This window comes from Ostrea edulis, chromosome 2, assembly GCF_947568905.1.
Source record: "Ostrea edulis chromosome 2, xbOstEdul1.1, whole genome shotgun sequence".
NCBI classification, from domain to species: Eukaryota; Metazoa; Mollusca; class Bivalvia; order Ostreida; family Ostreidae; genus Ostrea; species Ostrea edulis.
Window position 1 is genome coordinate 100,767,297 of NC_079165.1, and position 144,179 is coordinate 100,911,475.

Sequence of the window (144,179 nt, forward strand, 5' to 3'; positions counted from 1 at the left end):
CAACTCACAACCCCTTGGTGACAAAGCGAACGCTCTACCATTGAGCTATCGCGACCGGTAATTGTTAATACAGAAAACGTCATCGATATAAATGTTGAGTTGTAGAACACAGCAAGGGAGTTCTTCTCACGTAGAAGCTTTCGGATAAACTTTGCCTCATAAGGATATAGAACAGGTAAGATAATAAAGGAGCACGATTCGGGCCCCTGGGAATTCCAACATACTGTTGGAGGACTTGATCACCAAAGATCACGTAGATATTTTTAACGAGGAACTCGAGCATTTAATAAACATCTTCTTCAGAGTACTTGTGCGTAGAATCAGAGTGGTGTTTAATAAAGTAATTTTTGAATGACGGATCACAAGGTATGAGTATTTTCGTGTTCTATTTTTACCGAACCCCCCCCCCCCCCCCCCAATTTTTATGATGTCAAAAAGCAATGCGATTGATTTATTGTGAGGAATGGTCAGGAAAGCCAGACGTTTTGATGATGTTGATTTCGGATAAGATTTCGATTTCGAATTTACTATAAGTTCTTTGGAATTTTTTAGAATCTACTTTTGATATACACCACTTCTCGCATATGTGGTACAATACGTCTGAAAAAGTTAATATTTCTGCGAGGAGCAGAGACAGTGATTTGGTAGAACATTTACTGGATCCAACAATGTATCTCTGTACGGATTTTTGTGAAGTTTTGGAATCCGGTATAGACATTGTAACTAGACTCTATTCGTTCCTATGGCTGGGGTTTAAAACTGAAGCATGACTTGTCGTTTTGAAAGGGAACTTAAACTGGGAGTATAAAATGGATTACCAAATGTGGAATTAAAACCAAGTTCGTTTAAAATACAGTTGTAATAATGAGCCTTACAAAGACAATGCTTTTTCTAGCTTTACCAGCTGGTCCTTATGTAACCTATCTAATTCTTTCATCAGTCCTGGTTTACTAAACACAGAAGGATAAATGGCATACGCTTCTGTTTAAACGTGTCTAATACGAAATTTTGATATTCTTCTTATACTTTTCATCCATTCTGACAAGGTATCAAGTTCGTCTTTTTCATATTTAGCCCATCGATCTGGATAATCTTCATAAGAATTCATCATAGATATGACGTGAATGGAAAGATTGGGGCTCTCTGAATTTAGGACCTTTTGAAATAAGTGATTCAGATCATCATTTTCAACTATATCGACATCACCAGTAAAGACATGTTCAGCTGAACTATATTTGAAAGAACAAGAATATACAGGAGGAATTTGTATAAGATGGTCCATATTCAGGCACTGCAAAGTTTGTTATTAAAAAGTTTGAATGTAATAGCAGAAGTATATTTGTAGGAAATACTGGGTGTATTATAGAAGTAGGAAATATTAGAAGCAGACTTGAACTTGAAATATGATGGAATACAAGACGGAATGTTTGTTTTTATGACGAAGACTATTGCTTATTTTGACGACATCTACCTTTGTAAGTAAATCTAAGGAACGGACAGCGTGATTTGGAAGTATTATCGTCAGTACCCGCGGTGGTTTAGCAAGCCTGTGATGAGCAACATTCATAATCACAGAATTCAGTCTATTCTGGTGTTGTGAAATCCAATGAAGGGCTAGCTTTACCTTCTTCACATAACGGATTCAAAACTTTCAATGAAACTGAGTAAATTGTCGTACGAAAACTACATGTATTTACAAAAATGTCAGAGTGAGAGTAGTCACTCGGTGAGATGTAGAACCGCTGGACTTGGTAGAGGTTAAATGAGCTGCCATAGATTCAATAAAACTGGATGATTATATAAAAATTGTTTGCGTTTATTTTCTACGTCATAATAATACAAATAAGGTATATAAATAGACAACATGGACAATACTAGGCAAGTTTTTGTGAAAAGTTTTGAAAAAATTGCACATATGGTAGAGGACAATGATGAGTAACTTCATTCCAGTAAATAATGTGCTTTGTATCATAATAACCAAGCATCTTTTTAAAGAAAAAAACCTTAAGTTTTGTGTTCTAATATGTCGCCAAGATATTAGCGTAATGAACCTTCGTATACATGTTTTTGTAAATTTGTTTCTTCCCGATTATTATTTATAAGTAAGGATTTGTCTAGGGAAGGGAGATCTGTAAAAATGATCATGCACAATATTTATTTGGAAAGCAATTGAAAATAGTACGACATTTTGTGATTGCAAACTAGATATTGCACAGGTAAGGAGAGATAAATACAGGGTTTTAGTTCTACATGTTTTGGTATGTACCAGAGCATATGTATTATCGCTTCTCACCATACTTTCACAGTGAATTATGAAGAAACTATGGACAATTTATTTACTATGTATATGCATGTCGGCACATGAAAAAACACTCAATCAGAAAAGCTCAGGTGAGCTAAGCATCAGTGAAAGATTGGTTATATATTGTTTATAAATTTTCACTCATTGTCGTGAAGGGCTGCAAAATTTAGGCCTATACTCGGCGCTTATGACCTTTAAGCAGGGAGGGATCTCTATCGTGCTACACCTGCTGTGACACGGGGCCTCGGGTTTTGCAGTCTCATCGGCAGACCGCCCCATTCAGTCGCCTCTTACAACAAGCAAGGGGTAGCGAGGACCTATTCTAACTCGGATCCCCACGGGATTCAGTGAAAAATGCTTCTATACAAATGCAAAGCTTTTTAAAACAACATAGGGAACCGGATTGCATACAGAACAAGAGTACCGCAAACGGTACAATATACGCCCGTCAGACAGTGAAATTCAACAAACGGTACAATATACGCCCGTCGGACAGTGAAATTCAACAAACGGTACAATATATGCCCGTCGGACAGTGAAATTCAACAAACGGTACAATATACGCCCGTCGGAGAGTCAAATTCAACCTGGAAGCATATTATCCACTCTGAATTGATACAACACACGTTCTGAATAGAAAAGCGGGTATTGGTGCACCAATCCATCTGACATATGAACTGATTATGTATTTCTCTGAGAGGCAGGTAGTGACAAAATGTCGGTGCAATATCTATCTATGATGATAAAAAGTCCTGGAAACCATTTGATCTACTTTTAGCCCTAAAGTAGGTCATGGTGCACCAATTACGTTGAAATGTGAACTGATTATGTATTTCTCTGAGAGGGAGGTTGTGACAAAATTTCAGAGCAATACCTGTGACCATACCGAAAAAAAATTTGGAAAACAGTTTGACCTACTTCTACCCCTAACGTAGGTCATAGTGCATCGATCCAACCGACATGCTAAATGCACTTGTATTCCTCCGAGAGGAAATCTTTGTCTAAATATCAGGGCAATATCTTTATCCATAATGAAAAAAGCCCGGAAAACTGTCTGACCTATTTTTAGCCAAAAGGTAGGCCAGGGATAGACCAATCCAGCTGAAATGCAAAGTGAACTTGTATTGCTCCAAGATGAAGCCTGTGACCAAATTTCAAGGCAATATATGTATCCATAATGAACAAAAAAAGCCAGGAAAACTGTTTGACCTATTTTTAACCCAAAAGTAGGTCAAGGACGGGCCAATCCAGCTAAAATGCAAACTGAACTTGTATTCCTCCAAAAGGAGACCTTTGACTAAATACAGGGCAATATCTGTATAAGTAATAAAAAAAAAAGCCTGGTAAACTTTTTGACCTACATCTAGTCCTAATGTAGGTCATGGACGGACGGACCGCCCAATTCGACTGAAATGCAAACTGAACTTGTATTCTTCTTAAAGGAAGCTTAAAGGTCAAGTGTAATAAAAATAGATTTGAAAATAAAGTTTATAATTCATTTAAACCTCTTTTGAAAAGTTTATTGATGTGTTTATTATTTTTTTAAATCCAGGTAAATGCGCAAAATACCTATTCAAAAATCGTTGTTTATATAGAAACGAATGAAGGAATTGTCGCCCTTTCTTATTACGTCATTTGAGACAATTGTAGTTGTTTACGCCTGTATATCATCGTTTTAATTTCTGTGAGAAATTGCCAGTTTTAGCAACACCGTGGATAGTGACGGTGAAATACCGTAGATACACTTGAGTTTAGGGATTCAACCTTTTATGTTTGTACCTGCACCCGGCGTTTCGAAACCATCAGGTAGTAATATTTATATGATATATACATGTATATGTTCGACAAATATCTCATCGGAATCTCATTTAGAAATTATTTACCGGGCAAGTCCATAGAAAATGGGAATGATATTGGAAAAAAATGTTCTATCAAAAGATAACCTTTGTATTTTACACAATCTAGGCTAATCAAAATCAGACTTCATAGATACTCGCCGTATACTCAATAGTAGCGATTGTGAGCGTATTTTAGGATCTGATTTTAACTAGATTGACTCTCACGTTTGTATTTTTTATGCGATTTACTAGTATGAGATTGATCAGATTCAGATTCAAATGTGTTTAGCTAGATATATATTTAATTGAAAAATGCCTTTTTGAAAAAAGAGCAACAAAAGACAAAAGAAAAAAACTTATTGTGCACAGCGTTATTTGTACCCCCCCCTTTTTTTTTTAAAAAACATCTACATGTAGATACAATATCATAAAATGTAAATTAGGCCTATTAGTACATGTAATTTCTTCACAACACACGTCAAATGAAAAAAAAAAAAGCTTTGGAAATATTGGACTGACCTCGCAATAAATAAGGTTTTATCAAAATGGGTAGTTTAAATTGAATTCATTTCCATTTTTACTATACTTTATTTTTTCAAAATTTATATAGTGAAGAAATGAAATGATGAGTCCCTTATAAATATAGTACGAGTACGACAATATTCGAACTAGGTAATGGGTGACATTAATTTTTATGTGCAATCACAAACCCAATGAATACAGTGTCGCATTAAAACCAATTCAGTGGTGGATGTAGAGATGGATGGATTGCATCCCCCTTTTTGGGTTGAACTTTTTATAATTGAAATACATCCCTCAACTTGTTTTGTAGGATGCCCAGGTAATATCACTTTGCACTTTGTTTGGAGTCAAACAGGATGATGCGTCAGGGCTGATGGGAACCTGATCCTCGTTAATTAAAAAGTGTCGCTCACTGATCCTCGTGGCTTAATCGTCACAAATCTCAGTGTCTCTTTTCAGTGTCCAAATTCTTCGAAATTTAGGATCTTTTGGGAAAAGAAACATACTTAATCCCTGTCCCGATTTCACATTGCAGTTCAAAGCAGCGCATTGTACCATAAATACAGGACTTTTCTATGTAAACACTATAAAAGCCTACCAATGCAATCGAAAGTTGTCTCAGATGACGTCATAAGCTACGAGCGATAACTCACGTCACAACACATTTATCGATCGCTCAGGTAAAAGTTTGATAGTGCCGTGTAATTCACGCCAAGTGACTTTTATCAAAATTGCCATGGAAATTCATCCATAAGTGTACGACAGACATTTTTATGTATAAAACTCAAGTTTTAGGAAAATCACCGTACTTGACCTTTAAGTGTAAATTTCAGGGCAATATCTGTATCTGTAACGAAAAAAAGTCTGGAAAACTGTTTGACCCACTAGCCTTAAAGTAGGTCAAGGATGGACCAATCCAGCTAAAGTGCAAACTCACTCTTATATATCTTGAGGGAGAAATTGTGACCAAATTGCAAAGTCGTACATGCATCTGTTATGGAAAAATGTCTTGAAAACATGACCTCGGACGGACGGACAGCCAGCCTGCCGGACAGACGCACGGACAGCGCCATAACATAATACGGGCGTATAACAATTGGTGAATCCTTTAGCGAAATGCGACCAAAATAAAACAATTTTGCACTCTTAATGCAGATCAATGGGATGAGGTACATATGTTCATAATATTCAGTTCATCACAGATGGTACAGAAACAGATGGCATTTAATAAATAAAAAATATAAATTCATAAATGTCTATCTAGAAAGCCTAATTGTTATTAAATAATTTGCTAAGACGTTTTTCGGTTTGAAAAGTATTAGCATTAAACCTTGTCCCCCTTTTAAGCATACTATCATCATTATAATCAACAGGTTTTTTGTTCACTTGACTATATATCGGTTGTTCACTTTGACTTTGTGAAGTATCCGTGTCACAAGTATTATCCATGCTTTCTGTGCTGCTGTTCCTAGTGGCGTCCGTTTCGTGTTGTGGATTGTTTTCTGAGGCGAAGTACTCTGGATTCGATACTAATACTAGATCGGAAGTATCCATACCACAAGTATTGTCCATGGTTTCCGTGGTGCAGTTGCTAGTGGCGTCCGTTTCGTGCTGTGAATTGTTTTCTGAGGTGAAATTCTCTGGAATCGATACTGACTCTAGATCGGATGTGTTTGAATGGACAACATTCTTAGTTAGAAGTATTCCGTTTTCCGCACTGTTCATGTTATTTCTGCTAAAGACAAACGTTCTTGCATCAATTTCTTACGGTACTCATGGTAAACTGTCTATTTTTCAAAACGACTGACTAACGTATGAATGATCTCACCGTGAGCTCCTCCGCTTCCTGTAAACTAGACAAACTGTAGTGAAGACAATGATGAAGGTGACAGCAGCACCCACTCCAACATATAATGCTACGTTGGTATCTGTATTTTAAAGACCAAAGATAACTATTTATTGGTATACTTGTATGTTTCTAACTTTTGTCGAACTACTTATTATAAGTTTCCAGTTGTAGCAAAAGAATTTAAAAAAAAAATACACCGAAAGAAACCTCACGGCAGAGGAAATCCTCCTGGAGAAAAAGAGTGATATACATGTAGTTCTAGAGATGTACAAGTATGTCTTACAGGTATATCAATGTCGATTCATTGCAAACATTTATTGGTTATACAGAACTTGAAGCGCCTATTTGGTATCTATTGCCGTTTAGTGAAATGGGTATTTTAATTCTTATTCAAGTAAGTGCTATCGGAATTTTTAAATTGGCGATATCACTTATCAAAATAGGTCATACCTCCTATTCGTATTGAATTTATAATATCACCTATCTGAATAAGAATTTGTAATATCATCTTTTCAAAAGTGATATCACTTATTCATATTGAATAGATGATATCACCTACTCAAATATCCGTCTTGTGACAAGTGAGCGACATGATGTGTCCCTTCGATATTTGGGTAGCATTAAGAAGGCATAGTTGTGGTACGATAGAAACGGTTTGTGTAAATGGTTGATATTCCATATATTTTACAAATATTTTGCGTTAAAAGTTTTAGTGGATTTCTTAGATCCACCCCTTGTGCGTTATTGACTTCCCTGATTCATTCTAGGAATGTTTGTAGCTCCTGTTGGTAGGATAGTATTGTTGAGGTTTTTTTAAACACGAGTACATTTACATATATGTATCTTTCGTTCGGACTTTCACGTAAACGTGCGCTAGCAAATCCTCCAATTTACCGCATTTGAAAGTCTCGGAGTTGGTGATCTCATCTTTTGATGTCAGGTATTACCGATATTACACAACTGTAATATTATTATATTTGTGTTTGCTGAATTCACATTTTCAATCACTGCTTTCATTTTATCATGAATTATGGTCGAAAAACGACCTTGCATTTTGACGTTTGCATTCATCTTTGTTTACGAGAAGTGTATTGGAAAAAACGAATTTGACTGGTTGTTTATTTTCATAACATAACCAATCGCATTCAATTTTACACCATAACAAATTCTCCCTCATCTATTTTTAGAAACACGTGATATCATATTAATCAATAACTATAAATAATACACCGCGAAGCGGTTTTCAAAATAGCATAAACTGTCCCAACTTAGTTTTTATCGTAAAATGAGAGAGATCAATTTCATTCCATATAATTTATTTCAGTAAATCGCGCTTGATATTATTTGATAAACAATTCTAGATAAAATGTGAATATCATATTGCGCGGACCAATATTGCTGTAGCAACAAAATAGAAACAGAACAGCCAAACGTATTGTGACTTCATTCCTAGGACATGCGATATAAATAATGTTAAAAAAGTCTGATGTACCTATGAAATTGCGTGGTACAAGTAAACTTGAATTTTATATAATCAAATATCGTTTCACCAAATATTTGGATTTCATGTTTGTACGAAGTTACACCTACTACTGTTACTCCAAGGAAGTCTCTTTTATAAAGCTGATGTTTTACGAAAATGCTTTTTTCGGTTGTTGTTTTTTTTTAAAAGGAAGGGTTTTCAAGATTATATAAAATTTTATCTAAGCAAGGTTATTTTTGATATAGGACTTGCATGGTGTTCGATGTTAGTGCTACATATTTTAGGATTTTGCTATTTCAAGGCGTTATATTTCAATCGGTATGATTTGCATATAAATTCAAATCCTTTCATAATATATCGAAACAAAAAGATGAAACGAAGATTGGATAAACATATTTTGAAAGAGGTTTTCCTTTAAATTTCATTGTAAAATATTGTTACTTTTCGTGGCAAAATACACGATACATCTCAACTTTTATCGGTATCTTAATGGAAAACATGATTTTGTATTGTTTGGTTTTGTAATTCTATATTTATATTTTCTTTTATCTAAACTTGTAATTTTGAATTTTGTTAAGTGACAGATTTAAACAGTTTCATACGATATTTACAGACAATTTTCACTCTCAATTAATGCGTGCAATCTTACATACCTGAATCTGATTTCATCGCTGTGGAGTTCATAAGGTGAGTGGTACTTTTCATGGTACTATTGTTGAAAGTTTCTATGATATAAAATCGTGATATTGAGTTAATTATCATTACAATACGTGTGAAATTACATCGTTAAAGTCTCCTGCACTAATGCGACTTGAGCCTAATGATTATGGCGCTTGCTTCGCAACCGGGAGGTTCTTTGTTTGATCTCCGGCAGTTGTGTCAAACCTAAGATGCTTATGCTTGCAATTGAAATAGATAGCGACTGTTTCATCGCTAAGCTCTCAACATTAGATGAAAGTCAAATGTCTTTCAAACGACTTAGAAAGATTGAAAACGTGTCATGGTAGGCATTGCCACGTAAAAGAACCAAAAGGTCCAATAGCTGCAAGTGGCGTGAATGAAGCTGTGGTACGCCACCTAAAGCTGGTGACATCCCAGTATGAATGACATGATTATCAAGTGAAACATAACACAAGAAATAACTCTATATGAAGGACTTCTTAGTACGAGTTAGCAAGGTTAAGAAACAGAATACACTTAATCAGTTAGGCAAACAAATTTAGTCTATAGGAATCTTAGCACTATAAATACACATATATACAATTGAGCAAGCAAGCATGCTACAAACGACAAGGTTGAGACTTTCCAAATTACATGACCCTTGAACCCGTGCTTGTTGAATTCAACAATATAGTACGTTACTTTTTGTCGTGTACTGTGGATGACCGTTGGTGATGGTGTCGCTGTTGATCGAGGTGGCTGTTATAGTGATGATTTCTTACATACAAAAGAATTAATTCAAGGTTAAAATTCTTAAAGACGAAGCAAGTTATCTGCATACATTTGATTTACCTGGTTTTCCACCTCATTAAAAAAATAAATTGTGCGAGGTCTTTCTGAGTTTTTCCGAGAAATGGAAATTAACCATTGAGCCTCTCCGCTAATAGGGTAAGAACTCGACACCATGATAACGGCAGAAACAATATTTCTTAATAATTTATCTAACACATCACTGACTTTGACATGACGATAATGGTACAGGCCCTAAGAATATACCCTAAATTGAAGGATTCCGAACAATGAGGTGCATAAGAATAATAATAAAAGTGTAATCCTCCAACGCGACAACGTATTTTGCCTCTTATCTGGTGATTTTGGTGTCGGTAATATATGGCGGATCTTTCTGAAGAAAGTCGTTTGAAATATTGATCCTTTTTCCTTTTGTCGGATCTTTATTTTATGTTTGTTTGTTTTTATCTTTTCGAGAATGTGTTTTTTTTTCACACTGAAAGCCACCAGTTGTAGACCTATGATTCTCATCCTTAATGGCTAGTTTGGAGAGGATTGTTTCTCCTTTAAAACCATTCATTTCTGATATAAGATCAGTAATAAAAACAACATAACACTCTAACTGGACTGGCAACGACACGCAGCAGCTTGGACTAGCAACGACACGCAGCAGCTTTAATGTTGTAACAATACAACGTACTATAATTACGTCAATGTAAATACAAATTAGTATTAGTATAAAGTTTAAACGTGTTGTCTGCTCTACGTGTCGTCCTAAACTGATTTTACATCGTTACTCAATTAAAACCGGTTCTATTGAACTGCATGACTGAACATACCTATACAGGTATTCGAATTGAAAACTTGAAATATCCGGAATAATCCATTCATTATAATTACCAAGTAGAAATTGATTTCTTTCTAATTCGTTCCTCAAACGAAAGAAATCACATATGTTTTACGTCTCGTCGAGAATTTTTCATTCACGGACGCCTAGACACATCAGGTGGGATCTGGGCACCTATTCACAAAATATCTTACGACTAAGATCAAATTTTACAAACACGGTAATTTCCTTATTTTTCATTGCTTGTAGCCTTTCTTAATTAATATGTAAAGTACATCCATGGTTTATAAAAGTTGAATACATATTTGTGGCCTTGGGATCGGTATTTGATTATCAGACAGAATTATGTTTTTCATCTTAGTCGTAAGATATTTTGTGAATATGGGCCTAAGAGGAGTGGGTATCCCCAGTCGACCGGTCACACTCGCCGTAAGTCCCTTATCTTGATCAGGTAAACGGAGTTGATTGATTGACTGTATATTGTTCTCGAGAATTGTTCACTCACATGGATACGTCACCATTGCTAGTGAAGGACTGTAAAAGTTAGGCTTATGCTCGGCGCTTACGACCTTTGAGCAGGGAGGGTTGTTTATCGTGCCAAACCTACTGTGACAGGGAACTCGGTTTTGGCGGTCTCATCCGAATGACCGCCCCATTTCTACGTCAGTGTGTAAAGAACGGCCTAACAATGGGTATAAAACACGTCAAGCAGCTTTTGACCCAATGGCAGTTTGTATTGGCAAACTAGATTGTTATAGAGACCTTAGAATTTGCGAAATGCTGACTTTGAAACCCCTGTAAAATCAACTTGTTTGTCAGTAGCCTGTTTCAATTTAAACACTGATCATACGCAGAAAAAACTCTTGTCTATCGAATCAGTTGAGCTAGATGAACACCATATGGAAGGTGAAGATAACGAACAGTGATCAATCTCATAACTCCTATAAGCAATACAAAATAGATAGTTGGACAAACACAGACCCCTGGATACACCAGATGTGGGGTCAGGTGCCTAGGAAGAGTAAGCATTCCCTGTTGACCGGTCACATCCACCGTGATCCTTATATCCTGATCGGGTAAACGGAGTTATCCGTAGTCAAAATCAGTGTGCCAAGAACGGTCTAACAATCGGTATGAAACATGTCAGACAGCATTTAACCCAATGATAGGTTGTATTGACGGACTAGATTGTTATAACGACCATAGAATTTGCGAAATGCTTACTTCAATCGAGACTGTTGAAACCCCTGTACCATCAACTTGTTTGTTAGTAGCTTGCCTCGATTTAAAAACTGACTATACGCAGAACAAGCTCTTGCGTATCGAATCAGTTGAGAGATATAAACACCATATACAGGTGATAATGGAATATTGCTACATAAATATGGGAAGTTGACGATGGAGAAGCTGAAATAATCCCGTTTGTCATACAGTTGAGTTGTCAGTTTGCCGTTAATGTCTACTTTCAATAAAATATCTAAGTATGAAGCAGAAGTGGACGACTCCGTGGTGTCTTTTATTTGATGTTCACCGGGATATATCGAATCAACATATGAATGAAAGTCATCATTGTTAATAGACAAAATGTCGTCGATATATCTAAATGTTAAATTGAAGGCCACAACAAGATATTTCTTCTTCTCGCGTACAAGTTTTTGAATGAATTCTGCTTCATATGAATATAGAAACAGGTCAGCTAACAAAGGAGCACAATTCGTGCCCAAGGGAATTCCAACATATGCAGATTATAAAGGAATATTGCTACATAAATATGAGAAATTGACGATGGAGAAACTGAATTCACCCCGTTTGTTATACAGTTGAGTTGTTAGTTTGCCATTAATGCCTACATGTATTTACCGTTTATATCATGTTCAATAAAATATCTAAGTACAAAACAGATGTGGAAGACTTTGTGGTGTTTTTTATTTGAAGTTCACTGGGATATATCGAATTGACATTTGAATGAAAATGTCACGATTACTTTTTCCTTCTAAAACCTAAAATAATATCTTATTTAGAATATATTGTTATCAGAAGTTCTCATTAAATAAGACAATTGAATAACGGTAGCTTGGGAGATCACACGCTAGATCATTACTTTAGCTTTACTCACGAATATTAACTTTATTGCTTGCGCTAAATCGCACAAATACACTTTCTGATCTGAATAGCGTTCAACCCAGTTTGAAAAAGTTAGTGAATAATATTATCAATAAGTGTTGAGAAGCTAAAATGAAGTCATGGTAGAATAAAAGATACTGAACTTCACTTTCATTATTGAAATAAATGAATCGTAATAATGAAAACACAACATTGTAAATTTTCTCGTTCAGTCAGTAAAATATGAATCTCTGATAAATGTAAAAGAATTCTAATCGATTTAAAATTACCTGATGAACTAATTCTAGCGCCTTTCACTGAAATAAAAGGAGATATCATAAAACATTAGGTGCGTATTTAATATGACACTTAAAATATGTATTTTAGGAATATGTAAAAGATGAATGAAGGATTACTATCCTTTAAAATGAATTTCATGTATTTATTCTTAAATAGAAAATTTTATATCTACCTTTGAAACATATGAAGTTTATATTATTATTACAGGATTTGCTTTTCAGTAATTTCAAAGTAGCATTGTCCCCAAGAACCCAACAGAACAGTGTTGCCGTTGGGAAAATTCATGTATTTAATTCTTAAATTGAAAATTTGAAACCTACCTTTGAAACATATGGATTTTATATTATTATTACAGGATGTGCTCTTCAGAGTACCATTGTCACCAAGAACCCAACAGAACAGTGTTTTGAACTCCTCTATAAAATTTAATTGATGCGTGATATAAATGAAGACATTATCATTGAAAATAGATTTATTACAAATATCATGAAAAGGCGAATATTACGAACAGTGATCAATCTCATAATTCCAACAAGGAATACAAAAGTGAGGTAATACCTGAGTGTCTCCGCCAGTAGAACTGTCTGGTTATTGATGTCCAAACAGTTACTTCCCGTGTTACATTGAACAACCTTACCAGGAGGCCTGGATTGAAGTTATAAGGGTTGAATACTGTCTTAGAGCGTTTAAAGCACGCTTTTTCGGCTTCAAAGTACGTTTGCTTTCCAAGGTTATGGTAGGTGATGTTTTTGTCTGTAAACAGGTGATGAAAACGGAATTAAAAATGATATATTCACAATATGTGTTTTAGCAGTTGTATGTCAATTTCTAAATTTGATTACATTTTCCTTATGATTACATTTCGAAAAAATGATTATGTTTCGAAAAGTATAATTTAGAGGAATTAGATTAAAACAGTTATTGTGACATCGGAGAAATTTTGATCGTTTTAAGTGATATGAAATCACGTTGCACAATGGATGTGAATGGTTTAGGAATTGAAATGCCATAGATCATCATTGCAGATACGTCTTATTTCACATTATATTCACTTTATATGCCCCCCCCCCCGTTTCTGTATTTTAAGCAAAGCATACTTATTAGGCGAATATTACGATGCATTTTATATGATTATCTTAACTTCACTGTGTATGTACATGATACTTAAGGTTTCATACCGACTGGAAAGACAAGGTGGATTTTCTTTGTACCATTGAAAAATAAAGACTGAAATTACATATAGTTAAACGGTCTCCAATAAATACCCGTAGAGCTTGATACGACTTGTTGATCTGCTTTAACTTCAACAAATTACTTTTCATTTGATATACCTTTTGAAGTTTTATTTTCTTTGGGGAATTTCCCACTCAAGAGCTTTAGATGAGCATGAAGTGCCAATACTTTATATCATGCTAGTTACTGGGTGTCATTTAGCAATGTTTACCGTCACATGGGACCTTAATTTACACGGAATCATCCGATAAAATTTAGTCATGAAGGTAAAGATCACGAACAGTGACCAATGCAAGGTGAAGATAACGAACAGTGATCAATCTCATAACTCCTATGAGCAATACAAAATAGAGAGTTGGGCAAACACGGACCCCTGGGCAGACTAGAGGTGGGATTAAGTGCCCAGGAGGAGTAAGCATCCCCTGTCGACCGGTCACATGTGAAGAATGTGCAGGGTAATACTATCCCTCAAGTTTTCATATTTTACTTCATCACTTTCCAACTGAGGTAGTGATTAAAGTCCTGTTTGTGTGGTTTGTTGTATCTATTGGTTATATACAAGATGGAGGGCAAGGCGGATACACCAGCTACGTGCTTTATGATTATTGAATCATTATTCTGAACAATTATCAGCAATTCAACATCAACTTTATTTCTTGTACAAATTAAGCTACAGAGTAATATGTATTGATTTGGACTCTTTTGACTTTTCATTGTAATATATGGTATAGTCTTTATCTTATATAAGGTATTAATTCATTGAATTCATTACCTGCTATCCCCACATGGTGAACTCTAGTGCTTGATAACACTGGTTATTTTGATCTTTTTCAGATCTACTGTTTACGTATACATATACTTCGTATCATGCACTATTGGTATAGAAAAATTGCAATTATCACCGAAAAGATCAATTTGCTATAGATATAAAAATATATTAACGCTCTGGGGTGATGTTGCAGGACATACGACTATCAACAGAGGAATTTAAGTCTGGGCACCATCCCTGACAGTTACCCTTTTAAATATCTTTGATCGAGGTCCTGGAATAAAAAATACATGAAAAAAGAACTGTTTAGAAATTGAAAAACGATATTTTATGGCTTCAAACCTTGAATAACCTGACACAGTGTCAACTGGGTGTCCTCGCATGTTGTTTGCTGCAGGGTGTAAGTTACGGGAAATATCTTCAAATTCAACCTGGCAATTACACATTGCTTGCCGTCCTCTGTCGGTTGATCTGCTTCCAAATCAAAATCCCTCACTAAGGAAAAAATATTAAATTTGATAAGATATACATTGCTTTCCTTCGTATTCTTTTAGAATAATTCAATTGTACCTGTACACCGCAATTTGATTGGTTCACTTGATTTTATAGCCATTCTTTGAATCGTATAAACTAAGTTGCCGATAAGGCCCGCCACATATCGTCCTTGAAATGACGTCACAATATGTTTGGCTCCTCCGTTTCCATTTTGTTGCAATGGAAATATTGCTCCGCATCATACAAAGTAACATTTTCTTTAAAAAATTAGTTATCAAAAAACATCAAATTTGCCTCACTAAATTAATTAATGAAGAATGAAGGTTTCTACTAATTTTATACGATTCACGGTTTATAATGCGCAAACTGCCCCCATTTATTAAATATCACATGGAATTACTAGAAACCATTTTCATTCCTTGAGGATGGATTTTTCTGACGTTGAGATATATTTTGTATGTAACAACTATAATAGAATTGTGAACGTGTACATTCTTTTGAGAAACAGAGAAATGGGTGTCACAGTTCTTATTTTTCTGTTAAGGTTATTTCAATATCACGTTTTTATATGAAAGGTGAAGATAACGAACAGTGATAAATCAAAGGACATTTTGAGTCCATTCAGCAGGTATATACTCGTGATTCATTACAAATTTTGTCATTCTTATGACGCATAATTTATTCAAAAACTTCTACATGAGAACAAAAATATCTTGATGTGGCATTCAATTCCACATTTAGATATATCGACGACGTGTTATCTATTAACAATAATTTTCATTCATATGCCGATTCGATATACATATATATTCCTGTGAACTCAAAATAAAAGACACCAGAGTCGTCCACCTCTGCTTCATACTTAGATATCTTATTCAATGTAGATATTAATGGCAAACTAACAACCCAGATTTATGACAAACGGGATGAGTTCAGCTTCTCCATCGTCAATTCCCCATATTTATGTAGCAATATTCCATTATCACCTGCATATGGTGTTTTTGTCTCTCAACTGATTCGATACGCAAGAATTTGTTCTGCGTATGATCAGTTTTTAAATCTAGGCAGGCTACTGACAAACAAGTTAATGGTACAGGGTTTTCAACAATCTCATTTTAAGTAAGCATTTCGCAAATTTAATTATGGTCGTTATAACGATCTAGTTCGTCAATACAACCTCGCATTGGGTCAAATGCTGCCTGACGTGTTTCATGCCGATTGTTAGGCCGTTCTTGACACATTGATTTTGACTACGGATAACTCCGTTTTCCTTATCAAGATAAAGGGCTCAGGGTGGGTGTGACCGGTCAACAGGGGATGCTTGCTTATCTTAGTTAGCTGATCCCACCTCGGTTTACCAATACAACCAATCATTGGACCAAATGCTGTCTGAATTGTTTCATACCTTAAACGATGGATAAGCTGAAACGATCCCGTTTGGTCAGAAAGTGAGTTGGTCGTTTGCCGTCAACATCCATACTCAATAAAATATCTAAGTACGAAGCAGAAGTGGAGGACTGTCTATCATTAAATTATATATACAATGACGTTATTCAACTGTGATTTGTATTGAGATTCTTTAAAAGTCAGGGAAATTATTGATATTTGTATTGAACATGCGTATTTCAACTTTATGGGCTTAGTCCTTGTCTTTTAGATTTTAACGATCTGTTTCTCTCACAGAGACTACTGTATTGGTTTAGGAGAGGGTATAATGGAATCATCAGGCCATTTATTTGTCTGTCTGCCTATCTGTCTCTGGATAAGATTGTTCATTCACTGACTCATGGATGTTGAATAGTTATCCATGAAATAATATTCAGAAGTTATATTAAGTATATCTTAAATAATCTGAGTAACGCTTTACTGCAAATAATATAGAGTTCCTCTTCATGTCAGAATGATGTGTTTATTCTTCAATGAGCACAAATTCACTAGTTTTCACCATTCAATGTGCCTTGTGGGGGGTATTAGTCCCATTCGGACAGTTCAAGGTTTGTTCTGTATTGGAAGCAAAAGTCAGTACTTTCAAATTTTTCAAATGAGGGAATAAAGTGATATTTTAGTACTCCGTTGATTCCGCTGAAAATATAGTCCTCTATGATTCAAGATCCCCATACCCCATGTTAAAACTGTAAGAAAGAGTAATGTTGGTTTATGGCACACGTTTCATAACTGAGAAATATACATGCACTGATATACTAAATAAACTCACTAGTTCTTTTCAAAAGTTGTCAATTAACTCCATGCCACAAAACTAATCAACTCCCTCGATACAAAAAAAATCAATTGGTGACAAAATTCACCGAACTTTTCGATGCTATAATACCAGCTTTCTCGATTTTAAATTTTATATTCACATGTCAAACACTACATTAAGATCAATAAAATACACAATTTCACGGTGACAAAACAGTAACTTTTATGAACATTTACTTACTGGTATCATACATGACTGTGGAGTTGATATGAGGCACCATATCGGATTTGTTCCAAAAACAATCACATAAATTTGTCTGAAACACGGAACAATATAATATTTAAATAGATATAATATCACAGACTGTATATTTAGACATGGGTAGCTTTAAAATACATTGAGATTTACCAGTGATGTAAAACTGGAAAAGCTCTGGCAATATGAAGAACAGTGGTGCTTTCTCTCTGACGGTGTTGTAATATTTTCATTTTCGGACATCAATCCTGCAATTTGAATAATATGTTCTTTTTATTGTAAATTCAATACAATTTACAATTTTCATCTCATTAGATACAATAATGTATTACTAAGCTGCATTTGATGTACTCCTACCTATAGACACTATCCAGGGACTGGCATATAACCCATAGACGGTCCATGTTTCATTCAAATCCTTCATGTCGAGAATATGTGACGCATTCGTAATTTCCATATCTATCAAATCAAATCTCCACAAATTTCCAGACATTCCTTCACACTGATGAGCAGCTTGTATGTTGTTAAGACCGGGCATAACCTCGTGGTCGTATTCCACCCTGGGACGTGCTGTTGTCGTCATGACAGTTGTAGTTGTTGTTGCAGTAGTTAGTGTGGTGTCAGGACTGTGAGTAGTGGTGGTGGTGGAAGTGGTACTCGTGGTGGTGGTTGTACTTGTTGTGGTGGTGGTGGTCGTCGTCGCAGTTTTTTCTGGAAATATTAAATTTTCGCTAACGACTGATCTATCTCAGACGAATATGTCACACAAAAATGAATCTAAAAATAAGATCTTTGATATTTTAGAATATTGGTACCATACCCGTCTATATCTGTGCTTCAGTTGCAAAATGTCTGGTAAAGGGGACTGCTCATGTATAAAAATAATTTACAATGAGTGTCTCTGAAGACGAAACTAGTAATTTCCAACAAATTACCTTTCACACATATAGAGGATGTCCTGTCTGAACAACTTGTTGTGACAACTTCACCACTCAGTAACATTTTCCTGCAGTATCCACCAGTGTTTATGTTTCCACAATCTCAAATATTTAATAAAGGTGAAGATAACTAACACTGATTATATGCATTAATGGAAAAAGGGTACATATCATACAATAAAAATGTCCTTATTCAATTCACAAGGATATAGGTGTACCTGTTTTATATAAATCATTTCTTCTTGTAACTGTTATCCAGTATATTCCAGTTTTTATCCCACTTTTGTAGATATGATAACTGGAGAAGGAGAAGCCTAGCTTTGCACTATTGTTCTTACAAAATACTTCAGAAGTTTCGAAATCCAAAGGTTCCGAGCTAGTAAGGTAGGTAAATTCATTCTCTTTGGTAAACATAAAATAAACAACATTTATGTTACAAACATAACGGATTAAGAATAGAGTTTGGAAACATACATGTAATTGATCAAAAATTCTTATTCTAATTATTCTACCACATGAAATTTCATTATTCCTGTAAAGAATACAAAATGAAAAGAAGGGCAAACACAAAGGACTGCTGGACACAGAGATCAGGTGTCTATGGGGAGTAAGCATCCCCTGTTGACCGGTCACACCCGCCATGAGCCCTAAATGTTGATCATGTAAACGAAGGAATTCGTAGTCAAAATAAGTATGTAAAAATTGTAATAATTGTTATGAATCACATCAGACAGAGAATTCGACCTATTGACAGATTGTATTTGCAAATAAGATCATTATAACAACTGTGAAATATGCTAAACGTTTAATTTAAACGAGACTGTTGAAACTTCTGTGATATCAACTTATTTGTTGATAATCTGCCTCGATTTAAAATTGATCATATGCACAACATTCTCCCACGTGTTGAATTAGTGGGAGACATAAACACCATCAACAGGTGATAATGCAATATTGCAACATAAATATAAGAAGTTGACAATGGAAAAGCTGGAGTATTCAAATTTGTTATAAAGATGAGTTGTTAGTTTGCCTTTAACATCTATGTAAAATAAAATACCCAAATATGAAACAGATACGAAAGACTTTGTGGCCTCTTATTTCTAGTCCACTGGGAAATATTGAATCGGCATATGAATAATCTTAAAAAGATATGCCACATGACAGAAATAGAACATGAGTTTATTCATAGTATGTAAACTGAATGTAATATAATATCCTTACCTCTTTGACACAATGCTGGTGCTGAATTGTTACAGTCTTTCGCATTGAATGTATACACGACAGGAAATACTTTTGTGGTTAAATTTATCTGTACACAGCCCACGCCAACAGACGGTACACCCGACTCTATTACGTCAATACCCCCTGACAAATATAAAGTATCACAGCATGTAAATGTAATTATTCAATAACAACACTAAATACGATTGAAAAATGATACGTACTAGTTGAATAAACTTCTGTCATATCCCCATCACCATTAGCATCATCAAGGTATAACATACTAGTGATATTTATACAACTGTTATTCTGAAATATCAAAATTAATTTACATATGAAATTGGTGTCGATAAAAAAATGTGTGATAGAAGAAAGGCATTCAAGGTCATCAAAATTCTGACGTACCCTTATTCCGAAATACCAGCATTGTTTACAAAGTAATGCACAACCATATATATCAGTATCGGCGGACAATGTAATTAACGTAGCATTTGTCCTATAGGTCCCTGCAATGAAAGTGTAAATTACGTTAGACCTATACTGTTTGGAAAAAACCCATAGTAATAGATATGCATCGATATTCTAGTGTCATTTAGACTAGTTTCGAAAATGAATTTAAGCAGCGCAATCTGAAAAGAAGTACGTTGTTGTATGATAAAAAAGATATCACTGAATTCTATTCCAAACTTACCCACAAACAATATCCAGTCTCCAATACCTAACCTACTATTGATGTAGATTTCATCATAATGTTGAACATTCATCTCTGAAGTCAAATTAAAATTGTTGTTTTCTGTTTCTATTCCATTGTAATACAAGTTTTCAGAAGAGTTACAGCACGTACGTAGCCAGTCAGACCATGTTTTTTTATTCGGGTCCTCGGTGGTTGTCATATGCTCTGTTATTGTAAATTCAGTCGATACCTCAAACAGGGTATGTGTTGTTGGCATATCCGAAACTGCGGTTGAATTCAGGAATGAACCAGTTGCAATGCCTCTTTGCGTGGTTCTATCTTCATTTTCATTAGTGCTTGTTTGGATGGAATTTGTCGTGGCAGTCGTCATGTGCTCTGTTGTTATATACTGGGTGGTTTCCACTGTTGTTGGTAAAATTGTTGTTTTCTCTGCCATGGAAATATACATTTGAATAATTTGGAAACTTCTAACATCAATTTAACAAGTTTATATAAGAATTAGATTATGCAAGAAAAAATAAAGAAACAAACACCCCCCCCCCAAAAAAAAACACCCAACCAAATGTGAGTTTACCTGCGAGACAAATTGCGACATGACTTTGTTCACAATCCATTTTCCCCTCTGTCCCATTCGCTGATAGAACTTTGCACTTATCCGGATAATAGTTCATATCACAATTAGATTTAATCCATTTATTTCTTTTTACAATTCCTGTCCACACTGGCATTGCAGTTTTCTCGATTTGAGATAATTTTTCCAGAGCATGTGATTGAAAATTCACAGGTGAAAAAAGAACCCCTGATTTATTCTCACAGAAAAAAACACCGTTTATAAAGGTATCAGCGTCTTCAGAAAAGTAATATTCTATCTCTGTCCCTGTTGATCGAATAAAACAAATTGCATATCAATATCAACGATTATGTCTGATTATGTGCAATGTGTTTCAGATATTACAAAAAATATCAGGAATATAATTTGAGCTACGTACCGTTTATTTTCTGGCACAATATGGAGGAAGTTTCATTACATAATTGAGTACTTATTGTGTAGGTGATTGGTCGAACTGTTGTATTCAGGGATGCGATCATACAGATTTCCCCTTCAGTTTTGGTTAGCTGTTCGTCCAATCCTCCAATGCTTGTAATGATCTGATTTATGTTTCGTCCAACTAAAATACACATAACTTTCTTTAAATTCATTTGATCTTACATTGTAATGTCTTTATGAATCATTCAATAATCGTTTGTAACATACAATCTGATTTGCTGAGCAACTTTATTTTTCATAAAGCTGATTTCACTTGTAATACGCAATTTGATTGCTTCATATAATTTTATCAACATTCTTTACATCATATCATTTAAGTTCCATTCAGTCGTGCCATATGGCGTTCTAGGAATGACATTACAAAAGGTCTAGGTACTCTTCTTTATTTTTATTTTGTTGTTGTTGTAATATTTACGAAAGCCGGATAGGCTCAATTTTGAAAAGTAATAAAAAAAATCTAACTCGTTGTAACGAATCGGTATCTCGTTATAACGAGTTAGTATCTCGTTATAACAAGTTAGTTATCTCATTATAACGAGTTAATTATCTCGTTATAACGAGTTAGTTATCTCGTTATAACGACTTAATTATCTCGTTATAACGAGTTAATATCTCGTTATAACGAGTTATTATCTCGTTATAACGAGTTAGCTATCTCGTTATAACGACTTAATTATCTCGTTATAACGAGTTAGCTATCTCGTTATAACGACTTAATTATCTCGTTATAACGACTTACTTATCTCGTTATAACGAGTTAGTATCTCGTTATAACGACTTATTTATTTCGTTATAACGACTTAATTATCTCGTTATAACGAGTTAATCATCTCGTTATAACGAGTTAGTGCCTCGTTATAACGACTTAAACATCTCGTTATAACGAGTTAGTGTCTCGTTATAACGAGTTAATTATCTCGTTATAACGAGATAATTAACTCGTTATATAGAGATAATGAACTCGTTATAACGAGATAATGAACTTGCAATAACAAGATATATTATGGAAACTTTGTAGGTCCTTCTCAAGATTGTTCATGAAATCTAAGATTAGTTTTTAAGCAAGTCGTTGCAATACTACAATTACATGTACTTAAAGAAATAAAAAATAACCATTAAGAGAATCTGAAAATGTGTTCTTAATCTAGATTTTTCAGAGTTAAATTCACATATCAACTTTGTAAATGTTGGTAAAAATGCGTGTATGCTGTAAAAGTAAATCACCACAGTACCCTGTATATTAATTTCCTGATGTTTGTAAGTAAATATATTACTTATCGGTTATACCTTTTTATGGTGATATAACATAAATAAATCCAAGCTGCTGTTGGCTAGGATCTATTAAAAGCATGAATTTAAAGTAGATGTAGTATTAATTTTCTTTGCAAGACGGATATGTCCTGCTACCTGCTCTATCTTCATGAAAAGGTGAAGATAACGAACAGTGATCAATCTCATAACTCCTATAAGGAATACAAATTTTAAAAATGGGCAAACACGGACCCCTGCATATACCAGAGGTGGGATCAGGTGCCTAGGAGGAGTAAGCACCCCCTGCAGACCGGTCACATCCGCCAAGAGCACTATATCTTGACCAGGTAAACGGAGTAATCTGTAGTCAGAATCCGCGCGTCAAGAATAACCTAACAATTGGTATGAAACACATCATACAGCATTTAACCCATGAATGATTCTATTATTTATTGGTGGATTGATAATTCAAGCACGTAGAACTGTTTTCAAAGTGAGAGAAGTGGTAGGTGTAATCTTCTGAGAAGTTGGCGTCACAATTGTCTATACGTGTAATTCTTGACAAGCAAAATCAAATAAAAAAGAATGAAAATCCAAATTTTAAAATCCGGGATGGGGTGGGGGCAAGTGAAAGCACACCCACAATATTGTAAACAGAGGGGATGGGGCGGGGTTTAGCGAGTATTCGTCCTTTTCTACATAATTTCAATTCATTATATCAATTGGTAGGACATTCTTTACATACTAATTTCAACCACGGATTACTTGTTTACCTGATCATTAAAACATTGTTGTGACGTTAGTTCTTTGTCTTGACAGTACTTTATTTTTCATACTGTACTGAACATAGTCCAGTATTATTAAGAACAGGCCAATATTATGAGAAGTACTGTTTTAGATAGAACAATATTTTACCTAAAATACAAGACTCCGATGGTCTATTATGTCAGATACGGGACTGATCACTCGCCGCTACGCGGATCGTACCAGTCCCGTATCTGACATGATAGACCATCGGAGTCTTGTATCTCTTACAGATATAGGGTTCACGGCTGTGTGACCGTCAACGTTCGTTACCTCTACTTGTTCAAACCTACATCCTTAACACTCGATACTACTTTGAAAATATGAAATAAAAGGGAGAGTAACCCAAACTATCTTACTTTGGATTGCAAAGAAAGTTTTTAATGTAGAAAATAACGGTAAATCAACGCTGTTAAAAAGGGGAAAGGGGACTTTACTTCTTGTACTAACAAGCTTGCATGAGATGTATAAATATGTCTATATTCGCAAAAGAATCATCAGCATCTAGGCTGGCTGATTTTTGCTCAAATATGAAATTAGCTCAAACATTTTGCCAAAGCATTGTTGTATTTACTCGACTTGTTATCAAAACGACACAATTTACATTTATTCTTGACAAGGGAAAGTAGGTATTTTTGTTGAGTAGAAAAAAAATGAATCATCACATGTTAATTTGTTTAAAGCAATATCTAACATTTTCTTGTCATCTTTACGACAAATAAAATCTTGCACAATAGTCATTATGAAATAATCATATGCAATTCAAATAATTTCTAATCAGTTTATCGAAATTTTGGAAAGAACAGGCCCTCCATAAATACTAATTCGTTAAAACGAGATACTTAACTCGTTATAACGAGATAATTAATTCGTTATAACGAGATACTAACTCGTTATAACGAGATAATTAACTCGTTATTAGGAGATATTAACTCGTTATAACGAGATAATCAACTCGTTATTACGAGATACTAACTCGTTATAACGAGATACTTAACTCGTTATAAAGAGATACTTAACTCGTTATAACGAGATATTAACTCGTTATAACGAGATACTAACTCGTTATAACGAGATACTTAACTCCTTATAACGAGTTAGTATCTCGTAATAACGATTTAACATCTCGTTATAACGAGTTAATTATCTCGTTATAACGAGATACTAACTCGTTATAACGAGTTAATTATCTCGTTATAACGAGATAATTAACTCGTTATAACGAGATAATTAACTCGTTATAACGAGATATTAAATCGTTATTACGAGATACTAACTCGTTATAACGAGTTAAATTTTTTTTTACTTTTTCATATATGAAACTATTCGGCTTTCGTAAATATTGATCTGCGTCATAAAGAATTAATCTATTCATCAAATGACACCAAATGCCTTTTACTAAATTAAATGATAAGGAATGAAAGTAATTCACATTCCTTATGTAAAACTTACACGGTACCAATTTTGATGCACCAGATGCGCATTTCGACAAATAATGTCTCTTCAGTGATGCTCAACCGAAATGTTTGAAATCCGAAATAACAATGAATTGTTAGAGCTATTATAGTATTATAAGGGAAAACAGTGTGCCAAAAAGTGGAGTCAAATCGTCAAAGGATAAGAGCTATGCTTGTAGGAGATAATCCTTAATTTTGAAATGAATTTCTAAATTTTATAACAGCAATTAAATATACATCCGTATTTTCAAGCTAGTAACGAAGTAATTAGCCAACGAAATCATATATCCATTCCAGTTGCATCGTGTATTTATCTCAGTAGTGCCAAATTTCACCATTTGTCAGAAATCTGACGTTTCTAATGTTGAATCGTTTAATATACATGGATTAATCTGTATAACTGAACATCCAAGTTCTACAACTACTTTGGTAGTTGTGAAAATTATCTTCATCTTATTATATGGATAAGATTACTGGTTATACTACCAACATATTCTTTATTCAAATTTTCCAATAGAAATTTTCGACATTAACGCAGGTATTTACAGTTTGGATTTTGAAATTATACCTCGACATTATATCGATATCTACTTCTATGTGAATAAAGTCCTACATACCGACTGAATAATCAGGCAGGGTCACAGGTTCCGGCAAATAATCGTTACATTTACATTCCGTATTCTATAATAAAGAAATAATTATCTAGTACTAAAAAAATATGACCTGACGTCGAATTGAAAACTTTTATGTGTTGCAATTTCTAGATTTCATTAATTCATCATACCTTCATATCAAGATGTATGCGAAAATAAATATTATTTTCACATGCATACGAACATCGATATACTTGTCTGAGTATTTCGGAGTGAGCATCAGTCATTTTATTTGCAATCATACCATCTGGCTTAAATCTCACATCTGAAATAGATACAAAACACGTCCTCTTTATGATAAAACAATCTTTAGAACTGTTGTAATGTGCGAATGAATTCATTTTAAAAAGAGTAAATCATAGAAATGATTACATTGCAATAATATCCAAGGCCCGATATGATAAATTTCATTTAGCCAAACGTTATCAAAATCTCCATTAATCGATGCATTAACATGATTCTGATAAGTGTCGTCTGTTGCTGATAGCAGGGTCTGTGAAGAGTTGCAGCAGTATTGATGAGCTTCAGACCAAGTTAGAGATGGACCTGCTGTGGTTACTATGGTTTGTGTTGTTGACTCTGAGAATTCTGGTGAGCTTTGACTTGTAGCTGATGGTAATGTTGTGACGCTAGAGTTTGTGATCTGAGATGTAGCAGTCGATCTTTCATTTCTATAATCTGTTAAAACAAGTATACCTCTCTTATTACAGTAACTACCCTGTGTTTATAGGATTGTCTATTAGTATAGGGTGCTTGGATACTGAATTGAATTTCGTAACAAATTTGTGAATATTCCCTAATAGAACCTTCATTTATTCATTGCTAAGTATTCTCAGCGATAAAGGATACAAAACATTTCATATATTGAGGTTTGGGGATGAAAAATTCACAGGTCATATTGGCTCCAACTGTATACAGTCCAAAATATCAAGATAATGGTAACATTGTCAAAATGTAGTTTATTTCGTAATGCACTGTACCATGGTCGCTGAATGGTAAAAATCAGAGATACATTGCATGACTCAATAGAAGTTCTACCAAACCCTTTCTATACTCCTGATGAAAATACTAACTGCTATGAAGAAGAAATTCTAGAAGTGTTTTGCCACAACATATGGAAAAAGTAATGTACATATATTCCCAAAACATCCAAAGAAAGGCGAAGATAACGAACAGTGATCCATCTCATACCTCCAATAAGCAATACAAAATAGAGAGCTGGGCAAACACGGACCCCTGGATATACCAGAGGTGGCATCACGTGCCTAGGAGTAAGCATCCCCTGTCGACCGGTCACACCTGAGGTGAGCCCTATATCTTGATCAAGTAAACGGAGTTATCCGTAATCAAAATCAGTGTGCCAAGGACGGCCTAACAATCGGCATGAAACCCGTCAGACAACATTTGACCAAATGATATGTTGTATTGGCAAACCAGATCGTTATAACTATCATAGCATTTGCGTAATGCTGACTTTAAAAGAGACTGTTGGAACCCCTGCACCATCAACTTGTTTGTCAATAGCCTGCTTCGATTTAAAAACTTACCATAAGCAGACCAGACATTTGCGCATCGAATCAGTTGAGAGATATAAACACCATATGCATGTGATAATGGAATATTGTTAAAGAACTAAATGCAAGGTGAAGATAACGAACAGTGATCAATCTCATAACTCCTACAAGCAATACAAAATAGATGGTTGGGCAAACACGGACCCCTGGACACACCAGATGTGGGATCAGGTGCCTAGGAGGAGTAAGCATCCCCTGTTGACCGGTCACACCCGCCGTGAGCCCCATATCCTGATCAGGTAAACGGAGTTATCCGCAGTCAAAATCAGTGTGCCAAGAACGGCTTAACAATCGGTATGAAACACGTCAGACAGCATTGGACCCAATGCGAGGTTGTATTGACGAACTAGATCGTTATAACGACCATAGAATTTGCGAAATGCTGACTTCAATCGAGACTGTTGAAATCCTTGTACCATCAACTTGTTTGTCAGTAGCTTACCTCGATTTAAAAACTGACTATACCTAGAACAAGCTCTTGCATATCGAATCAGTTGAGATATATAAACACCATATGCAGGTGATAATGGAATATTGCTATATAAATGTGGGAAGTTGACGATGGAGAAGCTGAAATCATCCCGTTTGTCATACAGTTGAGTTGTTAGTTTGCCGTTAATGTCTACTTTCAATAAAATATCTAAGTATGAAGCAGAAGTGGACGACTCTGTGGTGTCCTTTATTTCGAGCTCACAGGGATATATCAAATCGACATATGAATGAAAGCTATCATTGTTAATAGACAAAACGTCATCGATATACCTAAAAGTCGAATTGAAGGTCACAGCGAGAGATTTTTTCTTCTCACGTAGAAGTTTTTGAATAAATTCTGCTTCATATGAATATAAAAACAGGTCAGCTAACAAAGGAGCACAATTCGTGCCCATGGGAATTCCAACAGACTGTTGGAAGACCTGATCACCAAAGACCACGAAGATATTGTCAATGAGGAACTCTAGCATATTTTTTATTTCAACTTCAGAGTACTTGTGCGTGGAATCAGAGTGGTGTTTAACAAAGTAAGTTTTTGAATGACTGATCACTAGATATGAATGTTTCCGTTTTCCGTTTTTGTTGCAGAAGCAACTGTATATGATGTCAAAAAGTCTAGTCTTTAATTTATCGTGAGGAATGGTCGTGTATAGTGTTGAAAAGTCATAGGTTTTAATGCTATTGATTTGGGAAAAATTATGTGATTTCAAGTTTACTAAAAGTTCTCTAGAATTTTTTAGAATCCACATTTGATTAACACCACTTCTGGCATATGTAGTCGCACAGTAAGTTTGAAGTTTCTCCTTCACAGCTGTTAACATTTTCGTGAGGAGCAAAGATAGGGGCTTGGTAGAGCACTTACTGGATCCAGCAATGTATCTTTGTTTGTAAGGGTTTTTATGTAGTTTAGGAATCCAGTATAGGTACGGTAACTCATATTCATTCGACCCATTGACTGGAATATCAAATGTGTCTAAAACTGAAGCATGGTTTTGAAGAATTTCGTCTTTTGAAAGGACAGTTGGAGTATAAGTATGATTACCAAAAGTGGAATTAATGCTAAGTTCGTTTAAAATACAGTTGTAATAATGAGCCTTACAAACAAAGACAATGTTGTTACTAGCTTTGTCAGCTGGAACCAAAACATATTCCTCATGTAACCTATCTAATTCTTTTATCACTTCTGGTTTACTAAACACAGAAGGATAGATGGTACGTACTTTTGTTTTCATGTGTCTAATGCGGGATTTTAATATCCCTCTTATGCTTTTAACCCATTCTGACAATGTATCAAGTTCTTGTTTTTCATATTTAGTCCATCGTCTGGCATAATCTTCGACAGAACTCATAATAGAGATGAAGTTCTGTTGCCAATTAAAAGACCGAGGTTCTCTGTATTTAGGGCCTTTAAGAATAAGTGGTTTGAGGTCCTCATTTTCAACTATATTAACATCACCAGTAATGACATGTCCAGCTGGACTGTAGTTGAAAGAAGATGAAGAACAAGAACATGTTGGTGGATTACGTATAAGAATAAGATGGTCTATATCTAAGCACTGCAAAGTTTGTTTATAATTAAAAAGTTTGGATGCAATAGTAGAAGTATAGCTGTAGGAAATACAGGGTGTAGACTTGAACTTGAAATAAGTTGGAATACACGACTGAACCCTTTTATGACGAAGAATCAAATCAAAAACTTTTCCAATATCAAAATGAAGAATATTTCAACACCTTATATCACCATTCCCCAATACATTAAATGTCACGCTTTTTTTTATATCACAGACAACTGCTTCTTCAACAAAAATATAATTCGGAAATATTCGTATTTTGTGATCAGACAACGACTACTTTGTTATTTACCATTTGATTATATGCACAAGTTGCTCTTAGAAAGATGATTTGACAAAATCTAAGCTCTCTTTGATGATTAGTTCTTTCAATACTCAATGGATTTCCCTTGAGCGCAAGTTTTGCTCCTTTATTAGCTGACCCGTTTTTGTATTCTTATAAAACAGAAGATTTTCTCTTACTGTGACCTTAAACATTTAGATACATGGTCAACGTTTTATCAATTAACAAAACTCATTTTTATACATATGTCGATTCGATATATATCCCAGTGAATTCGAATAAAAGTGACCACAAAGTTTGCCATATTTTCTTTATATTTAGATAGTTGATTGAATATAGACGTTAACAGCAAACTAACAACCCAACAACTTCTTGACAAATGAAATGACTTTTCCATCGTCAGCTTCCCATATTTATGTAGCAATTTTTCGTTTTCACCTCCATATGGTGTTTATGTGTCTCAGTTAATTCGATATGCAAGAACATGTCCTGCACATGATCAATTTTTAAATAAAGACAGGCTACTGAAAAAAGAAATGGTGTTACAGGCGTTTAACGTCAGCATTTAACAAAATCTAAGGTCGTTAAATGATATAATTTGCAAGTACAACCTGTCATTACGTGGATTTTTGTCTGACGTGGTTCATACCAATTGTTCGACCGTTCTTTACACAATGATGTTTACTACGGATTACTCGTTTACCTGATCAAGATAGCGAGGGTTCAGGACGAGTATGACGGTTCAACGGAGATGCTTATTCCTACGAGTCACCTGATACCGCCTCTGGTGTGTCCAGGGGTCCGTGTTTACCTACACTTAATTTTGTATTCTTTATAGGATTTATGAGATTAATCACTGTTCGTTATCTTCTTGTTTTTTTTTTAAATCTTCACTTTTCATAAACAATGTGTATTTAAAAGTATCAGTCACAGTTCTATAGATAAAAAATAAATCGCATGCTGTATTCGATAGAGAAAAAAATCACAACATCTCACAGTTGAAGTTACTGGTTTTTGAAATGAAAACCTGTCAAAAGGGCAATGATAAATACTTTGTGATGACATAATGCACAAACTACGATGAAAATTATGTCATAATCAGGGACCTTTACCCTTTATCGTGTTCGTTTTTTATGTCTAAAGGAGAAGATCAACTATGAAGGTTTTGAAAATCTACAGGGCCAAATAAGGCTATACGTGAACCCAGCCTTTTACCGTAATTTAAAAAAATCCTCTGCAAATCACCCAAAGCTATGTGCGTATCATAAGTATCATATAAGTATTTGTTTATGTTTATTTCTATGTCAGTTCGTCAGTGTAAAATGGATGTCCGCTTTACGGTAAACTGATAGTTCTACGATTTCAACCATGTTTCGACAACCGACCCGATACAAATTCACCATGATATTGAAAATATAAAACAAAAATTACTTCTTGTTATATATAATGTACATGTAATTCATGGACTTCAAACTTTTAAAACAAAATCAATGTATGATATATATACATATAGAATAGTGCTTGTTCCATCCATGGTACCAATGTAACATTACTCTATATTGCCCTCGGAGAACTCTATGCTTCACCATACCCTCATGTTCCAATACAAGAACAACGAGCATGCTTAGTGTATTTCTAGAGCATGCTTAGTGTATTTCTAGGGCGCAAAATCTTGCCACTTTTGATATGTTTTCACAGACATCAGCGCCAAATATTTCCGGTAGTCCGTGGTCGGACACCCCTGGTCGATTGGAAAGTCCGCGGAAGTGTAGACTTGATGCAATGTTAGCTCCTACCTGTGCAGTTCTCCGGTAAGATATGCGAACAATTCAGGGTATGCATGGTGGAGTTCTCTGTTAGTTGTGCACAGAGGAGGTCTGGGGAGTACTTGATGCAACCTGAAAGAAATGATGAAAACTTTCTCTAGCTGTTCGAATTGTCATTACCACTTATAACTTGGTAGAATATCTCCTTTGTAGCTGCAGGACTCTAGGTCTCGCACCTTATGTTCTCACTACTCTTGTGTTCAAACATTGATCAACGCCCCAGGCGAATTGAAAACTAACGAATTCAAATACATGTAATTTCGTTTTCGATGTAGCTATGTTAGTTTGCCGGTCAATTCGAACTCCACAGAGTTTTGTTTGTTAGGATGTTTGTATCAAAATTTTGAGATGACGGTGCAAACATACAGTGGTATAAGACCTCAAACATGCACAGAAAACTGCGCTGTAAATCAAAGGTTTTTAGAAGGGGTGGATCTGTAACTCTCTGATATATTCAAGTTGTTCTCCCAGAGAGCTACAGTTCTGCAGCTACATGTACCTTCATTGTTGTTAAATGTGACATTTCATTGGCATAAAAACACATTGTTTTCCTCCTGCAAAATTTATTTCTTACTAAATATAAAAATCGTGCAATTCTTTTTTCTTTCTTATCACGTTCCATATGAGAAAGAGAGGGATAGAGAGAGTTCTAATTTTGATGTAACAGATATCTTTATCTACAAAAGTATTCTGACAAAAATAACCTTTAGGGTAAGATTGATTCTTGATTACAATGTGGGGCTTTCAGCGTTAGGGAGATTTATGAGATTGATCACTGTTCGTTATCTTCACCTTACATTTTGAACCCATTCTTTGATGCACTGAGTGAGATATATCAAATAAATTAATAAAAAGAATGAGTATTTTTTGCAATAAACAATATACATGTATATCTATAAAATAGTTGTAAACCTGAAGGATTTAAATACTAGTTAAGCATATTTGTTTTACCTAGAATATATCCACGAACTGATAGGAATACATTTTAGGGATAAAGATTTTTAGTTTTAAACACATATTTGTTAGTCAGGAAGATTGATTTAAAAGAAGTTGGAAAAAGAAATCAAAATCTGGATTTTCTCCCGTAAATTGCATCATTGATCACTCACATGAGTGAAATTTATCAAATATAAATATCTTACAGAAAGCAATACCCGTATCGTGTACAGAAACTGGCAATGAAGTTCCACTGACAAGCACTAACAATCATATCCTACCTCTTCAAAATAGTTGTTGGGTTCCAAGAACAAGATGTAGCAAATATATTGTTTTTGTATATGATTCGGCATATATTGCAATTTAAAATTTCAATTTAGATGCAGGGGTCCGAATATGACCAAAATAGTCACATTTCCATGCATTCTTATCATTCAAACGCCCTCTACAAGTACATTTCTTAGACACTTAAATTTTGGTCTCTTGTTTAGAAAAATGTAAACGATAAAAGAAGCAATCATTTTTTCCTTTCTCGGAGAAATAAATGAAAAAAAAGCTTTTGATTTATTGAATTACTTTTATTCGGAGTACTTACAATTCCCCAGTAAACCCTTAAAATTTGCCTCATTTGATTAATTTCACCTTATTAAAAATGATAGAAAATAGTAAAAATGACTACATAGGAGACATATTTCGAGTCCTTTAAAATCTGTAAAATTGAGTAGTTTTCGTGGGCTTCGCCCCCAAGGCCCCCACCACTGGCGGCCCCCAGATCCCTGCCTCATAAAGTTACCCCCCCCCCCCTTTAACCACAAATCCTGGATCCACCACTGTTATGTCCCTTGGCTGTCATCTTTTGATAAAAACCCCTAGAATTCTCATAGCAACCTTTGTAACTACCTCTTTTATAATTTTGCCATTTTGGTTTGCTTTTGCTTTTGGTTTTAACATATTTTTGTCTAGAAAGACCTCTCCTATGTGACAATTAATAACACAAAATATGTACAACAGAATCAAAGGTCAATAAGATGTTCTTAAAGCAGTCAAATTATGTCATGAGATTTGCATATACAAAATTACAAAGTACAACTGGACAAGTTTATCGTTATTTTTCTTCATTGTAATGAACAAATTATTTCATGCTACTGTTTTTAATATTGAGTGCATTCAATTTAGTGTTTATAAGCAAAATCTACGCTAAAACGTTTGCGTTTATTCATGAAAGTTTCGCGTTATAACGCGAAAATTAAAAAAAAAAAAAAAATGAGCTACGAAAATGAGCTCAATGGGCTTTCGTATAATATCTAGTTTTGTATCTTGAATATCTTTTTTCTTTATTTCCTTTTCAATATATTTTTTTTTCAAATACAATTTACCTACACACAATTCACACTTCCTGGTTAAACTAATTTATCATTTCCGGATACAGAGTAGTAGAAAGAACAAAACTATATATCTTTTTGCCTGTCACCGTTTAATTCTGTGGTTTTAAAATCTGCTTTTATGTTAAACTGTTGAGAGTTACAAAAAGTTGTAATCCTCCTTTTACACAAGTTATGCAAATACTCAGACTAACATTCTATTCTTGGTCCATTTACATAATTTTCATAGCAACACCAAATATTGATCAGGAAAGCTGTCACAATGGCGGATTTAGAAGTATGAATCGCTGTGTGAGTAAATATTCTTATCTAAGTAATAATGGACATTAAAAACATCAATCATGTCATCTCTTGCTCTGAAATTTAATCAGAGAGGTTAGTGGATAAATTCTGTTGGTTTCATACAAATGAATTCTTTCCAGTTTACCTTCTTGCTGACTCTGAATCGGACGAAGGTAAAGGTTAAGCCAGACCCCCGTAACATTCAAGGCATTTAGTTGTTCTCGTTTAGTGCTGGGCATGCTCTTATTTTGACAAGTAACAATGCCTTCCAACCACGTTACATTTTCTTCTATAATATGTTTTCCTTCTGCAGCAAAGAAAAATCAACAATAATTTTCATAGTTGAATAACAGAAGAAATAGTTTAGGAGTCTAGTATTGTCAGAGGTTGACATATTACTTGCACTGATATAGTCCGATTTAATGACACCGGCTACAAAGAAACAGAATGAACACGGAAGCTAAAATCAAATCATATCTGTATAAGTAAGAGTACAATGTACCGTATGGAATTTAAAGATTTCTGAAATGAATCCAAAGCAGTAGGAGAGATTTAAATAGAGTTTATATTAATTATAGGAGGATTAATATATTTCAACTTGACAAGTCCCTTAATTCATAGGAAATTTATCCTTATATTCCAAAGTCCCTTATTTCATAGGAATATATATATATATATATATATATATATATATATATATATATATATAATCCAAATAGAAAAAGTTGATATCACACAGTCAAAATAATTCAATAAAAAAGCAGGAAAATATACAGTTCCAAAATATATTTAAATCACTAGCGCTTTCTGGATTTTAACATCCACCCTCAGGTGAATACAAATTAATAATCTATAATATATATATATATATATATATATAAAGCACAGAAAATTTCACTTTTTTATGTGGATACCCACTTCCGCCCCTACCCGGGGTTGAACTCACGACCTGCGGAACCAAATCTCCTAGCAGCATGTAACCAGCGCGTTAGACCGATCGACCATCTAGGAAAGTCTTGCCTAGATGGTCGAGCGGTCTAACGCGCTGGTTACATGCTGCTAGGAGATTTGGTTCCGCAGGTCGTGAGTTCAACCCCGGGTAGGGACGGAAGTGGGTATCCACATAAAAAAGTGAAATTTTCTGTGCTTTATATTAATTATTTCTTCACTTAGGGCAGTTATGTTCATTTAAGAGTTCATTGCTATTTCTGTGCTTTATATATATATATATATATATATATATATATATACACATGTATATATATATATATATATATATATATATAATCCAAATAGAAAGAGTTGATATCACAGTCAAAATAATTCAATAAAAAAATCAGGAAAATATACAGTTCCAAAATATATTTATATATATTTTGGAACTGTATATTTTCCTGATTTTTTTTATTGAATTATATATATATATATATATATATATATATATATATATACATGTATATGTGACATATGTAAGTTTGTAGTTTATGGATTTGTTGTGTAAATTGATATGTTCCATTAATCCAATTGTATATTCAGTTTCCCATTTGTATACATACATGTATATTCATTAAATACTGTTTAAAGGTACAAATAAAGCCATGAAAGAAATGGCGAATTCTTTAAGTGATTTTGTTCTAACGGAATACTTTGTGTTGAAGAAATATATATATATATATACACGACACACCTAAGCTCTGGCAGACGACTGGCTTTCTAGATGTGCAGTTGTCGATATCTAAATATCTATCAGCAGATAAAAACACACATCCGCCCAGCCATAGTCCACTTCTGTTATTAACAACTAAGGGCACAGGCCCATTTTCCAGCCCTGTAATATAGCATAATCAAATGTTTCTATAACTATAAATGTTTTAGCAGTAAATATCACGTTTAAGAACTATATTTTAAATGTCGAGAATCTATACTTTCATTTCATTATTAAGATTTACGAGACTTTATTAAACGTCCAAAAAACGCTGATTCGCGCTACTTATATCAATCTTGTTATAAAGGTTTATTTCCCTATACAAGAGTACGACTTGGAGTAAATACTTGTGGTGATAAATTAGTCTAGGTTGATCTTGTGTATTGATACCTAGTGTCAAATTTAAACTCTCGTGCTTGGCGCTGGTAATATTACAGTACTCCGTGTTCACCCTACTAGGTGGCGAGGACCTACTACCTCCCTGGGTTTGAACCTGTCAAACAAGAATGGATTAATTCATGGGTGCGACGATAATGTTAAATGTTGTTAAATGAAAATGCTTGAATGATAAAACGATATTTGCAGCTAATGTGATTTTACACGACAGTGGTTACTATAGAAATTAATGCACTACTCATCAGGACTTGTCGACTTCCGCATGTCAGATTTGTTAGTCATGTTTTTCTTTACAAATGTGGTTTAAACAGAATATTGTGCTTTAGCGTTCTGTGTACTTTAAATCGTAATTACCATTAAGTATGTAAGTATTCTTGAATTTAAGCACGTGCATGTCACAGCGACATAATTAGCATATTATCCGTTCTACACACCATCAGGGTACACGTGATTACGCAAATTACTCAAATTTACATGCATTTTGAAATAGATAACAGCAGACTGAAGATAACGTATCACTGAAGTTTTCTTCACCTACAGATTATTTATTACAAGTTTATCGGTGACTTAAAGTTCATCTTTACAAAGTTTAGATTTTCCATGTTTAGTATTTCCGTACCCAAGTAAAATTGCACGTGTTCTTAATAAACCAAAACGACATGTCCACCACTTTTAAGAAATTATATGGAAAACTAAGTTAGAATACATAGGGTATAGAAACTCGTGTCCAATCTTGGAAGAGCTTTTCCCAACATATATATTAAGGTATTCAATGTATAATGACCATATTTCATATCTAATAAATGGATGGTGGAATTTTTGTAATCATGGTATCATTTTGAAGGGTGCATCAAATAAAAATAATCCACCATAGGAACTTTCAAAATTTTGTTTACTGCTTGATTTATTTCACCTAGAATTTAACATTGAAATATATGGGAAAAGCATGTTTTATTACAAAATTTTAAAAAGAAATTATATTTTCATACAAATCTCTTGGTAGAAAGTTACAAACACTTTCTCTTAATGAAAATATAAAATAAAATTAATCATTGACCACACACATTTTTAGAAAATTAGATTTTTCTTATTTTTACAAAGGGAAGACAACTCTTCCAAACAGTTTTAAGTGCAAAAGGGTCAGCTTCTAATCATTTACCAGTCATGTGAATTTCATCTGCTTCACTTTCATCATTATTTAACAATAAACATTTATGTTGATCTAAATCCTTCAAAATTGTTTATTATCCTTTCATATACATGGAATACCTTAAGTGTGACTTTGAAACACAGTACTGATTCAGACTTGAGAACAGTAGACAGTAACTTCTTTGCTAATTCAATCAATTGATTCATACATACGAGACCTTACCGTGAGATCCTCCAGGCATGCTAAACAGGAGGTAGCAAAGTTCCGGGGATCAATATTTGAGCTGTTTTCTACTGAGACTGGAGAATATAAAGAACGAAAGAGAAGATGAAATATCACTAATAAAAAAGTATATTGTAGATAAAAATGTAAAAATGTAGAGGTTAATTAAAATCTCACCTGATGCTGAGAGAAATGGAGATTCGATCAGACTTTGTCCCACAAAAAGATTACTTATGTTGAGAGAGTCTTTATTACAGCACATATACTCAGTCTTAGTCCACAAAGTGTTATTTACAATATACCCGTCCTTTTGCAATGTGTCAATACCATTCGCTGAAATGAATAAACCTGTAACAGAAATCACATGATTACTAATGAGACATATATAATAATATGGGTTATCTTCCAACAAATTATGCTCCTTTATAAGGTGACCCCTTTTTAGTATTCTTATGAAGCAGAATCTATTCAAAAAAATCTATATGAGAAGAAGAAAAGTTAGCTTTAATGGCCTTCAACTAGACAGATAGATACATCAACGTCATTATATGATACATTCTAATGAACGGAAAATAAAAGACACCACAGAGTCTTTTAGATTTGCTTCATATTTAGATATTTTTTTGAACATGGACATTATCAGCACACTAACAACTCAACTGTATGACAAACAGGATGACTTCAGCTTCTCCATCGTCAACTTCCCATATCTATGTAGCAACATTCCATTATCACCTGCATATTGTGTTTATATTTCTAATTGATTCGTTTCGTAAGAACATAGTTCTGCATATGATCAATTTTTAAACCGAGGCAAGCTACCGAAAAATAAAATTAATTACAAATACAACCTGTTATTACGTCGATTACTGTCTGACGTGTTTCATACCAATTATTAAGCATACCGATTATTCCGTTTACCTTTTATAAATATTTTTATCCCGATTATTTAGTCATTGATGGATCACATCTAGGTACTTGAATTGTTTCACCCCTATATCATTAATTTGGTTGAAAATAAAGAAAAATTACAGTTTTGCACAAAGTTGAATGTTACTTTAACGATTGAATTACATTTCGTAAAAAAGTCAAGTAGCCGATGGTTTTCATAAGATTTGAGAAAGTGGGAGCATTATAAAATACACCGTTCTGTGAAATTTTGTAGACAGTAAATATAGACACAACCCAAATAAAGTTATACAGTTTTTGAACTAATGTTCAAATCCTATAGGAAATATTAGTATGTCCTCATCTAAAAACTTAATCTTTGAGTGCATATACATGTATGAACACCCTCTCTTTAGTTGTTGTTCCATCCAATATCTTGACCTCTGACCTTTACAGTATATATTTGTAATTTCTTTAATTGTACCTTATATTACATTGTGAGCATTGTTTGAATGAATAAATTGAACTTGAATTTGAGAGGACATTTTAATCCCATCTCATACTTTTTAATATTGGGGAAATGAAAAAAAACCACCATTCCAAATGTTTATTTTGATTGTATTTTACTGCTGACCATAATACGAAAATAGCGAAATAGCTATGATATAGCTAAATAGCTGATGTAGCGAAAACTGCTCTAAGTACATGTAGAAATGTTACTATTCCTCTAATCATCTATAAAACCACAACACTGATTCATTTTAGTAGCGCTGTAGAAATCCATACGTTACTCTAGTGTTTTCGAATATCTTCATTGTTTTGGTTTTCAAATGTCTTTCTTCTCTTGAAAGCTATTATTTAATCCGGGAATACAACCTTGACTTTTTACATGTAAACAAATTAATAATAATAACAACGATAATAAAATAATGAATAATAATAATAAAAACAACAAATTGATAATAATAATGATAATAAAGCAAACAAACAAACAAAAATAAATAATAAAAAAAACCCCGAAAGGATATGACTATCAAAGGCCGTTCATACAAGTAGTTACAAAACTTCACATTTTCACCAACAATTCACCGTTGTAGGTGGGATGATGAGTACTACCATGTAGCTATTCAACATTTTATTCCACGTGTGGTGTATGGTTTAGTATTGAACAAATCCGACATCGACGTTGAATTGCTAACTTAATCGTCTGAGATAAAACAAGCCAAAGGTGTTCCAAAATCCATACGCCCCCCCCCAAAGGTCTAGACAGAGCCCGTTTTCAGAAAATCAGACGCAAAGGAAAGAGCTTTGTTGCTTTAGCAACGGAAGTGTATTGGGACTGAATCTTATCTGCATTTGATTTTAAAGAAAACAAAGAATATCAATTGTACATTATATGTCTATAAATTATTGAAATTGTAAATCAACATGTGTTGTCATTTCACGGATCCCCCACGTAATATAGGAGTGATATATACACCTTTCACAATCACATACATGTAGTTTGAAAAAATATTACTCAGGTATGTGGGAAAATCAACATATAGTCCTCGTGAGTGTGAATATCAACGTCCATTTAAAGATGGATTTTTGAAGCCGTATCACTCTTCTTAACCTACAGTTGTAACATTGAACGCTATAATGGAGTCTGGGGAACTTGACTTACTGGGGTGAATTAATGGCGCAGTAAAATATCACTTTATTCTCTCATTTGAAAAAATTATAAGTACCGACGTTTGTCTACTTTAGGACTAAATCAAAACAAGAAAAGGTTTTACAAAACTATTGGAATAAATCGTAACTGACAAAAGTATCATGGTAGAGTAAATTTGCATGGTGTCTTCCTATCCCTCTTGGGGCCATTTGAAATGCCCCACTCCCAATTATAATCCTAAATGAAACAAGAGGCCAATAAGCCACTTCGCTTACTTGAATCTTTATTCCCATGAAAAAATGATTCTATATTATTGCCCCAACTTAACCCCAAAAGGTCACAACATAACCGCACGTAAATTCACACTACATGAAGATACCTCAACACCAATATAATTAACATGGACTTTGCTGTTCTAGAGAAGAGTTTCCTGTGTACATGCATTATGTTAAATTTGATCCAATCTAACCCCAGGGTTGATAATATGATTTAAAAAAAAAACTTGAATCCACACAACCCAGGAACGTTTGCATTTTGATATGATTTAATCTGGCTCTGCTACTTTGGGACAAAATTTGGTTTAATTAACTTCCTGTATATATTACCATATAAAACTTTGCACTGTTGTGGCCCCCACCCCTACCCCCTGGTCCACGAATTGTACAAACTTGAATTTGAGCTACGCACAGATGCTTGCACATTTATTGAGATGGAAATCTTAAAAATATATATTCCTTTATATTCCTATGTAAGAATACGATTCTCTACACCAACCTACCCCAGAGGTCATCATTTGTAAGAATACGATCTTCTACACCAACCTACCCCAGGGGTCATCATTTGTAAGAATAAGATCCTCTACACCAACCTACCATAGAGGTAATCATTTGTAAGAATACGATCTTCTACACCAACCTACCCCAGAGGTCATCATTTGTAAGAATAAGATCCTCTACACCAACCTACCATAGAGGTCATCATTTGTAAGAATACGATCCTCTACACCAACCTACCCCAGGGGTCATCATTTGTAAGAATACGATCCTCTACACCAACCTACCCCAGGGGTCATCATTTGTAAGAATACGATCCTCTACACCAACCTACCCCAGGGGTCATCATTTTAAAATTCTTGAATCTGCACTGCCTGCTGTTCTTGAAAAGATTTTTAGAATTTCATATATATCTGCATGTAAAACTCTGTCGTAATATTGTGGCTCCACCCTAATTCCGGAGCCACATTTTAGATGACAAAGATAAGAACGTTTAAATGAATGGTTACATGAAATAGTAGATAATTGCGCATATAATGAAACCATATCAAACCCACAACCTTAGTAACTGAGTTTATATCAATCTAAACTTGTTTCCTGTTACAATCTGGAGAGTACTCCACATCAGTTCCCTGTTTGGATTCACTACTGCTTTTGTGTTTACGATAATAAGTTTCATCCTTGTTTTCAACTCCCCCCCCCCCCCCCCCCCCCCCCCCCCCCCGAGCCATCTGAAGATTAAAGCGTATCCTATCGTAGTAAACACGCCATTTCCTTTGTTACTCTAATAGCCTTTATGATAACGTGTCCTACAATTTCGATACATACAGTGTACCATGAATAAATATGGGGGATGGGAGTCCTTTCCAAACCTCTTCTAATAATAACAAATGTGATAAAAAGTGTTTTGTTATTATTACACGAAGTTTTATCTTGTTAAACAGGATACGCAGGAGCTTGTTCACATGAGACGGGTTACAGACAAACAAGTTGATGGTGCAGGGATTTCAACAGTCTCGTTTAAAGTCAGCATTTCTCAACTTTTATGGTCGTCATAACAATCTAGTTTGCCAATACAATCTGTCATTGAATCAAATGCTGTCCGACTTGTTTCACATCGATTGTTTAAAGGCCGTTCTTGGCACACTGATTTTGACTACGAATAACTCCGTTTACCTGATCAAGATATAGGACTCATGGTGGGTGTAACCGGTCGACAGGGAATGCTTACTCATCCTAGGCGCCTGATCCCACCTCTGGTGTATCCAGGGGTCCGTGTTTACCCATCTCTCTATTTTGTATTGCTTGTAGGAGTTATGATATCGATCACTGTTCGTTATCTATACCTTTCATAGGACTGATATATGCTGATAATGCATGATATTATTCATGACTTTCCAAGATATCAAATAAAATGCGTTTTCTAATCAATCAAGAAAATCAATCACCCCCCCCCCCCACGTCTTTCTTGAAAGCTTTTGAAGTGCTTCATGATTCATACATGTATTTTCTACAATAAATCCAACTTTAAAGTACGTAGTAACTGCAATCTGCAATCATTAGTTCCGTGGGGACCCGGGTTAGAATAGGTCCTCAGTACCCCTTGCTTGTCGTAAGAGGCGACTAAATGGGGCGGTCCTTCGGATGAGACGGCAAATACCAAGGCACGATAAAGACCCCTTCCTGCTCAAAGGCCGTAAGTGCCGATCATAGGTCTAAATTTTACAGCCCTTCGCCGGCAATTGTGACATCTCCATGTGAGTGAAATATTCTGGAGAGGGACGTTAAGCAGTATAAAATCAATCAACTTTTTTGAAACTCGGCAATGAACTCTTATCATGTTTGGACTTTGATCATTTTCCATATCTCCTTTTCGAAATACGATACCCTCAAGTTCCCCGGACATATCACTTTCTTGAATATTCATATTTTCCTTATTGATGATATTATCAATGTGGGAAGTTATAAGGCTACAATGGCCAAGTATATGTATGCTTTCATTTCCACATTTTGTATTTTTTTTCAGGTAGCTCACCCTCAAGTGACTTATCAATATTAATGGTTCAAAGCAGAAAACGGTATTGATTTTCATTTACTATGGTTTAATTCAATCAATAATCAAAGAAAATAACACATGTTAGAGACACATAATCAAAAATGTAAGCCAACTTAAGAAAATCGTCATTAAACAGCACAACAAAAATACACAAAAACTGGTTAAAATAACAAAATGTTAATTTCAACAGGTAAAAAAAGAACTGCTAATTAATTAATAAATATGTATAAATCAATACGTGGATATCAGGGATGTTTTGTTTAATAGACATTCAGTGCAGAGAATACCAGCATACAAGTTATTGAACTTGACAACAGTTAATTGACTATAGAAAATTTAAACTTTTTCAGTGTCAGATAGTTTACCAGGTTTTTTTTTTATTTTTTATTATGCCCATTGAATAAAATTCCTTCAAAAGATACATTTCCATTATGAACTAATCACAAAGTGTGATTCAATACACATTTTGCAAAAACCTATGATTCATATGAGAGTGGAGCAATCTTAAATATTTCTGTACTGTAAGTGTTTCATAATTACCTAAAATGAGAAAGAGCCACATCCCGCCGTGCCTAATAAATAAATCTGGATGCGATGAAGCTTCCATTCTTCTTCAAGTCACTTTATTTTCCAAGTACTGAAAATTATAGATGAAATATATACTGTAAAAAGTATAGATGTAGTAAAAAAACAACAATACCAACTACCCCCCCCCCCCAAACCGCTACAAAACATAACTAGTGACCCAAATTGTTCGCGAACAATTAGAGGGCTTTCCACCTACCATGTTTTTAAAAAGAATTTAAGAATATTTAAGATAATGTAAGAAACTCAAAAAGACCTTAAAAATGAAAAAAAAAATCATCGTTAATTTTCACGATGACCTTGGCCTTTCACCTTGACCCCATTTTGAAGGTCAAAGGTCATCGATCTTCATGCAAGTGATCCTATGTCTATATTAATGTAAAAACTAAAAGCTTAAATAATATTAATCAAGACATTCAGGGACAATAACTATGCTTAGGGATTTTCTGTTCCATTCGGTTAGCTTCTCAATGCTAAAAATACTATGAAAGACCTTGAAAATGAAAAAAAAAATTAATGACCTTGACCATGATATCATTTTGAAGGTCAAAGGTCGTCGGTCTTATTGCAAGTGGTCCCATGTCTCCATCTATATTAATATAAAAGTTATCGGCTTAGATAAAGATATTGGAGAATGTCAGGGGCAATAACTATGCTTAAGGGTTTTCGTATCCCTTCCATTAATTTCTCTATACAAGAGGATTTTACTGTGAATTCATTAGCGAAGGTTTCGTGTCTCTACGACTTTCCGTTAAGTAGGAGTAGCGATAACAAGGTTTTCAACGCGAGTCTCCGAAATTCACAGAAGGGTCAAAGTTTAAAGTTATAATGCATACTATCGGAACCAATCAAGAAGTCAATACTTACCCATATAATATTTCAACGCTATCTTAAGCAGGAAAGATAGCATAAAAATGCTATTTTTTCCTCTTTTCTGATGACCTTTGACCTTGACCTAATTTTCAAGGTCAACGATCCTTTTCCAGTTTGTCCCATGTCTCTACGACAAAACCGTTCTCAAGTTCGACATGTTTTACGAATAAATCGTAAAACATAAGATGCATTAACTCCCTTTAGGGGACACCGAATTCCTTCATTTAAATTTCTTCGATTCTACTAATTACCCTCTATGCTTTAGCAAAGGTTTCATCCTCCTATCATTTACGGTTAAAAAGATAACAATGATTTTTGCGAAAGGTCCAATAACTCCGTAAGGGGTCAAAGTTCAATTACGCAGGGTGAAATGTATTCGTTTCTCAAGAAGTACTATATGATGGACTATAAAGTTTTTCGATAAGTCTTAAGATGAATTTTTTTTGACGGCAGGAAAATAATAATAAACAGAACAATATCAAATGGACTTTCCACAGAAAGTTGGAAAGCCATAACTATCATACCGGAACTACTTTTGAGTTTCCTTCACTTTGGGGCATGTTTCAAAAACCGCATAGTATTTTGACACTGCATCCGTAGGTTTCAGATTAGCAGTAAGGGAGTATTATTCTAACCCTGTCACGTAAAATACGCGAGTTTATTCGTGAACTAATAATCTCATTTGAATTTAATTAAAACCAGACCTTTGATCGATTCCGATATTAGCGACATAATTATATATATATATATATATATATATATATATATATATCAGCTCTCACCACTATGAGTGGTATGTTTTTATATGTGGCTTCTTTTAAAATTTGGTACTTGAAAAAAAATAATACGTTACACGCTTGCATGCTACGAAAATACGTGCAAAACAGGAGTTCATCCTAACATTTCTATGTTGTTAGTCTTTTTCATATTTGCACATCCTAGAAAAATAAAATAAACATTGAAGGCATGTTTGAGGCGTTACAAAATCAATATGTCAATAATACAGATTGTTCTGAATGAAGGGTGTGAGGGTGATATTAAAAGCCACTATCACGTACTATATACAAGTACAAGTGTACGTGAGAAGATTACTGGCAACTTTTCAATCACAGACTTTGTTTGAAACTTAGTCATCAAGCAAATAGATTTTCTTCGTTTTTTCTTGCCATATGATGCACTAGAGAAATAGTGGTAGAGAAAATACTAAAACTATCAAGATCCCCTCTAGTTTAGCAAAAACTCAGGAGTTATAAAATTTTCACACAATGTTTTCTTAAACTTCTAAAACATTTTACTTTGATATTTGAATATGGTTAATTGAAGTATAAAAAAAGAATGAGAGAAAAAGAAAACAAAATACTGTTAGCACATACGTGTGGTTGTGTTATTGCATCGAAACAGAAAGTGCGATTTTTGAACTTACTTTTCATATTCAATATCTCCTATTCTATTTGTTTTTGTTTAGATGTGGCAAAATCTAAATCATTTAGAAACAACCTCGAGCTCATGATATATCTTGAAAATATGATCACAGAGGGTGGTTTTTGGTCATTTTTATGACGCCATTTGGTATCGAAAAGGTGGTGTTTTGGAGGATCATTTCTAAGACATCGTATTCTTGGTACCAAAAAGTTTTGGCCATTTTAAAGACACGTTGTTTTGTGCCTTTTGGATTAATTTCATTTGAGGGTGTACTCTTTAGATATTTTCATTATATGGTTCTTATACACATGATTTAACCTGACTATTCTTGGAGTTTCTAATAGTCACTGTAGATCCTTTTTGGGTAATATAACTAGTTATATGCAAAATAGCATTTCCGCTGTCAAATAATATTAAAAAAAACAGCGTGTAAGAAAACACACCGCTTATAGTGGTTATTCGATGAAATACTGCTGTAATTTAAGATTACATTCATTCCCGCCATGTTATGTAGCATTTTCTAATATATCGTGTCTTTCGTATATCATCGATGGATAGGAGATAAGATATGCCCTAGATAGAAAGATAATTCGTTTTCTGAAATAGGAAATACTCTAGTCCTTTTTAAGCTCTGTCTTTCCAGGGGTCCTGTTCAGTCTGCCCTCAATATTGTATTCTTTGATATTACAGGATTTATGAGATTGATTGCTGTCTATTATCTTCACCTTTTACATCTACATTGTAATTCTAAGAGAGTAATATTAAATCAAGTATTGCAAGCAGTTTACCGCTTATCACCATTATGAAAACGGTAAAAAGATATAACCTGCTCACTAAACAGAAATAACAATATTATTGTATTTAAACAAGTTCCTTTGCCGAGCGCTCGGCAAGCCACGAGTGTTTCGGATAAATGACCTTCAAACGGAAGTTTGTTAGCACTATTAAGAACCCTCACTGTTACCGGCTTCACGGGTCAAACTTTGTGGAACTTCACTAGATAGTGATGTCTCTGTATGAAGTTCACTAGATAGTGACGTCTCTGTATGAAGTTCATTACCTAGTGACGTCTCTGTATGAAGTTCACTAGCTAGTGACGTCTCTGTATGAAGTTCACTAGTTAGTGACGTCTCTGTATGAAGTTCACTAGCTAGTGACGTCTCTGTATGCAGTTCACTAGCTAGTGACATCTCTGTATGAACTTCACTAGTTAGTGACGTCTCTGTATGGACTTCACTAGATAGTGACGTCTCTGTATGAAGTTCATTAGCTAGTGACGTCTCTGTATGAAGTTCACTAGCTAGTGACGTCTCTGTATGAAGTTCACTAGCTAGTGACGTCTCTGTATGAAGTTCACTAGCTAGTGACGTCTCTGTATGAAGTTCACTAGCTAGTGACGTCTCTGTATTAACCACTATGTTAGTAATGAAGTTTTATTTCTAGAATGTCTCAAACAGCGTTTAAGGTGGGTCCTTAGTCCTGGATTTTTGGGATTTAGGTAGCATTTTTTTGTTTGGAATCAATAGATTAACATTCAGAGTAATGAGAAAAGGCAAATTAGTTAAGGATTTCCAGATTTATTTTCATTACAGACACTACTGAAGTAATGTACCCCTATGTACATGTAGATTTTTATGAAATTCATTGGAAACAGTTATCTGTTGTTATTTTAAAATAAAAACAACAACAAAAATTTTAAATTGCATTTATTTATCAGGAAACATGTCAAGAACTAAAGCACATGTCATTTTCACTATGTTCATCAAGTTTTAGTATAATAAGTGCAAAATTATTGAATTAGCCTTACTCTCCAAAATGTTAAAAAACAAACAAATATGGACACAATTTCCTTATAGCATGGTTTACATATTATTTTTTCTGGTAATATTAGTAGATGTACATCTGTTATAGTTATTTATGAAAAAAATTCCATACCTTTCCTTAATAATTTCAAATCTATAGCTTCCAGAGTATGTATACCCCCATAAAAACCCTAAGTCTGGCACCATACAACTGAGCTATTCAAAACCACTCATGGATTAAAATTTTATGTAACTTCATGAAAAGACACAGATAATAATTCCTTATCACCTTGGTAAAATGTTTGTGAAAAATATAAGAAATCTATTGCATAATGGACTTGATTAATAATTTAATGAAAACAGAGTTATTGTCCTTGGATTCAATATTTTGAAACGCATCATTGACTATTCAAATATAACTAAGACTTTTGAAATATTTTATGGCTAACAAGATTTTTTACAATAACTATTGAAAAAGACTCCAACAAAATTTATGTTCCAGTCATTAAATTATGGACTTTGCACAATCTTATGACGTCACAGGAATGTGGAACTACGTTAACTTACAACTTCATGCAGTCACGAGATGAATTTTTTGATAATTCACCCAAATGTATTCTGTATAGACACCTTATTGATAATGTTACCATTCAATTTTACTTGACAAAATCTATTCCGGAAAATCTTATTAATCTTTTAGCAAAATTTAGATTGTCTGCTCACCAGCTTAGAATTGAACAAGGTAGATAAAATGGCACAGAAAGACAAGATCGATTGTGTGAATTTTGTAATTTGAACGAAGTTGAGGACGAATATCATTTTATTTTAATATGTCCTTTGTACAAAAACCTCAGATCTGCATATATAAAAAAGTATTATTGGTCGCATGCTTTTATGTTTAAACTGGTACAATTGATGTCAATTCATAATAGAAAACAAATCTGTAATCTGGGTAAATTTTTAAAAAGTACTTTACTCTTACGATCTAGCCAAACTATCGTCTAATGTATATGCTGGTTTTTGTTGGTTTCTTTATAATGTAAACTTGACTTATAACTTCCATCCTCTAATATTCACTCCACTTTTCATATTGTGTACATCTTTTTTGTTTATACTTTGTAATTGAATATGTATTATGCTGATGAGCCGTAGTACAATGAAGTTCATTAGCTTGTGACGCCTTTATATGAGAGACAATTCTGGAATTTTACGCGAAACAACAAAAAATAGACCACTACAGTCACCTTAATCTTATTTACCTATAATCGCTCTTCTGAGTAACCACTTTTAAGTAGAATTAATTCCAAATCACCTTAATGTCATTTCCCGTTTAAAACTTTTAAATATGTTCACGCATAATCATTTTACTAAAATCTCTATTATCTGAAATGGAAAAGTAGACTGGTATATGGAATCCTACCTTAATGTTCGACGAGACTAAATTGCACATGGTGCAGATACCTTATCACTAAGTTAGATTATCGATGGTGTAATGCTCCTTCACTTTTCCCTTGAATCGATTAAACACAGCAGATACGAAAATATATTACGTTAGTAGTTTTGCTTGTTGGTTTACTCCCTGCTTGAAAAAAGAAATATCACTCATATAGGAGCGTCACCACCAGGAGCTGAAGTACTAAAAACTGGACCTATGTATGTAGCGGCAGTGGGATAGTGGTGGTGACGGTTCTTTATCGTAAAAGACACGGGACCCCCCTTTGCAAGACCATATCTAAAAAACACACACGTGAATTTCGCATCTGATGCCGGACACTTATTGGAGAGAAGAAAAAAAAACCCCTCAGTGGTGTCTTTTATCTACATGGATTATGGTTTTTTTAAAAGCTGTATTTTTGTTACATTTGAATTCAACCTGTGATCAGACTACCACGTTGTTTCATAAATAAGTCGACTTTTTTTTTTTCCAACTGCATAATTCATTTAATACATCGATATTACCTGTATTTCTGTACTGTTTTCATAGAATTATCTAGGGTTAATCCATAGTAACTTTTACATAGTTAACAACACAAATATCTGCAGTTTCCGTTCTCGGTGTCTTAATTTTGTTCCTGGATAGTCATACATATCATATGACTGTAGGCTTAAAACCATCACACCCAAAGCTTTTGTTCCACTCTTACAAAGGTTAGTTTAAGGAAATCAAGTGCTAAACGTTGAGGTTGAAAGCTTTGAGTCGTCATATTAAAATGCAATTGTTGACCAGTTTTAAAATCATAAATGTCTAGATGTTTTGTTATAAATGCTTTAAATTTCATATTGATTAAAAGAGCATACATGAGTTCAGAGTGACTTTGCAAACAAAAATGTTTTTCAATGAAATATATAATATTATCGCAAAAGACACTGCGCTGTAGATTGATCCGTGTGGCTAACACATTATGCATTACACAAATAATGATATATCAATACATTATCTCTACATTTTTTAATCATATGAATTTATAGTTGTATTTACAATTATGTTTTCCTGAAGAAATACGTTTTAAAAGTGCATGTACATTGATGAAATACGTGCATGTACATTGATGTTCTTTATACTTGGGACCATAATGGCAATCTATTTGTCACAAGTTGAGCAACCTACAATATACACGTTGTTGATCATGTCAAGTTGTTCAGTTAATAGGTGAAAATGTAAAATAATTCTCAACAAAGCTTACCCCCTTCAAACTATTTTGTCAAATATATTTCAAGATGAACTTACCACTTACATACAGACTGTACACAAAATTTACGAGTTTTCGACCCCATTCACAACGCGGCCAAACATCATTTGGAAACGACCATTCCTACGCAGGATACAATCGTGCTTTTAACGCAGAGTACAACCAACCCCTATGGCAATTAACTATCGAGAGTGTAGCTGCAGAACTGTAGCTCTCTGAAAAAATATTTTGACGGAACAGAGAGCTACAGATCCACCCCTTATAAAAACCCTCGATTTACGGCGCACAAAAAGCTGCACACGGTTGAGGCCTTATATCGTTGTATTCTTGAGTTGCTGTCTCATAAATTTAATATCAAAACATTCTTAACATATTTTACTACTATACTTGTGTCCAAACATACCTTCAAATATTCATTAAAGCCCCATACGACCTCAAAACTCCCAGCTTCAAATGATTTCGTTTGTTGACGTAGCCATGTTAGGTAGCCGTCAAAATATGTTTTCAGAGAGCTACAGTTCTGCAGCTATCGAGTGTGTAGATGTCCATGAGGAGGGGTTAGAAAGTGGTCCATATTTTTCTTTACACAAATAATTCTTAAAAGATATATAGCCCATCAGGTGACGCAATGAATTCTGGTTTGAATGATATATAGCATTCGGTCAGATCCCCTACCACTTCCTCAAACACTTCAACACAATTAGAAAATTTCGTGCAAATTAGTCTCTTCATATTTTTAGAAAATATAAAAAACCATCTAAAATACAATTACATCTGTGAAAAGAAAACATCATTGCAAATATATACCATAAGTGTCAATTTTAAAAGACAATTTATTGATGATAATTAAAATATAATGCTGGTTACAACCAATCCAGCCCCACGCTGGTACATGGACACTGGGGTCGTGATTTTCAGTTTTGGTAGAGGGCTCAATGCCCATCATAATCATACAAACATTTTGCCTTTCTGATATCTAACAGTAAAGATGAAAAATTTCTAAGATATAATGTATTTCCATTATATGACCAACTTAGCCCCAGCCTAGTGTTCGAACGCAGGGGTCATGTATTTAACGGTTTTTGGTATAGGACTAATTGCTTACTATAATCATGCAAACAGTTAGACTGCTTGATGCTCTGGAGTAAGAAAGATGTTTTTTTAGATTGCGTTAATTATGATGGTTTTGATCCGATCCATCAGACCATAGGACAGACACCACGAAATTCACAGCTGTGTCCCCCCTCATCCATAGATGCTATCTACCAAAATTGATTAGAATTGGTTCAGCCGTTTAAATGAAGAACCTGAAAATGTGACCGACGGACGAAAACAGAAAGCATTGAGTTACCCGAGTGACTAGGTGACCTAAAAAGAATAAAAGTAAGCTATACAAAGTAACTGTAATTTATTTAATAACATTTGAAACGAAGTTTGTCCAGCAAAACATGACATTTACTTTCTTAAGCACGATTAGGTGTGCTGAAAATCCATGATCTTTATTCATTTACTACTAGGACCTTTTTCTTGAAACAACAATGTTGTTTAACTGATGGTGAATCGCAAATGGATTTAATTTTTTGAAATAAAATTTGTTTCGGTATTGGTGCTTAGAAAGGAAATAAAAATAAGTGAAGATAACGAACCGTAATCAGTCTCATAAATCCTATAAATAATACAAAATTAAGAGCAAAGAAAACACGCGTATATAATATCAAAAATCACCAAAAATTTCGACTATCTTCAGCACGAACTTACACTTGATTGGCTTCTCACCGTACACGTTGCAATAGGTAGAGTAAAATAGGCCATGAAAAACTATTTCTGAATAATTTCCTACAGAGTTAGCATCTTGCAGCATAAGCATTGCACGCATTTTATAGCGACAAAACGTTATCTTGCACTAAATTGTACCGAAAGTGTTTTAGTTAGCAACTAGCAATAATTCTTTTTCTGAATGGGATTTACTGGTAGGATTTAAGTAGGCACATAAAATATGAATTTTCTGTCTTGCATTTTACCTAGTAAGAAGTACTTCAGAATATACATCTAAGAGAAAAATGAAGAAAACTTTGAACTCATTTGACCTCGAATACCTATTTAAGGTCAAGACATATCATGACATAATCCTTTGAGACCCGATCTCGCTAAAATTCCGAAGAAAGTGGTGTGCTCAATCTTTAAATTTTTGCAAACGAATGTGTCATGTAGTTTCTAAAAAGCTTTAAAATGTGTTGGTAGAGAAAGTCTAAATAAAATAAAATCGAGAGATAATATCCTAGTTTCAGCGACATACCAGTGTCACTTCAAATGAGAGATGGTGCATGGGGATCCAAACATGTAGTCAATGTTAATCCTAATTCTACCCATTGTTACACATTCTAACTGACACTTTGTAGTGTGAAGTGACATTGATATCATTTAACGTAATGATGTTTATGAATATTCACTAATAAACTGTGAACTAATTTCCCTGTTTTTATTCTGAATCTTACTTTACACTCGTAAAACATCCCTTTCAACATTTTAGCAAGTTGACATTTTAAACAAGGGGTTTTATTAATTACAATAAGCCCCCTCCCCTCCGGCAGTTCTGTTAGAAGTCATACCTATACTATTAACCATAACTAAGGTCTCTATAGGTGTTTGATGTTGAGGTACCCTTTAGCTTGTACAAGTAGTGTTTTAACTCTGAATAATAAGGCACACGTATTTTCATATTGTTTTGAAAAACACCTGTTACGAAAACGAAAATCCTCCAAATATGTACATGTAGTTATTAGGGTGCATTCCTTTATGATTACAAGTAACACATGTTACTGAGGAGTGGGCACCGCAATCTTCCGGGTTCATAATGATTTGATTGCTGATACAGGTTATCCATCGTGACGAAAGGTGGAAGCAATGTTCTTGATAAAGGATAAGTTGGACAAAGGTTGTTATTTCTAATCGGTATATTAGAATACTGATTTATTAACATCATATTTTAGTTTGTCCACACTTACGTTTGTATAGAAATAGCTTTATTAATTTGGAAAACAGAGCAAATGTCAATATTATTAAATGCAAAAATCTGTTCCAATCTAAGAAATATTATTACTTTGAAGAAAATATGTTTTATCACTTATATCAACACTTTGATTACTTAACTTTCATGCACTAGTCCTCCAGAGTATGTACAATGCATCATGTACATGTTCCTTATGTACGGTATATGCATAGGTGTGCGTGTATATGTGTGTGTATGTATATGTTTTGTTTTTTCTTTCTTCTTTTTTTCCTTTTCCTTTTTGTTCTACTCTGGGTACTGACTTTGTGTATTGTATACTGCAGTATTTGTATTTCTCTATATCTTTTGTTCTACTCTGGGTACTGACTTTGTGTACTGTATACTGTAGTATTTGTATTTCTCTATACCTTTTGTTCTACTCTGGGTATTGACTTTGTGTGTGGTGTACTGTAGTATTTGTATTTCTCTATACCTTTTGTACATTGGTTTATGAGAATAAATCATCATCAATTCAAATGTTGACCTGTCTTCTTTTCATGTCTAATGAAACCCATATATCATCTATGATAGTTCTATTGAGCCTTTCTAATCGAATTTTCTGCAGTTTGTCGTCTATCTTGTAACGTTTCATAAATGTAAGTTCAACTTGTGGACAATAAACATTAGGGGCAATCTAAATCAAACTTGCAGCAGCGCATACTTAAATGAGGGGGATTGTAAATTGTAAATACGAGATCGAATTTGAGAGAAAAGTAAGCGATGGTGAAAATTACGTGGGTGTCTCTAAAAATCTTCATCTTAGAATCACTGAGTTACCAGAAATACCTGACAGAGAATATCCCTATATAAGCACCCTGATGACATACGTGTTTCTGCATAATTTCTTGTTTACAGTGCTAACAGTAGTATTGTTGAACATAACTAAGCTTAAAATTGTTAGTGTTATTATTCAATAAACTTTACATATGTCATTGAATCTCTAATAAAAGTATTGTACAATGTATATAAAAAATTTTGTGTTTTGTTTTAATTTGTGGTTGGGTACGAAGCCCATTTAGGACCTATCACAAATATATTTCTTATTTGAAATAACGAATTTCAGATTTCGTTATTTCGATTTTAATTCGTTATTTCAAACTTTGAAATTCGTTATAATTGATTAAATTTGTCATAACAAATTTATAAACTTCGTAATAATAGATTTCAAAATTTGAATTAACGAATTGAATTTGAAGTAATGAGTTCTGAAATTCTTTCTACACTGTATCAAATTGCCTAATTCGTTACAACAATTTTTTGAAAAAATGTACTGATACAGTGATAACCGAGGTAAGATCCGGTGCCTGGTCTTGCGTCACCTTCCTCCAACTACATATTTTATTAATTACATGTACTCGTTTTAACAAATTGTATTAACGAATTTAACGAATTAAATTTCAAGTTAATGAATTGAAAAATCTATAATTTCAAATCAGGAGCATAATATATATCACTAATGTTAAAATGTATAGTCTTGATTCAATTGTGTTGTCATATTCTAGAGAATGGTAGGTTATCTACATTAACAAGATTCTGTAGGTTTATGCACTGTGTAAACCTAGGTTTTAAAGTAGTTTCAGTAGTGCATTATCTGTGCGTAAACCTAGGGTGGTGACTAATTTCAACAGTGCGGAAACGGTGCAGAAGCCTAAGGTTTCAACAAGGGTCCGCAACGTAAACCATCTGGAATCGGGGACGGCCTAGATTTACACACTCCGTGAACTCTTTTAAACTTGAAGTTTCCAAACCGAAACCTTGCGTAAATCCTTTGTTTTCTAAAGTTTCCGCATAGTTGCATAGTTTACTCACCATGTAAACCATAGTTTTCATCTAAAGTGAAGAAATATTCAAGTTTATATATAATGAGCCCTGGACTAGGGTTATTTTTCTTTTTACATAAAAATATTTTGGTAATATTCTTTAACCCCCTTTTCCCACACTCACGCACTTCTTTTACTGAGTTTTGTCCTTGATACAGCGAAAAGTGTTGATTTTCTAGATTATCATCTTGAGTAGTAAGACAAAAAATGTGACCAAAATGAGCGAATTGCCAGGTACATTTGTTAGCTTTGACAGTAGCAAAAATTTAGATTAAGAGTATACACTATACGGACAATGCGGATCCATTGTTTAACACCTTACCGCGACGGGAAAAAATAATGCAGTATTTGATTCGGGCACCTCTCCTTCCCTTTTCATTTGTTTGTCAAAAATGTAGATATAGCATCTTCACCTCTGGTTTCGTAAGAGAAGGTAGAAACGGTTTCGTTACCATTTAGCACGGACACAGCTCCTAATCAGAAGATACAGGACACTACAAAAGACAGCTGCTCGGTGACAACAGTCCTCTAGTTCTACAATTCCTAAGTTTGGTAGACTGCCCAGCAAACGTTCATATTGTAAATTTTGTTCTAAAGGAGTAAAACAAAATGAACGAGGAGGGACAAGGCAAATGGACGTGGACCCTGTAATGTATAGCAGTGCTTCGACTGGGTTTCATATTTATTTTTAAACATTGAAGATGATTAAGCATGCGTCAAAAATCTACAACTATATACATGTAGTTGTTTACGTGTCATGTCTGTTCTTTTATTCAATTCTATTTATTTTTTTTCTAATGTTGTATCAGTCGTTAGTATAAATGTCTAGTTTTAAAGCGGACCTCAAAACGCATCTTTTTAGATTAGCTTTAAATTTGTGATTTTTTTTTTTACATACTTAGCACTCTTACAATTACAGCTCTTACAGTTTTTTACAACAACAACCCCACCCCGAAAAAACCCACCTTCAGTTGCTACTTAAACTGTAGATTGTTATTATACTTATGTCCTTTCTATGTATTTAATTATTCCTAAGGGTTGTTTTTAAATTGTTTTATTAGTTATTAGGGTAAATATGTTAAAGATTGTGTAAAACTAGATTGAACACGTTTTCTTTCTTTGAAGTCAAGGTGAAATTTTATGATAAGATTGTTTGAATTAAAACACAATAAATCTAATTAATTGTTTGAAGAATTGAAAGTAAAAAAATTAATGAATTTTAGAATTATGAACCTTTTGGAAAGGAAATAATTTACTAAGTATATACTCATGGTAATGTTTTACTTGCTTGTACTCCCGATTTCATAGTATAAAAAGAATATAACAATTAATGGAAAAGTACGTTGTGAAAAAATGTGTTTAAAATTCCTAACTCTTTGCAAATCAACTGAGAAGCGCATAACACCATCCTTCCGCAATAGGAAAATAAACATGTCGGGGATGTTTGAAGAAATCTTCTCAGGAGCCACGACAAACATAGATGAAAGTTGGTTCACATAATGGCGGGTGTGTTTAGGTGGTTGTCGTAATATATGGGAAAATTTCATTAAGGAATATGTAAAATATTTTTTCAAGCACTAAAAACATCTAAAGTGTTGGATCTGAATATAGATACGATGTCAAATATGCATATAAAGCTCTAAAATGACCAAGGACACAGCTGTCCCTTCTTTAGGAAGATCGAATACTTACAGAAAGAAAAATGAAGTAAAAACAGCAGCACTAAAACTAGTTACAAAGGCTGAAGAAAAAAAAATAACTAAAAATAAAAAAACTTAACAAAAAAGCCCTCATAAAAATGCAAAAGAAACCCCCTGTAATTAAACCCTTAAAGCGTATTAGAAATAAATTATCTGGCGTCACAAGGAGCAATACATTAGAAAAAGAACGTCTGTTCTGAGATAAGATGAAATGTACTTACCGGTAGCCTATTTCAAAAGTTAAAAGTTTATGAGATATTCTCTTCCAGTTTCAAATAGTAAGAATGTTAAGGGAAAATCGGAGTGAATGACAAAAATATAATTATCTTTTTACTACTAATCCTTATTGAACTGAATGTAAATATTTTAAACGGTTTTTATTGTGGGTGTTCACAAAGATAAAGCACATCCATAAATCTGGTGAAACCCCAAACCAAGTGTAATAAAGAAGAAGTGGCCTACAGGCCTTATCGGTCACCTGGATATTAGTTAAAAGTATCACTAGCCTCAAGGGCTAAGCAATCTACGATAAATATCCTGATTTGCTTATCTTAGCTAAATCTTATATTCAATGGCAGTATAAAACAAGATGTGTTTTAAAGCACAAATGCCCCCGAAAGTGGCCATACTGATGAAAGGTGAAGATAACGAACAGTGATCAATCTCATAACTTCTACAAGCAATACAAAATAGAGAGTTGGGCAAACACGGACCCCTGCATATACCAGAGGTGGGATCAGGTGCATTGGAGGAGTAAGCATACCCTGTCGACCAGTCACACCCACCGTGAGCCCTCTATCTTGATGAGGTAAACGAAGCCATCCGTACTCAAAAGTAGTGTGCCAAGAATGGACAAACAATCGGCATGAAACATGTCAGACAGCTTTCGACCCAATGATAGGTTGTATTGGCAAATTAGATCGTTATAACGACCATAGAATTTGCGAAATGCTGATTTTAATCGAGACTGTTGGTACCCCTTCATCATCAACTTGTTTCTCAGTAGCCTGCCTCGATTTAAAAACTGACCATACGCAGAACAAGCTCTTGCGTATCGAATCAGTTGAGAGATGTAAACACCATATGCAGGTGATAAAGGAATATTGATACATAAATATGGGAAGTTGACGATGGAGAAGTTGAAATCATCCCGTTTGTCATAAAGTTCAGTTGTTAGTTTGCCGTTAATATCTCCGTTCAATAAAATATCTAAGTATGAAACAGAAGTAGACGACTCTGTGGTGTCTTTTATTTCGAGTTCACTGGGATATATTGAATCGAAATATGAATGAAAATTATTATTGTTAATATATAATACATCGTCGATATATCCAAATGTTGAATTGAAGGCCACAGCAATAGATTTTTTCTTCTCGCCTAGAAGTTGTTGAATAAACTCTGCCTCATAGGAATATAAAAACAGGTCAGCCATCAAAGTAGCATAATTCGTGCCCATGGGGATTCCAACAAACTGTTGGAAGACCTGATCACCAAAGACCACGAAGATCTTGTTAATGAGGAATTCCAGTATATTTCTTATTTCAACTTCAGAGTACTTGTGCGTGGAATCAAAGTGGCGTTTAACAAAGTAATTTTTTTGGATGACTGATCACTAGATAGGAATATTTGCGTTTTCCATTTTTGTTGAAGAAGCAACTGTCTATGATGTCTTTAATTTATCGTGAGGAATGGTCGTGTAAAGAGTTGAAAAGTCATACATTTTGATGTAGTTGATTTGAGAAAAATTTTGTGATTTCTAGTTTAGTTCTTTAGAATTTTTTAAAATCCACCTTTTATTTAAACCACTTCTAGCATATGTAGTCGCACAGTACGTTTGAAGTTTCTACTTCACAGCTGTTAATATTTTCGTGAGGAGCAAATATATTGGCTTGGTAGAACATTCACTGGATCCAGCAATGTATCTTTGTTTGTAAGAGTTTTTATGAAGTTTAGGAATCCAGTGTAGGTACAGTAACTCTTATTCATCCGACCCAATGACTGGGATATTAAATGTGTCTAAAACTGAAGCAAGGTTTTGAAGAATTTTGTCTTTTGAAAGGGCAGTTGGAGTATAAATGCGATTACCAAAAGTGGAATTAATGCCAAGTTCGTTTAAAATAATGAGCCTTACAAACAAAGACAATGTTGTTACAAGCTTTGTCAGCTGGAACGAAAACATATTTCTCATGTAACCTATCTAATTCTTTTATCACTTCTGGTTCACTAAACACAGAAGGATGTATGGTACGTACTTTTGTTTTAATGTGTCTAATGTGGGATTTTAATATTCCTCTTACACTTTTAATCCATTCTGACAATGTATCAAGTTCTTCTTTTTCATATTTATCCCATCGTCTGGCATAATCTTCGACAGAATTCATAATAGAGACGAAGTTCTGTCGCCAATTGAAAGATCGAGGTTCGCTGCATATAGAACATTTTAGAATAAGTGATTTGAGGTCCACATTTTCAAGTACATGTATATCAACATCACCCGTAATGACATGTCGAGCTGGACTATAGTTGAAAGAAGATGAAGAACAAAGAACACATCGGTGGATTGAGTATAAGATGGTCTATATCTAGGCACTGCAAAGTTTGTTTATAATTAAAAAGTTTGGATACAATATAGTAGAAGTATTTTTGTAGGAAATACTAGGTGTAGACTTGAGATTGAAATAAGTTTGACTGAATTCTTTGATGACGAAGAATGATGAAAGACCTTACATACTATAATATTTGTTATATTTACACTGTATGACTATTTTGGACCCGCCCAAGAGTCAAAACCCCGGGGTTTACACAGTTCACAATTTTGATACATCATTTTCTGCTTTTCCTAAACATACATTTACTTTTTTTTAATACAATATCAGCAAAATTAAAGAAATCTTTCAAATCATAAAGACAATAATCACTATGATAATGTTGACCCCAGCATGGCATATAAACTCCTACTCTGGGGATCATGAAATTTACATTTTTTATAAAGGGCTACCTGCTCCTTCTAGAAATATATATTTAGTTTCAAAATAGCATCAATTTAAATGTACACGTAAACACTATATGCCGAGTTTGGCCCTGCGCTGGAGTCAGAACAGCTCACCCAAGGATCATGAAATTTACAGTTTTTATAAAGGGCTATCTGCTCCTTCTAGAAATATATATTTAGTTTCAAAATAGCATCAATTTAAATGTACACGTAAACACTATATGCCGAGTTTGGCCCTGCGCTGGAGTCAGAACCGCTCACCCAAGGATCATGAAATTTACAGTTTTGGTAGAGAACTTACAAGATTTACAATTCTAATGCAACTGTTTTGTGATATACATTTTCAGCCGCTAATGCACTGATCTTTGAAGCTAAACTAGACGAAAACAATTCCATTGTGACTCAGAACGGTGTAAAAACATAGCGTCAAATATAAACATTATGTAACGTATTTCATATAAACTCAACGAAATAAGCCGTAAACATCAAACAAAATACGTGAAGAGGAGAATTATCCTCTCATTAGTGACATATTATGTAATGGCGACCGTCAATGTTGATTTAACGGTCCCAAACAGCCGTTTTACTGGCGACGCTAACACGTGTTTCTTCATACGCTTGAAGAAGTGAAGAAACTAGTTGAATATACTCAATCTCTACAGGCACTCGACGTTGGATATCTATGATAAAAAAAAATCCCTTCCTATACACAAACTATCCATAAGGTATATCACGCCGCCATTTTGGTTTTCTTTTTTACCAACTGCATCGCTTGCAATTTTCGGCGAAAAGTTCGATATGATATGATAATTGGACCCCTACCATTTACAAGCAACTCTGTCGGGTGTATATTTTTTCTATACCTATTTCTGAATTATATACATGTGCATGTATAGACTTTCCTGTTACCGTAACCTATAAATTGATCATTATGACGCATTGTAAAGCAAGGAAGAGGTTCACGTAATAAATCAGTACGGTGTAAGATGTCATCTATTCCATTAATTATAATTAGATTTGTCTTCTTTGCATGCAAAATCCTTCATTGGACGATTGTCAGGTTTGGTTATTTAGTCATTCATTGCAAAAATATACCCTTCAACTTACCGATTAACATGTCCGTGTTGTTGAGAGACAATCTTTTGTCTTCTTTGAGCAAAGAATGAGTGAACATTACCGTAATTACTGGATCCCGGTTAAAGGAGGTTCTGCTGTGATTATTTTTTGTTTTACTCATCCGAATTGCTCATTTACTACATTTCATAAATCAAGTTTGTATTTGGGAAGAGCGAAGCTACTGTCATATTTTTTTTAATTCTCCATAGAAATTAAATCGAGACCAATCCCATATTTTGATAGGGTTAGATACACTGTGACCACATGATTTTCTGAAAATACGGATATCAAAGAAGTACTAGTACATACGTGTATTTTGAATTCAAAATTAAAGTTTACTTTTGAAAAAAAGCATATAGGAAGTCGATCTTATTCTATGATATACTGATGATTATTCAGAATATGCATTCTTTTACAAGGTAAAATAACTATATGGATGGCCTTTTGCTTTATGTAACCTTGGAGACGGGGGTCATGTGTCGCGGTAGGCGTGGGCACTACCAAAAACCCTCGCCGTTACGGCTCTGAGCACAATGCACCTCATCTAAAGCTGGTGAAAGGTGATAAATAAAGAACATGTTTTAATGACTGGGAATTCCGACAGAAATGAAAGCAGAATGTAAATATAAGAAATAGGCTTCATTTAAAATTCAAGAGGGCATGGACTGCAATGCTCCAAGCGGTATCCATTTCATGAAGCGCTAACACATTCTATGAAGTATGGTGGCATGAAGCATCGCAATTCATGCCTCCATTAATTTTTAAGAATGAATTAAATAAAAACCTTGCCTTTTACACCTCCATTATATGTGTAGTTTATGAGAAAAACAAAAAGTTTATAGCAACATGATTTGGTATGACGTAGTTGCAGAAATATTCATATGAGCAATATCTACGTTGTCTCGGAAATATCCGTCGATTGTTAATCATGAAATATCATCATTGGGATTTCTTAATTAATTTTTAGCAGATATAGCTGCGAGTTTTCCTTACATCATCACGAAGTGCACTTTGTATTTTTCACATGTATTTTTTAACGATCAGTTACGGAATTAAAAATCCCCGATTATGTTATTCCGTTAGGTAAGTCTTGTTTATTGTTTGTCGTCCATCATTTTTCACTCATGTAGCAGCTTTAGGTCATTTAGTTATCAGATAAAACCAAGTCAATCGATAAAATGAAGACAAACGTAACACGTTCGCCACTAGACAATGGACATTTCTTGTCAAAATTACATTACTGAGGAAGGTCTGAATCTACATGTATTACTCCTACCTTCAGGGTGTAATCATTTCTTTATCCGTTAATTAATTCGCTAAATCTATACTAGTATTATTTCAGTAATGAATGATACACGGTGTCTCTTTGAGGATCTTTCACTCTTATAGAGACGTCAATAGTGTGGCCTTATTTGTTCGCCATCTTTTTGCTCTGGGTTTGTTTTGATGAATTTTTATTTGTCATCTTATAGCGTAGCATTATTTAAGTTATTTTGTCTTCTTTGGGGGAAATAAGACTTTGAGTAATTTAGCTTTGCAGGTACTTTCATGTAGAATGTATTATCTGATTTCCCCCAAAATCTTATGTTGAAGATTTCTTTCGTCATTTGGTATTGTAATAAATGACAAATTTTCAGTCTCAATCATTCTTTGTTCAGATTTTTTATGACAGCAAAAACGAGCTACGGTGAGCAGAGTTTGGGTAATAGAAGCTGATAAACATAAATAGTTTTTCGTAATCAGGCGTGAAGGTTTTATATTCTGCCAACGCCTACTATGGAAATTTGGTTGTCAGCTCTTACTAATTTCACTTTCAAACAAAGCAAGAGCTTTTCACATAGAATTTTCACGGTAGATTTGAAAATATGACCATTGCTTGATGCTTGAGTAACTCATTGATATAATGCATTGCATTTCAAATGTTTTGAAAAATAATTCAAGCAATTATTTTAGAAAAACTAAGAAGGGGTGAGATCAATGGAAAATTGTCGGATAAAAATTTAAATTCAAGAAATTGTGTGTCAGGGGTGTGTGGGGTGTGGTTAAATGGGTGGGGGAGGATGGTACATACTACGATACGTTTCTGTCGTCCGACAACGATTACACAATTTTTGATAGAATTAAACACTTAATGTTCATTGATGAAATCAATTTTATTTTTGAAAATACTCTAGGGTATGATCTGCGACGCTTTTCACTAGCATATTCCATAAAGCGCATTAGAGCTTCATGAAAGTATGCTGGCGTGAAGTTTCACTGTTTACAGCCTCATGTATGATATTTATCTTTTATACTTACATTTTACTTTCATTATTGTCGGTATTCCCAGTCGTTTAATTAGTACTATGTTTATCAAGATTCATACGCACATCGTTCACATTCATTATTTGAAATGGTAAAGATAATTGGAAATAATGAATATTTGAAGGTGACATTTAAATATTACACGTACATTTTCAATTGTTAATAAATTGTAGGATTTAGGAAACGTTACACATGTATGTAGTATAATGCTTGTATGTACTTGATAATCAAGTTGTATCACATGCATCATATTTAGTTTTAAGGATAATGGCGGTTCTCGATAAAAACTATATGAATTTAAATTTTCGTCAGATATTGAACTTTTGATCTTGACCCAAGACACTCCAAATGTTTCTTCCATGATGTCTTGTTGCTTTAGGGCAATATTTCAGTGAAATCCACTCTGACATAAAACAAGCCAATGCTACAGCTCTAACATAATAACAAGGGGAAACAAGGATAAAATGATATAAAAATAGGAGATGTTTATAAATCTTCTTACCTCGACCATAGATTTGGAAATAGTGGTAACTTTTCAAAGGAGAAGTTCGTTTCTATTCAAAACATCACTGGGAATTTTCCTGTCTCCAGGAAGTAAAAGTCTAATTGTAAATCAAAAAGAAAAGCACGCTGCATCCATTCTTCGCTAAATAATTTTCTGGAAGTTTTTCTATTAGAAAAACCACTGTCTTGATTGTTAATAAACTTTTTGTGTCAAATCCTTATAAATTATATCTGGAGATTACATATAAGTACAGAGTTCTTTGTCAACTTTAAGTTTTGTTCTATCAGTTCGACAGGTATAGAGAGGACAATGATTCAGAGATCATGTTGATTTAATCTCTTTCTTAAGTACACGGTATCGACCACTTAGCTACCAGGACGTACTGGAATGTTGGTTTTTTTCCTGCATTACAACATGCATCAGATCAATAGCCACGTGCTACATCCCTTACGAAAATTCCTCAAATGAAGACAATTTGTCTTGTAAGAGAAAATTAAGAACAAAGCGATGGTTATAGTATACAGAATGATGCATGTTTGGTGTTACATGATAGAGTCCTAGCAACTTGACAACACATTGAGTGTGTTACAAAGCATGTTACCAGTAAAACTTCCGGAAAACTCAGTAATTACTCAAACACATTACATCATCAGTGCTGCATAAAAGTGGAAAAATGACCCAAGGTCATTTCTCATCATTCAAAAATGACTCCAAGAGATTTTTCAACAGGCAGTCGGAAGAGAAAAGTATTGCAAGTTCAGATCAATACCACATATGACGAATTCGAATTGATTCACGTTGAATTTTGAAATTCATGATAGTAATGGATTTACAAAGTGAGGACAAAATACTTAAAATCTGACAGAAAAATTATGTAATAAATGATTATAAAGGTTTGGACAAGTAGAGTTAAAAGATGACACACTCCTGAATGTGGGAGTGGACCGAAAAAGGAACGTATAGAAAATAGTCATGTAATATATCTTTGGAAAATGTCAAACAATAGAATTAAAGGTTCATATGCTCCCAATACGCCAGTTTTGAGACACGAACTCTTCTGTATAGGAGGTGCATTTAGTGGAACTTTGAATGCCTAAGTGGGACAGAATGGATCTACAGTCAACGAGGAAGTCGATGAAATGTATTAAAAGCGGCTTCTCTTTAAATATGTAAATGCGGGAAATACAAAATACTATAGAAAGAAATGTTTTACCGAAGTGGAAACATACAAACAATGTCATATTTGCAAGAAATATCTTGGATATGGTACTTATGACCAACGGAATAACGTGATAGGATAATAATTCTATGTATTTAATTAATCCCTAAATACTTATCACTTACTTAGTTTGTGTATCAGTTGAATTCGAGTGATCAAATAGCGTATGAGAAACTTACTGAGTACATTCTTTTACGCAGTGATGAATATTTATCCCACCCCTGAGTGTAAACAAATTCTTTCGCGCCTTACTATGTATGAGAGTTCTCCAAAGGGAAATAACTCGGACGTATCTCAAAACCAGCGTATTCATTATGAGATTATGCTTCCAAAAGTCTGTTGGAATTCCCATGAGCACGAATTATGTTCCTTTGTTAGCTGACATGTTTTTATGTTCATAGGAAGCAGAATTTATTAAAAAAACAAACTTCTATGTGAAAAAAAATCTTCCTGTGGCCTTCGATGCGACATTTAGATACATCGACATTTTATCTATTAACAATGTTAATTTTCATTCATATATCGATTCGATATATCTCTGTGAACTCGAGATAAAAGACACCACAAAGTCGTTCACTTCTGCTTCATACTTAGAAATTTTATTGAAAATAGAAATTAACGGCAAACTAACAACTCAAGTTTGTGATAAACGGATTGATTTCAGCTTCTCCATCGTCAACTTTCCATTTTGATCTAGCAATATTCCATTATAACCTGTATATGGTGTTTATATCTCTCAACTGATTCGATACGCAAGAGCTTATTCTGCGTATAATCAGTTTTTAAATCGAATCAGGTTACCGACAGACAAGTTGATGGTGCAGGAGTTTCAATATCCTTGTTTAAAGTCAGCATTTCCCAAATTCTATGGTCGTTATAATAATCAAGTTTGCCAGTACAACCTATCATTGGGTCAAATACTGTCTGACTTGTTTCATACCGATTGTAAGGCCGTTTTTGGTACACTAATTTTAACTACGGATGGTTTCGTTTACCAGATCAGGGGCCTCAGTGGCCGAGTGGTTAGAGCATTGCGCTCAAAATCACACGGCCTCTCACCTCTGTCGGCGCGGGTTCGAATCCCGCTCGCGCCGGTAAGTGAGAAAGTTTCCCAGTTTACTTTCGGAAGGTTGGTGGTCTCTTCCCAGGTACATTGTATCTGGGTTCTCTCTTCCACCAATAAAAACTGGGCGCCACCATATAACTGAAAAATTGTTGAGTGTGGCAGAAAACATCAAAACAAACAAACAAACCAGATCATGATATAGGGCTCACGGCGGGTGTGACCGGTCGACAGGGGATGCTTACTCCTCCTGGACACCTGATCCCGCCTCTGGTAGGTCCAGGGGTCCGTGTTTGCCCAACTCTCTATTTTGTTTTGCTTATAGGAGTTATGAGATTGATCACTGTTCGTTATCTTCACCTTTCATATTGAAACATAATTCTATATTTCATTTTAACAGGTGTTTAGACTGAAAACAAAGTGAGAACTATTAAAAGAGATTGTGACAAGTTGAAGTTTAATTCCAGCACCACCACTAAAACGTCTAAGAGCTAAACCAGATTTGTGTGCAACTGAGGATATTTCATGTACATCAATAGAGACAAAAAGTGTCCATGAGTCTCATGATGAAGATGAGGAAACAGTACACGAGTCCTTTCTGTCTTTTTGATCAGACGACACAGTGGAGAGTGATTTTAGGTAAATAATATTTAAGTTCTATCATAAAATAACTTGGAATAATATATTTAATGAAGAAAAAATACCATGATGATTTAGATGAAGCATATTGCTAAGCTGTCAATCAACTTGAATACACATATTACCCGAAATTGTTTTTAAACTCATAATGTATGGTTTCAATCTTTTTTAAAGAAATGATCGAGAAAAGACGTTTGCTGTGTTCGAGAGTCAGTTGTTGGATTTCATCATGAGTTGCCCAGCTTGTGCACACCCCACGTTTGGAGAAATTCGGCATGTAAAGGGATCATTTATCTCCATTATTAACTATACTTTCATTAACAAAATACATACAGTATCGATCATTTTTCATATATATTCAACCTACAATCCGCAAAAATATATATTTGATTTCCATACACACATAAAACAATATCAAAACAAATCTACAAAAGGTTTTAAATTATCATAGTATGTTCTTTGCAGAAAGGGACGTTATTATAAATCTTATTCCATATGAATAATAAGTATATGGTATATGTAAACTAAAAATAAAATTTCAAATCTCTGTAAAACACATATCTGGATGAATTGATAAGTCAAGTTTTAAAATATAAAATTAAAGATTCAACTATTTTACAAAAACTGTTAAGATCAAAGGGATAGTTTTCATTTATCGACAATCTGCATATCGATATCATTTTTACATAATGATGGACGGATCCCTTAAAGACTGGTAATTTTTTCGGTTTATAGGGAAGTGTGTATGATTTCTCTTGTCAATCTCTATGGTAGTAGTATCCTTTGGAGTCAGGCATGATCTGTAGAATAAAGAAAAATCTGTCAGGGCACGGGGAAGGTTTACATTTCTAGTTTGCTTATCTTAATTCTGTATACATCTTTAGTTTTGCAGTAGACAAACACAATATTTTTTCTAAAGACATAACTTGTGAAATATTTATTAAAAACGCTGTGAATATAACGTACCCATAATGTTACTTTTCATGGCAAAATAAGCGGAAATACTGTAAAATGAAAACTGTCAAAATGGACAAGGAATCGTGAAATATACAAATGTAATCTTAGAATGATTTAAAAACAAACCACAAAGTCGTCCACTTGTGCTTCATACTTTTGATATTTTATTGAAAATAGATATTAACGGCAAACTAACAACTCAACTTTATGATAAACAGGATGATTTCAGCTTCTCCATCGTCAACTTCCCATATTTATGTAGTAATATTCCATTATCATATGCATATGGTGTTTATATTTCTCAACTGAATCGATGCACAAAAGATTGTTCTGCGTATGATCAGTTTTTAAATCGAGACAGGCTACTGACAAACAAGTTGATGATACAGGGGTTTCAACAGTCTCGTTTAATTAAAATTAGCATTTCGAAACTTCTATGGTCGTTATAACGATATAGGTTGCCAATACAACCTATCATTGGGTCAAATGCTGTCTGACATGTTTCACGCCAAATGTTAGGCCGCTTTACACAATGATTTACAAATTACTCTGCTTATCTGATTTGATCAAGATATATATAGTTCTTACGAAGGGCATGATCGGTCGACAGAGGATGCCTACTCTTTCTAAGCTCCTGATCCCACTTCTGGCATATTCAGAAGTCCATGTTTGCCGTACTCGTAATTTTGTATTCTTTGTAGGTTATGGGATTGATCATTGTTCGTTATCTTCACTTTTCTCCATTAATGGGACTCACAACTCCCAGTACTTAATTCTCTTCCCCGTTCATCAATCTTTGAATAATACTGACTATTCTAGCTTGAATAAGAAATTCCAAAGATTCTAGGTACCTATTCAAGGTACAGTTTGGGGCATTGAAGTACCAGATGTATCACATGAGATGCGAATTCAATAATTCGGAGTTCCACATAGTTGTGTTTTAAGTTTTAAATTAAATTTCTAAAATTATTAATGTTCCATTGATGCTCAAGTATTTCCATAAACTGTAAGTGTTACTTTACATTACAGAATGCTAGAGGTCACAGGGGTGCAGGAATCCTGACATTTACAATTTATGTCCTCTTTGTTCCAAAGATGCTTCATGCGGTTCTAGAGAAGAATTGTTAAAATTGGTCAATTTTGAGCAGTTTTTGCCCCGTTTCTAAGGCCCCAGGGGAGTTGGAGTCCTGAAATTTACAATTTCTGTCCCCCTTGTCCCAAATATGTTTCATACCAAATTTGAAAAGAATTGAACTGGTAGATATCAAGAAGTTGAAAATGTTCAATTGCTAACGCACGTCGCCAACCAATTGTAATGGGTCACCTGAGTAAACTCATGTGACCTAAAACATTGTTCCTTCACGAAATATTTCGAACAGTAATCTTCAAATAATTATGAACTGATTAGTTTTATGATGACTACTACAATATTTTTGATCAACTATAAACATTATTGATAAATTTCCTGGGGGCTTTTCCTGCGAAAGTCTTCGTAATATCTAACCTTTGAATGGGTCAAGAAAAACATATGGTATATATTTCAATTTAAAAAAACTTTAATAAAATTGTAATATTGAAAAACCAGAAATAAGTGTCACTATGGTACGAAGTGAAAGGTCAAAGGCTTGTAAAGAATTCTGAGTAATTTTCAATAAAATACATGCTCATCTTTTTATAGCAGTTAGGAGGAGAAAAATATATAAAAATACTTGCACTGAAACAATTCACAGCATAGAGCACGTTTTACTACGAAGAGCTTCGTTTTCACCACTTGAAATATGGAGTCTAGGCTTATGCCAAACCCGATCGCAAATCACTGGTGAAATGTGTTGTTGTCCTGTTCTGATCACTTGTGTCAATAAATGTAATTTTGTGTCATATAATGATAAACTTACGCACTAAGTCTTTCTGCTGTTTGATTTCACTTACATGATACGTTAGATTTTTAGCAATTAATATGTGTATTCTGAGATAAAGTTTGAACCCCTATTTTAAGCTCACTCTACCGCAGGTTGGGGGTTGGGGCGTGATTTGAACAATAATATCCTTATTGGGTGTCAGAATATCAAATAAATGCTGGGTGATTGAAATGCAACCGTTCTATAATCAATAAAATAAAGAAATCTAGGACACTGACAAAATATCTATCTATCTATCTATCTATTTATATGTCTACTGGTATCTAAGCCCTATGAATATATATCTATCGGCATTATACCTTAGAGATACGGGTTAGAATATGTCTGCAGTACCCCCTGCTTGTCGTAAGATGCGACTTAATGGTGCGGTCCTTCGGATGCGACCGCAAAAACGAAGGTCCCGTGTCACAGCAGTTGTAACACATTAAAGACCCCTCCCTGCTCAAAGGTCGTAAGCGACGAGCATAGACCTAAATTTTGCAGCCCTTCAATGGTAATGGTGACGTCTCCATATGAATGAAAAATCATCGAGAAGGACGTTAAACAATATACAATCAATATATATCTGCATTCGTACCTGGACGTTGAATTTTGTCTTCATCTCGATGGTCCCTTGGTTTTACCCTTCCTTGCTGTGCATTTTTTATGCAACACAATTCCAACTACAACTGCTACTGCAATCACGAGGACCGCCGCCACGATACCAGCAATAAGGCCTAAATTACTGGAGCTCTCCGAGGCCGAGGAACCGCCTTGAATTCCTTGTGTAAAATTAAATTTTAAAAATCCAAAATAGATGTATTGTATTGTATTGTTTATTGGCTTTAAGCCTTACGGCTCATCAGCATAATACATATTCAATTACAAAGTATAAACAAAAAAGATGTATACAGTATGAAAAGTGGAGTGAATATTAGAGGATGGACATACATGAATAGAGTTATAAGACAAGTTTACATAAAAAAGAAACCAACAAAAACCAGCATATACATTAGACGATATTTTGGCTAGATCGTAAGAGTAAAGCACCTTTTAAAAATTTACCCAGATTACAGATTTGTTTTCTATTATGAATTGACATCAATTGTACCAGTTTAAACATAGAAGCATGCGACCAATAATATTTTTTATATATGCAGATCTGAGGTTTTTGTACAAAGGACATATTAAAATAAAATGATATTCGTCCTCAACTTCGTTCAAATTACAAAATTCACACAATCGATCTTGTCTTGCTGTGCCATTATATCTACCTTGTTCAGTTCTAAGCTGGTGAGCAGACAATCTAAATTTTGCTAAAAGATTATTAAGATTTTCCGGAATAGATTTTGTCAAGTAAAATTGAATGGTAACATTATCAATAAGGTGTCTATACAGAATACATTTGGGTGAATTATCAAAAAATTCATCTCGTGACTGCATGAAGTTGTCAGTTAAACGCTGTTTGAGACATTCTAGAAATAAAACTTCATTATTAACATAGTGGTAATGTAATCCGTTGTTTAGGAAATTATCACGTGTGCATTATCTTACGTAATTCTTTTGAATATTCATGTCACTGATGTTGATGTAACAAACTGAAACTCATCTGGGATTGATAAAGGATATTGATTCTTCTTATTTTAGGAAAAATATTCTAGCAAGTAAGACATTCGGAAAAAACACTTCAAAACGTTTTAATCGACATTTTAGCCCACGGACAATTCTGAAATGGGGGCTGCCCCAACATCCTTACTTTTATTCTTTTTATCTATATAGTCAACTTACACGATCAGCTTGACTTATCGGGGGCCGCCGACCCTAAGACCTGCTTATTTACGCTCAAACACCGCAGGGATTTGCAATCAATTTTATTACACGAATCATTGGCGAGTTTCACTATGGCATGTCAAACGTTGCAATATTTGATCTTTTCCATTTGTATTGTATAATTTTCCATTTGTATTGTATAATTTTTTATTTCTATTCTATATTTTCCATTTGCATTGTATAATTTTTCATATAATTTCCATTTGCATTGTCATTTTTTTTTTTGTATTCTATATTTTCTATTCATATTGTATAATTTACCATTTGTATTCTATATTTTCCATTTGTATTATATAATTTTTTCGATTGCATTGTATTATTTCCATTTGCATTGCAAAATTTTTCATTTGTATTGTATCCGAGGGATTGTTTATTTTGATTTGTTACGAAGGATTTCATTCGTTTAGGTCCCAATTATATTTAGCCTTCACCAGGCTCCGGGATCATGGAACTGTCCTAAACTTTAAGATTGTCATAAATCAATAAAGTTGCACTTAAATCTTAAGACTGGTCTTAAAGTGGATCACAAAAAAATCACTTAGGCTTAAGATTGGTATCTTAACTTTCTAAGACTATCGCCAAGTTCGTTCAAAATGGCCGCGCTGGTTGCATTTTTGAGGCGAGTAAGAGAAAATTAACGTGATGTCCGTCGTTGAAGATGTCTGTCCCTACCATGAAGCGGACAAATCATTTATTTAAGAAACAACAGATTGTCGGTAGATCGAAAACAGGATCTTGACGTTGAAAATCATATATGAAAAAAAATTTGTTTTTCTTTAAGCAGAGTATTGACATAAAAAGTTTGTTTATAGGAAAAGAAGTCAAATCCATGTAATCGAAAAGTAACACCGCTAGCCCAGAAAAATTGAGAGCGGGCGTTTTCATATATATATAGGCATAAATATGACTTCTTATGTGATCAAAATATCGCAGGATTGATCGCCCGATTGTCCGTTTCACTGCCTGATCGTAGTTCGTAAAGTAGATGTAAATGTGAAAGTAGCACGTACACATACGACCGTTTCACTAAAAAGTTACGACTACAAAAATACATATATTTACCTGACTGAGTTTGTTGACAATGTGGAAGAAGAAAACAATCATTACTTGCAGTCTGCATTTGCACACGAATAATGTGCAGTCCGAGCCCGAATTTGAAATTAATTAGAGTTATCCTTCTTTGCTACACGTACACACACAGTCCACAAAATAAATAAAGGCATTATATTTAATAAAATTATCGCTTCAATCACTTTTACATTTCCACTTTCATTCATTACTACCTTTAGAAAGAGGGGAGGCGACGGGGTCAATACATCAAAATTTGTATGCACATGTATGTAATAACGAAAATAAGTTTCTTTTTAATAAAAGGGGGGCGGGTTGGTACATGTATGTGCCTGCGTCAGCATCAGTGATCACAAACTAGGCGTTTTAGACACTGACTATGTTGTTTAAGTCATTTATTTTTTTTTTTTATATCTTTTTGTTACCTCTACGCAAAAGAATTCCTTGTTGCTATAGCAATTTAAGATTCTAGACTTAGACTTAGTTAAGACAATCTTAGTTAAGATTTGCTTAAGTTCGTTTTGTGATCCATTTAAGTCAGCAATCTTAGCTAAGTTCAAATCTTAATTTAAAGTCAAAATTTTGACTTAACTTTAAGACAGTTTCATGATCCCGGAGCCTGGACTCACTGTAGGGGTCTTAAGACAGTCCCCAGGTATCCAGCAGTTTACTGCATCCTTTCGTTCAGAATTATCTAGATCAACCAGGGACTAGTTTGAATGTGTTGATCACAATAGATGCATAAAAGCAATTAATTGGGGTGTGGGGTGTGGGGGGTCACGCCATTGCCTGCGAAACATGTCTCCTAAACTTGACCTCTTCAACATCTCGCGCATTACCAAATTCGATAAACGATACCTCAAGATTAATCCGACTTAACTTACTATGAGTTAAGTCCTGTTATTGAAATGAACAGAACAAGTATTTGTTCTGGCAAAGAAACATAACTATTGCAATCAATTGAACTGCGCGGTTTTGACACTATCCCCCCCCCCCCAAATACCTATTATGACACTTTCCCTCTTTCTAATCCCTGGGTATATATAGTGCGCAAGCGCTAATTGCCGGTCCTTTTCGAGTTGCATGTCAACGAAAATCCAAATTGAACAGATCTGGAATTTCAATTCAACACCATCACCCCGTCCTCGACTGATTCACCATATATTTGGGTATAGTAAAAACATATCTAAACTGCGGTACGTATTTACGTTCAATTATTTTTGATTAATTTGACAGCTTAAAGTTTTTCTTCATGGGTTTACAAGGCGACTCGCTTCATCTCTACCGCCATATTGTACACGCCGTGTATGGCATCATGGTCGGTTCTTTTGATATTATTGAATTAACTCTTAAGGGTTGCTATTCTATTCCCATACATCTACTGTAATATTTAAGCATTAATTTTGTTTATTTTTAAACTTATCTGTAAGATCGTAATGTTTATATTTAGGCCTACTTAGCTAACCCGACAACACGTGCTGATTCATATTATTATCTGATAATATTGTTCAACTTCGTAGAAAATGTTGCGACGTACCAAGCGCCCATCTAAATCGCCTTATGCTAGACCGGCACAACATCCAGCTCTTCGGTCATTGCCCACACAGAATCTGACCCCTGCAATTCCAACCCGGATTCAGCCCCGTCCGACATCAAGTCAACCCTAAGAGAACCAGATGGGCATATAGGACACAGCTATCATTTAATCACAAAGGTAGCCTCCCAGCCTAATCGCGGAAACCACCGCACCCACACAGCCACCGGTGACACCCTTCATAACAGGTGAAAATCCCCTTTCTTAATCCACAGCATGTTTTTAATTTTCATAATTTTATTTCACATTATTGATGTTTTGCTAGCATTGTTTTGATATTACCTGTCTTAATGCTATGGTAATTTCATTTTACTACTTTAATAACACGCTGTATCATTTTTGTTGTGTGCAGTGCTTAATGGTTATTTATTATAATATAATTATTATGCCCCCCCCTCCTCTTTCAAGCAAGAGGGGCATATATTAGTTTGCACCTGATGGTTGGCAGACTACGTGTTGCCCGCTCAATATCACCAATTACTTCATCGTAATGATATTTCATATGGGGGTTGTTAACTTGGTTATGAGTTGACGAGGACCCCTATTGTTTTTCCGGTCAAGGGTCAATCTTCTCTGGAGATAGGAAGACCTAGTCTGCTCAATATCTCGAGAACCCTTTGCTTGACAGACATCAAACTTAGTACACTGGTACATCCCAAAGAGTAGATGACCCCTATTGATTTTGAGGTCACATGGTCAAGGGTCAAACTGGACATAGAAATCATATACTGACCACTCAATGTCTAGAGAACCCTTTGCTTGACAGACATCAAACTTGGTACACTGGTACATCATCAGAAGATGACCCCTCTTGATTTTAGGTCACATGGTTAAAGGCCAAAGGTCAAACTGGACATATGTATATATTGACCACTCAATGTCTAGATAACCCTTTGCTTAACAGACATCAAATTTGGTACACTGGTGCATCTTCAGGAGATGACCCCCTTTGATTTTGAGGTCACATAACCAAAGGTCAATGGTTAAACTGGACATAGAAATATACTGTCCAATCAATATCTTGAGAACCCTTTGCTTGACAGACATCAAATTTGGTGCACCGATACATCTTAAGGAGAAGATGACCCCTATTGATTTTGAGGTCACGTGGTCAATGGTTTAATTGTTTCCTAATTTTACGAATTCTTCGCTTGACTGACACCAAATCTGGTACACTGGTACAGCATAAGAAGTAGATGACCCCCATTGATTTTTAGGTCACTTGGTCAATCCACTCCTGACATTGGAAGATATTGTCTTCTCTATTTCGAATTGGTGATACTACTATCAATCAAATTAGGCACGTGTATACCCGTTTTCAATTTTGCACCATGGGGGCATATACATGTATGTTTTACAAACACATCTTGTTATTACAATCATTACTGATGAAATTGGGGCTCACGTTTCTCAAGCCATCAAAGATAAAATTTGGGCAAAGCATTAGGTCAATTTATCTTAATCTTCATTTCACAATCACACAACAATCATGATACACACAAATTTTCAATCATACAAGGTCAATTAGTTCTCGAACCCATCATCAAACATAACAAAATTCCCACGATTCATAACTCCATAGATGGATTTTTTATATTTGCAAGTATTTAGCTAGGCACCCTTCTGACATCCAGGGCATCTAAAAAATATATGCATGCCATTCGCATAGCACATGATCGTAACACTAGTTCTAACCGGCTCGAGTACGATATGTGTTCAGGCCAAGAACAACAAAATCCCTCAACCTCCTTTGGTTCCATTGATGCTGAGTTATGGCTCATGTATATATGCAATCCTAGGTTTCCTACCAGGTAACCCTTCAAATCAGTGAAAAACCACAGACACATTGGTATATTTAAATATTCATTGTTTGATTCAAAATATTCAGTGAATTATCGATTCATTGACCTCAAATGTTGCGATCATCACTTTAAAGGCCCATGCCTTAAACCACACATCATCAACTTATCAAATGGGCATAAACTCTCTTCAAACTTTCGTACCAAATATGAATTCCAGCTATGTTGGCCTCCACCAGCTCACCAGTGTATCAACTATATTGCTTTCTTAAGTGCCACCTAAGTATCGTTTTCAACGGCTAGGTGTATTAGTTATAAAATTCAGTTAGAGGGCGGTATTGACAACACAAAACCTTCATAGTAAGCTAAATCCTACAGGGATTCCATAGGCTGAACCTAGTAAAGCATGCCTGTTTCCCTATCACTCTTCGTATACTGAACCTAGTTAATATCTATCCTACCAATAGTTTATTCAAGTTCATTCGAAGCCGTCACGTTTCCCACCGCATTTCAGTTGGCATTTTTTGCATTGTTGCGGGTTGTTGCTAGTCATGCCGCTCATACACTATTGTACAATCATGTATCAATAGGCAATGTACATATTTCGTTGTTTATAACTGGCTCAAAACATCAATGCAATAGAGGTTCTATGTTGCACATTTCACTCAACTCACAAGCAGATTCATTGTTCAAGCACATACACAATTTTTATTCATTAGACCAAGCACGTGGCCCATTTTACTGACACCTTAATGCCAAACCGCTCACAAAATATCAAATTGCATCATTATTGCACAGGCCTATTGAATTCATCGGTCTAGATCCCCAACCCGAAATTGAGGCTAGAGGCAGATGGAAATGCGAATCATTTAATGCCTATATCAGAGCCTAACAATTCAAATTTTTAAGTATACCTGCAATATTGTGCGTCCTAATTCAATACCACTGTCTGGATTATTGCCTCTTCCATTATTCATTATCCTGCTCGCCGTATATGGATTTACTACAGCACATCTTTTTTGTGTGGTAAGAGTGGTATGGTGTGGAAGGAGGTGGAGCCTATTGTTGCACAAAGGGGCAAGCCTGATGTTATATTAATTAATTGGGGAGGGGGCCGTATTGGTACAACGCCATTGGCTAGATTGCAAAAATTTCTGAAATTAACTATTGCCAGGATGCCTATTTACAAACTTCTTCCACAAACTCGGTTCATATCGTCCCAGATCCTCCCCAGGCGTTACTATACACATACGTTCTCAATATTGCAGCAGACAACGCACGTATGAGTATTATCAAATCTTTAGCTCCATTCGTAACATCACACAATGCCGAATACATAAAATACCTAGGTCTTCAACAATGCTCTTCCAAATTTCACAGACACAGTATGCATTGTCTGATATTGCTCAGGTTATGTTTTTAAACACTATATGGGATGGATTGCTCAGCATTGTCCAAAGAAACGCTAGAATATTTCCTTAACCTAACTACTATTTGATAAGCAGTCTCCTTGTCATGGCTCGAGCAAAATTTTGCCCGCTTGTGGCGGATGTCTTCATGTGTGTTAACATTTCTTATACATACATGAAGACATATGGCCGAATTTTGCTAAGCCTGCCACATATTTTGTTTTAGTCCAGGTCCGTGGCCTATAATTGGGCTTATTGACATTGAATGATTGATTGATATATTGATTGATTGACACATTGGTGGATTGAAATATTGATTGATTGATTGAAAATATTGAATGAATTATTGATTGATATATTGATTGATTGACACATTGGTGGATTGAAATATTGATTGATTGATTGAAAATATTGAATGAATTATTGATTGATATATTGATTGATTGACACATTGGTGGATTGAAATATTGATTGATTGATTGAAAATATTGAGTGAATTATTGATTGATTGACTCAAACAGGCATGGACTATTGATGCTACAACATTACTATCCAAAAATCGTTGTAGATCATGCATTTCATTACAGAGTGTATATGATATACATACTGATGGTTTGTATTGATATGAACATTGTCGTTGAATTGGAAATATGTTTTTATTAAGTAAAGCCATGACAAAGACTGCCAATACGTGTTATCGTTCTGTTCTATTGAAATAATCCAATGAATAGTTATAACAAACCACACTCGATGTTAAACCCAATGGTCCAAGTCCCCTGAATCTACTGAATTCTGACTAAATAAAATATGCATGCTTTTCTGGACAGTTCTTTTAAAAATAGATCATGGGGGTGGGGGGGGGGGGGGGCTGGATTCGCCATTGCTAACTACGTATTTTTAAAAATAACTAGTCCTGCATGGACCTGGTTGCGGTAGCTCAGTGGTATATCGCTTGGTTTGTGGGCGGGAGGTCGTGATTACGAGCCACGATCCTGCCATTGCCGCATCAAACCTAAGACATAAACATAGGTAGTCATTGCTCCTTTGCCAAACACTCAGCATTTAAAAGTGAAAAGCACGGGTCTTTCCGATAATGACCTTAAAGGCAAATATCTTGTGTTGCGGCAGGTGTTACGTTGGCACGTAAACAAACCCTCATTGTTACGGCTCTGTGCGCTAAGCACGTCTATATTGGGTCAAATGCTGTCTGACGTGTTTCATACCGATTGTTAAGCCGTTCTTGGCACACTGATTTTGACTGCGGATAACTCCGTTTACCTGATCAGGATATGGGGCTCACGGCGGGTGTGACCGGTCAACAGGGGATGCTTACTCCTCCTAGGCACCTGATCCCACCTCTGGTGTGCCCAGGGGTCCGTGTTTGTCCAACTATCTATTTTGTATTGCTTGTAGGAGTTATGAGATTGATCACTGTTCGTTATCTTCACCTTGCATCAGTAAACAATTCTCAAAGCAACGTTAACTAATGAACTCCATCGTAACAAATCAAAATAAACAATTCCTGGGATATGGAAAATATAAAATACAAATGAAAAATTATACAATACAAATGGAAAATATAGAATGCAAATGTAAAACAAGAGATGTTTGTAAAACACATATGCCCCCCCCCCCCCATGGTGCAAAATTGAAAAAGGGTTATACACACACATCATTTAATTGATAGTAGTATCATCAGTTCAAAATATTGAGCAGACAGTATCTTCTTATGTCAAGAGTGAAATGACCATGTGACTTAAAAATCAATAGGGGTCAACTACTCCTTATGCTGTACCAGTGTACCAAGTTTGGTGTCAATCAAGCAAATGGTTCTTAAAATATAGGAGACAATATATTACTATGTCCAGTTCAACAATTGACTTTTGACCTCAAAATCAATATGGGTCATCTTCTCCTGAAGATGTACCAGTGTACTAAGTTTGATGTCTGTCAAGCAAAAGGGTTATCAAGATATTGAGTGAACAGTATATTACTATGTCCAGTTTGACCCCTGACCTTTGACCATATGACCTCAAAATCAATAGGAGTCATCTTCTCCTGAATATACACCACTGTACCAAGATTGATGTCTGTCAAGCAAAGGGTTCTCACGATATGGAACGGACAGTATATTCCAATGTCCAGGTCGACCCTTGACCTTTAAACATGTGACCTCAAAATCAATAGGGATCATCTGCTCCTGAAAATGTACCAGTGTACCAAGTTTGATGTTTGTCAAGCAAAGGGTTCTCAAGATATTGAACGGACAGCATATTCCTATGTCCAGTTTGACCCTTGACCTTTAAACATGTGACCTCAAAGTCAATAGGGATAATCTTCTCATGAAGATGTACCAGTGTACCAAGTCTGATGTCTATCAAGCAAAGGGTTCTCAAGATATTGAGCGGACAGTATATTCCAATGTCCAGTTTGACCCTTGACAATGTGACCTCAATATCAATAGGGATCACCTTCTCCTAAAGATGTACCAGTGTACCAAGTTTGATTTCTGTCAAGCAAAGGGTTCTCAAGATATTGAGTTGACAATATATTCCAATGTCTAGTTTGACCCCTAACCTTTGACCATGTGACATCAAAATCAATAGGGGTAATCTTCTCCTGAAGATGTACCAGTGTACCAAGTTTGATGTTTTTCAAGCAAAGGGTTCTCAAAATATTGAGCGGACAGTATATTCCAATGTCCAGTTTGACCCTTGATCATGTGACCTCAATATCAATAGGGGTCATCTTCTCCTAAAGATGTACCAGTGTACCAAGTTTGATGTCTGTTAAGCAAAGGCTTCTTTAGATATTGAATGGTCAGTATATTCCTATGCCCAGTTTGACCCTTGACCATATGACCTCAAAATCAATAGGGGTCATCTACTCCTTAGGATGTACCAGTGTGCCAAGTTTGATGTCTTTCAAGCAAAGGGTTCCCAAGATATTGAGCGGACATTATATTCCTATGTGCAGACTAGATTGACCCTTGACCTTTGGACCTGAAAAACAATAGGGGTCCTCTTCTACTCGTAACCAGCCCACATATGAAATATCATTATCATCAAGTGAATGGTTCTCAAGATATTGAGCGGACAACATGTGGTCTACCGACCGACCGACAGGTGCGAAATACTTTGAAGGGTGGGGGAGGGGGGATAATTATACAATACAAGTGGAAAATATAGAATAGAAATGGAAAAATATACAATACAAATGGAAAATATATAATACAAATGGAAAATTATACAATACAAATGAAAAAGATCAAACATTGCAACGTTTGACATGCCATATTTCACGTCTCAGCATCTGAGGCGAAAATGCAAATGGCGGTGTGTTTACAGTCCGCTTACATTTAGCAACGGCAAGGTCTTAGGAGAACAACCATTCTGGGAGTAATGCATGACAAAACAGTCCCCTACCGGTCGCAAAAAGTACTGGACCGCAACATATTATAAGTATATTATGTAGGTAAAGGGGAATATTGGGGAACCAGAATAGGAATGGTTGGAATTCAACTACAATTCAGGTATACAGACTAGACCAGGAAAAAAGACAAATTCAATTAAGTATAAGTCTTAAACCAAGGCAATGAACTGTGAAATGTAGGTGATCATGAATAATTTAGCTACATTGTTATATTACTATGCTGGAAGTTTTAATGAGCGGAGTAATCTTATCTAGAGAAATAAGAAACTTCGATGTAAAATAATTCATGCTATCTTTTTAAGTCCAAGGTTATAACTAACTTAGTATAAAAACAACAGATCGAGGCGAAAATCAAACTTGATCTGTAACTTATTATGGCAAAGCAATGTACTAAATATCAAATGAATATCTGCAAGCACAACCCAAAAATCCGGAAAACTGATAATTCATGCTATTTTTCTAAGTGCAAGGGTCATAACTTATTGAAAAATCAACAGACCGAGACGAAATTCCACCTTGATCTGTAACTTGTAATGGCAAAGCAATGTACCAAATATTAAATCTGCAAGAACAGAGAGAGAAAAGTGCGGACAACTGATCTGACGGACAGACCTAAAGTCCCCTTCGACTTTGTCGGTAAGGGACTAATAAATACTCATGCACAGTCGCGTGAAAAATTCCCACGAAAATTTCATTCTAATCAAAGATATATAAGTGGCATTAGCTACCTAAGTCATCTTTACGGATTGATATCAAAATAACAAAAGAGCTTTACAGTACATAAAAATAACCACTGACATATTAAAAAGGATACATCTTGTAGTCTTTTGTTGTAATTTCTTTAGTTCATATAGAAACAATGTCAGAAACATTGTTGTATAGAAGTAAATAATTCATCACTGAATATTTTTTTTTACATAATTTTTATTAACGTCAAATGGGTGTCGGTTATTTATTTTTTTACTCAGATTTTTCGTTTTTGTTTTAATGTATTCCAACTATCTAATCACGGGTCAGAATTAAATAATTTTTACATCCTTGTTGACAGGTAATGTTATAAGAGTTTGTTAATAAAAGGATGTTTTAGTACTCATTCTCTTTTTTTCAACCAATTGTTGACACACGTGATGATACACACGGACAACAACTGTACATGTCAATGTAATGAAAATTTATACTATTTTCTTCACCAATAGCAGTTCGAAAATGTACGTTTTATGCGATTATACTCAAAGAAAAATACCAAAAAAACCGCATACTTACGACATGCTTCTGAAAATTAGATAATATGCACTATTTAATGTTGTAAAATCAACTTCACTAATCAATCTTTCTATTAATTCAGATGTTTAAGCGCTTCATTAACTAAATAAAAGTAAACTTTACCATAAGAAGTAAAAGTTAGTGTTCCGGCCCCTGTGCTCATTTTGTCTTGTGGTGTCTGATTTTGTCCACAGGCCCCCTTGTTGTCACTAGCGTACACCTTATCACCGGAAGTCGTCACGGCCTATGAACACCAAGAACACACTGAACACTCTGAAACATCCCTAGTTTAATATTTATGTGATGTGGTATAAGAACTGGACTTACGTAGCAGGTAAATCGGAAGGTGGAAGTAAAGTCCACTGTGGTATCTGTGTTAACAACTGTGACGTAATAATTGCTTCCTACTGAGGCGGAGTATGCACAGTATGCAACACCACTGGCTGTAAAAAATGCATATATGAAACACTTTTTACGAAAAAAAAATGTTTGGCGAGATTGTTCTTATCTCTCTTTGACTCGTCTTGCAAATTACACAAATAATGAGATTTTCAAACCAGCGACTAAAGAAGATCAAAGTCCTCTGAATGTTTATTGCTAAAACTCCGTTTATTATTGAAAAGGATTCAGATTATTACTTTTATAATAAAATAGTTGTTTTGAGGCTAGGTTATGGATGCTGCAGTTGGCCTAAACCGGATACTGTGTTTTGGGAATATGCAAAGTTTGGTATACTTTGGTGATAGGCTCCAAATCGCCAAAATATGGTGGCTGGTTTGTGCCATTTTTTACATTTTGTCATCTTTTCGAAATGAAAAGATGAGAAAACAACAATTTGCGACTTTTCGTCCCGAAATAATGAAAAGACGACAAAACAAAATGTCGAAAAGACGACAAAATACAGGCGAAATACGACAACCCCCCCCCCCCCCACACACACACACAAATTAGCGACCAATTTTGTCGTCTTTTCAAGGCGAAAACACGACAAAACGATGATTTGCGAATTTTCGCCGCGAAATAACGAACAGACGACAAAACAAAATACAAGAGAAATACGACAAAGAAAACCCGCTAATGAGCGACCTACTTTGCCGTCTTCAGGACCTGCATGTACAGTGTATATAGACAGCACCTGCTGTCCGTACCTATTAGGATTTATCATAATAAAACACTGTTTAAATTTAAATACCTTTCACTACTACTTAAATAAAAAAAAAGGGGGGGGGGGTAGCCAATCAATCGAACTTTGTATGAAGAAAATACGGGATTTGTATGTTAAAATAACGGGCAAAGTAGATGTAAATTGTAAAAGGGGGACTTAAGCCTGAGATTTTACACAAATTTTGATTGTTTGAATAAAAAAAAATTCATACTTAAGTTTGAGATTTTTTCGAGGAATCCCAGCCAGCCCCCCTTCCTGATCCCCTATTGAGGCCCCTTCATAACCGTAGGGGGTCATGATTTCCACAAACTTGAATCTCCACTTTGTCAAGAAGCTTTCGGTAAATTTCAGCTCTTTTGGCCTATTGGTTCTTGAGAAAAAGATTTTTAAATAATCCCATCCTATTTTTGCATTTGTGTGATTATCTCCCCTTTGAAGGGGCATGGCCCTTCATTTGAACAAACTTGAATCAAATTACCTAAGGATGATTTATTTCAAGTTTGATTGAAATTGGCGCAGTGTTTCTGTAGAAGAATATCAGCATGTAAAACTTTGACCCCCTTATGTGGCCACACCCTACCCTCGGGGCCATGATCTAACCAAATTTGTATCTATTCTCAATTAGGAAGTTTTCACTTAAATCTCTACTCATAGGGCCTGGTGGTTCTTGAAAAGAAGATTTTTAAAGATGTTCCCTATATAACGCATGTAAAATTTGATCCCCTATTGTGGCCCCATCCTACACCAAGGGACTACATTGTAAATACATTTGTAGATTAGTGCAGTTGTAGTGTTAGATGTATTTATATGTACATGTAGTTTTTGTTATTATTCTCTGTTAATATTTGCCATATTATGTAATTCATTTCGTTTGTCCTGAAGAAGGGACGAGTCGTCCCGAAAATTTGACAATCTGGTTGTTCGTGTCGTTGGTCATTTTAGTGCTTTGTATATTTTTTTGTATTTGACCTTGTATCCATTTTGTGGATCCGACACTTTTAGTTACCGGGTGTTGTTGGAACTTAGTGCTTAAATATACATGTATATCACAGAAAATTTCACTCTATTTCGATACCCACTTCCGCCCCTTCCCAGGGTTGAACTCACGACTTGCGGAACCAAATCTCAAGCAGCGTGTAACTAGACTTGCCTAGATGGTCGAGCGGTCTAGTGCGTTGGTTACACACTGTTAGGAGCTTTGGTTCCTCAGGTCGTGAGTTCAACCCTGGGTAGGGTTGGAAGTGGGTATCCAAATAGAGTGAAATTTTCTGTGCTTTATATTAAAATATTTCTTCACTTAGGGCAGTTATGTTCATTTAAGAGTTCATTGCTATTTCCGTGCTTTATATATATATATATATATATATATATATATATATATATATATATATACTGCTCAAAATCCCACCTCTGGTGTGTCCAGGGATCTGTGTTTGCCCAACTATCTATTTTGTATTGCTTGTAGGAGTTATGAGATTGATCACTGTTCGTTGTTTTCACCTTGCATAAGGATCATAGATATTTTTCTGTTTAAAAAAAATTAATAACTGCATAACTGGCAATATTGTGTCCAAGTGAAATCAAAAACATCGTCAACAAACTTGAACGTGCATTTCATGCCATGGGAAATGCGTTTCTCATCACAGGTTATGCTTTTGCTACCATTGCACGATTTTCACTCAGGCATCGGTGTCTGATTCTTTCTAAAATTTCAAACTCACTTGAGTGTTTACACTACGTTTATCAACACAATGCCCTCTCAACGTGTAAGAAATCGCCTGACGACAGAACAACTGGGCAGATGTATTGGAATGCTTGACGCTGGCTATTCACAAGGTGACGTTGCAAATGCACTAAACGTCAGCCAGAGCGTTGTAAACAGGGTCTGGAACCGACAGCAAACGTTTGGTACAGCAGCACACCGACATGGGGATGGTCGTCAGAGGTCGACAACCCAACGCCAAGACCATTTTGTGGCTCTTCAGGCACGACGCCATCCCTTCTGGACAGCAACCAGCCTACGTACCGACCTCCTGAACGCCTCGGGGGTGAATGTGTCCACTCAGACGATACGGAATCGGCTTCACAATGCAGGTCTCAACTCGAGAAGGGCATGTGTTCGAGTCCCTCTGACTGTTCGACACCGGCGGGAGCGATTGGACTGGGCTGAAGATCATGTCACTTGGACACAGAACGATTGGGTTCAAGTTCTGTTCACCGATGAGTCCAGGTATTGTTTGGACTTTACAGACAGGAGGCACGGAGTGTGGCGATGACAACGTGAACGTTTCCATGATGCCAACATCAGTGAACATGACCGTTATGGTGGTGGTTCCATCATGGTCTGGGGTGGAATCAGCAGGGATGGAAGAACAGATCTTCATGTCCTGGAGAGAGGAACAATGACGGGGTTGCGGAACCGGGATGAGATCCTCGATGTTTACGTCAGAACCTACGCTGGTGCTGTTGGCCCTGAGTTCATCCTGATGGATGATAACTCCCGTCCTCATCGCGCCAGGGTGGTGGAGCAGTACCTTCAGCAGGAGACAATTGTCCGTATGGACTGGCCAGCGCTCTCACCGGACTTGAACCCGATTGAGCATGTATGGAACATGCTGCAGGTTGCCCTTTCACGCCGTAGAGCACAACCCACGACTTTGGCAGAGCTCGGAAACGCCCTCCTGGAAGAGTGGAACAACCTTCCCTTTGGAAACATCCGGGTGCTTATTGACAGCATGGCTCGACGTTGTCAAGCCGTCATTGATGCAAGGGGATGCCATACCCGGTATTGACACTTCATCGACTAAGTCTAATGATGGACTATCCCCAAAAACTGTGTAATTCTTTCTCTGGTTTGCTGTTAACTTTTTGTAATGAAATGCCTTTTGGTGTTGTTATCAGATTTCAAGCATTCCGTATTGATAAAAGTTCATACCGTTCATGAATTTTCATTCATAACCTGTGTAAACACGTTTCTGAGTCAAATGTATGTCTTTTGTTGTGTTAATGGTAAATTACACACATATAACCTAGTGATCCTTATCAAATTTTGAGTAGTATATATATTGACTTACCTTGATGGTCGAGCGGTCTAGCGCGTTGGTTACACGCTGATAAGAGATTTGGTTCCGCAGGTCGTGAGTTCAACCCCGGGTAGGGACGGAAGTGGGTATCCAAATAAAGTGAAATTTTCTGTGCTTTATATTAAATATTTCTTCACTTAGGGCAGTTATGTTCATTTAAGAGTTCATTGCTATTTCTGTACTTTATATATAAAATACTTCGAATGCAATGTGTATCATGTATGATCCTCTTAAATGTACGTTAAATAACTGTATTCCATTTCCATTTTCAATCACCGTGTAGCGTGTGACAACGTGGCGAGAATTCCATCGTCATCGAAAGCAAGTTTTTTGACTTGCCTAAATGGTCCAGCGGTCTAGCGCGTTGGTTACACGCTGCTAAAAGATTTGATTCCGCAGGTCGTCAGTTCAACCCCGGGTGGGGGCGGAAGTGGGTATCCAAATAAAGTGAAATTTTCTGTGCTTTATATATATATATATATATATATATATATATATATATATATATAAACTACTAAAATCAAACAACACTCAATTTCAAAATTGTCAAATCTAATAGTAGATACGGGGTCAAATGAATAAGGATATAAAAAGCACTAAAAACGACCAACGACATGAACAACAGTGAATTGTCAAATTTTCGGGACGACCTGTCCCTACCTCAGGACGATAGAACATTTACATAGAAAAGAAAACTAAATAGAAAAGAAAACTAATACTTCAACTAAACTACAAAAGTTGATAACAAACAAAATGTCTATATATTAAAATCATCGAGTGTATTATGTGGTAATAGAAAAGTTTGTTCTAATTAAGCGTCAAAACTGAACTGAACTAAAGTCAAAAACAAAGAGCCTGGATGTGTAAAGCTATATAACTAGTGTTGAATTGTGCTGAAAAATAAAAATTACAAAATAACGTGAAAAGATTAAATCGATAAAAACAAATACAGTCTGGCATTAGAGTATAGTAACATAGTGGGGGGAACTAGTTTGAGGGACCAAGTAAGGATAGTATAAATAAGATGAATAAAGAATAAATTAAAAAAGACTGCTGATGATGATGACGTGACAAATAGCGCTTACGACCATTGAGCAGAAAGGGATCCGTAGCGTGCCACATCTACTGTCATACGGGACATTAATTTTTTAAAGGTCATCTCCGAGGACCCGTGACATTCACACCTGATGCCGAGCGTTTGGCGATGGAATTGTGACTACCAGTTTTAAAGAATTAGGTTTGTCGTGGCTGGGATTCGAACTCCGGCCTTCCGCATGCGGGACATTTTGGGGCGGAATGACTTCAGTCTGTGCATCCAGAATTTCTCCCTGTTTTTACTCTCTACATCGGTCCAGTGAGTATTATGGTCAATACCACTACTGCCATGTCTTCCCACTTGTGTCCTGCGAGACTGAAATGGTCGGCAACGGCTTCTTTGACCCTTTTGGTTTTAATGGTAGACCGGTGGTTATTGATCCTTCTACGTAGGTCCCCAGTTTCACATATTGTTGGTCACAGACTTTACAGCTTATAAGATAAATGCAGTTGTCCGTGCGACAGGATGTGTTCCCAAGAATTCGGTAGCATCGACCGATGACAGGGCTCTAAAAACTGTCTGTACTCGTTCTGTATTTGCACACCAGGCATCTGCCATCAGTACATGTTTTAAATACATATAGACTTACTTGAATAGAACTGCGTCGTTGAGCATAGAGTGTAGTTGACCACCATCTGAGTTTGATCTGAACAAACATCCCAGACACTATTACCATCACAGTATATTGTAGAGCTGTCATTGAAGGTATAGTTAAACCTCCCCAATAAAGGCGTCGGACAATTCTGTGTAGCATTCTGAATGTAACCTAGAATTATTCAAAGAACAAATCTCTCGCTGTGGCCTTCAATTCGACTTATAGATATATCGATGACGTTTTGTCTATTAACAATGATAGCTTTCATTCATATGTCGATTTGATATATCCCTGTGAGCTCGAAATAAAGGACACCACAGAGTCGTCCACTTCTGCTTCATACTTAGATATTTTATTGAAAGTAGACATTAACGGCAAACTGACAACTCAACTGTATGACAAACGGGATGATTTCAGCTTCTCCATCGTCAACTTCCCACATTTATGTAGCAATATTCCATTATCACCTGCATATGGTATTTATATATCTCAACTGATTCGATATGCAAGAGCCTGTTCTGCGTATAGTCAGTTTTTAAATCGAGGTAAGCAACTGACAAACAAGTTGATGGTACAAGGATTTCAACAGTCTCGATTGAAGTCAGCATTTCGCAAATTCTATGGTCGTTATAACGATCTAGTTCGTCAGTACAACCTCGCATTGGGTCAAATGCTGTCTGGCGTCTTTCATACCGATTGTTAAGCCGTTCTTGGCACACTGATTTTGACTGCGGATAACTCCATTTACCTGATCAGGATATAGGGCTCACGGCGGGTGTGACCGGTCAACAGGGGATGCTTACTCCTCCTAGGCACCTGATCCCACCTCTGGTGTGTCCAGGGGTCCGTGTTTACCCAACTATCTATTTTGTATTGCTTGTAGGAGTTATGAGATTGATCGCTGTTCGTTATCTTCACCTTACATGTATATATTTTAACCCATTCTCGGTTAAGATTATTTTGTGATGAGTATTTTGTATTACCTTTCTTGATCAGAACAACAGTTTCTATCGCTGAAGGTAATCCTAGAGAGGGATCACATCCATTAATGATGTTGACTGTGTCTGTAGTTGGTAGAAGTAGCACACGTTTGCTTCCTGCATTATCTTCTATATCTACAAAAGATGTACATAATTATTACTATGTCATGATTTCATAAATGAGAATATGAAATAAAATAAACTACTTAAATTTAATACTGAAAACATGACTGTTCGCCACCCAAATAATTCATAATTCTGAACAAAGCGCTAGGATATGATTACGATACAGTTTGGATTGATCTTGTTTGAGATTATGAATGACAATAAATTTATTGTTACTAGAATCTAAGAATGATTAAAATAAATGACAACGAAATTAGCAAGATAATTATGAAATGATACATATGTACGAAAAAATCACAAACTACTCACTTGCATAGATTGAATACGTATATGAGTAATCTGTCAACTTTTCCCATTTCATGCAACGGTATACGTTATGAAGTGCACCAAAGACGTCAACTGTTTGATTTGACCTTTAAATAAGATCAATGTACTCGAGTTCATCTCAAAACTCAGTGATCTACATGTAAGTGCAATTTTATGATAAACGACAAAAACGATTTACTTAAATAGCAGTAGATTGCTAGAGGAATCATCTGCTATACACGTCCATGACGTCACAGCGGTGGAATATATTTGGTGACTCCATCCCTCCACGTAGTTGTCAGAGAGAGTGAATGTGATGTCCTTTGTTGTCTCGCTGCTATCATGCCACTCTCCATCCCATTGTGTAGGAAGTGTACAACTATACGCCCCTATAAGTACAACATGTAAAACTTATAGGTTACCAATTTTGATGCACCAGATGCGCATTTCGACAAATAATGTCTCTTCAGTGATGCTCAACCGAAATCTTTGAAATCCGAAATAACTATGAAGTTTTAGAGCTAAATATAGCCAAAAACAGCGTGCCAAAAAAGTGGAGCCAAATTCGTCCAAGAATAAGAGTTATGCATGAGGGAGATAATCCTTAATTTTGAAATGAATTTCTAAATTTTATAACAGCAATTAAATATACATCCGTATTTATAACACTTCGACTGATACATATAAGAAAAAAGCTGGCCAGGAACTCTTATGTTTTATAACATAAACCGCTGTGGCCAGCAGTACCCTTGTACTGGATACGCCACCCCCAAAGTCGTTATTCCTTGCTACTGAGAATCAGTTAGTTGAGAGTATTTACTCAGCATTATCCAGAAATGTTTCTAATTCATTGAAGTCAAAACTCATAAACTCCTCTTAAATAGACATTGGTCTATTGCTGGACAATGCATCTGTTACTGAATTGACAGAAAGAAAAAATATTTTGTAATAAACAGGGGGAGTTGGTTACAAGGGAAATTAGACCTGGGTCATCAAGATGTCGGGAATTAAATTTGGGATGGTCTTCGCCGCAGTGTCAATCCTCCTCACAATAAGCGCTATAGTTTCAACTTTAATGGAAGTTGTGACCGACTAGCCTGTCACTATTTGCATAAGCACATAATGTGTAGTGGGGCCTATCCCCAGTACTTGTGACCTCTCTTCAGCAGTCTTCGGGGTCCAATCCAGGGGCAGACCCAACCTCGGTTTCGATCCCCCTTTTGCAAACACGGCTCGAACCCCAAGACCACAAAGATACAAGCATATAGGCCATGGAAAAAACACTACCCAGAACAAAACACTGCACGTTACTAAAGAATAGCTTTTTGAAAGGGTTTCAGGCCGTGGAAAAAACACTACCCAGAACAAAACACTGCACGTTACTAAAGAATAACTTTTCCAAAGGGTTTCGGTTATTATACAGGCCCTAGCATGCTTGTGTATTCAAATAATTAAAAATCTGCGATGGAACACCAGAACAAATTGTTGGATAAGATAAAGAAATTAAATTAGGTAGAATATTGGTCCCTTTGCTAACCTGCATATTGCTAGCCTCTAAGTCTCACCAGTTGACGTTGTTCCAAAATCTGATGGGGGCTGACATATGATCACCCACTTGTCATATCCCACTTCAATTGATATCAATGATTTCATAGACCCAGAGTTGTGTACTGTGCAATATACCTCTTTCGATAGTGTAGTTGATATGATTTCCACTTTGAGAAAGTGGGTTAATTTAGAAAAAATGGACATCTCGTTTAATTCCTGTTTTCCTAGGAGATTTCGATTTGCCAGATTTCTCGGGAGCAGGTTTGTACTATTTAGACAATTGAATGATTGATTGAATATTGTTTAACGTCCCGTTCAAAAATATTTCACGCATATGGAGACGTCACCACTGCCGGCGAAGGGCTGCAAAGTTTAGATCTATGCTCAGCGCTTATGTCCGTTGAGCAGGGAAGGATCTTTATCGTGCCACACTTGCAGTGACATGGGACCTCGGTTTTTGCAGTCTCATCCGAAGGACCTCCCATTCAATCGCCTCTTACGACAAGCAAGGGGTACTGAGGACCTATTCTAACCCGGATCCCCACGGGACCTTTTCAGACAAATGTCTTCCGATGGGTTCCTCTATCAGCTACAGAATCTGGGGAACATTGGTAACTTTCCTACACCGGCATGATCAGTATTAATTAAATATACATTCTTTGAATTATTATCGAGATAACTTAAATTTTTTTCAGTAAGCGTGGTGGACAAGACTATTTAACACTCACGACGACATTCAGTAGTTTAGCTGATAAGATAGGGGTACCACTAGCCAATGAGAAAACTGTAGGCCCAACAACCAGGTTAATATTTTATTAAAGTTTTGAAATAGACACTGTGGCAATGATTTTTAGGACCCCACAGGCAAAATTAGACATCTCAAGAGATTCAGTAAAACGTTTCTTGGATAGAAAAAAGCTACGTTATATGAAATGACTCAATTTTTTCTCCAAGGTAATTCGGTCCAGTAGATGTATTATGCGTTTAGTGGAGTTTTATACCACACCATCACAATAGATTATCAGTAGGCATTTGAAGTGACCTTAGACTGTTGGTTGTTTTCTTAGATTTCCAGATACAGTGTGGGATGTTTCTAATGTGCTGCATTTATTAACAGTCAGTGCAGGGTCTATTCGGCTAGGTTGTGGGGCTATTTCAAGGGAAAAGACATTCTCAGAGATTATCCTTGTAGTGTTAGCAATAGATACCTGGGGAAATAAATTTCAATACAAGAAGGTTCAGTTTCATGTAGTTAACCTTTCTTTTGTTAGATTTATTAATTAACAATCTTCCAGATCCAAAAGAGTGATGGAGTTAGTAAGCCATTTTGTGTTTAGGCTCATGTTGTATGGTGCTGTATGTAAGGTGAAGATAACGAACATTGATCAATCTCATAACTCCTACAAGCAATACAAAATAGATAGTTGGACAAACACGGACCTCTGGACACACCAGAGGTGGGATCAGGTGCCTAGGAGGAGTAAGCATCCCCTGTTGACCGGTCACACCCGCCGTGAGCCCCATATCCTGATCAGGTAAACGGAGTTATCCGCAGTCAAAATCAGTGTGCCAAGAACGGCTTAACAATCGGTATGAAAGACGCCAGACAGCATTTGACCCAATGCGAGGTTGTATTGACGAACTAGATCGTTATAACGACCATAGAATTTGCGAAATGCTGACTTCAATCGAGACTGTTGAAATCCCTGTACCATCAACTTGTTTGTCAGTAGCTTACCTCGATTTAAAAACTGACTATACCCAGAACAGGCTCTTGCATATCGAATCAGTTGAGATATATAAACACCATATGCAGGTGATAATGGAATATTGCTACATAAATGTGGGAAGTTGACGATGGAGAAGCTGAAATCATCCCGTTTGTCATACAGTTGAGTTGTCAGTTTGCCGTTAATGTCTACTTTCAATAAAATATCTAAGTATGAAGCAGAAGTGGACGACTCTGTGGTGTCCTTTATTTCGAGCTCACAGGGATATATCAAATCGACATATGAATGAAAGCTATCATTGTTAATAGACAAAACGTCATCGATATATCTAAAAGTCGAATTGAAGGTCACAGCGAGAGATTTTTTCTTCTCACGTAGAAGTTTTTGAATAAATTCTGCCTCATAGGAATATAAAAACAGGTCAGCTAACAAAGGAGCACAATTCGTGCCCATGGGAATTCCAACAGACTGTTGGAAGACCTGATCACCAAAGACCACGAAGGTATTGTCAATGAGGAACTCTAGCATATTTTTTATTTCAACTTCAGAGTACTTGTGCGTGGAATCAGAGTGGTGTTTAACAAAGTAAGTTTTTGAATGACTGATCACTAGATATGAATGTTTCCGTTTTCCGTTTTTGTTGAAGAAGCAACTGTCTATGATGTCAAAAAGTCTAGTCTTTAATTTATCGTGAGGAATGGTCGTGTATAGTGTTGAAAAGTCATAGGTTTTAATGCTATTGATTTGGGAAAAATTCTGTGATTTCAAGTTTACTAAAAGTTCTTTAGAATTTTTTAGAATCCACATTTGATTAACATCACTTCTGGCATATGTAGTCGCACAGTAAGTTTGAAGTTTCTCCTTCACAGCTGTTAACATTTTCGTGAGGAGCAAAGATAGGGGCTTGGTAGAGCACTTACTGGATCCAGCAATGTATCTTTGTTTGTAAGGGTTTTTATGTAGTTTAGGAATCCAGTATAGGTACGGTAACTCATATTCATTCGACCCATTGACTGGAATATTAAATGTGTCTAAAACTGAAGCATGGTTTTGAAGAATTTCGTCTTTTGAAAGGGCAGTTGGAGTATAAGTATGATTACCAAAAGTGGAATTAATGCCAAGTTCGTTTAAAATACAGTTGTAATAATGAGCGGTACAAACAAAGACAATGTTGTTACTAGCTTTGTCAGCTGGAACCAAAACATATTCCTCATGTAACCTATCTAATTCTTTTATCACTTCTGGTCTACTAAACACAAAAGGATAGATGGTATGTACTTTTGTTTTCATGTCTCTATTGCGGGATTTTAATATCCCTCTTATGCTTTTAACCCATTCTGACAATGTATCAATTTCTTCTTTTTCATATTTAGCCCATCGTCTGGCATAATCTTCGACAGAACTCATAATAGAGACGAAGTTCTGTCGCCAATTAAAAGACCAAGGTTCTCTGTATTTAGGACCTTTAAGAATAAGTGATTTGAGGTCCTCATTTTCAACTATATTAACATCACCAGTAATGACATGTCCAGCTGGACTATAGTTGAAAGAAGATGAAGAACAAGAACATGTTGGTGGCTTACGTGTAAGATTGTCTATATCTAAGCACTGCAAAGTTTGTTTATAATTAAAAAGTTTGGATGCAATAGTAGAAGTATAGCTGTAGGAAATACAGGGTGTAGACTTGAACTTGAAATAAGTTGGAATACACGACTGAACCCTTTTATGACGAAGGATGTTGTTTATGTTGACGGCATCTATTCCTTTGTTTGTAAATTTGAGCTTAAGGAACTGACGGCATGATTTGGAAGGAATATCATCCATGGTCCGTGCTGGTTTATAGAGCCTGTGGTAGGCAACATCCATAATCATAGAGTTCAGTCTATATTCAGGTGTTGAAAAATCCAGGTATAGACTAGCCATAGCTTCTTCAAATAACGTGTGTAAAACCCTCAATGGAATAGAGTAAAGTTTTGTACGAATATGATGTGGACCCAATTGTCTGTTGACGTGAGGCAAAAGTGAATCAAACGTGATATCATTTATACTTGGTCTTTTATATGAACGATGTCCGTGACTGCGTTTTCGTCTTTGGGTATTGGGAAAGAGTCCCATCACATTAACGTTATTTCCTTGTATACTAGTCAAATTTCCCACATCATATACGTTATCATTGCATCCATATGGAAATGCAGTGCCTAGGGTCCTGATCCAGTGATCTTCTCGTTGTCTACGAAAAGGGGTGCTTAATGTAGGATTGCTTGTGTGATGGTAAATTTTTTCTAAAATCCTTACCCTGATGGACAAGATGGAGTGGTCCGGTGCATTAAAATGCTTGTAAAGAAGTTGGTTACCACCATTATTAATTTGAAATCTGTGCCCCGATATTCTTTTATTAAGTGAACCCTTGGTTTCTCCCACATAAATTAAGCCACACAGGTTACACTCAATGGCGTAGACAACGTTAAAAGATTTACAAGTCAGATTATCAAACGTTTTGGTACAGAAACTACGTCCAGTTAGATTACTACTAAATGAATTTTTAGTGATCAGTATATCACAAGTTTTGCAATTTTTTGCAGAACATTTTGAGGTTGAACACATGGGGTCTGAAAAGGAATTATCAAATATATCCCTTAAAGGAACATAACAGTCTTTAATTTGGGTATAAGAATTTTATCTTATATGATACAAACGTGATGCTCAGAATAAATCAAGTTTAATCAGTGTCGGTGTACTCATAAACACGGAAGTGCAATTAATCAATTATTAGTACTCTAAACTTTGTTACATATTACTTTAAGATAAGATACTAGTAACCTGAAACACAAATAAACTAAATCTTTGTTTTAGATAATAGTGCATTGTAAAAAATAAAAATAAAAAAGAAGGGATGTCCTTAATTACATTAAAGAAAAAATATTTTTTCAATATATCTTTTACAGGATACCCACCTTACAATGCATGATTATAATCAATTTAGGTACTTGTGGGGATATGAAATCTTTATTTCCCCAGGTGAGTCAAATGCCAGAGGAACAGCGATTCTATTTAACAACAATTTTGAATACACTGTCAATAATGAATACAAGGACCAAGAAGGCAATTTACTTGTTCTTGAACTTAACATTATTGATAAATATGACTTGTTGCTTTTAAATATATATGGTCCAAACATGGATAACCCTGATTTTTTTTTCAGAAAGTTTCGGAACTTGTGTCTAATTTTAATGGTGATTTTGTAATTATGACAGGGGATTTCAATTTAGTTCAGGATGCAAATTTGGAATATGATAATTACAACAATAACAAAAAGGCTAGAGAAATTGTCTTAAATATGAAGAATAGCCATGCTTTGACTGACCCATGGCGGGTACAATATGAAAATAGACGTAGATATACCTGGTTTAGGAAAACCCATTAAGAAAAGCTAGACTTGATTTTTTTTCCTGATATCGGATGAACTTTTAGCTTTAGTTGATAAGGTAGATATCAATGCAGGTTACAGGTCTGACCATTCAAACATTGAACTGTATTTAGTATTTAAAAAATTTGAAAAAAGAAAAGGATTTTGGAAATTCAATAACTCCCTTCTGAAAGACAATTCATATGTTAATATGTGAAAGACACCATTTAGAAAATAAAAACTCAATGTGCTGCCTCCCCATACATTCCCTCTAGAGTGATTTCTATTGACTGTGATCAATTACAATTTGTGATAGATGATCAAAGTTTCTATGAACAACTGCTTTTGTGTATAAGGGTCGAAACATTACGTTACAGCTCTATCAAGAAAAACCCCCAAAAGGAAAGCACTAAATTACTTGAGGACGAAATAAATCATTTAGAAACTCAAATAAATTTTCAAGATTCACCTGAGCTATTCGAAAAATTACATGTTGCTCAAAATAAACTTCAGGAAATTCGTAAAGAATACATTAAAGGTTTATTTGTTCGAACTAAAGTAAAGTGGATTGAGCATGGGGAAAAACCAACAAAATACTTCTTTAGTCTAGAAAAAAGAAACTATATTAATAAAACTATAAACAAACTTATAAATGACAGTGGTAAGTCAATAACCTCCTAGTCTGAAATTTTATTGGAAATTGAGAAATTCTATACAAAGTTATACTCTAATGAGGATAATAATCTACATGGTGTAGAACTAGAAAATATTGTTAACAAAGAAAATGTAAATATACTTAGCTTTGATGTGTCAAACAAGTTAGAAGGTATGATTACTAGAGAGGAAGTCCTATCAGCCTTAAAAAATATGAAAAATGATAAAAGTCCTGGCACTGATGGATTCACTACTGAATTCTATAAAAAAAAAATTGGAGAGATATTGGAAGCTTTCTTATTAGATCTTTAAATTCCGGATTTCAAATGGGTGAGCTATCAATAACACAAAGACAAGGGGTAATAAACATTTTTCCCAAGAAAGACAAACCTAGAGAATATCTTAAAAATTGGCGGCCAATATCTCTTTTGAATGTTTCGTACAAAATTGCTTCTGTGTGTATTGCAAATAGAATTAAAAATGTTTTAGATTTCCTTATTCATGAAAAACAAAAGGGCTTCCTTAAAGGTAGATTTATTGGTGAGAACAGTCGTATGATATATGATGTATTGCAATATGCTCATGAACAAAAGATACCTGGGATGATCTTGCTTATTGACTTTGAAAAGGCTTTTAACTCTGTAACATGGAGATTTTTATCCAATACATTACAGTTTTTAAACTTTCACTGGTATTAAACTGATGATAATAACGATCATTACTATCATTCCAATTTTCTGTTCATATGAGTCGTATAAAAGATAAAATAACACCTGATCGTAATTGTTGCTAGTGTATATTTCTTACCTACATATCATTCGCAAATAAATAATACAAATAGATATAATAAGTAAACGTGGTCTTTCTGGAATTCCCTTCCGCCATCTTGGGATGATAGTAACGATCGTTACTATCATCAGTTTAATACCAGTGACGTTGGGCCTGACATTGTCAAATGGATTTCAGTGCTCTATAACAAGGCCAGGCTTTGTGTTATACAAAATGGTATTTTTTCAGAATTTTTTGAAATTAGAAGAGGCTGTCGTCAAGGTGACCCCGTCTCACCATATCTATTTAATCTATGTGTTGAAATTATGGGACATATGCTTCGTCAAAACAATATTAGGGGCATGAAGATAGATAAAGAAAACAATTGTCTTTTGCAATGTGCTGGTAACACTGTTCTCTTTCTCGATGGGTCTGGAAAAAAGTCTACAGAGTCGTCCACTTCTGCTTCATACTTAGATATTTTATTGAAAGTAGACATTAACGGCAAACTAACAACTCAACTGTATGCCAAACGGGATGATTTCAGCTTCTCCATCGTCAACTTCCCACATTTATGTAGCAATATTCCATTATCACCTGCATATGGTATTTATATATCTCAACTGATTCGATATGCAAGAGCTTGTTCTGGGTATAGTCAGTTTTTAAATCGAGGTAAGCTACTGACAAACAAGTTGATGGTACAGGAATTTCAACAGTCTCGATTGAAGTCAGCATTTCGCAAATTCTATGGTCGTTATAACGATCTAGTTCGTCAGTACAACCTCGCATTGGGTCAAATGCTGTCTGACGTGTTTCATACCGATTGTTACGCCGTTCTTGGCACACTGATTTTGACTGCGGATAACTCCGTTTACCTGATCAGGATATGGGGCTCACGGCGGGTGTGACCGGTCAACAGGGGATGCTTACTCTTCCTAGGCACCTGATCCCACCTCTGGTGTGTCCAGGGGTCCGTGTTTGCCCAACTATCTATTTTGTATTGCTTGTAGGAGTTATGAGATTGATCACTGTTCGTTATCTTCACCTTGCATCTGCTCTTGATCTTCTTTTTCAGTTTTCAAAATTCTCTGGTTTAAAGCCAAACATTTCTAAGACCAAGGCCATTTGGATAGGTTCTAAAGCTTATTCTACTGACACTTTGAATAACAACTCTGGAATACAATGGACCACAGAACCTTTTAATATATTAGGTATAAAATACACAGCAGATTTACAAAATGTAGAGCAGCTGAATTTTGTTGAGAAAATGGCAAATATCCAATGAGACCATAAAGAAATTATTCAATGGTCAAAAAGAAATATTACTCCAATTGGTGAAATTACAATTATAAAAAGCTTATTGCTTTCTAAGATTACCCACCTCTTTTTATCTCTCCCTAGATCCAACACATTATGGATAAAAGAATTAGAAATATCTTTTTTTAAATATTTGGGGAGGGGAAAAAATGATAAAATAGCAAGGTAAACAATGCAGTTGGACTTGGGTAGAGGTGGATGTAGAATGGTCAATTAGACATCTTCATCAAATCTTTTAAATTAACTTGGATAAGGCGATTGCTCATCAAAAACTCGGCATGGTCAAGCTTATTCTCAGAAATTACACAATGTAATATCTCCTATCTCTTTCAATATGGAGCAGACTACTCTAGGCAAAAAGCTTTTTCTACCAGTAATATTTTTTGGCAGGAAACTCTACTTTACTTTACTGAATTTATCAATATTGTTCAACTTAAAAACTTGCATTAAGTTCTTGAATCCTCATGGTACAATGATAAAATTAAGATACAAAATAAAACAACCTTTTCAAAGAAACTGTATGACAAGGATTTCCATTTAGTCTCAGATGTATTAGATAAAGATGGTGATTTCATTAAGTTTGAAAATATCTGTAATGAACATTTAGTTAAGGTACCTTTTACTTATTATGAAGGGCTTACGAAATCAATACTGAGATCTTGGCCAGATGTTCGACATCTGACATTAAACCAAACCTTAAAACCCTATCAGTCCATACATGTAGCTATTAAAATGTTAAAGATAAAAAAAAAAAGAAGATCTAGAACTGTATACGACTATCTTAGTAACACAGAAGAATATAGACCAATATGTGAATCAAAATGGGAACCTGACCTAGATCTACCATCTACATTTAATTGAAAAAAAGTACACAGAAATATTATGTTTACCACTAAAGACACTGGACTGATATGGTTTACATACAGAATAATACACCGAAATATAGGTACATGTATGAATAATTATTTGCATAAGATAAAAATTTTAGATAACAAGGCTTGCTCCATTTGTTCGGAAGAACCAGAAGCCATTATACATTTATTTGTTAACTCTCCATTTGTTGCCAGAATTTGGTCATGCCTGTCTTTTTGGATATTACAAAAGACAGGGAAAAGAGTGTAATTTGATTCACAAACAATAATATTTGGCTTATTGACTGAACATGAAAATATTATTAATCTTATCTCACGGCGGGTGTGATCGGTCAACAGGGAATGCTTACTCCTCCTAGGCACCTGATCCCACCTCTGGTGTGTCCAGGGGTCCGTGTTTGCCCAACTATCTATTTTGTATCGCTTGTAGGAGTTATGAGATTGATCACTGTTCGTTATCTTCACCTTGCACTATGTTGGTCAAGAGATGTATATTTTCATTCTCTATAGGAAAGGCTTACCTTTTACATTTAATGATATTTTAGCATATTTACAATTATACTATTCACATGAAAAAAGTTTTATAACACAAATGTCTTTATGAAAAGGTGGTCAAAATGGAAATGCCTTTTTGAATAACTTCATTTTTCAAATGATTTAATTGCTATTACTTTAAAATGCTACTCATGTTATTTTTAATTATTCTTCCCAACTGTGTGAATGCAAGGATGAAAGTTGTCTTGTATGTTTATAAATGTTTTGAAAAGTAATAATAATAATAATAATAGTGCATTGTATTGTTTATCTAATGATTTTGAGTGGTGAAAATAAATCTGATGTATAACATTTGAAATAGAAAAAAGTTTAAAAGATAATTTTAAAAGTTTTATACTTTCATATCTATTCAACGATTTTATATGAGCGTCTGGTTTCGAAAGAAAAGAACCAATCTTTCAAATGATGCTAGCGAAATAACACCATAAATGACGAAATTCATCATTACTCACGCTTTCAAAAAGAAATAAAAAGAATATCTTACCTACAATACTAGCCGCTATCCATAAAACAACATGTCTGCATGTTTCCTCCCCCATGTTGGCTAAACTGTTTTTCATTATCTAAATCTTTCTTCAGTTTAATATAGATAATGTTACTTCGAACTTTCAGAATATAAATATTTTCATGCATGTATGATGCATAAAGGTAAATCGAAATGTCTCAAATCATTAGCCATTTATATATCAGTATTTTAAACAATCCGGAGAAAAAGTATCGGCCAATCAATTCGCGAGGAAGAGAATGGGTACAACCATACCACGATAGTTAACTAATCTGTTCGACGGCTTCACTCACAGAAATATATTTAATACTTCGGGAGTGAAATGCAAAGGGCAAGAGAAGTTTCGGAACGGTGTTATAAAGCAAAATATTTGTTACTCAATCAGTTCATAGGCGTTGTTCTTGGTCTCTCTGACCTACATGTATATCTGCACTGTCTTCTGAGTGACTTTTGCACAATGTCAGGGAGTAAGGTCACTAGTACTAAGCCGTGTCGTACGTTACACATCGAAGTAGATGCTAATTATTAAATAGTTTTTGTGTTTGTGATCTTGCAGTTAATTTTGTTCATTATCCTTGTTTTAAAACCATTATATGGTCCTCGTGAGGATCCGGGTTAAAATAGGTCCTCAGTAACCCTTGTTTGTCATAAGAAGCGATTAAATGGGGCGATCCTTCGGATGAGACTGTCAAAAACCAAGGTCCCGTGTCACAGCAGGTGTGGCACAGAAAAGATCCTCCCTGCTCCAAGGCCGTAAGCGCCGAGTTTTGCAGCCGGCATTGGTGACGTCTCCATATGAGTGAAACATTCTCGAGTGGGACGTTAAACAATATACAACCAACTAATTAAAAACCATTATCCAAATAAGATCGATGAAAATTAAATTGATACTCTGGGTCATGTGAAAGTTTTATTATTGTAATTCCTGTTGATGGTCTGTTGTCGTCTGCCGAGTGACACCATCTGTTTACTAAGTTTTATTTTGATCAAACATGATGGAAACCTAAGCAATAAGTAATTAGTTATGTTATCTTGATGTAATTCGTTACATATGTACATCAACTAAAATATCTAAAATGATCAACTTATATCGAAACCATTCCGCGTTTCCTTTCCGTATTAAGTGATTTAAAGTGTTAAAGGACAGGTATTTATGCTTCGGAGAGAGGACGTATATTCTACCACTTTGACTTTAACTGTGTGAACTGCAACGTGAACTTTTCATGAGAACCTTTTTGACAATTATAATAATTGCGAATCGTGTCGGTGAAAAGTTCTGCAGAAATGCAACTAATTAAAATAGTTATCTAATCTTATGAATACACTTTGCGTTTATTTGATCTCGCTACTTTGTTAACTTTGTTAATTTTCTTTCAAGGATTGAATTTACATTATTACAAGATTTGACGAAGAATTGTAAATCGTTTGTGAAATTCATGGACGAAACAAGATTAGAATCAGTAGTTCAGCAGAATATGAGAATAAAATATGTTTTATCTTATTGTCACACGGCAATGGTATGCAGGGCACTGATCACGTTTAATGGGCAATTGTCACGCGAATGTGCTCTCGTTCGATTACTTACACACGATACATTTTTTTAAAACTGCTATACAGAACAGATCTAATTAGTTGAATTACATGTGATCAACAGAATACCTTTGCATTTGTCTTGTCTGAAATCAAGATATTTAACAATTTTATTTTCTTTCTGTTGATATTCCGTACAGAACTATATGTGTAACGCGGGTTAACGGGATTTTGGGACGGAAATTAGGCGCTTCCCATGCTTTTGTGAAAACACCAAGTTAGGCATGCTTCTTTTTGATTTTATGAGAGTAAGGAAATCCAAAGAATATGGAAGTTAAAAGCTTACCGTAAATAAACAGTGAGGTCAAGGTAAACAGTTAGAAGCTTGAATTTATTCCAAATTAAAGAAAATTTATCAGCAGAACTGTAGCTGACTGCATGACGACAGAAGAGACAGACAAGAAAACTGGAGATCGATCCTTTATCAAAACATTCGATTTACAGCGCAACTTTTTATGTCTTATATTTCTGCATTCTTATACCACTGTCTTGGAATTACGCCCCATATATATATATATTTAAGGAATGACTTTAATTCTGGGGCAAGTTATACGAGTATAACCTGGTTTGGGTCAGTTTACGCTTTATAATCCGCGAAGCGGATTATAAAAAAGCGTAAACTGACCCAAACCAGGTTATACTCGTATAACTTGCCCCAGAATTAAAGTCATTCCTTATAATTTAATGCAAGAGACAAAGATGCTAACCTTCGTTTATCAAAATGTACATACACTCGGAAAAATACAAGTCAACCAAGCCGCGCAATGATTTACTTAGCAACAGCCACACGAAGCGTCTAGATCTAGCTGCGAAGCCAAAGGTCGCCATCTTTAATCTTAGTTCTACGGAGCCTAGCCATTTATCAAAATATTGTATCGAAAGTGAAGTTTATCATGATAGAAAATATGTGTAGACTATCCATGTATTGAGTATTTCGCTGCCCTTTAGAGATAGAGATCGACTTTGAAGTCGCTCATCTCCGACAGATTGAGAAAATACGGGAAATTGCATTGTTTAGGCCTACCCAAAATAAATCTTCAAATATCAGAAAATGCAATAATTTACGGCTTTCAACTCTGTGAAAACTTCTACTAAATGAAAACTTACCCTTGTATGCAATGTTATCGCTAATAGTAAATCCGACACAAGAAAATATGTAAGCAAGTAACAAATAGCATCCACATGTCAATGTGTCTGACGTCATGTGATAAAATGTGACGTATGAATTTTTGCTTGCTTTGTTGAAAGACGAATCAAGGAATGAAACAACGCACCCCCCTTCTTTTCCCCAGTGAGAAATGTATTTCAAAATGAACAGGGTAATGCTTACTTAGAAAATCATTAATTCGAATATAATATATTTGTTTTAATCTATCAATAGTATTATTCGACCATACATACAGAGAAAGATGTTTAACAAAAGTGATTTGCGTACAAGTAGGCCTAGATGCTAATATTGACAACGAGAAAACAACAGGTGTATCAAACCGAAGTATCTTATTGTGCACGTTGACTTTCTATTCCATAGAAGTTTAGAGAGAGAGAAAAAAATAGTTCCGACATCTGGTTGTCAAGGGGGTGTGTCCCCATACCAAACCAGCTGACCAAACCAGGTTATACAAAAATAACCTGTGTTCCTCAATTGGAATTTGACCAATCAGAGACAAGGATACAATAAGAATTATATATATATATATATATATATATATATATATAATCCAAATAGAAAGAGTTGATATCACACAGTCAAAATAATTAAATAAAAATGCAGGAAAGTATGCAGTAAATAATCACAACTAGGTACTGAAAATTTTCACCCCAGCCCGGGGTCGAACCAGCGACCTACGGCACCCACCGCCTAGCAAGACTGTCAAACCAATGCGTAAGTCCACTCGGCCACAACGACTTCCCCAATCACTGTCAAGTACATTTGCACCAGTTTATTATGTAAAATATATGTATTGTAAACCTAGTCTACTATACAATTTTACTAATGTGTAAAGAAAAAAGTAGAAACGTCATCATGCCACCCTTGAGGCTCAGACTTTGAGGCTAACAAACTTAACAAATATATTCTTTCCTTGTAAATACAAATACACAATACGAATGAAACATTATCGTTTACACAAATAGAAATACATGTAAATTTTAAAAAACAATACATGATGCAAATGAAAAAGTATGCAATTCATATCAACATAGTATAATACAAATGAAAATTATACGATACATATAAGAAATTATTCAATACAAATTTAGATTGTACAACACAAACGGAAAAGAACAATATCACAACGTTTGTCATGTCGTAGAAATGTCACTGGTCTTCGAGTATTTAAAAAATTTCATTACATATGAAAGAAAATATTTCCCTTCTAAGCAAAATAAACATTTATTTCAGAAATATCAATAATCACGATATCTGATATATTAAACTTAGAGATTAAATTTAACAACATCCTTTGCCAATTTTGATTTATTCCCTCACAGTCGAAAACAATAGTTCACAGTTCATTTGAATTTTATCCCATCTGAAGAACCCTGTATGGACCTTCATCGTATCCAGGACGAACAGGAATGGCACGTGTTACCTTATACCATGCATCATAGCTGTGAATAAGAACACCATCTTCAAGAACAACTAAGTACTATATTTCTTTCCATACTTTCTCATTGAATTTGAAAATCAAATCAAATTCTCCTTTGTATATCTGCATTGACTAAAAGAGCAAATTCAAGAATTTAGCTTTAGATTAACGGTTTAATATAAAACTAGTAACTTTAATCAAACTACGGAATAGCACATTTACAGATACGTTATCGTCAAAAGCACCGACAGACGCACTTTATCAGCCGACACCGTACCATAGCGGTATTATGAATGATCTCTATCAGCCGACATCATAGCGGTATTATGAATGATCTCTATCAGCCGACATCATAGCGGTATTATGAATGATTCTTATCACACGACATTACAACGGTATTATGAATGATCTTTATCAGCCGACATCATAACGGTATTATGAATTAAGTGTTCTGACGTGATCTGTCTGTCTTTGCATTCAAATAACTTTTAATCTTCAATTTTAAATTGATATATGCTGAAACGTAAAATAAAGAGATCTCCAATATTTGGTAATATTCATATTATTCTTGTACCATTCAAGTATATTGTTCAATTTATACGACTATTAGAAGATACACATCTCTATTTTATTGGATAACTCCGTGAATTTAGCGTTAACCACCATCACTTTTTACAAATACATCTACTTCAAGGCTAAAGAGGTTTTTTCCTACTTCAGTGAAGACTAGACCCTCGTTATCATTGGTTGACTCTCGTTTTCTGCGGTGCATAGAGGTCGTTTCACGATTAATTTGTACCATAGGGATGTTCTATCACTTTTCCGGGAGTGCCTGACGCAAAGCGGTTAGTTCTCTTGGTGGATTTGGATGCGTTCGAATGCGTCCCACATGTTCTTTTGGCGAAATCGGGTCTGTATGAGGGTCAATGTAACGTTTTGATATCGTTTTGGTGACGATTGTACAGTGCACGCCGCGTCATAAAAAATAAGCTGTACTGGTGGACATACGGCACTACGACAAGCTGCAGAACAGAGTCAATATATCGCTGAGCTTTGAAATTACCTTTAGTGATAACCAAGCGGGAGTTCTGACTATTACAGATCCTGCACCAAACCATAACTATTTTTTTTTTTTACCAAACATGTTACAGTCCAACACACAGTTATTGGTATAACGTTTATACCGCGACGTCGAAAACCAGGCGACGCCCATCTGAGCGTGTAAAACACGAATCTTGACTCGTTAGAGAAGAGTACTCGGCGCCACCTTTGCATTGGTTTCTATATTCATATGAAGCAGAATTTATTCAGAGACTTCTACGTGAGAGGAAAGAATCTCTTGCTGTGGCCTTCAATTCGACAGTTAGATATATCGATGACGTTTCGTCTATTGACGATAATAACTTTCATTCATATGTCTATTCCATATATCACTGTGGGGTCGAGGTGAAGGACACCGCAGGGTCATCCACTTCTGCTTCGTACTCGGATATTTTGTTGAAAGTAGACATAATGGCGGACTGACTGCTCGGCTGTGACAAACGGAATGGTTTCAACGTCTCCATCGTCGAGTTCCCATATTTGTGAGGCAATGTTCCATTGTCGCCTGAGTATGGTATTTGTGTTTCTCAACTGATTCGATACACTAGAGCTTGTTCTGCGTGTGGTAAGTTTTTTAAATCGAAACGGGTTGCTGACAGACAGGTTGATGGTACAGGGGTTTCGGCGGTCTCGATTAGGATTGGCATTTCGCGGATTATGTGGTCGTTGTAGTGATCTAGTTCGTCGGTGAAGCCTGTCATTGGGTCGGGTGCTGTCTGGCGTGTTTCGTGTCGATTGTTGGGCCGTTCTTGGCGCGTTGATTTTGACTGCGGATAGCTCAGTTTGTCTGGTCGGGATATAGGGCTCACGACGGGTGTGGCCGGTCGACAGGGGATGCTTGCTCCTCCTGGGCACCTGATCCCACCTCTGGTGTATCCAGGGGTCCATGTTTGCCCAAGTATCTATTTTGTATTTCTTATAGGAGTTATGAGATTGATCACTGTTCGTTATCTTCACCTTTCATTGGAGAAACAGTCGATCGATGTCGTAGCACCCATTGGAGTGTGACGCCATGTCGAGGACGATTAAGGGACAATTCCACTGCATTACGACGCGGCTTGATGTCATAGGAGTGAAGCGGAGAAACCTCAGCACAGTATCTTGGCTCATTCTTGGATTATGTGCCCCTGTGTCCCATTTGCAGGCGTTGTACATGTAACCTTTAAAGGTCGGCCAGATCAATGACAGTCGGCAGTTATACCCGTCAGTCCAAGACGTTTGAAGAAAAAGTAAATTTTTATTTATGTTCAACGCTTCTGCCCGAACGTTTTGAATGATTCCAGCCAACAGTAACTATACTGCCCTGTTGCGTGCCTCCTTAGGTAGCCTAGAAATCCTGTTCGCAATATGAGAGAGAATTTCATTATCGGACTATTCTTACCAGATGAAGGAAGGATAACAAACAGGTCTGAAACGTGCACGTGCTAATCGGAGTGTGTATTGATTTCTCGTGGTCACGAGAACACGAAAACGTGCAATGTGAATGAATTCTATCAACCGTGAATTGCTTAGGAATGTGTTTGATATGCAATTCAGAGGTACTTACAATGAATAATTGATGTTTATTTGGAGATGCGTTTCTTCTGTGTTTCATATGCATATCTTGGTGTAATGAATTTATTGTATTGTTTTTGAAATAAGTAAGATTGAAGGCAAATTACTTCATATTTTCACATTCAGTATTTATCCACACTTTCTGCTTTTCAGTGATGAATTGCTTAGTTATGGATACTTTTTGAGGTTTAGATCCCCTCTCACAAATGTAGTTTCTTTTAATGAAACCTATACGCTCGAATACGATAACGAGAGTGTTTTAATACAAAATCTCAACAGGCTGACAGTAAATAGTTATTAATTTCTTTCAAAATTTATATTTTCCATAGATAATCAATTATCTATGATTAAAAAATATTGTCAAGGGCAATAACTCCTATGCTGGAATTTCCTCTAGTGGATGTCTATTATACATTGGTTTCCCTAATATACACAATTAATCTATACATATTTATGAATTAGCAGGTTTTTTTTTTTTAAAACTGTTGATATTTAAATTTTGTCATTTCAACAAGTTTTTATTTATTTCTATCATTCTGTTTAACGAAAATGTGTGATTTTCTGATGTTGATGTATACTTCTGTTTTTGTATGTCTGGCATCTTTAAAAAGGTGGCAACATATACATTTTCTTTGGTTATTAATTAAATTAAACTATACTGAGTGGAAATTGATAAAGTTAATCCACTTTTAATCATTAATATTGATAAGTCACATGAGAGTGGAGCTATCTTAACTGCAGATAGGAAAAAACCCAAATCCAATCTTTGACGTTGATATGTTCTATGAGAAGAAGAAATCTTTTGATATTGCCCTCAACTCAACATTGATGTATATCACAGATGTTTCAGCTATTTACTAATCCTAGACACCTGATCAAACTTCTGGTATATCCGGGGGTACGTGTTTGCCGAACTTGTAATTTTGTAGGAGATTGATCATCTTCACCTTTTTATTCATATGTCTAAGATAGTCCGGGCAGATCATTAGAATTTGCCATATTTAAGACAAAGCATATTTGTTTTCAATTTCATACATCGATTGATAAGAAAACAAAAAACAACAATATCGATTCGATATATTCCAGTAAACTTGAAATAAAAGATGCCAGTCTTCCACACCTTATTAACTTTCCTAATACGAGGTTTTGATATTCCTCAAATAGTCTTAATTCAAAGTCCTATTGTCTTTTCCCCCTTCACATTTAGCCCATCATCTGGCATGATCGTCGACAAACTTCATACTAGAAATGAATTTTTCTCGCAAAATGAAATATCGATGCTCTCTGAATTTGAAACGTTTAAAACGTAAAATCCAGTAATGACAGGTCCAACGGGGCTATAGATAAAAGAAGAGCTCAACTGATAGTTGTGAAAGTCGGTCTATATATAGGCACTGAAAAGATTGTTTTTAATCTTAAATGTTTGGATGTGATGATAAATTTAGTATAATATTATTCGTACACAATACAGAGTTTACACTTAAACTTGAAATATGATAGACTGTAAGACTAAACATTTCAATGATCATAAATGTTGCTAATGAAAAGGTGACGATGTGGCGGAAAACAGCAAAAAACCAACAACAGAAAACCCAAACATTTTTCCTATTTAGGGATAAAAAAATAAGAGTCGGGCAAACACGGACACCTGGATACACCAGAGATGGGATCAGGCGCCTAGGTGGAGTAATCATCCCCTGTCGAACGGTCACACCCGCCGTGAGCCCTATATCTTGATCAGGTGAACGGATTAATCCGCCGTCAAAATCAGTGTAAAGAACGGCCTAAATATTTGTATGAAACACCTCATGTTAATTCATTCTGATGTTAATGAAGTATGGACTTGCTTTGGCGTCTTGAAATACTGTAGACATGTAATTCTACGGAGTCATAATTTATATGATGATATAATAAATAATACAGTCATAATGCGGATTATAGTTATTGGTTTAATTTGAGGGTAGGATATTCCGCTGGGTTGCACAGAAGGTAAAGATAACGAACAGTGATCAACCTCATAACTCCTATAAGCAATATAAAATAGATAGTTGGAAAAACACGGACCCCTGGATACACCAGAGGTGGGATCAGGTACCTAGGAGGAATAAGAATCCCATGTCGACCGGTCAATTATGTCTTACAAGGAAATAGCTTACTTACCTTAAGTTCGCTGGTATATAGATTTACATGAATTTTATGTGACCGCGGATTTAGCGGAAATAAGTTCAGTACGTAAAAATGTTTGTTTACAGTAACAATTTAAAAGTTTACATGGATCAGAGTAAAGTTGTGTGTGTATGTTTACAGTAACAATTTAAAAGTTTACATGGATCAGAGTAAAGTTGTGTGTGAATATTGCGTAGACTTGATTGTTTGGTGACGTTGAGTGAATTAATGAGACATCGTGTATATTTGGTGATTTCCTGAACTACATTCACGTGTTTGTGTAGTGAGGAATACCCCCATCATATTCACGTTATTACCCTGTGGACTTTAAAAATCCCTACACCTTCAACATTACCATCGCACTTATATAGAAAAACAATACCTAGTATTCTAATCTAGTGATATACGAACATAAGCTGGTAAGAGTGATGGTCATTTTTTCTCTCCCAGAATTCTGACCCTCATGGACACGAGGAAATGATCTGGGGAGTTGAGATGTTGAAATTTTTATCTCTATTATCAATTTGAAATATGTGTTAATATATTCTTTTAGTTAGTGCCCCCTTTGTTTCGTCAACGTAATCAGTCCATTTAGGCAAACCTTAAATGTGTAGCAGTGTTAGAAGACATACAGGTAAACTATTTCCAAATGTTGGTATTGAAAGTACGTCCTGTGAAATCAATAATGAATTCCTATTGATTAACATGACACATGTTGTACAGTCATTGACAGAACATTTAGAGATAGAGCACATGTCCGGGGAAAAACCTAGAACTTTACATCAGCATTTCACAAATTCTATGGTCGTTAAAACGATCTAGTTTGCCGATACAACCTATCATAAGGTTAAATACTGTCGGACGTGTTTCATACCGTTTGTTAGACAGTTCTTGGCACACTGATTTTGACTACGGATGAATCCGTTTACATGATCAAAGTATAAGACTCACGGCGGGTGTGTTCGGTCGATAAGGGATATTTCTCCTGATCCCACATCTGGTATATCCAGGTGTCCATGTTTGCCCAATTTTCTATTGAATTCCTTATAGGAGGTATGAGATTGATCACTGTTCGTTATCTTCATCTTTCATTTGGGGATATGGGTTATTTTAAAACCAAAAACAGGCCATCTGTCAGCTGTACATCTGAAAAATCCTTGATGTCCCGAAGGATGACCCGGGTACACCAACCGTTCTGCTAGATACCATACCCCTATACAATCCACAGATTGACCGATTCTACTAGATACTGTTCTCCTATACAATCCACAGATTGACCGATTCTACTAGATACTGTTCTCCTATACAATCCACAGATTGACAGATTCTGTTAGCTACTGTACCCCTATACAATCCACAGAGTGACAAGTTCTGCTAGATACTGTACCCCTACACAATCCACAGAGTGACACGGTCTGCTAGATACTCTTGCTGTGTCCCTCAAGTCGACATTTAGATATATCGACGACGTTTTATCTATAGACAATAATAATTTTCATTCATATGTCGATTCGAAATATCCATGTGAATTCAAAATAAAGAACATCACAGGGTCGTCCACTTCTGCTTCATACTTAGATATTTTATTGGAAATATAATTATATTAAAGGTAAACTAACAACTCAACTTTATGACAAATAGTGATTTCAGATTTCCATCGTCAACTTCCCATATTCATATAGCAATAGTTCATTATCACCTGCATATGATTTTTATATCTTTCAACTGATTCGATACACAGGCGCTTGTTCTACGTATGATCAGTTTTTAAATCGAGGCAGGCTACTGACAAACAAGTTGATGTTGCAGGGGTTTCAATAGTCACTTTAAAGTCAGCACTTCGCACATTCTATGGTTGTTATAACGATCTAGTTTTTCAATACAACCTATCATTGGGTCAAATGCTGTCAGACTTGTTTCATACCGATTGTTAAACCGATCTTGGTACACTGGTGTTGACTACGGATAATTCCGTTTACCTGATCAAGACGGGTTTATCCGGTGGACAGGGGATGCTTACTCCTCCTAGACACCTGATCCAACCTCTGGTGTATCCAGGGGTATTGTTTGCCCAATTCTCTATTTTGTATTGCTTATAGGAGTTATGAGATTGATCACTGTTCGTGGTCTTCACCTTTCATACTGTACCCCTATAGAATCCACAGAGTGACTCGTTCTACTAAATAAATGTACTGTACCCCTATATAATCCACATAGTGACTCGTTCTTATTTCGGGAGACACGTCAGTCAGTATTTAAAAACCGTTATTCCTGGTAATATTCATGGTAAAATTTATAAACCGAACGACAATTGTCCAACAGCAGAAATACATGCTCAATATTTATATGAAAAGAAACACTAAAGATAGCGAAAAGTGACCAATCTCATAAATCCTATTAAGAATACAAAATGCGAAAAACAGGGTAGATATAGACATCGGAAACACCAGAGATGGAAACAATGCCTATTAAGAAAAGTGTACCCTTGTAACACACAGGCATATATATGTTTGTAAATATCACCAACCGTTAATGATGATAATTTTGTCATGATTATGTTCCTTTTTATTAAAGGATATTTTAGATTAAAATATGAATATCTGTATATGAAATCCGATAATGCATGCCTATATCCTTTACGTCATTAAAGTAAAATATGTGATTAATTAAGTCATTCTTTAGAAGAGAAAAACACAAACAACAAAACTTCACATCTATAACTAAATTTGTAGGATCATGTAACAAACGCAGTTCCCAGTACAAGCCGGCAATGTTCGATGTTCTATTTTCATATGCTAAACACCAAACACGGCTCGAAGTTGCAATAACTTCATATGAAAGGTCGTATGAATCTTGTTTCATTTTCAATACAATCAATTCGTAAAAATATTCAATGCAAAAAAAATGATAGAAAGATAAAGCAATTAATCCAACCACATTCCACACCCACTAAGTGTATACAAGGTCAGGTACAAAATAAGCACTAAAATGTTTTACGATACAAAAAATAAAATTGTCAAATTTATGGGCGATCCTTCCCTTCCTCTGGACGAACAAAACTTTTCAATAAAGTAGGTTAAAGATAGTACAAAATATACAAAAATGCTTACTGAATGTTGAATGTTCTCTTTATCGTCCCGATCACTCGGTTCTACCCTTGTTTTTGATTTAACATACAGCGCTATTCCAACAACAACTGCTACAGCTATCACTATGACCGCCGCCACGGCACCAGCAATAAAACCTAAATTACTGGAGCTCTCCGAGGCCGAGGAACCGCCTGTGGAGGACGTGAATGCTGTGGGGGAAAATGTCGTTTTATTATTCTAATCAATGAGAAAATTGACTCATTTATAAATATCATTGAAGAACTGATAAATGTAAGAGAGTTCATTCTCGTCTAAGCCTGTAACATTAGGAAAATACAATTAATGATACACTCAAGAAATAAATTTTATTTTTGAAATTAAAGGAGGGTACGAATTGCAACGCTACACACACGCAGACATTTTTATGAAGCGCGTTTTACGCCAGCATTGAATCACGTTAGCGCTTCATTAAAACAATGCGGGCACGAAGCGTCGCAGGTCGTATGCTAAACTGTTTTCCATTGATGAGGAAGTGACTTTCATTACAATATGTAAAGATATCAAAGTTTCAGATATTTAAAATGTAAATGAGACATATGAAATAGTAACTTAAGTTTCTTGATATTAGTATTTATATTTTATATTGTAAAAAGTATATGGTACCAATTTTGATTCACCATACTTCTATTTTTTGTAGTTTTAGTGATGACAGACACATACAGGAACATGGCTGTGCAATTAAAATTGTACGGTTTTCTAACCCTTCTCCATAAATGCACGTTTATGCAAGCTATAAATAGAAAAAGTAACTAAATAGATACTTACCACATATTTCTGAAAATGAAATGAAAAACACTTTGCAACGTTGAAATATCAACTAGACTAATTCTTTATTGGTTAATTCAAATGTTTAAACGCTTCATCAACTAATTTTATTTTACTTAATTTTAACGCTTTCAAGTTTACCAGCAACTGTAAAAGTTAGTGTTCCGGCCCCTGTGCTCATTTTGTCTTGTGGTGTCTGATTTTGTCCACAGGCCCCCTTGTTGTCACTAGCGTACACCTTATCACCGGAAGTCGTCACGGCCTATGAACACCAAGAACACACTGAACACTCTGAAACATCCCTAGTTTGATTTTTATGTTATGTGGTATAAGAACTGGACTTACGTAGCAGGTAAATCGGAAGGTGGAAGTAAAGTCCACTGTGGTATCTGTGTTAACAACTGTGACGTAATAATTGCTTCCTACTGAGGCGAAGTATGCACAGTATGCAATACCACCGGCTATAATAAAATAACTTTTCATATATATATACATAAGAACATTGGGTAGGCTGTAGTTATCTAGTTGGTCTATCTAAAGTTTCTTCTTGCAACTTCTTTTACAATTCAAAAAAGTAAAAGATGTTTAATTTTTGCATATAATTGCGCAATTCTTGTACTTCCGTAGGTGTGCAATAAGGTTTCGGAATTTCAAACGTGGAACGAAAGGAGGTTGGATTTCTATTTGTTCACTTCCTCCATAATTGAAAAGGATTAGGATTTTATTCCGTTCTTTTGAGACTACGAAAATGGGGTTTAGTTTTGGGTGTTACAATACCAGAAAATATGTTATTTTGGCAGGATGCCAGTTTTTGTTATTTAGACAATACGTTCCAAATCGAAAATAATTACTAATCCCTTTTTAATTCACCCGAGTAAACTCAGGTGACCTATTGCAATAGGTCGTAGTCCGTCTGTCGTCGTCCATCGTGCGTTAACAATAGAACAATAGTTCTTCTTAATAACTACCATTCCAATTCTTTTCAAATTTGGTATAAAGCATCATTTGGACAGGGGGGGGGGGGATAAATTGTATATCTCAGGACTCAAACACCCCTGGGGCCGTAGGGACGTGGCAAACGCTGTCCAAAATTGACATACGTATAAGAAAAACTAAATGTTTTGTGATGTAGAGCAGAAAGACCTGTACCAACATTGTAAATTTCATGATCCCTGGGGTAGGGGTTCTGACCCCAGGGCGGGCCCAAACTTCTTATATAGTGTTTATGTGTAAGACACTTTTATAACACTTTTTTTTAGTGCTATTGATACTAAATTGAAACTAAATAGATATTTAGAAAGAGCAGGTTGTCTTTTACCAAAATTGTAAATTTGATGACACCAGGGGTAGGGGTTTTGGTATCAAGCCAAAATGGTCAGTTAATTTCTTCTTGATAACTTTCATTCCAGTTCTTTTCAATTTTGTATGAAACATATTTGGAACAACAGGGACAAAATTTGTAAATTTCAGGATTCCTGCACCCCTGGGGCGTTAAGGGCGGGGCAAAAACTGCTCAAAATTGACCAATTTTAAAAAATCTTCTCAAGAACCGCACACGTATTAAAACAAACTAAATGCAGAGTGATGCATAGCAGGAAAGCCTCTACCAAGATTATAAATTTCACGATCCCCAGGGTAGGAGTTCTGATCTCAGGGCGGGGCCAAAGTTGGTATATAGTGTTTATGTGTAAAACACTAAAACAATATTTTCTTTAGTGCTATTGATACTAAATTGAAATTAAATGGATATTTAGAAAGAGCAGGTAGTCTTTTATCAAAATTGTAAATTTGATGATCTCCAGAGTAGGGGTTCTGACCCCAGGGTGGGCCAAACTGTGTATATAGTATTTATGTGTAAGTTTGCGGATACTGCATAAAATCTAAATGGATGCTTAGGAATTGGAGAAGAGGATGCACAAAAATGGTGAATTTCACAACTCAGGGTTTTGACTTTAGGGTGGGTCCAATTTAATCATATATTTTGATATTTTAATGTTAATACACCTATTATATTATTTTACGCCTTTCATCGGTGTATGTACTTTTAAGGGCAGTGAAGTTATAAGAACACATCTTGTTTTATACTGTTGCTGAACATTAGAATTTAGCTTAGATATTCAGAACAGACATTGTTTTCTAAATTTCATAGCCCTTGAGAGTAGTGATACTTTTTCACCAGTATTAAGGTGACCGATAAGGCATGTGGTTCTCTTGTATATTTGTATGACAGATGCAATGTACATCGCCCAATCTGACACAGTCAAAATCACTGACGTATCTTTATCTTTTAAATTCGCCAATGTTTACAACCACAAAAAAAAAAAACAATTGTTATATGGTATTCTGCGATCATATCACAAAATTTTATCTTTAAAAGGGAAAATCAGGAATTTGCGAGGATTATACCTCAAAAGACCTACATGTAACATGAACATTACTGAGAGGATCAGTAATTCATTTTTACAGTTTCCACCTGCGTCTCCACGAGCAGTTAAAATCTTGGTATCTGAATGTAACACAGTAAGAATACTGGATGAAATGCTACTTCTCAGTAGACATTCAGACAGCCGGCAATTGATCTAGTAGAAATGTGGCATGAGTGACCATTGAAAAGGCGAAGATAACGAACAGTGATCAATCTCATAACTCCTACAAAGAATGCAAAATTAAGAGTTGGGCAAACACGGACACCTGAACATACCAGAGGTGGGGTCAGGTGCTTAGGAGTAGTAAGTATCCCCTGTCGACCGGTTACATCCACTGTGAGCCCTGTATTTTGCTCATGTAAATGGAGTAATCCCTGCTGAAAACCACCGTGCCAGGAACTGTCTAACAATCGGTATGAAACACGTCAGACAGCATTTGAAGCATAATAGGTTGTATTGGCATACTTGATCATTATAATGGCTATAGAATTTGCAAAATGCTGACATTAAACGAGACTGATAAAACCTCTAACACCAACTTGTTTGTCAGCAGTCTGCCTTGATTTCAAACTGATAATACGCAAAACAAGCTCTTTCGCATCGATCAGCTGAGATATTACACACCATATGGAGGTGTTGTTGGAATAGTTCCATATATGAGGAAATTGTACAAGGAGAATGTATTTATAGGTTATGGATGTTGCCTAATCCTATTCATTTATTGAATAACATTGTTTAAAGTAATTTTACTCTCCTGTGATATCATAAGATTTTACAAAATCAATTATCTATTTAGATTTATGCATGATAGGAACATAAATTTTGTTGGTGTAATTTTCAATGGTTATTGTATAAAACATCTTGTTAAACATAAAATATTTCAAAAGTTATACATAAAAATGAATAATTTGTTTCAAAATATCAAATTCAGGGCAATAACTCTGTTTTCATTGAATCCTTGTTTATTATGCGATATATTTTTCTTAATTTTTACGGAAATTTTGAATAGTTTTGTAAAGAAACAGTTTCATGTAAATATCATGAATACTGTTGTGTCGTTTTAACCGGTTTTGGGGAAATTTTGATAATGATGTTGAAGGAAAATTGCATTTTTCTGACATTAATATATGATTTTATTTATAAATGTATAGCATCTTAGAAAGTATGATGACCTATATATTTTATTTAATGCTTTATTAATAATTTAAAATAAAACTAATTTTAAAATTTTATAAAAAAAAATAATGCGAGTATGGAGTTACCTTTTTGCATTCCTCACAACTACTATATATTATACCTTAAACTACAATGAAGAAAATGATAAAGATCTTAGTTGTAAAATCAAAGTATTCAATACTTATTTCTGTGAATAAACGTGGGGCATACTTGAATAGAATTGCTTTGTTGGACACAGAGTGTATTTGACCACCATCTGAGTTCGATCTGAACAAACATCCCAGACACTAGAACCATCACAGTATGCTGTAGAGCTGTCATTGAAGGTATAGTTGAATATTCCCAAGAAAGGCGGCGGGCAATCTTGTGTAGCATTCTGAATATAACCTAAAAATATTCAAATTGTGTATTAACAAGAAACATATATCTCAAGCCATTGTCGATTACGATGATTTTGTGATGGGTATCGTTATTCTAATTTACCTTTCTTGATCAGAACAACAGTTTCTATTGCTGAAGGTAATCCTAGAGAGGGACTACATCCATTGGTGATGTTGACTGTGTCAGAAACGAGTCGTACTAGTACACGTTTGTTGTTGACATTTTCTGTTTCTAGATCTACAAACAAAAGGATCTGCCATGTTTACTGGTTAGGAGCAATTGGAGAAAATATTTAGTACTTTTATCGTGACTGTTCCCCATTAACAAATGCATAATTCTGATAAAAAATCCTTGTGTATGTATTGAGTTAGAAACCACGAAACATTTGTAATTAATCTCAAATTAGTTTATATTTACAAGAATTAAGTGATGAATTTAAACACTAGATTAAAGTAAATGAAATATCCAATAAGAAATACACGTTATGAAAAGACACAGATGCATTGAAAAATCACAAAACTACTTACCTGCGTGGATTAGATACGTATATGAGTAATCTGTTGTCTTCTCCCATTTTATACAGCGATACACGTTCATTACAAAGCCGTGACGGGTAGCTGTTTGATTTGACCTTGAAATACAATTAATTGATGCATTAGTGTTAATCTTAACACTGGGTGGTCTACATACAATTCTAAGAAAAAGCAACATAAACGATTGCATTCACTTAAATAGCAGTAGATTGTTGGAAGAATCATCGGCTATACACGTCCATGACGTCAGAGTGTCCGAGAATACTTGGTGATTCCATCCCTCCACGTAGTTATCAGAGCGAGTGAATGTGATGTCCTTTGTTGTCTCGCTGCTATCATGCCACTCTCCATCCCATTTTGTAGGAAGTGTACAACTATACGCCCCTATAAGTACAACATGTATTCAGATTGGTAGAGTTAGCAACTAGTAACCCGCTACTAGTAATTGGCTACTTAAACAAGAGAAAAGTTGGCTACTAGTGGCCAGTTACTTGAACCACGAAAAGTTAGATACTAGTAGCCAGTTATTACTAGCCAGCTACTAAAGGTAGCCAGCTACTACAAGATATAAAGGTTTTAATTATTCACAGCCAGCTACCAGATAATTTCATACGATTCCTCGCATCTTTAGAAAAAAAACCCTGATAGATAATCATATTCAAACTCAGTAACCTTCATTTCATACCTACTAGTAGCTAACTTTTACTGGTTCAAGTAGCTGGCTACTAGTAGCCACCTTTTCTCTTCTTATATCAAGTATTCTTCGATGATTCAGGAAAAATGTCAATAACGAAGTGATCGTCATTGAACCGAGTCACAATTATACGTCATCATCAACAACACACGGGTAAAAAAAAAATAGAATAGTAATCGAGTTACATAAAAGAAATTATGGTATTCTGTTTTGAAAATCCCTGTATGTTTTCAAGAAATGTATAGAACACAAAAGTTGTGTGTTTTTTCTTTTGAAAATGCCCATATTCACTTTGTTTTGAACATTTTGTTTAATAAATCAATGAGTCTGCAATAATTGAACGAAAACGACTCTCCTAAAATCAGTTCTTTGCGTATTTATCATCATTTACACAGTGTGTTACCTGTATTTGATAGGAACATGTTACAGATCACTAAAATGCACAAATATAAATGTACATGTACATTGTTATCGAGCCCGCAGCTGAAAGACAGCATGGATTCCATATAAAAGCAGATTACATAACCGCGCCACCGTTTATTTAAATTGCTTTTATTTAATTAAATATTTGGGTTAAAACTCTGCCAACGAAAATACCAAAATTTAATTCTCCACAAATAATCTACTTCTACAGTATTGTCAGGTCTTTACATATTTGTCTCCCTACTTATTCTATGCTCAAGAGCATGTTGTAATATGTCCAATTTAAGCAGGCTACAAACAGCTAAGCTGATCTTACATGGATTTCACAAATTACATGGTTTTTTCAATGATCTTACATGTATATGGAAATACCGTTTTCTTACCAATTGTAATACTAGTTTTGACTACGGATTGTTCCATGTACCTAAATATCAAGATAGAGGACTCGCGGCAGATGTGCCCAGTTAACAGAATGCTTACTCCTCAAGCCACCCCACCCCACTTATCAGTCATACAAAGAAGATATGCAACGATCAGAACAAAATAATGTTTACTGTCAGAATGCATAAGAATAAAGAATTGAGAACATATAATCATTCGATTATTCTGTCCTTTGTTACATAGTGATTTCAAAAATACTTGTTTTCCCAACAAGCAAAATATGTTGATTGATTGAATATTGTTTAATGTCCCTCTTGAGATCATTTCACTTATATGGAGACGTCACCGCTGCCGGTGTAGGGCTGCGAAATTTCGTCCTATGCTCGGCGCTTATGGCCTTTGAGCAGGGAGGGGTCTTTATCGTGCCACACCTGCTGTGACACGGGACCTCGGTTTGTGTGGTCTCATCCGAAGGACCGCCCCATTTAGTCGCCTTCTACGACAAGCAAGGGGTACTAAGGACCTATTCTCACCCGGATCCCCACGGGATAGCTAACTATGTAATTGTTCGGGACAGTTGGTGCAATGTATTACTCAACTTAAGATTACGAGTTATGCAAATACACCTGTTACAAAACATTTAAACTTCAAATAAACTTTAAATGATAATATGAAATAGTTTTATACTCTCATATCTTTTTAACGATCGTCCTTGTTATAAATGTCTGGTTACGAAAAGAATCATAATCGTAAATAATATATGCTATTTCATTCCTCCAGTGATAGATTTTAAGATTACTCACTTCTTTTACAGAAATGAACTGAATAACTTGCCTACAATAACTGCTGTTATCCATAAAAGCAAATGTACACACATCTCCTCCTTCATATCCGGCAAACTGTTACTTTTCTTTCTAAATCTTTATTTCACTTTAATATGAACACTGCTGTTACCTCTCGAATTTTCAGAATACAAAGATGTTCATTTATGTGATGCAAAAACGTAAAATGAGGAGTTTCAAATTATTAGTCAATCACATTGAAGTATTTAAACCAATCAGACTCGAAGGTATCGGCCAATTAACTTGGTGGAAAGGGCATGTAATACCACGATAGTCAACCAGTCTGTTGGGAAAAGTGTATTTGATACTTTAAGAGTGAAGTGGAAAGCTGGTAGAAATATAAAAACAAACGGTGCCAGAAATCAACCAATAATTGTTGAGCTATCCACACAGCTCCTGTTCATTGTTTTGTATCTCTATGATTAGGCTATAAATATAAAATATTTTCAAATTAAATAATCCTGCACAGAAATATACCTTTGTAGTGGAGGTGGTGCGTGTAAACACACAGCTACTTTCTTATTTGGCTTGCAACAATTCGAGAATTGACAAATTGGACAGAGATAAACACAAGAGACAAACATACAGATCTTGTAAGATCAACCAAACCAGTAAAAATTCCCGACCTTGATATGAGACATCACCATTCTAATGTTGTAGAACTTAAACCTTGTGAAAAGTTCTATAGACCCATTTCCAATGCACTATTAAATAACACTGAGATTGAAAAATAGATACAAAATTTTGAAAAATGAAAGGGTAGCTACATCTGCAGCTTGTAAATTATCAGATAATTCAGAATCTGGATACGAATTTAAAGAATCGGTGGAATTAATGCCAAGTTCGTTTAAGATACAGGTATTATAATGAGCCTTACAAACAATGATTGAGCCACAACGCTAGCTCCACTCCGAAGTTCACAGCAAGATATGGGTATTATAATTAGCCTTACAAACCAGTGGCGGATTTAAGGGGGGGGGGGCATTTTTTCAAATTTTCAAAAAGACCCAACTCTAAGTTAACGCCCCCAAATTTTACCTGTGTGGTGATCAATGATAAGCCGCCGGTCAATCAAACTTTTAACAATAGAGCTTAGGTTGATTGACGTTTGCAGAGACCATGGTCTACCTCTACCCGGGAAAGATGTTTTGATAACAATCATGGCTAATGATGACCGGCAGTCTTTAGATCTCGAGGAAAGCCCCAATATACCTGAGTTTTGATAGCATTGACTCGCACCTAGAATAGTTGTACATGTATTTCTAACGTCCCCTATACAATGCAATTTATCATCGTATTTTCTCTCTCCATCTTTATACATGTATTATAGATTAAACAATCAGAAATCAAACAATAATAATAATAATTAAAAAAAACCCATAAGTTATTGGAATATTTTATATTAATGATTTATTGTGGCTTTATATTTATAAAAACATGAACAATTCTTTATTGGCGCAGCACATCAACATGTATAATGGTTATATTGCCCATGCGTAAAACTGTTACAGTAGTTTAAACAAGAGGTACTGTGAGCAATGCTCACTAAGAATACCCCCCGCTTACCCCAATCTCCCAAAGGGTGTTGGTAATAAGTATAAACTATCTCTTTTCTGAGTGTAAAAAACAAATGGCATGACAAACCGAACCATATTGCTACTTCGATGTCCAGTGCGCGTGACCTTTGACCTTTGGACCCCAAAATCGATAGGGAACATCTTCATCCCATGGGTAGTCCATATGTATGATATGGTGACTGTAGGTGGAAAGGATAACGCTTTAGAGCCCGGAAACCATATTGCTACTTCGATGTCCAGTGTGCTTGACCTTTGACCTTTTGACCCCAAAATCGATAGGGAACATCTTCATCCCATGGGTAGTCCATATATATGATATGGTGACGGTAGGTGGAAAGGATAATGCTTTAGAGCCCGGAAACCAAAGCGTCTACAGACGGACGGACGGACAGACAGACAGACGGACAACCCGATTCCAGTATCCCCCCCCCAACTTGTTGCGGGGGGTATAAAAATGCTTCTGTTTGAGATACCACATGGATTATAAATTACACAATCAGAAATCAAACGATAGTAAAAAAGCATAAATAAGTTATTGAGATATTTCTATTTATAATTTATCACGGTTTTATATTTATAAAGAGAGAGAGAGAGAGAGAGAGAGAGAGAGAGAGAGAGAGAGAGAGAGAGAGAGAGTTATTGGGCTATTTATAATTTATCACGGTTTTATATTTATAAAGAGAGAGTGGGGGGGGGGATGTGTAAAACTGTAGCAAAAATATAGATGAAATAATATGGCATGGCAATAGTGTTGCATACGTATGACAATAATTATTCATTTAGTCAATGATTGAGAGTAAGGGAGAGAGAAAGGGGGGGGGGGGGTAGACTAGCAATGAGTCAGCTTTTGTTTGGGATACCATCGTTACACAAACACTATGTCCACATAAACCCTAAAGAGAGAGAGAGGAGGGGGTGTAGACTTCATGTCAGCTTCTGTTTGGGATGCTATCGTTAAAAAACACTACGTCCACAGAAACCCTAAAGAGAGAGAGAGAGAGGAGGGGGGGGGGGGGGTAGACTTCGTGTCAGCTGTTAGGGATACCACCATTACGCAAACACTACAGCCACAGAAACCCTACAGACGGCCCATAATGAGGGGTATCTTGATCATTCTTCATGTGGTTGTACATGTACACAGATCTACTTGGATTTATTCATTCTCTCGAAACATGGATATTTTACCTACTACACCCACGACACCGCGAACTCCCAGGGCACCAGGAAGTGCCCGGAAACGCCGGGTAATATTATATTTAGGAAATTATTTATACGATATATAACAATTTAATTAGAAGTTTTAAAAAGCAAAGGTTTAGAAATGGGCTAAACCTGTTATCTGCAATACATAAATATGACCAAGTTTGAAGGTTTACGGGAAATAGAAATGCGGAATGCATGTAGGTAGAAATTTTAATTTATTTTTTTTTGCACAAATCAAGACACTAAGCATAATTTGTGATAACCTGAGAAATTTCCTGTGTATATCATAAAAATATACACAACAACTGATCTCTTGGCCAGGTAAATAACATTGACCATGGATAAGCTCCGCCATTTCTAGTCAACTCGTACCCTGACCGACTCGTACCACATAGGTCAACTCGTACCACATAGGTCAACTCGTACCCAAAAGGCAAAAGTCATCTCGTATCCAAGAATCTGCCCATAATGCAAAATATGTATGCGCATATAAGTGATATATCGCTTAGGTACGAGTTGTCATCAATTGAAGAGGAGGAGTCAACTCGTAACCAGATTCTTGGGTATGAGTTGACTTTTACTTTTTGGGTAGGAGTTGACCTATTTGGTACGAGTTGACCTGGGTACGAGTCGGTTAGGGTACGAGTTGACTTGACTCCGCTCCGCCCACATTCAGTGATCCGTGGAGAAACCGTACGGTGTTTTTTTTTTTTTTTTTTTTTTTTTTGGTTTTTTTTAAGGTCTTTAAGGTAAAATTCAGAAAAATGTACTAAACAATGTAAGAAGCAATAATTTCTTCCACTCCCGGAGAAATAAATGACAAAATCTATTGATTTCTTGAATTACTTTATTGGGAAAACTTAATTTTTTCCAAAAAAAACCCCTTAAAATTTGCGTCATTTTATTAATTTCACCTCATAAAAAATGATAGAAAATAGTACAAAATACTAAATAGGAGATATATTTCAAGCCCTATAAAATCTGTAAAATCCAGGAGCTTCCAGGGGCTTCGCCCCTTGGGCCCCCACCAGGGCTTCACCCCCAGACCCCCTGCCTCATAAAGTGTTGCCCCCTGTAACTGCAATTCCTGGATCCGCCCCTGCAAACAATGATTCAGCCACAACGCTAGCTCCACTCCAAAGTCCACAGCCCTGTTCAAAATTTGCCATTTCTGATTTTTTGATAGTTTTGTTATGCTTATTATGGCATTTGTTGTTGTACACCCACTGTTAAGCTAGCCCGACCGCTGAGCCATCGTATATTTTCGTCCTTGCCCATCTAAGAAACAGACGTCTCAGGCGGTCAGGCGTGTTGTAATTTTACTCTTAACATAATGCTAAACAGCTAAATTTCCATTGGTCTATTGGTTTGAAATTATAAAAAAATAATTTACCTTGACTTACTTATATAAAAATAAGTGAATATTTGTCCAGTTTGAATTTGTTTTGTAAGTAGTCTCATTTCCGTACGAAGTCGCTGTCGAAACGTGTATGTTGGCAACTCACAGCAGAATTTCACTAGTGACAACTATTGTTAAGTCAGGCAGTGAAAGGCTTCCAATTTATTCAATGAATGTTCAAGAATACTTGATAAGTACTGATAAACTACTTCTACTGAAAATGGATGTCAAAGGGAAAAATAAACAAGCGTTTCCTAAAAAGAATTACAAGTATTTATTTTTGGATGGATTGATTGTATCTTGATTCACAGGGCCTAAGCCCGTTTTGGGCCCGAACCCTGTGATACTATTGTATCACAGGGTTCGGGCCCAAAACGGACTTAGCCCCTGTGTCTTGATTAATTTCTCACTCGAGAATTTTTCACTCATATGGAGACGTCACCAAGACCGATGAAGGGCTACAAATTTAGGCCTATGCTCGGCGCTTGTGGCCATTGAGCAGTGAGGGGTCTTTATCGTGCCACACCCGCTGTGACTCGGGACCTCAGTTTTTGCGGTCTCATCCGAATGACCGCCCCATTTAGTCGCCTCTTACGACAAGCAAGGGGATACTGAGGATTTATTGTAACCCGGATCCTCACGGGATATTTTTGGACAAATGTGTAAAGAATTTAAATCAGTACAACAATAATTGTTGTTTTATCTCTGATTATCGTTAACATAGTAAAACTTGTAATTGATTCCATTAAATTGAAATAAAATTCAAAAATACATTTATTTATATCAAAAAGGTTTTGAATTAACCAGGTGGCAGTAAAAGCAAAATATACACTATGACACTAGCGAGTGCATGTTGAAAATTTTCCTACAAATAAATATTTTGCATTAAAGCAATTTCATTTCGATTAAAACGATCACAGATCTATATGTAGTATTAAATCTAAGGTTCTCATAAGATAACAGTCTTGATTTCCACTCGTACATCTGAATGCGCTATCTTTACCATCTTACATTATGAATAATAGTTTGTGTGTTTAAAAAATAGCACATATTTCCATATAAAAAACATTTTGTAGATACCTTTATTTTACGAGAAATGCTTGCATAAAATCGGGTGCAGGATATTGGGGCCCGTATAAATGTTAATCGCATCATGATCAACCTCCTTTTTGATGCTGCCTTCAACCAGAGCAGTCGAAGAAATATTTTGAGAAATATCCTTTTCTGATAGCCACTGTATTATTCCATCTATCCAAAATCCCATCCACCCATCCCATATCGTATATGTCCATATTTTATGATTTGGATACTGCCTGCTGTTTTTATACGCCCGTCTTTAGACGGAACGTATTATGGTACAGCGATGTATGTACGTCCGTCCGTCCGTTCAGGGTTTTCTCTTTATAATTTCATTTCCCTTTCACATATCATGCAGAAACTTGCTGTGTAGCTTCTTTGTGGGTCACTCTAGATCATACTGCAATTTTGATCCATTTCTACCTTTTTATGCCCCCCCCCCCCTTCAGATAAGAGGGGCATATTGGTTTGCACCTGTCGGTGGGTCGGTCGGTAGACCACATGTTGTCCGCTCAATATCTTGAGAACCATTCACTTGATGATAATGATATTTCATATGTGGGTTGATTATGAGTAGAAGAGGACCCCTATTGTTTTTCAGGTCAAAAGGTCAAGGGTAAAATTTAGTCTGGACAAAGGAATATAATGTCCGCTCAATATTTTGAGTTTGACTCTTGACCATATGACCTCAAAATCAATAGGGGTCATCTACTCCTTAGGATGTACCAGTGTTTCCTTGAAAGACATCAAACTTGGCACACTGGTACATCCTAAGGAGTAGATGACCCCTATTGATTTTGAGGTCATATGGTCAAGAGTCAAACTGGGCATAGGAATATACTGACCATTCAATATCTTGAAAACCCTTTGCTTGACAGACATCAAACTTGGTACACCAGTACATCTTCAGAAGAAGATGACCCCTATTGATTTTGAGGTCACATGGTCAAAGGTCAAACTGGACATTGGAATATACTGTCCGTTCAATATCTTGAGAACCCTTTGCTTGACAGACATCAAACTTGGTACACTGGTACATCTTTAGAAGAAGATGACCCCTATTGAGTTTGAGGTTACATGGTCAAAGGTCAAGGGTAAAACTGGACATTGGAATATACTGTCCGTTCAATATCTTGAGAACCCTTTGCTTGACAGACATCAAACTTGGTACACTGGTACATCTTCAGGAGAAGATGACCCCTATTGATTTTGAGGTCTCATGGTCAAAGGTCAAACTGGACATAGGAATATACTGTCCGTTCAATATCTTGAGAATCCTTTGCTTGACAGACATCAAACTTAGTACATCTTCAGGAGAAGATGATCCCTATTGATATTGAGGTCACATGTTTAAAGGTCAAGGGTCAAACTGGACATAGGAATATACTGTCCGTTCAATATCTTGAGAACCCTTTGCTTGACAGACATCAAACTTGATACAATGGTACATCGTTAGAAGAAGATGACCCCTATTGAGTTTGAGGTTACATAGTCAAAGGTCAAGGGTCAAACTGGACATTGGAATATACTGTCCGCTCAATATCTTGAGAACCCTTTGCTTGACAGACATCAAACTTAGTACAGTGGTGTATATTCAGGAGAAGATGACTCCTATTGATTTTGGGGTCTCATGGTCAAGGGTCAAACTGGATATAGTAATATACTGTCCACTCAATATCTTGATAACCCTTTTGCTTGACAGACATCAAACTTAGTACACTGGTACATCTTCAGGAGAAGATGACCCATATTGATTTTGAGGTCAAAAGTCAAATGTTGAACTGGACATAGTAATATATTGTCTCCTATATTTTAAGAATTATTTGCTTGATTGACACCAAACTTGGTACACTGGTACAGCATACGGAGTAGATTACCTCTATTGAATTTTAGGTCACATGGTCAATTCACTCTTGACATAGGAAGATATTGTCTGCTCAATATTTTAAATTGATGATACTACTATCAATTAAATAATGCGTGTGTATAACCCTTTTCAATTTTGCACCATGGGGGCATATGTGTTTTACAAACATCTCTTGTTTCCAGGAGTTTTGCCCCTTTATTTGGAAATAATTATTATATGGAGGGTACATAATTTGTCCGCCCTACTCCTCCCACAGTTTTCAAGTGAGAGCCTTCTTATTTTGTGGAGTGTTTGTGTGGGTATTGAAGATGTGCATGTGGGATGGATTTTGATTTTCTACAATTTTTGAGAAAATTCCAGGTTGTTGAACTTAGTCTATTTGGAAATTAATATTCTATGGAGGGTACATAATTTGTCTGCCCTACTCCTCCCACAGTTTTCAAGTGAGGACCTTCTTATTTTATGGAGTGTTTTTATGGGTACTGAAGATGTGCATGTGGGATGGATTTTGATTTTCTACAATTTTTGAGAAAATTACAGGTTGTTGAACTTAGTCTATTTGGAAATTAATATTTTATGGAGGGTACATAATTTGTCTGCCAAACTCCTCCCACAGTTTTCAAGTGAAGACCATTTTATTTTGTGGAGTGTTTGTATGGGTATTGAAGATGTGCATCTGTGGAAGGATTTTGATTTTCTTCCATTTTTTAAAAAAAATTACAGGTTGTTGAACTTGGTCCATTTTGAGGAAATCTCGATTTTTAAGCTAAGGCCCTTTAGTTCATATGAAAGTTTGTCACAGCCTCATGATGGCTGAAGCTACCTGAAGCAAAGTTATACAAATTATAGCACAAGAAAAAACCCTATGTAAGCAGTTCACGGGCGTATTATGTACCGTTTGCGGTACTCTTGTTGTGTTTTTCAGATACTTGCCTTAGCATAAGAGATGGTACGCTGTTTCCTACTAATTTTGCTGTGCCATATATTTTCTGAAGCAGGCGTTTGCGCACATTAATACGTCAACTGATTTCATATCAAAGGCGACGATAACGAACAGTGATCAATCTCATAACTCCTCTAAGCAATGCAAACTAGAGATTTTGGCAAACACGAATCCTCGGACATACCAGAGGTGGGATCAGGTGCCTAGGAGGAGTGAGCATCCCCTGCCGACCGGTCACACCCGCCGTGAACCCCATAAAATAAATCGTATGTTGAATTAAATTTACCACTAGAATAGATTTGAATGAATTACTGTTTAGTATTACAAAAATCCAGAACACAGTAATGGCATAGATTGAAAGCTGGAGGTCGAAACGAAGTTATACGAGTTGTGCTTGAATTGCTGTTTTTATAAAACAGAAATATGTGAAACGAGTCACTAATGGTATTTAAAATCACAAGGTCGATATTCAAGGCCGAAATGAAGTAAACCGAGTTACACGTTGAAATACTGTTTCGGAAGAAGAATCTGGAACAATACAACAATGGCACAACTAGAAAACACATGGTCGACAACCAAGGCCGAAACGAAAGAAGAAAAGTGGTACGTTTAGTTATATTGTATTGGGAATTCAATTAAGGCGAGTTACATGTAAGCACCAAATACGAGTCAAACGACAAAAGACACATGCTCAAAAACAATGGCAAATAAATGAAGTGTAAAAGGGTGGGTGGGTGGTTGAAACAAACTATGATATAAACAAGAAAATGGGTATACAGGCAGATCAAGTAATGCAGTGGATAAATAATGATACAAAACACCACTAAAATCTAACAATACTCGATATCTAGAAAGGTGAAGATAACGAACAGTGATCAATCTCATGGCTCCCATAAGCAATACAAAATAGATAGTTAGGCATACACGGACCCCTGGACACACCAGAGGTGGGATCAGGTGCCTAGGAGGAGCAAGCATTCCCTGTCGACCGGTCACACCCGCCGTGAGCCCTATATCCTGACAAGGTAAACGGAGTTATCCGTAGTCAAAATCAGTGTGCCAAGAACGGCCTAACAATCAGTATGAAACATGTCATACAACATTTTACCCAATGATAGGCTGTATTGACGAACTAGATCGTTATAACGACCATAGAATTTGCGAAATACTGACTTCAATCGAGGCTGTTGAAATCCCTGTACCATCAACTTGTTTGTCAGTAACTTGCCTCGATAAAATATCTAAGTATGAAGCAGAAGTGGACGACTTTGTGGTGTCTTTTATTTCGAATTCACAGGGATATATCGAATCGACATATGAATGAAAATTATTATTGTTAATTGATAAAACGTCGATAAATCTGAATATCGAATTGAAGGCCAAAGCAAGATATTTTTTCTTCTCATGTAGAAGTTTTTGAATAAATTCTGCTTCATATGAATTTAAAAACAGGTCAGCTAACAAAGGAGCACAATTTGTGCCCATGGAAATTCAAACAGACTGTTGGAAGACATGATCACCAAAGAGGAACTCTAGCATATTTTTTATTTCAACTTCATAGTACTTGTGCGTGAAATCAGAGTGGCGTTTAACAGAATAATTTTTTTTGGTGACATCACTAGATATGAATATTTCCGTTTTCCATTTTTGCTGAAGAAGCAACTGTCTATGATGTCAAAAAGTATAGTCTTTAATTTATCGTGATGAATGGTCGTATGAAGTGTTGGATCCACATAGTGGAGACAAGGTCATCAAGAAAATAAAAAGCACCGATATGACCAACGACACGAACAATTCAATATGTGTTAGGGACGACTCGTCCCTTTCTTGTGACAAACAAAGTTGTACTAATATATATATATAAATGAAGGGCTGGGCGAACAAGGGCCCCTGGACGCACTAGAGGTGCGATCAAGTGCCTAAGAGGAATAAGCATCCCCTGTCGACCGGTCACACCCGCCATGATCCCGATGTCTTGATCAGGTAAATGGAGTCAAAATTAGTGTGTCATGAACGGCCTAACAATCGGTATGAAACATGTCAAACAGCATTTGACCAACAAATGTATGGGCAAAGTAGATCACAATAGTGACCATATAATTTACGAAATGCTGACTTTAGACAGACTGTTGAAATCCCTGTAACATCAACTTGTTTGTCAATAACTGCCTCGATTCAAAAACTGATCATACGCAGTACAAGCTCTTGTATATCGAATCAGTTGAGAGATATAAACACCATATGCAGGTGATGATGGACTATTGCTACATAAATATGGGAAGTTGATAATGGAGAAGCTGAAAGCACCCTATTTGTTATAAAGTTGAGTTGTTAATTTGCCGTTGATAAGCATATTACGATCATTCGATTCATCGTTTGTTGGTCATCGCATATTAATGGTGAACAGCGGGTTGTTAGTGTTAAATTCTAAAACACTATGTTGTTTGTTTGTCTTAAATGCAGATGAGTATTCAGATAACAATTATGAATGCTTGACTAAACTATGGAGTGGGGCAATATATGATCAAATTAACTGATCATATATGTCTTTTGGGTACAACATGATTTAACCACGTTATCGCCAAAGTCCATATCCCAGGGAAGCTTTTTAAAAAGGATATTTACTTCTGAAAGGGACATGATTAATTATAGCCTCCGATACGTGTAAAACGTAGCAACAAAATTTCAAAAAACTGACAACACACATAAATAATAATCGTGTAAAATATTCTTAAATTATATCAGTACACCAGATATATTTATAATTTATAAATGATGATAAATTAAGTATCAATTAAAATATTTTGATCTTTTCGGAGAAAGAAAGAATAATTTCATGCAGATTTTCCAAAGTTTTACGCTTTAAAGGGGTTAAGCATTCAAATTTTCAGTACCATCCACTAAGTTATGTTTTGGAATGAGAAGATAGCCCGATTATCTCCCGTAATCAAATAGAATATCGATGGAATTTTATCCCTTCCCCATTTGTCGTTGCCCCTTTCCGACACATTGAGAATTCCCTATTCACAGCCCTTGTCATATACAACACATGTGTATGAGAAACATGTTTATTGAACCTAACTCCCCAGGATGCTTATCATAACAATCGTGTTGTACTATGTAAAACTTATACGGTACCAATTTTGATGCACCAGATTCGCATTTCGACAAATAATGTCTCTTCAGTGATGCTCAACCGAAATGTTTAAAATCCGAAATAACAATGAAGTTTTAGAGCTATTATAGGGGAAAACAGTGTGACAAAAGATAAGAGCTATGCGTGAGGGAGATAATCCTTAATTTTGAAATGAATTTCTAAATTTTATAACAGCAATTAAATATACATCCGTATTTTCAAACTAGTAACGAAGTACTTACATGTAGCTATTGGGCTGTAGAGACCCTCGGGGACTAACAGTCCACCAGCAGAGGCCTCGACCCAGGGGTCATAATGTAAAACTTATACGATACCAATTTTGATGCACCAGATGCGCATTTCGACAAATAATGTCTCTTCAGTGATGCTCAACCGAAATGTTTGAAATCCGAAATAACAATGAAGTTTTAGAGCTATTATAGAGAAAAACAGTGTGACAAAAGAGTGGAGTCAAATTCCTCTAAGGATAAGAGCTATCCGTGAGGGAGATAGTAAACGCTTGAATGATATAGATTACGTACTAAGTAATTTGTACTATGATAATGATAGATAATTGGTACTTTCATGTCACAGGCCTCGCTAAAATCTTTTTTTTCTGGATCGTCATGCAATCACGTTATGCGTATCACTGATTTTTTTATAGGAACATTATCAATATAAGTTGGTTTTTTAAGTATATACAAAACATTACTGTTTCAATCAGATAAACTTTGCAAAGCCTCGCCATCCTTAAGCCAAATCATTATATAGTTGTGTAATTAAGTTTAAATGCATTCATATGTAAAGTAAGATATATTTATCAGTGGACCAGAACCGGTCCAAGGTCGTAAAATGATTTTTGTACTTTAAGTTCAAACAGTAAATAGTCTAGCAATGTCAATTTGTTTTTTAACAACTGATCAAATCTATTGAAATGCATGTTAAAAATTGCTCCATAATTTTGGAATTCAGAATAAATTTCCGTCGCTACCTTTCCCACAAATTGGAAGATTAACTGCTCTTTTAAACGTTCGGCTGGAGCTAAACGAAACTTGTAAGACATGACCTTGAGACGCTCAATTCATTTATGTCTTTAACCAACTGGTGTATCAGAGTATATGATATAATCAATATATATCCACCTGCTTTATCAGAGTATATGATATAATCAATATATATCCACCTGAAGAGATACCGTAGTTTTTCCCAGTTTAAAATTCCATTGTATGACATTCCACGCGCAAGTATTCTGAAGTTGAAATAAAAGATATGCTGAAGTTCTTTATACCTTCTTATATTATACTTTATTGTTCATTCAAAAAGAGCACTAGAGGGATGTATTCTGCCTTAAACTTGAATGAAAATGTCACATCATTCTACAAACCAAAATGGAAGTGTACTTTACTCTATCAGAATTAGGATGGAGAACTATATATCAGTCACCAGTCATCAATACTAAAAGTACCAAACTGCAATGGATACAGATCAACCATCATATTCTAATAACTAATACATTTTTGTTTAAAACAGGATTGAAAAACAGGAAATCATGCAACTTTTGTACTACACATGAAGCGACAAGTTATCATATACTTTGAAAGTGTCCTGTTGTTCAAGACTTATGCAATATATTTATGCATATTGTCAGACATTGGGGATTTATTGCAAGGAATCCATTAACATTTATTTTTGGACTTTACCTCAATCCTAAAACCGATGAAACATATTCTTAAATCATACATCATAGGAAGCGTTGTTTGAATAAAACATATATATTTATGGATTACTTATAGATAACCAAACACATGTTTCAACTTTGAAATAGCTCTTAAAAACTGTGAACTTGAATACATGTATCTTAGAAAGAAATGGGAATTTTTTTAACGTGCGTGGCACTGATAGTATTTCACATCAGAATATGCAGACTCTACTTGAATTCCTGACATTAAGGATACATTTAAATACTTCCAATGCATCCAACTATTACAACTTTATTCTCTCTCTCTCTCTCTCTCTCTCTCTCTCTCTCTCACACACACACACACACTCTCTCTCTCTCACACACACACAAACGCACACACACGCACAGTGTAGTGATTAAATTGATTTAACTAGTATTTTATCTATTTTTACAAAACAGTAAAATATGCAAATTCAATGTTTCACAGAATTTATCATGTCAGCACACAAGTTTCCATCTTTATCTTTACATCTACAATGTTACGTAAATTAACATTCGTATTGTTCTCTACGAAAATTTCAAGTATTGGTGTAACTTGTTTTACATTTCTTTACACTGGTTTACACGTTGTATTGACCGTGGATTTTTGTAATAGTGAAGGATCCGTTGTGAGTGTACCTATGGACGAATCTGTCATTTTGTGTAATTTCTTACTGTAAGAATTAACGAGTAGATAAACACAAATAAATGTATTCCGTTTCTTTCTTCATATTTCAGATAAAATACTTTAAGATTAACTATATTACTTGTGAAAACGAAATGGTAAATTTCACCACCTTCACGTGTAAAACAGTTATTTCCGTTTTGTGTAAAGCTTAAAACCGGTCGATTAAAGCGTGGATTTCAAGCACTCATGAAACTCCACCCCTTTTAAAGCTTTACCTAAATGAATTATAAATAATTTTGATTGTATACCCTAGGACGTGTAAAATCTTGAACATTCTTTGAAAAGCATTTTCAGAAACCGCTGAATAAAATGTGAACAGGGCTTCCCCATACGTTTAAGTTTTATTCAGAAATTTTAGACGTTTTCGGTGGTCATTTTGAAAATGGTGGCTATTTTCAAAATTTAGAGATTACCATTTTATTCGCCATTCTCAACTACTACTACATATTAAAATTTGTTTAGATCGGACAACTTCGAAAAATGGATGCGTTTTCAGAGGCTGTTTTGAAAATTTTAACTATTTTGATAAACGTGGAGTCTACCATTTTATTCGTCATCCTCAACTTACCAAATTTCGTTGAGATTGCCAAAGGTTGAAATTAGATGCATATTTGCTTGACATTTTGAAAATAGCAGTCATTTTCAGAATTTCGAGTTCACAATTCTATTCGCCATCCTCAACTACTTGTTATTACCAACATTTGTTGAGATCGGACAACACTGAATAATTCAAAGACTATTTTGAAAATTTTGGCCATTTTGATAATTACGAGTTTATCATTTTATGCGCCATCCTCAATTACCTCCTACTACCAACAGTTTGTTGAGATTGTACATTTTCTGTGGGCATTTTCAAAATTTTAAGTTCACTATCTTATTCTTAATCCTCAACCACCTCTACATACCAACTTTTGTTGAGATCGGATATCGAAAAATTGAAGTGTTGGGCAGGAATTCCCCTATAAAGCAAAGTTGCACTGTATCCCCAACAGCATGTGGGATGCTGGAAATGCCTTTAAAACATTTTCAGAACCTCTTTCATAGAATTAAACAAGGACTCACAATTGAAGTAAAGTTTTATTAAGAATGTAATGTGTGATTAGCAGTCATTTTGAAAATGGTGTCTTCATTTTATTTGCCATCTTCAATCACTCCTATATACCAAATTTTGTTGAGATCGGAAAACATTGAAAAATTGACGCGTTTCGGTGGCCATTTTTTTTTTAAATTTCCACCATTTTGAAAATTTCGAGTGTACTATTTTATTCGCCATCATCACCTACCCCTACATACCAAAGTCATATGCATTTAAGGCTAAGAACGGTGAAATAGTGTTGTAAATGTCACAACTATTTTTACCAATCCATTGGAGAAGATAAAAAAAAATCTATTCCGGTTTCTATTTCAAAGGAGCTGAGATTACAATTTGAACATATTGTTAGAACTTCTTCCATGCGTTATGCAAATTCGAATTGGACTAGTCCATGAACGATGATGAAATACCGCATATATCCATGCTTGTTGGCGTCCCTCATGTTAAGGTGGTAGATCCCATCACTTCTGACCCCATGTAATATTGTTTGTGTCAGTTCCTGATGGGGCCATTCCCTCATGGCAGTGGTGATACACTAACCCCTCTGACGGCACAACATTTATTATTATGCAGATCCAAGTTTGCTACATGTTAGACAACCCCTATTTTTTCTCCCTTCTTTTTATTTTGAACGGATAACAATACATTGAGATTCCAATTAAAAACCTAGCATCAATCAAGCTTATTATTATCATTTGATGTCAAACTAACAGTTAAATTGCACATACACTTATTTTAGTTGTACAATTTCTCGTCATAGTATTATAGTAAAGTGGTATGGTGGATTTTCATATTTTGCATTCATGCTAAACTAACACTTAGGTATCATTTCTTTGTTTTATTTCACCGGGTATACCATGGAATAGAAACTGGAAACTCAACGAGAGCGGTTGCCATTTTCAGATAAAAAAAAACAGGTTTGCATTTTCGGTTGTGTAGCCGAGAGGGTTTTGTTGTAGACTTCCAAGTAAATTGTACAAGAAAATCCCCACATGAGGTGTAAAGGTGTTACTTTGCTAAATTACGATCGAATCAGCCATTAATTATATCCTTATATCCCAGGAGACTTAAACGACTGATTTTGACTACGGATAACTCCGTTTACCTGATAAAGATATAGAGATCATAGCGGGTGTGACCGGTCAACAGGGGATGCTTACTCCTCCTAGGCACCTAATCCCACCTCTGGTATATCCAGGGGTCCGTGTTTGCCCAACTCTCTATTTTGTATTGCTTATACGAGTCATGAGATTGATAACTGTTCTTTTGCTTCACCTTCCATGTATAAAATTTGGATAAAGGTACTTGTCAGCAAATACATGTAGCACGAACTCGTGCCACCGGGAAAGTGAATACTCACCAAAACAGGTAAGCTTATCGAACTACTTCCGGTGCAATGAACCATAAAATATTTAAATTAAATACAGTCTAAGGTCATCCGTAAATATTAATATTATCACTAAATAAATGTCATTGCTATGAAATTTTATTAATGACAGAACACAAGTCATTTTATCACAATAACTTTTATTTATACTCACTGTATTCAACCTGAAAAAATATACTAAATATCGAACTATTCACAAAGACATATTCAAATCAAAATACTGTATATAACATGAGACATCATTCAACCTATTCATTGCTTGTATTTGTAAATTAGAACGACAAAAGAGTTTGCAAAATAACGAGACGGTTAAAACCCCTGTAACATCGACATATTTGTCAGTAGCCTGTCTCGATTTAAAAGTGATTATACGTATAACATGCTCTCACATATTGAGTCAGTTGAGACATAAACACCATAATGCAGGTGATAATAGAATGTTGCTACATAGATATGGGAAGTGGACGATAGAGAAGTTGAAGGCAACTTGTTTGTCATTAAGTTGAGTTGTTAGTTTGCCGTTAATATCTACGTTCAATAAGATATCCAAATATGAACCAGCTATGCAATACTTTGTGCTGTCTTTTATTTCAAGTTCACCGAGATATATCAAATCGACTTATGAATGATAACGAGTACTACAGATAAAACGTCGTCGATATATCTAAGTGAAGGCCACAGCAAGATATTTTTTTCTTTTAATGTAGAAGCTTTTGAATAATGTTTGCGATGATTATGTAATAAGTTTGCAAGAAAGTCAGTTCTATATTGCTAGGTGTAATGTGTATTGTGAATGACCTCCTAGTATTTCGTAACTTATTACGTCATTTTCAATAGGTAACAAAAGTAAAACAAACAACCTTGTGTTTTGTTGTTTGAAAGAAAAACACTAGCGTCATTGAAGACAACATATGATTATAACAGGGATTTCAAGAAGTTTTACTGTGTTCATGCATATCTCATGAACTTATCTTTTACCAAAGAAACATCTCTTAATTGTGGCTTTAAGTATTGTTTTAACTTTGTCCGATTTCAACTGGGCATTTGATATGCTATTGATTAAAAATATTTCATATACGAATTATTTGTGTTTTGTGATGTAATTCATATATGTCAACAAAGAGGTATTTTTTAAAATTTCCAATATTCCGGTCCTCTTCTTTCTTCAACTAAAATAAAATCTAATCTTATTGCTAAGCGATCTGACAATCTACTATTTTGTACATTAGGTGTTCTTTCCTGGTAAGAATATCAGCTATATCTGATTGAAGTCTATATATAGTTACAAAGGATTATTTTCTCCTTCAAATCATTATCGGATGGATTTTAAAAAAAATCTTTGAAGTTTTTGTCATTACAAAATTGTAATTTGGTAATGTATATCCTGTTTATTCGATATCGTATCAAAGTATGTTAGTGTCATTAATGAGAATTTGCAAATACATTTTTAAGCTATTAAAATTCACAAAAGTACACGTATATATCGTATCAATGATTTCAGTATTCACTAAATGACTTTCTTGTGATCGGTGAACGTTAATTACATCAATTTTTTTTTTATGAAAAGAATTTATATTCTCGTAGCATGTAATAAAATTGGAGTTAGAACGTAATGAAATGTTATACCATCTAGAGTCAGATAATATTTTGAAAACATTTCCCTTGCAGTGATGTGTTTCTTGTAACATTATGATGTCAATATTACAGTCATATCATATAGGAACAAAGTGTGTAGATAGAGATTTGATCACCTGAATATGTTGACAGAAGGGTATGAGGAACAAAGTGTGTAGATAGAGATTTGATCACCTGAATATGTTGACAGAAGGGTATGAGGAACAAAGTGTGTAGATAGAGATTTGATCACCTGAATATGTTGACAGAAGGGTATGAGGAACAAAGTGTGTAGATAGAGATTTGATCACCTGAATATGTTGACAGAAGGGTATGCATCACTGTTGTCATCATTTATGGTGTTTTGTACTTTGGCTTTTGATGCATGTTGGAAGTTGGTCTCAGCATGGAGACATAACGCTGTTTTTGGACGTTTTCCTCACGTCTACCGCGTCATGACTGATGATCAGGCTTAAGATATTTTCCTAGGTCAAGTACTGGATTTAGTGTACGTGGTTTGAATTAGGTTGAGCCCGGTAACCGAAAAAATGCCACAAAAATTGTAGAATTATGAAATGTTTTAAAGACGGTATGAAATTCCGTCATTAAATCTGCTTTCTTTCATTTATTTTAATCTATTAATTTCTCCCGCTGTCTTTTCTGATGAGGTTGTCAGGAATTTTGTATCGAATATAGTTTCAGCCCTTCTGATCTTTTCGGCAACTAGATGATCACCCGCCTGTATAGGCATTGGTAAGCTTGTTCAGCTGATGGAAACTGTTCCAACTAGATGATCACCCGCCTGTATAGGCATTGGTAAGCTTGTTCAGCTGATGGAAACTGTTCCAACTAGATGATCACCCGCCTGTATAGGCATTGGTAAGCTTGTTCAGCTGATGGAAACTGTTCCAACTAGATGATCACCCGCCTGTATAGGCATTGATAAGCTTGTTCAGCTGATGGAAACTGTTCCAACTAGATGATCACCCGTCTGTATAGGCATTGGTAAGCTTGTTCAGCTGATGGAAACTGTTCCAACTAGATGATCACCCGTCTGTATAGACATTGGTAAGCTTGTTCAGCTGATGGAAACTGTTCACCAAAAGTTTGGAATGGGTGTCCAGTATGTATAGTTCGTGTAAATTTTATAAGAAAAATGATCAATTGGAAAAACGTTACGGGGCTATGATGGAATGTTTGTCAAATGTAAAACTTATACGGTACCAATTTTGATGCACCAGATGCGCATTTCGACAAATAATGTCTCTTCAGTGATGCTCAACCGAAATGTTTGAAATCCGAAATAACAATGAAGTTTTAGATCTATTATAGGCAAAAACAGTGTGCCAAAAAAGTGGAGTCAAATTCATTCAAGGATAAGAGCTAATTAACAGGGCAAGGACAGGTAACTCTTCCAAATCACAGGTCCCTATTTTGATTAAACATTATTAAGGCATGTCTCAGTTGAGGGTTCCTTATATTCTAAAATTTCATGAAGTATAAGAAAACCCCACAGGTGAACACTTTTTTTACTCTAGTCCGTTATAGACACTCCTAGACGTAACAAAAAAGAGATAAGTAAGATTCAGTCCGTTATAGAAGTCCTAGACGTAACAAAAGAGAGATAAGATTCAGTGCGTTATAGATAGTCCGAGACGTAACGAAAGAGAGATAAGTTAGATTCAGTCCGTTATAGATAGTCCGAGACGTAACAAAAGAGAGATAAGTAAGATTCAGTGCGTTATAGATAGTCCGAGACGTAACGAAAGAGAGTTCAGTTAGATTCAGTCCGTTATAGATAGTCCAAGATGTAACAAAAGAGAGATACGATTCAGTCCATTATAGACAGTCCTAGACTTAAGGAAAGAGAGGTAAGTAAGATTCAGAACACGAAACATAAGCATTTTAAATTATCAGACCTTCCCCTTCTCATAGACGATGATAGTATTCCTTTTGGATTGGCATTAGATGTCATTTTGTCACCAAAAATAGTATTCTATGAAAATTGCCCTACATCATGTATTTCAGTAATAACACAAGTATCTAATCATTCCAAACACCTTTTTTTTTAACTTTAAGGCAGGCACATAAATGTGTAATTGTTGTGATTAAATAATTGTTGTCTTGCAAGACCATGTTTTTTCCTTATGCAAGGTGAAAATAACGAACAGTGATCAATCTCATAACTCCTATAAGCAATACAAAAAAAGATAGTTGGGCAAACACGGACCCCTGGACACACCAGAGGTGGGATCAGGTGCCTAGGAGAAATAAGCATCCCTTGTTGACCGGTCACACCTGTCGTGAGCCCTATATCCTGATCAGGTAAACGGAGTTATCCGCAGTCAAAATCAGTGTGCCAAGAACGGCTTAACAATCGGTATGAAACACGTCAGACAGCATTTGAGCCTTATATATTTCTTTACACTAAAAGCGGTTAACTAACCTAGTTTTATTAGGTTTCTCTAGTTTTTGTACAAAATAAATGTTTTGTTAGTCATTAATATATATTCCTATGCTATTGTGAGATTTTGAGACAAAAAATGGTTAGCGCTTTCACAGCCAATGCCCTTTAAGATGTATAAGGTCAGAAGTATGAATATGATACCGGTTTTGTGAAGGAATTGAAATGATGTTCTTTATCTTCTTGAGGAGAAATGATATATATAGAAGAAAAAATATGAGGCAAATATATTCATTCTACTGTGTAAAGGTATATTTTCATTACGACATTCACAAATATTACTCAATTTATGATAGTCAAAGGAGGTGGGTTTCACGACACTACATACCTACAATACCTTTTCTGCTCAAAAAGAGGTACGTTTAATACCAAGTAACTATCGTCTTCTAAACTAATGGCATACCGCTAGAGATGCATATAATAGAGGTTTTATTCAGATACTGAACATTAGCAAAGCAGCTATATTTTCTAGATTACTGACCATGTACATTTATGACTAGGTTCAATTCCGAATAAATGTATATACCATAGGAGTGAACCCTACATTCATGATACTTTGAAGGATACATTGAAGCATACTTGCTTCAGATTCTGCAAAAACCTTTATTTTCTGTTTTTTCTCTGCCAGCAGATTGTATTCATGGTACGTAAGCATTAAACAGTGACGAAATTTTTACGCATGAAACGTTTCATATGTGACATTAATATTTGATTCAAATAGTGTGCTTGGCCCATGATTTTTCGATTTAATTGGTTGTTCATTGTTTAACGTCCCACTCGAGAATTTTGCACTCATATGGAGACGTCACTCTTGTCGCTGAAGGACTGGAAAATTACGCTTACGGCCTTTAAACAGGGAATGATCTTTATCGTGCCACACCTGCTGTGACATGGGGCCTCAGTTTTGGCGGTCTCATCAGAAGGTCCACCCCATTTAGTCGCCTATTACGACAATCAAGGTGTACTGAGGACCTATTCTAACCCGAATCCCCACAGGATCATGATTTTTGGAAGAATGACTGATACTACGTTTCTCCGACCGAATGTTCTACGAAACTATACATTCTACAATGTTCTACGAAACTATACATTCTACAATGTTCTACGAAACTATACATTCTACAATGTTCTACGAAACTATACATTCTACAATGTTCTACGAAACTATACATTCTACAATGATGGATATGACAATAATGCATCCAAATAGTTTTATGTTTAATGATAGCTTTAAATAAACTTTTTTGACGCTTTACGTACTACCGTTTACGTTACAGCATTTAGAATTTATGTCTATAAACTTGAGACACACTTGAATAGAACTGCCTCGTTGAACATAAAGTGTAGTTGACCAGCATCTGAGTTCGATCTGAACAAACATCGCACACGCCAGTGTCGTCACAGTATATAATTAAACTCGTGTAATTCTGTGAATGTAACCTAGTAATATTCAAATGGTGAACTATCCAGTTCGTCCCATGAATTTGAACGGCCTTTGAGTAGGGGGATCTTTATCGTACCACACCTGCTGTGACAGGAATGTTCGGATTTTGCGATCTCATCCGAAGGACCACCCCATTTAGTCGCTTCTTGCGATAAGCATGTTTGCTAGGGTTCAAATCTAGTGATTTTGGATGGTCAAGGTCAATAGTTGGTTGAATATTGTTTAATGTCCCTCTCAAGAATTTTTTACTCATATGGAGACGTCACCATCGCCGGTGAAGAGCTTCAAAATTTGACATATGCTTGATGTTTGTACGGCCTTTGAGTAGGGGGATCTTTATAGTACCACACCTGCTGTGACAGGAATGCTCGGATTTTGCGATCTCATCCGAAGGACTACCCCATTTAGTCGCTTCTTGCGACAAGCAAAAGGTACTGACGACCTATTCTAACCCGCACAATACATGGTGAACCTTTAATGACAACGCCACGTCGATAGCGTATTTACAGCAACGTCACTTACCGAATAAGTTTACGGCTGCTGCGACTACAATGAGGCAAACGATTGGATGCCATGGTAGGTCCATTCCTCCTAGAACAGTATACAAAAATATTTAAACCATGGAATACGCTGCAGAAGATCTTACAAAGCGTTGTGAATGAAACCGCTCACCAACGTTAGAGAGTGCTGCGGGCCAGACAGAAGCTGAATCAAAGCCAAAACTGGACACGGGTCTTGTTCTCCGACAATTCAAGGTCTAACACTAGTAATGCTGACGGCAGTGCTCGAGTATGCCGTCATGTACATAAATGTTTTGCTTACTATTGCGTCCTTGAACGCGACAGATTTGGTGGAAGTGGCGTCCCGGTCAAACAGATTTTTCTCTCAGTCATTTTGAATAAAACGTTAACCTGTCAATGAAATTCTGCAGTCTGTGTTAGTACCATTAATGCAGCACCATAGGGAAGACAATGGATCAATTTTCAGCAGGACAACGCGCGCCCAGACACGGCAACATGATTCACTATTTCTTTGAAATGAATTGCATCAACGATTATGAGCTGCCGTCCGTCTCAGAATCCAAAAGGAGGGCATTGGTGAAAGAGTGACGGAACATTCTGCAAAGGATCATTCGGAATGACACTTCGCTTACGTGCCGATCCGTTATCAACGCTATTTGTGGGCTTACCCGATATTTGTGATCAAAACCACATTTTGACGCATCTCTCTTGGCTTCCATTTCACATGTAGCTCTCAAAAACTAACAATGATGTTCAAAATCACTGGATATTACACATTTTTTATATAAAAGCACAGACTTTCCATGTTTTAATTATATATACACAACTGTAGGTAAAATGTAAAACTTATACGGTACCAATTATGATGCACCAGATGCACATTTCGACAAATAATGTCTCTTCAGTGATGCTCAACCGAAATGTTTGAAATCCGAAATAACTATGAAGTTTTAGAGCTAAATATAGCCAAAAACAGCGTGCCAAACAAGTGGAGCCAAATTCGTCCAAGGATAAAAGCTATGCATGAGGGAGATAATCCTTAATTTTGAAATGAATTTCTAAATTTTATAACAGCAATTAAATATACATCCGTATTTTCAAGCTAGTGACGAATTACTTAGCTACTGGGTTGTAGAGACCCTTAGGTCTAATAAAAATTTGTCTTCCTGTAAACAAACTATTCAGGTATATCACATCGCCATCTTGGTTATCTATGTTGGCCGTATCTGGATCGCTTATTTTACAAAACATCAACTCCTGACTCTATCTGCCAATTTGAGAAACGCACTAAATACCTGAAAGATCTCAAACTTTAAAGATTTGGAAAATGGGTAAAAAATAATCTAAATAAAATAAGATAAACCAAAAAGAATGTTTTAAGAAAGCCAAAAAGATGATGTTCAATTTCCTTCTTTAGGTGCAATATTACAAGAAAAATGTTTAGTTTTTGAGATTTAAGGATATATCTTGTATATATTCATGAAAGTTAAGGGAAACACGTGTGTTTGTTTAGAAAGCTGTGGACATGTCAATAATATTCGCGGTTTAAGAAGTAAATCTCATGCTACGTATTAAGCGCCAATTTTTTGTATAGGGTAGAATTTTAGGGTTTCAAAGCAAGTCAAAGTTTCGCTG

General features: G+C 35.4%; 3 protein-coding genes and 1 long non-coding RNA gene across 7 annotated transcripts; all 4 read right to left on the bottom strand.

Annotated features, from left to right (window-relative positions):
- Window positions 1-1,792: 1,792 nt before the first annotated feature.
- Window positions 1,793-64,034, bottom strand: LOC125679262 (uncharacterized). 4 transcript variants are annotated; one of them, XM_048918357.2, is made up of 30 exons: window positions 63,760-64,034; window positions 43,445-43,541; window positions 37,711-37,881; window positions 37,534-37,610; window positions 36,156-36,258; window positions 35,748-35,888; window positions 34,206-34,367; window positions 31,431-31,532; window positions 26,087-26,392; window positions 25,846-25,979; window positions 25,679-25,742; window positions 21,491-21,670; window positions 21,076-21,378; window positions 20,499-20,930; window positions 20,213-20,313; window positions 20,032-20,116; window positions 19,808-19,951; window positions 18,802-18,984; window positions 18,581-18,685; window positions 18,003-18,356; window positions 17,799-17,893; window positions 17,631-17,706; window positions 15,038-15,190; window positions 13,252-13,446; window positions 13,014-13,109; window positions 12,684-12,710; window positions 9,357-9,431; window positions 8,648-8,719; window positions 6,491-6,590; window positions 1,793-6,397 (listed from the first exon to the last, which is right to left on the bottom strand). In XM_048918357.2, exons 2-30 carry the CDS (start codon window positions 43,509-43,511, stop codon window positions 5,932-5,934), a joined length of 4,569 nt encoding a protein of 1,522 aa, XP_048774314.2. In that variant the 5' UTR covers window positions 43,512-43,541; window positions 63,760-64,034; the 3' UTR covers window positions 1,793-5,931. The 4 variants fall into 4 exon arrangements, with proteins under 4 accessions (XP_048774314.2, XP_048774315.2, XP_056011729.1 ...); XM_048918358.2 differs by lacking the exon at window positions 63,760-64,034 and adding an exon at window positions 49,007-49,376; XM_056155754.1 differs by lacking the exon at window positions 63,760-64,034 and adding an exon at window positions 49,007-49,372 and having other exon boundaries at window positions 1,793-6,394.
- Window positions 64,035-66,380: 2,346 nt separating this feature from the next.
- Window positions 66,381-100,750, bottom strand: LOC125681012 (uncharacterized). The gene is made up of 11 exons (XM_056155756.1): window positions 100,622-100,750; window positions 89,484-89,673; window positions 89,288-89,391; window positions 88,856-88,987; window positions 87,867-88,043; window positions 82,261-82,376; window positions 82,052-82,177; window positions 76,901-76,912; window positions 73,856-73,859; window positions 70,137-70,311; window positions 66,381-67,483 (listed from the first exon to the last, which is right to left on the bottom strand). Exons 1-10 carry the CDS (start codon window positions 100,695-100,697, stop codon window positions 70,157-70,159), a joined length of 1,092 nt encoding a protein of 363 aa, XP_056011731.1. The 5' UTR covers window positions 100,698-100,750; the 3' UTR covers window positions 66,381-67,483; window positions 70,137-70,156.
- A 3,407-nt stretch (window positions 100,751-104,157) lies between these two features.
- LOC125681013 (uncharacterized) lies at window positions 104,158-113,296 on the bottom strand. The gene is made up of 2 exons (XR_007372132.2): window positions 112,752-113,296; window positions 104,158-104,842 (listed from the first exon to the last, which is right to left on the bottom strand). It is a non-coding gene; the product is annotated as an uncharacterized LOC125681013 (long non-coding RNA).
- A 371-nt stretch (window positions 113,297-113,667) lies between these two features.
- Window positions 113,668-119,187, bottom strand: LOC125680182 (uncharacterized). Its single transcript, XM_048919623.1, has 7 exons — window positions 119,169-119,187; window positions 118,266-118,455; window positions 118,066-118,169; window positions 117,641-117,775; window positions 117,368-117,544; window positions 113,901-114,016; window positions 113,668-113,817 (listed from the first exon to the last, which is right to left on the bottom strand). Exons 1-7 carry the CDS (start codon window positions 119,185-119,187, stop codon window positions 113,668-113,670), a joined length of 891 nt encoding a protein of 296 aa, XP_048775580.1.
- Between the last annotated feature and the right edge of the window lie 24,992 nt (window positions 119,188-144,179).

Coding starts and splice junctions, on each gene's coding strand:
- LOC125679262 (XM_048918357.2), bottom strand. CDS start 43,511: ATGGAAGCTTCATCGCATCCAGATTTATTTATTAGGCACGGCGGGATG. Junction 9,432..12,683: donor CGCTAGAATTAGTTCATCAG/GTAATTTTAAAT, acceptor TTTGTATGTAAG/AAATCATCACTATAACAGCC. Junction 6,591..8,647: donor AGCGATGAAATCAGATTCAG/GTATGTAAGATT, acceptor TTTAAAATACAG/ATACCAACGTAGCATTATAT.
- LOC125681012 (XM_056155756.1), bottom strand. CDS start 100,697: ATGAAAAACAGTTTAGCCAACATGGGGGAGGAAACATGCAGACATGTT. Junction 89,392..89,483: donor AGCAATCTACTGCTATTTAA/GTAAATCGTTTT, acceptor TCTTATTTAAAG/GTCAAATCAAACAGTTGACG. Junction 82,377..87,866: donor AACGACGCAGTTCTATTCAA/GTAAGTCTATAT, acceptor CATTTTTTACAG/CCAGTGGTGTTGCATACTGT.
- LOC125680182 (XM_048919623.1), bottom strand. Junction 117,776..118,065: donor TACGTATCTAATCCACGCAG/GTAAGTAGTTTT, acceptor TTTTGTTTGTAG/ATCTAGAAACAGAAAATGTC. Junction 114,017..117,367: donor AACAAAGCAATTCTATTCAA/GTATGCCCCACG, acceptor ATTTTATTATAG/CCGGTGGTATTGCATACTGT.